The following is a 127,823-nucleotide window of genomic DNA, read 5'->3' on the forward strand; positions in this document are numbered from 1 at the left end:
AAGGACAGCATTGATATTAATACAAAGTCACATAAGTATAAACATTCTCCGTGATTAAATAGTTCTTACCTTATGGATAAAAACAGCTTGAGGGTTGCTACAATACAACATTCAAAACATGAAAACACAACTACACAACACCATTAAAAACCACAAGAAAGCTGGATAAACACATTTAGATTTTTTAGATACTGCACTTTGCTTTTGCATGACCCATACAGCTGTTTATGGTCATACAAAGGCAGAGTGCAGTATCAGCATTTTAGGGGTCATAGGTCAGATCAGTGGTCATAATAAGATGATACATCAGTGCATTTACACTTATCTACCTACGACATATTTGGCTGGACAGCAAAAACAACTTTAAAGCCTTCTTTGTCTTCAGTTGGACTGTTTTCTAGTTGATGCTCTTTGCCTTTGTAGGGCCGTTTATTCAAGCAGTCAACGGACAACAACTCTTAATGCAATCACGGGGAAAACACTTTTGAAAGCAGTTTTGACCTTTGTTAAAAAAAGTGGGGGATCCAAGCTTTCCATTGATAACACATTTATTTCTATACTCCTACAATGCATTGTTTTAAAAATGCAGTTACAACCGGAGTGTCAAGCATGGTTTAGGAACATTTGCAACAGAGCTCTTAAAGGGGCAACGGCATCTTAAAAGGGCAACTTTGTAATAGAAACCCCCCCAACAACAATTCTGAGTGAATAATAATAATAATAATAAATAATATATTATCAGGAAGTTGTGTCCAATGGGGTAAATGCAGATGGACAAACCCCATGCTTCATTTATAGCCACTATGCTGCATCCGTTGGGCTACAGGGGATCATGCTTATTGCTAATAGAACATCTGATAATAGACCATGAATATAGGATATATGGTTCAATATGTTAAAATCATTTACCATCTGATAATAGACCATGCATACAGGATATATGGTTCAATATGTTAAAATCATTTACCATCTGATAATAGACCATGAATACAGGATATATGGTTCAATATTTTAAAATCATTTACCATCTGATAACAGACCATGCATACAGGATATATGGTCCAATATGTTAAAATCATTTAACATCTGATAATAGACCATGCATACAGGATATATGGTTCAATATGTTAAAATCATTTACCATCTGATAATAGACCATGCATATAGGCTATATGGTTCAATATGTTAAAATCATTTACCATCTGATAATAGACCATGCATACAGGCTATATGGTTCAATATGTTAAAATCATTTAACATCTGATAATAGACCATGCATACAGGCTATATGGTTCAATATGTTAAAATCATTTAACATCTGATAATAGACCATGCATACAGGCTATATGGTTCAATAAGTTAAAATCATTTAACATCTGATAATAGACCATGAATACAGGCTATATGGTTCAATATGTTAAAATCATTTAACATCTGATAATAGACCATGAATACAGGCTATATGGTTCAATATGTTAAAATCATTTACCATCTGATATTAGACCATGAATACAGGCTATATGGTTCAATATGTTAAAATCATTTAACATCTGATAATAGACCATACATACAGGCTATATGGTTCAATATGTTAAAATAATTTAACATCATCTTTACCAATATCTTATTGGGCTCATTCATGGAGGTGGAAATGATATTTTAGATGGTGTCAGCATCATTGTATTTTCATTCATTCTGGAGTAGAACGGCCTTTTTCTTGTCACCAGAACTGAGCTTCTTAGAACTGAGCCTCTCAAGAAGTATCCCCAGGAGGACCCTGGGAACCCTGAGCAAGGGGACTGGAATTGGTCAAATTTGCAGTTTTAATACATTTACAAAAAATGATCCTCTTTTCCTAAAAGCATGACGGTCATGACTTGTTTACGTGAAAGGGGAGATTAATTTAGCACAAGACAATCAATCTGAGATTGACGTAAGGCTTATTTTTTTGCTTTAACCCTTGAGATTAAGCTGTTCTACGAGTACGAATGGTCTGAGGCAGGCTTTAGATTACAAGCGTTTTCAAGTGTAACGTTAATAACGATGGTTTTGGGAAACTGCCCAGAGATTTAACAATGCTCCTACAAAGGTTATAATGATGAACTTAGCCTTAAGATGCTTTTGGGAAACCGGATCCTGGATGAGACCATCTGCTAAATGACTAAAATGTCAAATGTAAGGTTTTAAATACAAATATCATATTACTGTATTTTTGGAAAACATTTTTTAAGTATTGATTTCACAAATATTATATTTGTACAGTTCTTTATTAAAAATGTAGTTATTTTTTACATTTGACTGTGTAAAACCTAGCAGTACTACTTATTTCTCTGAGAGTGAGGCAGACATATATTTGATTATTTGTCTCTCTGAAATGAAAGAATCAAATGATAGATTTTAAACAAATACATGTCTGTCATTGAACAAGCCCATACCATGATTAGTTACTGAAAAAACACACCAATCTCTTTCATAATTTCTTTAAACAATAAAGGCTAATTTACCAAAACTTCTGAAAAGTGATATATAGCGTTTTGGAATGAAACTCTTCTCATGTTACCCCATCTGAGCTCAGAGTAGATGAGAGACTGAGGGGCGGTTTCCCAGACAGAATTGAATTGAAGTCAGGACCAGGTAAATTCTACTGAAGTATCTCCACAATATCCCCACACGTCTTATTACCTGTTCCTTCTGTGTCACGTATACTCCCTCTCCGGCGTTCCAGGTCACCAGTCTGCTCATTATTATGCACATCTGTCACCATCGTTACGCCCCCTGCGACCAATCAGACTCACCTGGACTCCATCACCTTCCTGATTACCTCCCCTACATCAGTCACTCCCTTTGGTTCCTTCCCCAGGCGTTATTGATTCTGTTTCAGGGCTTCATGTCTGTACGCTACTCGTGTTTCTTGCAATTTCCAAACGCCTGAACGTACCACGTTCATCTCTACAAACAATAGTACGCAAGTATAAACACCATGGGACCACGCAGCCGTCATACCGCTCAGGAAGGAGACGCGTTCTGTCTCCTAGAGATGAACGTACTTTGGTGCGAGAAGTGCAAATCAATCCCAGAACAACAGCAAAGGACCTTGTGAAGATGCTGGAGTAAACAGGTTCAAAAGTATCTATATCCACAGTAAAACAAGTCCTATATCGACGTAACCTGAAAGGCCGCTCAGCAAGGAGAAGCCACTGCTCCAAAACCTCCATAAAAAAGACAGACTACAGTTTGCAACTGCACATGGGGACAAAGATCGTAATTTTTGGAGAAATGTCCTCTAGTCTGATGAAACAAAATAGAACTGTTTGGCCATAATGACCATCGTTATGTTTGGAGGAAAAAGGGGAACGCTTGCAAGCCGAAGAACACCATCCCAACCGTGAAGAACAGTGGTGGCAGCATCATGCTGTTGGAGTGCTTTGCTGCAGGAGGGACTGGTGCACTTCACAAAATAGATGGCATCAAGAGGAAGGAAAATTATGTGGATATATTGAAGCAACATCTCAAGACATCAGTCAGGAAGTTAAAGCTTGGTCGCAAATGGGTCTTCCAAATGGACAATGACCCCAAGCATACTTCCAAAGTTGTGGCAAAATGGCTTAAGGACAACAAAGTCAAGGTATTGGAGTGGCCATCACAAAGCCCTGACCTCAATCCTATAGAAAATGTGTGGGCAGAACTGAAAAAGCGTGTGCGAGCAAGGAGGCCTACAAACCTGACTCAGTTACACCAGCTCTGTCAGGAGGAATGGGCCAAAATTCACCCAACTTATTGTGGGAAGCTTGTGGAAGGCTACCCGAAACGTTTGACCCAAGTTAAACAATTTAAAGGCAATGCTACCAAATACTAATTGAGTGTATGTAAACGTATGACCCACTGGGAATGTGATGAAAGAAATAAAAGCTGAAATAAATCATTCTCTCTACTATTATTCTGACATTTCACATTCTTAAAATAAAGTGGTGATCCCAACTGACCTAAGAAAGGGAATTTCTACTAGGATAAAATGTCAGGAATTGTGATAAACTGAGTTTAAATGTATTTGGCTAACGTTTATGTAAACTTCCGACTTCAACTGTATCTATAAAAGTGCTGATCCAATGAGGCGTGGTGATTGACAACATATTTTTAGCTGCTGTCAAACCTGACAACATTAAATGTCTTTTCTGTAATGACAGTGGTGAATTATCATTAAGTGATAACAGTTTTGGGGAACAAAGTATGATGATATCCACTACAGCAGATAAGACAGAGGGTATCACTTTCCAAAGCAATGTCCCCTGGTCACTCCCAGTACATATGATTAAAGGAGTCCAAGGCACCTTGATTACATTGATCACACAGAGAGGTTAAGATTTTCATTAAATTATGTTTTCTAGGTGTAAGGTGATTACAATGTATCAGCTGGTGATTAGGATTGTTAGATGAACCCACTAAGTTCCTGATGAACTCAACTGGTGAGCCTCTTTAGCAGCTAGTTCCATGGACACACTGATTTCAATGTCCTTTGCCAAGGTCAGATGACTTTCAGTCAACAGTCTCTTTTTTGTAGCTTCACTCCGTAGCTCACATACTAGTCTGTCTCTAATGATGTCATTTAGAACAGCATTAAACTCAGTGTTCTGGTAGTTTCTTTAATGCAGCAGCAAACATTGTTACTGATTCTCCCTCTACCTGATGTCTCCTGTGGAACCTGAACCTTTCAGCATTAACTAGTGGTTCTGGTGAAAAATGTCCTTTAAGTATCTCCACAATATCCCCATACGTCTTATTACCTGTTCTGACTGGCTGTAGCAGGCTGCCTAGTAAATTAAATGTCTTTGGCCCCATTACACTAAAACATGTAGGCACAATGTTGTCCTCATCCATGTCATTTACAAGAACAAAATATTCAAACCGTTCTGTATATGAGCTCCACTGCTCAATACTTTCATCAAATTGTCCAATGTTTCCAACAATTCCAATCATTTTTCGTTTCTCAATAAGCTCCTGATTGTCACTCACTTCAGTATTGTCCTCAACCACAGCAATATTTTCCTCAGTCACGTGATCTTCATTCACTTCACTCACTGACGTTTCCTCCTAAATTCGCTCATTTAGCAATTTTTTATTCCAAAGTTCATCTTCACAGTTGAATAAATGTACTTTCCTTTAATCACTGTATATTCCTCCATTTTAATCATTTTGTTTTTCCGCTCCGACGTCCGTCTCCAGTCCTTTTCTGCCGTCCATGACGATGTTAACGCTCTTTCTTAGCTAGCTCGACTATGCACGTGCCTCTGCTAGCAATAAACTGTGCTAACATTAGCCTAGACTGTACCACAGAAAATAACAGTTTTAAACAGTTGTAAAAACCCACTTCTTCCAGACAGAATAGTTCCTGTAGATTCAGACTTACTCATCACCAATCCGTTGTTATGTCTGGTGGGTTTCATAACCACGTCTGTACAACAATTCAATAATGATGAGACAGGAGACAGGAATCAGTTCAACCATTTATCTGGAACGTGATCATCTCAACACATACAAACCCCCATGATGCTCTGCAGCACAACCCCAATATACAACAAATACATAAAAAAGTAAATGGACACGAAACAAAACTCATAGAGGAATTTAAATGTTCAGTTGTAGAAAGTAGGGCCATGGGATAGGGTCAGAAAGGTCAGTATGTTTGATAACTGGTTCCAGAGGTGACATAACAAGCATAAGGTCCATTATAACACAGTGAAGTAGAGGTGGGAGCTAAAAGCAGACATGGACAGTGAGACGGTGTGAGGAGGTCAGGGGTGAAACACTAGATCAGGACAGGTAGAAATGGCAGGGCTGGAAATAGACACAGAGACACATTCTGATCATGGCTCAGACCTGACCTGAGACACCCAAACAGAAGATGCCATAGCAAAGTCCTGTCCAGTAGGCTATATGGGATTTCCTTTCATCAAAATCCAACACATGGAAATGTGTCCAGTGTGTCCAGTGTGTGTGTGTGTCCAGTGTGTGTGTGTGTCCAGTGTGTGTGTGTATCCAGTGTGTGTGTGTGTGTGTGTGTGTCCAGTGTGTGTGTGTCCAGTGTGTGTGTGTCTAGTGTGTGTGTGTGTGTGTTTGTGTTCAGTGGGTTTGTGTGTGTGTCCAGTGTGTGTGTTCAGTGTGTGTGTGTGTGTGTGTGTGTGTGTGTGTGTGTGTGTTCAGTGTGTGTGTGTGTGTGTGTCTCGTGTGTGTGTGTGTGTGTGTATATCCAGTGTGTTTGTGTGTGTGTGTGCGTGTGTGTGTGTGTGTGTGTGTGTGTGTGTCCAGTGTGTGTGTGTTCAGTGTGTGTGTGTGTGTTGAGTGTGTGTGTTTGTGTCCAGTGTATGTGTGTGTGTCCAGTGTGTGTGTGTGTGTGTGTGTGTGTGTGTGTGTGTGTTTGTCCTGCTTGTGTCTGTCCAGTGTGTGTGTGTGTGTGTGTGTGTGTGTGTGTGTGTGTGTGTGTGTGTGTGTGTGTGTGTTTGTGTGTGTGTGTGTGTGTATGACCAGTGTGTGTGTCCAGTGTGTGTGTGTGTGTGTGTCCAGTGTGAGTGTGTCCAGTGTGTGTGTGTCCAGTGTGTGTGTTAGTGTGTGTGTTTGTGTGTCCAGTGTGTGTGTGTGTGTGTGTTTGTGTGTGTCCAGTGTGTGTGTCCAGTGTGTGTGTGTGTGTCCAGTGTGTGTGTTCAGTGTGTTTGTGTGTGTGTACAGTGTGTGTGTTTGTGTCTAGTGTGTGTGTGTGTGTTTAGTTTGCGTGTGTGTGTGTGTGTTCCCAGTGTGATTGTGTGTGTGTTATGTTTGACACAGGGACACGGAGGACAAACCAAAAAAGTCATGAACCCTAAACCCTGGATAGAGGGGCTTAGTGAATGTGGAGTGGAATGTGTTCAGGTGGGTCAGTGTGTCAGAGGAGACTCTGTAGAAGGACAGAGTGTCGGCTGGCCAGTCCAGATACACTCCTACTCTGTGGGAGCTGGAGGAGGGGACGTCTATGGTAGTGTGATTATTATTGTGACAGGCAGAGTAACTCTTGTCAGAGCAGAACAGACTCCAGGACTTGTCATTGTATCCAATCCCACAGTCCTTACCCATTCCTCTCCTGCTGATTCCTTTATATGTCACTCCTATACCAGCCCCACTCCCACTCCACTCTACCTCCCAGTAACAGCGCCCAGTCAGACCCTCTCTTCAAAGCACCTGTCCACAGCCCTCAAATCTCTCTGGGTGATCAGGATACGGCTGCTTCTCTCTCCTACATGTCACCTTTCTGTTCTCCTCAGACAGAGAGAGGCGTCTGTTTACTGTGTTTAGGTCCAGTGTGAGATCACAGACATCTGATGGATGAAACCAGACAAAATTTTAGAAATCATCATCATCCTGAACACACACAAACACACACACACACACACACAACGGATACACACTCACACTCACATGCTGTACAAACACACACACACCGGATACACACTCACACTCACATCCTGAACACACACACACACACACAGAACACACACACACACATCCTGAACACACACACACACACATCCTGAACACACACACACACACACACACACACACACACACACACACACACACACACTGAATACACACACACACATTTCTAATATAACAGGAACACGCCACACACACACACACATTGTCAAAGTAACTCTTTGTAAACTTTGGTGTCCCTGATTTGTGCTTCTGTAGAACTACAGCTGATATTTAATATGACCAAGTAAGTAATGATAGAGGTCTTTGACTTTGACTTCACTTGAATTAAGACTTATTCTTAGTCATATTCTTCACAGCAGTCAACACTCACATTTTCTAAGTCCAGGTTTCATTGTATTCTCTCCACCATGTTCCACACTGTAGCGGTAAGCAGAAGAACAGACAGTCATTGAGGGATACACCTGAACTCACACACACACACACACACACACACTGGACACACACACACACACACTCACACACACATTCAGCATATAACTTTGTACAAGCGGTGGTAAGAATGTTTGTCCGTGTGTGTGTCCAGTGTGTGTCCAGTGTGTGTGTGTCCAGTGTGTGTGTGTCCAATGTGTGTGTGTGTGTCCAGTGTGTGTGGGTCGAGTGTGTGTGTGTGTGGGTCCAGTGTGTGTGTGTCCGGTGTGTGTTTTCTTTTTGTGTGTGTGTGTGTCCAGTGAGTGTGTGTGTGTCCAGTGTGTGTGTGTGTGTCCAGTGTGTGTGTGTGTCTACTGTGTGCGTGTGTGTCCAGTGTGTGTGTGTGTGTGTGTTTGTCCAGTGTGTGTGTGTGTGTGTTTGTCCAGTATGTGTACTGTACACACAAACACACACATATTGGACACATACAGACACACACACACTGGACCCCCACACACACTGGACACAAACACACAAACACACACACACACACACACAAACACACACACACACACACACACACACACACACACACACACACACACACACACACACACACACACACACACACACACACACACACACACACACACACACACACACACACACACACAAACCACTGGATCCACAGCAACTCAAAAGCTTTTTCTGGGAGTGTGAGTGAGGAAGGATCTTTGGGTTCTCTGCCTCTCCTAGCAGCCTGTCATTCATCACTCAAGCTGTTTGCTAACTCTGCTTCATGCGTTGCCAAAATAAGTAGCTCTGTTTGTGCTCAGACAATCCTACATTTCACACATACACACACGCACACCATTCACCTGCACTGCACAGGCCCCAGAAGCACTGAGAATACTGGGCCTCAATTGGCTCTCAGTCACTGCAGCAAATAGCTATCGCCATAATGAAAGGTTTTTAATACGAGTAGCTGTTTTCCCCTGATGTGTCTTTGTCAAACTGTGGAAGTTTATTTAGTGGTGAAAGTCATTCTCAATCATTTTAACGTTCAACTGTCTCGGAATATTAGTAGGTTCAATGCAGCGAAGGGGTATTTTGGAATGACACCCTCCATTATATGGTGTGCAAGGACTGAACACTCGTTGGTGCAACACAGAATGTACCGAGATAGAAGGAGAGATTGTGGGTGTCTTTATGCCAACAAAGTGTGATTCCAGAGTTTCTACAGTGTTAAGTAGCCTTAGTTATGTTATTTTAAGGACCTATCTTGTGCCTCCTCGCCACAGCGCTACCGTGTCCTCAAGCAACTCAGCGAGAAGAAGCTGAAGGGTTTTTAAAGTGGACAACTTAAACGAAAACCATTCTCTTTTTTCATGAGTGTTCCAGAAGACAGACCTTCATTGCCAGGACAAATAGTAATGTTGTTTCCAAACCAAACTTCAAGGTCTTTAAGTGAGTGTGTGTGTGTGTGTGTGGGGGGGGGGGGGGGGGGGGGGGGTCGGTCACATATTAACAGAGCTCTCTGCCTAGGCTTCCTCACGGCACCATGACAACCAATACTTACAAAGTAATCCTTATTTTGAATATTTTTGAAATAGACCAAATTTATTTTGGGCTGAGAATATAAGACTTATAACTCTGAGAGAGCATCCAAGGGCTAGAATGATGTATATAGAATGTATGACAAACAATAATTTTTAAATATAATTCTAAAATCTTCAGAATTCTGAGATTTTTGTCCATAATACAGAATTCAAGCCAACATTCCAATCTCATTATGACTCAACAATTAAGCTAGGCTACAACCATAGAATTTGGAATTAGAACTTGGCTACAACAAGTTCCAAACCAAAGAAAACAACCAGCATATCCATTCACCACACCATAACTACTCAAGTGTATATCTTTTTAAATCTTCATAAGTGGACAGACATCGCGGAGGAGAGGTGAGTTAGAACATAATAATGTGTAAAAGTGTTTGACTTCTAAGGAAATCAGTGAAGGTAGGCCTACTTATTACCATTTAATAAATTATACCAGTTAGCCTGAAGGTAACTGAAGTTGGAAAACTGGCATGGCCAGACAGTTTTAAGAAAATGACATGGAAAAGATTCACACAAAATAAAAATAAATAAGGAATACATGTTTCTCCATACATATTGATGCAGAGAGAAGTCATTGAGATGGAGAAAGAGATGACTGAAAGTGAGGAGATGGAGAAAGGCAACAAGATGAGGGGGGAACGAGAGATAGAAAGACAAAGAGAAATGGAGGGGCTGCTGAGAATGAGAAAGGAGATTGAGACTTGTAACAAGGTAGACCACTACCGGTGGAAGCTGCAGAGAGAGGTGTTGGAGGAAGTCAACAAGGTGAGGGTGGAACCAGAGCAAGAAAGAGAAAGGCTAATTGAAGAGTTGCTGAGACAGATAAGGGAGACTGAGGATTCTATTGAGGTAAACTGCTACCAATGGAAGCTGGAGAGAGAGTTGTTTGAGAAACAGAGAGAAAGTGCAGTGTCAGACAGAAAAAATATGGAGCTCAAGATGGCAAAGCTGAAGGTGCAGAACATACTGCACTTGGCCAAGATAGGGAAGTTGACCGTGGAGAACACGAGGCTGTTAGCTGAGAATGAAAGGCAGCGAGAGGTGATGGACAAACAGAGAGAAAGCGCAGCGACCGACAAACAAACAATGGTGGACAAGATATCAAAGGTGAAGATGTCCTTGGCCAAGTTATGGAAGGTGACAGTGGAGAACAAGAAGAGACTGTTAGCTGAGAATGAAAGGGTGGGGAAGGAGAGGGTGAGAGAGAGGAATGGATGGAACCTCATAAGAAATGGTTTGGAGACAGCTTTGGCCAAAGCAGACCAGGAGAGGAATCAGACCCTAGTAGCCTGGAAGGAGGACAGGGGGAGATGGGCCAAGGCCAAGGCTGGCCTACGAAGCCTCTTGGATCAACGGGGGGAAAGATGGATGAAGGAGAAGGAGGAGATTAAGAGGAGGAGCACGCAGGCAGCAGAGGAGTGGATAATTGAGCTGAGAGAGAAGGAGAGAGCGATAGAGGCTCTGGAAAGAGAAAAGATGAGGATTCTGTGCCTGAATGGACAAGAGAAGAAGGGATGGGAGATGGAAAAGAGAGAGATGGAGAAGGAGAACTGGAAGATTACAGAGGAGCGGGAGAGAAAGAGTAGTGAAATTGAGAAAATGCAAAGGGACAAAGAGAGATGGGCAATAGAGAAGAGGGATGTGGTGGAGAGGATGAAGGAGGCGTACATAAAGCTGTACCAGATGCAGACTGTCCTGAGGTTCAGAGAGCAAGAGCAGGCACAGGTACAGTACTCCATTTAACCAGTCACAGTTCAGGGAGGTCATAAGTCACCTCCTAATGGTTATACTATCAGATTCAACAGATTAAGTTGACTGCATGCTAGAGAAGGAGTAATAATCATATTTCAGATCACTGACCAACATGTATGGACTTTCTCTTTCAGATGGAAACTAAACGCGCCCAGAGAGTCAGGGCAAAGCAGGAGAAAAAGGAGAGGAAAGAAAGAGACTTGTTGGAGAAGAACAAAGTAAAAGAACTGCTCAGAGCTAGAAAAGCAGAGAGTAAGGAAGAAGTGAGGAAGAATAAGGAGAGGGTGAAAGCCCACCTGGACGAGGTGGCAAGGAACTATAACGAAAAGAAACAGAGGGAGAAAGAAAGAGGAAAGCTGTTGAAAAAGGCATATGGCAAAGAAAATCACATGGTGTACATCCCAGACCTCATACTGAAGAAGATGTAAGAACACAACGCATATGGAAGAGTAAATATTATCAGCTAGCATTGGTCAAAAGTTCATTTCTATCTTCTTTCATTTAGTGGAATACTTCATCAATAAAATAATATGAGCATTTATTTGTCAGCATTCATTCCCATATGGAAGAAAGAACACACAAAATATGAGAAAAGTATAAGATGTGGATTAAAGGTTGATGTGGTTACTGGATAATGCAATGTGAAGGGCTAGATTCTATCAAATCGGAGGTGGAACTGCGTTAGAGATGGCAAACCCACAAGCAGCCCCTTGCATTAGCTTATCGCGTACACTGCCATTGGATGCAACGAGAGAGAGAGAGAGGCATCAACAGAATACCCTTAGGTGCATGAATGCCTAGTGTGTTTATGTATACGTGTGTGTCAGAGGAGGCTGGTGGGAGGAGGTATAGGAGGACAGGCTCATTGTAATGGCTGGAATGGAATAAATGGAAGAGTTTCCATATGTTTGATGTGTTTGATACCGTTCCATTTATTCCATTCCAGCCATTCCAATATGCCCATCCTCCTATAGCTCCTCCTACCAGCCTCCTCTGGTGTGTGTGTGTATGTGTCAGTGGTACACGCCTCCGATGAGCAACACTGCTCTTACCCCCTCATCCCCCATCAGTGGCTGTCTCCTGCCCCCTCTCCTCCATCCGTCTCTGGCCACCTCTCCTGCTCCCACTCCTCCATCCCTCTCTGGCACACTCTCCTGCCCCCTCTCCTCCATCCCTCTCTGGCCCACTCTCCTGCCCCCTCTCATCCATCCCTCTCTGGACACCTCTCTGGCCACCTCTCCTGCTCCCACTCCTCCATCAATTATTCCACTGAGTCTGGCCTTGACCTGGGCCTCCCGGTACCTCTCTGTCATCTCACCAGTTTGTAGTGGCAAATACAAAAAGTTATTGATGCCACTTACTAGTGACCTGGGGATAATTCCATTGCACACAATCCAATAAAAGAGAGAAATCCAATAATTTTAGTCCATTTATTTTCGTTATTTTCTTAAATCATTGTCACTAACAGAAAGAGTACGATATGAAACGGTTGAAAATTGTCTGTGCTCTCAGGCACACTAGTTCCCACCCACACAATTTTAATGTATTTTTTATTTGACCCTTATTTTACCAGGTAAGTTGACTGAGAACACATTCTAATTTACAGCAACGACTTGGGGAATAGTTACAGGGGAGAGGAGGCGGGATGAATGAGCCAATTGGAAGCAGGGGAAGTGGTCCTCTGTAGCTCAGCTGGTAGAGCACGGCGCTTGTAACGCCAAGGTAGTGGGTTCGATCCCCGGGACCACCCATACACAAAAAAATGTATGCACGCATGACTGTAAGTCGCTTTGGATAAAAGCGTCTGCTAAATGGCATATTATTATTATTAATATTAATTAGGTGTCCATGATTGTATGAGGGTCCAGATTGGGAATTTAGCCAGGACACCGGGGTTAACACCCCTACTCTTACAATAAGTGCCATGGGATCTTTAGTGACCACAGAGAGTCAGGACACCCATTTAACATCCCATCCGAAAGACGCCACCCTACACATGGCAATGTCCCCAATCACTGCCCTGGGGCATTGCGATATTTTATTTTAGACCAGAGGAAAAAATGCCGGCACTTGCAGTCTAGGTAGGGCTTCATGTGCGAGATCTCTAATAGCGTCATTCTAGTGGAATCCAGAAAGAACAAAACCCTGTCCTCAAACATTTACATTTTATGTATTTAGTCTTCATAATCATCGTCCTTCATCAATTGTGTCTTTTTATTTTTATTTTTGCAAATTTAAAAGACCTAGCTAGCTAAAAGACAAAGTCAACCGGTTCCTTTAAAAATTGCAGCTAATTTTCTCATTCACCTGGCAGCCTTTTATATATTCAATGGGGGGGAAATGTAAATCAGCGGGGCAGTCAGGTGCTAAACAGGTAAATATAGGGATTAAATCAATAGAACACAAACATGATGAATAGCTCCTACAACCCCCTATTCTCTATATAATGCACTGGTCAAAAGTAGTTCAATGTGAATAGGGTGCCACGTGCTCCGTCATCTCGCTGAGTCTGGCCTTGGACTCCCGGTACCTCTGTCATCTTACCTGTTTGAAGAAGCCATTCGTAGTAATTACCGTCTGACCATTTTCAACAGTGCAGCTTTGCTAAGGACTGATCTGAAGTCATGGTCCATATGGAAGTAGATTCTCCCAGGGCTTGCCAGGAATTGTGGCCAGGTATTTCCTCACTCCTCGGCACATTGCACCGATTAAAGAAGAAAGTTGTCCACTGAAAATGTATCTTCTAAAACTCGCTTTACGCCACAAGCTTGAGTGATGGGGTTCACTTCCAAAAAGGCATTTCCTATATAGCCATACTATAATTTTATGGCAGACATCAGCGGGCAAACAATTATTTAAGATGAATTCAAATTGAAGGATGATTTAAGCGACGAGGGATAGAAGTTGGAAAACCTCATGATGTCATCACGTCAGACATCACTCTTAAACTTGCTGGAACTGTAATTGAGACTGAGAGTTGAGGTTCAGTTTTATAACTTGTATATAGATAGATAGGATGGAAAACATTATTAACCCCCAAGGACAAATTGATTTAATTTGTTCGAGGGCCAATGTGGGGGTCACAGGTCAGGATCAGACCACCTCCCCTAAAGCATGACACGGGAAAGGTCAGGGGGGCAGATTCCCAGCCAGTAAAACACCCTGAGTGGAAATGTGTGTGTATGTGTCCTCATCTCCTCTACCACTCAGCGGGTTAATGTCTATCCATCCTCCCGCTGGCTGCAGCAACAGGAAGTGAGGTCATGCAGACAGTGTTTTATCAGGCCTTCAGGGAGCCAGTAAATCAGTTCTGTCTGTGTGTGTGCGTGTGTGTGTGCGTGCGTGCATATGTACATGTGCAGTCAGGGTATACGGTGCATGACTCCAAAGGGTAAATCACGCTCTATGTGTGTACTCTCTGTATGAGAGTGTGGGCCTCTCTTAGCAGCAGAGATCTGTCAGTTATGCGGGAGTATGTGGGAGTCCTCTACTGTTCTACAGTGAATTATCTTGGCACCTCAGCAAACTCATCATCGTCTCCCAAAGTACCAGCAGCTTCCCCTTCTCTTTCCTCTCTGTTTGTCTTTCCCTCCGTTGTCTTCTCTCTTCTTTCATTAAGAGCTAAATAAACCAGTGAAGAAGCCTAGCACCACTAGGACTGTGTTCCAGAGCTAGGCATGTCCAGTTGCTCTCTATCCCTCAGTGTTCTGTTGACACATCCTATCATTACTCACTGCTAGTTGTTCAGCAGGATCCATTCTGAGTTTTCAGTCTATGTATAGTCTTCCAGAGGCTAAACATGAACAAATCTGATGTTTTCCACTTAAAGGAAAATATAAAAGCATACTTGGAGGCTGCTCGGAGGCTTTCTTCCCCACCCCAAGGCCGGTATAGCTCTACCAGTGTTGCCAGATTCTATTGCCACTTTATAGCACAATCAGAACCAAAATCCTGCCCAATCCACTAAAAAGTAGCCACATTTTAACAGATTTCTCTGTGAGCTGGGTGGGCGGGATTTGTATGTTTCTTGCATCGCATTTCTTTTAGGTGTGAAACTACCCAATCTGGCAACACTGAGCTCTACCTCCAGGACCACCAGTGGTAATGAGGGGATAGTAGAGAGGGGCCAGGGGAGGAAGCAGAGGGGGTTGTGGTTGTAGTTACTGGTGCTTCTTCATTTTAACAGAGGTGTGGTCTCCTTGATGGCTTTCTCACACTCCTCTCTCTGGACTGTTAAGCACTTTAGGCCCTGATCTCTCCCCCTACCTTCCTTTTCACTCCTCCTCTCAGACCAACAGCCCTCTTCCTCTGTGTTAGTCTTCAGCTGTGACAGACGCACAGAAGGGTGTCTCCCCTCCTCTAAAAGCTCAGACACACCGGTTGGATTGTCAAACGTTTGCCTGCCGACAGTTTTTTATTTCTTTTTATTTCACCTTTATTTAGTACTTAGCACCTCTGAACAGTGTCGGCAGTCAATCTCTTATGTGTTCATTTACTTTTACATTTTAGTCATTTAGCAGACGCTCTTATCCAGAGCGACTTACAGTTAGTGAATATATATTTTATGTATTCACTAATGTATTCACACTGTTTTTGTTCACACAGCAAAGACCTTGGAAGTCGTCAGCCACTCAGCCTTGTTAAAATACTCCAAACCAGAAGGTGGTAGTAGCGTTGTTTGACAATGCATATATGTGCGTATTGCTTATGGTCTAGATTCCAAGTTATCTGCGCTAATATCGTTATTTTGTACAAAGCCCTTGTTGATACTAGCCAGATGGCCACTACTAGATAACTACCTAGCAAGATGATGAAGAGACAATTTAAGGCACTCTCCATAATCCCATATTGCCAGTGCCAGCCCATAAGCCAAATGTTTAGCTAACTAGTTAATGTTAGCATATTCGCTAGCTAGCACAACATAGCTAGCTAGCTAAGGACATTGCACTAACTAGGCAGCTAACACAGGCAGCTGTTTAATGGAAACTATCTAATCCATTGTGATTTAATGATAATGGCAATACTAACTACAGTGGTTAGCTGTCTTGGAGGAAGTATTTAGTGTTGTGTGCATTGCGTCTGTGCACTTATCTAGCTACCATCCCATAGCCTACATTGCATATGAAGTGTGTCTGGCTCATCTGTGGATGTACGCAGAAAATGCCCTCTTTAAAAATAAATAATTGCTGGCTCCCCCACATGGGGTTTCGTGCTCTCTGACTGGCTCAAAGTCAAGTTATTGGCCACTGACAAGCATTGCTATTCTACAAGTAGAATCGGTAGGTTCGTTGCTACTGGGTCGGCACGCAGCAGGTACCATTTTTGTTCTAACAAGAGAAGGAACGGCCTCCCTCTGTCATGGCCCAGTACTAAATGACTTTGTAGGATGGTGTGATGAATCACACTTGGTCCTCAATACCAACAAGATCAAAGAGATGTGCATAGATAGACTTCAGGAAGCGAACAACACCCACCTCTGCAACATCTATCAGAGGTCAGAACATAGAGATTGTAGAGGAATACAAATATCTGACTGTCCACTTAGACAATAAGCTTCAGTAGAGTAAATCTACAGACCTGATTTACAAAAAGAGTCAACAGAGACTGTACTTTCTCAAAAAGCTGGGATCTTTTAATGTTAACTGTACTATACTGACTGTGTTTTACAAATCTTAGTATTTAAACTTTTTGCATTGTTTGTTGGTTTGGCAATGCCACTGTCAGACAGAAAAATATGCTGAGAAGGATTATCACCACAGCAAGCAAGGTGATGAGATCTTTAAGTTCAGAGCCCTCAGCAAGGCTCACAAAAACATTTTAGACCCAAGCCACCCCCGTACCTGAACTTTGAACTACTCCCCTCTGGGTGCAGGTATAGGGCACCCCCCGGCAGGAAAAACAGAACTAGACAAACATTTGTGCCAGGTGTGATATCCCTCCTAAACAGCTTGGGCTATTGTTCCTATCCACCAGTAAGGCCAGCAGGCTAGTCTCTTTCATTGATATATACTGTATGTAACTGTTATGAATTTTGTATTGTCAATTTGTTGTCTACTGTATAAACGCCACTTTAAAAATGTGCATGATAGTGCAACAAAATGTCCCCATGGGGACAATAAAGTCAGTAATGTAAAGTAAGTACTCATCGGCAGTATATCGGCAGTGAGATTCTCAGTGTGTTTCATGCTTAACAGCCCCACCATAGTCACAGTGTCAACACTGCTGTTTGACCACTGTGCTTCATCTCTGTAGAAAACTCATTCAGATGTAGAAAGCTCAGTGATGTGGCAGTAACCGGTAAAGACACATTCCTGTATTTCATTACAAACTGTAGTTTATTGTCCAATTTCAGATGAGTGTTTTCTAGTCTGGCTGGGCTAGAGGCTGGAGCTCTCACCTGTGTCACAGACAGATGTCATGTGTTCATCATACCCCCCTCCCATCCCTCCTCCACACCAACCCCCCCCCCCCCCCCCCCAGTTTATTTAGTGGTGAAAGTCATTCTCAATCATTTTAACGTTCAACTGTCTCGGTAATTAGCAGGTTCAATGCAGCGAAGGGGTATTTTGGAATGACACCCTCCATTATATGGTGTGCAAGGACTGAACACTCATTGGTGCAACACAGAATGTACCGAGATAGAAGGAGAGATTGTGGGTGTCTTTATGCCAACAAAGTGTGATTCCAGAGTTTCTACAGTGTTAAGTAGCCTTAGTTATGTTATTTTAAGGACCTATCTTGTGCCTCCTCGCCACAGCGCTACCGTGTCCTCAAGCAACTCAGTGAGAAGAAGCTGAAGGGTTTTTAAAGTGGACAACTTAAACGAAAACCATTCTCTTTTTTCATGAGTGTTCCAGAAGACAGACCTTCATTGCCAGGACAAATAGTGATGTTGTTTCCAAACCAAACTTCAAGGTCTTTAAGTGAGTGTGTGTGTGTGTGTGTGTGTGTGGGGGGGGGGAGGTCGGTCACATATTAACAGAGCTCTCTGCCTAGGCTTCCTCACGGCATCATGACAACCAATACTTACAAAGTAATCCTTATTTTGAATATTTTTGAAATAGACCAAATTTCTTTTGGGCTGAGAATATAAGACTTATAACTCTGAGAGAGCATCCAAGGGCTAGAATGATGTATATAGAATGTATGACAAACAATAATTTTTAAATATAATTCTAAAATCTTCAGAATTCTGAGATTTTTGTCCATAATACAGAATTCAAGCCAACATTCCAATCTCATTATGACTCAACAATTAAGCTAGGCTACAACCATAGAATTTGGAATTAGAACTTGGCTACAACAAGTTCCAAACCAAAGAAAACAACCAGCATATCCATTCACCACACCATAACTACTCAAGTGTATATCTTTTTAAATCTTCATAAGTGGACAGACATCGCGGAGGAGAGGTGAGTTAGAACATAATAATGTGTAAAAGTGTTTGACTTCTAAGGAAATCAGTGAAGGTAGACCTACTTATTACCATTTAATAAATTATACCAGTTAGCCTGAAGGTAACTGAAGTTGGAAAACTGGCATGGCCAGACAGTTTTAAGAAAATGACATGGAAAAGATTCACACAAAATAAAAAAAATAAGGAATACATGTTTCTCCATACATATTGATGCAGAGAGAAGTCATTGAGATGGAGAAAGAGATGACTGAAAGTGAGGAGATGGAGAAAGGCAACTGTCATGAGCCTCTCACTCCACCGGGTTACCACCTTAATTTTCTTCCACTCTGCTCACCACTCTCTCTACTCAGCCTAACTAGCTCCACCTGTCCCTGCTCTGCTCTGCTCTAATTACTCTGCCAGCTGCGCTGCATTACCCACTACCTCTCCCAGTATTTAAGGCCCTGTCTTTCAGCTCTCCGGTGTCAGATCGTCTGCAAAGCTCACACCCGGAACCTGTTTGCTCGCGCTTCTGGCTCACCCTGGTTTTGTGACCCCGGACCTGCCTGATTTTTGGATACTCTTCTGCCCCAGGAGATCCAGACCTGCTTCTGCCATAACGACTCCTGACTACTCTTCAATCCCGGTAACTCTGACCAGCCTTCTGCCTTGCTACTACGTATTTTGGATTTCCCTTGAACTGTACTGCTGCCTTGTTTCATTCCGCCCTGTTGTGTCTGTGTCTCCCCCCCCCAGGACTTCTGGACCACCCACCACCGGCTTCTTAGGACGCATCGCTGCCACTGGGGGGGGCACAGACCCAGCACATTGGACGGGATCCCTGTTACCCCTGGAGCCTTCATTCACTCCCTACTTCCCTTTTCCCTTAAGTTTTAATAAACTTTCTGGTGTGACGCAATTGTGGTCCTCTGGTCGTCTGTCTGAACCGTGACAGTACGATCTGACCATTATGGACTCAGCGCACACTTTCCCCGACATGGAAACCGATGAGCATGAGCAGCAGTTCCAGCAGCAGCAACAACAACTCGCCATGATCATTCAACTCCTCACCAACCTTACCCCAGCCAGTCTGCCCACCAGCCCTGCCCCCGAGTTACCTGCCCCGGTCATTGCAGCCGCTGCTCCGGAACCCAAGATTGGAAACCCCGAGCGGTTCAACGGCGATTCAACCCAGGTCCGGCCATTCCTGACTAGCTGCCGACTTCAGTTCTCCTTGCAGCCAAGGACCTTCGCCACGGAGGGGGCTAAAGTTGGGTATGCCATCACTCACCTGACGGGCCGAGCTCGACTCTGGGGAACAGCAGAGTTCGAACGTCAAACCCCCGCATGTGCAACCTTCGACCTGTTTGCTGAGGAGATGCTGAAGGTGTTTGACCTGGATTCACCAACCGCAGAGGCGTCTCGTGAACTGTTCAGTATTCGACAAGGCAGACGTACAGTCGCAGACCATTCCATCGACTTCCGAACCCTGGCTAGACGAAGTTCTTGGAACACACCATCGTTGGTGGACGCGTTCTTCCATAGTTTGGCTGACTATATCAAGGACGAGTTGGTCTCCCATGAACTGCCTTCCACTCTTGATGAAGCCATCGCACTGACTGTCAGGATCGACAGAAGGATACAGACCCGTCGTCGTGAGAGGGGGCGCCAAGGTCCACCTACTACCGGCATTCGGAGAGATCCGACTGGGCTCCTGTCATCTACTGCCACTCACCCAGGTCAGCTTGATCAGTCTGAGCCTATGGAGATTGGGCGAGCCTCTCTCACTCCTGCAGAGCGCCAGCGCCGCTTCACCTCAAACCTCTGCCTCTATTGTGGAGGTGATGGACATCGTGTGGTAACCTGCCCTTTAAAGGGCCGAAGCTCACCGGGCATAGGGGGAGTCCGGTTGAGTTCAATGACCATCCAGTCCTCCGACCGCAAACCCCTGCTGCAAGTTCACCTCCGCCTCTCTGACTCAACTCACACCCTGGCTGCTCTGGTGGATTCTGGCGCCGAAGCCAACATAATGGACATCAAGCTGGCACGCCAACTGGGACTGGAGAACCTCCGTTTGACACCTCCTATTCCTGCCCGGGCACTGGACGGACACTTACTCGGATCGGTCACTCATGTCACGGCCCCGGTCTCGATGGGTCTGTCCGGTAACCATCAAGAAACTATCCAGTTTCACCTGCTCCCCTCTCCAGGCCAACCCCTCATCCTGGGTTACCCATGGCTCCGCCGGCACAACCCTCAGCTCGACTGGGTGACCGGGGTGATCAGGGAGTGGGGAGAGGACTGCCACCGAACCTGCCTGCTTGCTGCCGCACTACCCCCTCGGCCAGTACCTACTAACTCCGCTCCTGACCTCTCCAATGTCCCAGAATGCTACCATGGTCTCAGAGAGGTGTTTAACAAAGCAAGAGCCACATCTCTGCCCCCTCACCGACCGTACGACTGTGCCATCGACCTCCTCCCTGGAACAGCCCCTCCAAAGGGTCGTCTTTATTCGTTGTCTGCTCCTGAAAGAAAGTCCATGGAGGACTACATCAATGGCTCTCTGTCCGCAGGATTAATCCGTTCATCTTCATCTCCTGCTGGTGCTGGCTTCTTCTTTGTGGGGAAGAAGGACGGATCTCTTCGCCCCTGCATCGACTACAGGGGACTCAACGACATCACAGTGAAAAACCGTTACCCTCTGCCTCTGCTCACCTCTGCTTTTGAGTTGCTCCAGGGAGCCACTGTTTTTACCAAGTTGGATCTCAGAAACGCTTACCACCTAGTGCGGATCCGGGAGGGAGATGAATGGAAAACCGCATTCAATACACCAACAGGCCACTACGAGTATCTGGTTATGCCTTTTGGCCTCACCAATGCTCCTGCTGTGTTCCAGGCTCTAGTGAATGATGTACTGCGGGACATGTTAAACAAGTTTGTCTTCGTTTACCTGGATGACATCTTAATCTACTCCAGAAACCTGTCTGAACACACCCGCCATGTCCAGCAAGTCCTTCATCGTCTTCTGGAGAATTCCCTCTACGCCAAGGCAGAGAAATGTGAGTTTCACGTCAAGACAGTGGCCTTCCTGGGGTACATAGTGGCAGAGGGAAGTATCCAAATGGATCCTGCCAAAGTATCAGCAGTCACTTCATGGCCAGTTCCGGAGAACAGAAAGAAGCTGCAACAGTTTCTGGGGTTTGCTAACTTCTATAGAAAGTTTATCCGGAACTACAGTACCGTTGCTGCCCCTCTCACTGCTCTAACCAGCACCAAGCAACCCTTCACCTGGACCCCAGCAGCCGACAAAGCCTTCAGTACCCTCAAGGTGAGGTTCACCTCCGCTCCCATCCTCCAGATGCCTGATGTGGACCGGCAATTCATTGTGGAGGTGGACGCCTCGGATGTGGGAGTTGGTGCTGTGATTTCTCAGTGGGCTGCGGAGGATAGGAAGCTCCATCCCTGTGCCTTTTTCTCACGTCGGTTGTCCCCCTCTGAGTGCAATTACGACATAGGGAACCGTGAGCTGCTGGCTGTGAAGCTTGCCTTGGAGGAGTGGCGTCACTGGCTGGAGGGGTCCACCATTCCATTTCTCGTTTGGACCGATCATAAGAACTTGGAGTACATCCGCACGGCCAAACGGTTGAACTCCAGGCAGTCCCGCTGGGCCCTGTTCTTCACCAGGTTTAATTTCACTCTGTCATACCGGCCTGGATCACGCAACACCAAGCCAGACGCCCTCTCCCGTCAATTCCAGAAGGATGACACCCCCTCCAAGGACCCTGTGTCGATTCTGCCAAGTCCCTGCATCGTTGCAGCTCTGACCTGGGCTGTTGAGGAACAGGTGCTGGAGGCTCTCCGTAACCAGCCAGGTCCCAGCACTTGCCCAGCTGACCGCCTTTTTGTCCCCGAAGACCTGAGGTCCCAGGTCGTTCAGTGGGGACATGACTCCCGCCTAGCTTGTCACCCTGGCTCCACCCGCACTTACAACCTGCTCGCCCAGAGGTTCTGGTGGCCCTCTCTGAGAAAGGATGTACGGGAATTCGTCCAAGCCTGCCCCATCTGCAACCAACACAAGTCGTCCTGCCAGCCCCCAGCCGGATTGCTGCAGCCCCTGCCTGTGCCCAGACGTCCCTGGTCTCACATCGCCCTTGACTTTGTCACGGGGCTGCCCCCTTCAAGTGGCATGACCGTCATTCTCACCATAGTTGACCGTTTCAGCAAGATGGCACACTTCATTCCCCTCCCCAAGCTCCCAACCGCCAAGGAGACCGCCCAGGTGGTCCTGGAACACGTCTTCCGGATCCACGGACTGCCAAAGGATGTAGTTTCTGACCGTGGTCCACAATTCTCCTCCGCTTTTTGGAAGGAGTTCTGTCACCTGCTGGGAGCCACAGTCAGTCTGACTTCCGGATTCCATCCCCAATCCAATGGGCAGTCAGAGCGGGCTAATCAGGAGCTCGAGAAGGCACTGCGATGCATGACTTCACGCAACCCCCACTCCTGGTCGCAGCAATTGACATGGGTGGAGTACGCACACAATTCTCTGACCTGCTCTGCCATCGGTATGTCCCCTTTCCAATGTGTTTATGGATACCAGCCTCCTCTATTTGCCAGCCAGGAAGAGGAGGTTACTTGCCCATCTGCACTTGCTTTTGCCCGTCGATGTCGCCGCACCTGGTCACAAGCCCGAGCCACACTCCTCAGATCCGTTGCCAGCTACACTACCGGGGCCAACCGTCGGAGAATTCCTGCTCCCACCTACCATGTTGGTCAAAGGGTGTGGTTGTCATCGAAGAACCTGCCACTCAGGGTGGAGTCGCAGAAGCTGGCACCTCGGTTCATTGGCCCATTCCCTATCATAAGAGTGATTAGCCCAACTGCTGTCCGGCTCCAACTGCCTAATTCCCTGAGGGTGCACCCCACTTTCCATGTGTCTAAGATTAAGCCCATCCATGAGAGTCCGCTGGTCCCTGCTGCGCCTTGTCCTCCTCCTCCACGGCTCGTCGATGGTGGTCTGGTTTACACCGTCCGCCGCCTGCTTCGGTCCAGACGGAGGGGTAGGGGTCTCCAGTACCTCATTGACTGGGAGGGCTATGGACCTGAGGAAAGGACCTGGGTGCCAGCTAGTCGGATTGTGGATAGGACTCTCATCACCGCTTTCCACCAACGGCATCCTGATCAACCTGCAATCCGTAGGGGCCGCCCCAGAGGGGTCCCTAACCGTCCTGCCCGCTCGGCTTCCTGTCCTGTGCCTGATCCTGTCTCGGGACCTGTCCCATCTCCCGACCACGGCCCTCCGGCTTCCTCCGAGGATGAGGACGTTCACTCGGACCGTTCGGAGGAGTTCTAGCCCTCCTCCGGCTCCCCTCCTCCCGCCCGGCGTGGTGTTGCTCTTGGGACTTCTGGGGCCGTCCCTTGGGGGGGGGGTTCTGTCATGAGCCTCTCACTCCACCGGGTTACCACCTTAATTTTCTTCCACTCTGCTCACCACTCTCTCTACTCAGCCTAACTAGCTCCACCTGTCCCTGCTCTGCTCTGCTCTAATTACTCTGCCAGCTGCGCTGCATTACCCACTACCTCTCCCAGTATTTAAGGCCCTGTCTTTCAGCTCTCCGGTGTCAGATCGTCTGCAAAGCTCACACCCGGAACCTGTTTGCTCGCGCTTCTGGCTCACCCTGGTTTTGTGACCCCGGACCTGCCTGATTTTTGGATACTCTTCTGCCCCAGGAGATCCAGACCTGCTTCTGCCATAACGACTCCTGACTACTCTTCAATCCCGGTAACTCTGACCAGCCTTCTGCCTTGCTACTACGTATTTTGGATTTCCCTTGAACTGTACTGCTGCCTTGTTTCATTCCGCCCTGTTGTGTCTGTGTCTCCCCCCCCCCAGGACTTCTGGACCACCCACCACCGGCTTCTTAGGACGCATCGCTGCCACTGGGGGGGGCACAGACCCAGCACATTGGACGGGATCCCTGTTACCCCTGGAGCCTTCATTCACTCCCTACTTCCCTTTTCCCTTAAGTTTTAATAAACTTTCTGGTGTGACGCAATTGTGGTCCTCTGGTCGTCTGTCTGAACCGTGACAGCAACAAGATGAGGGGGGAACGAGAGATAGAAAGACAAAGAGAAATGGAGGGGCTGCTGAGAATGAGAAAGGAGATTGAGACTTGTAACAAGGTAGACCACTACCGGTGGAAGCTGCAGAGAGAGGTGTTGGAGGAAGTCAACAAGGTGAGGGTGGAACCAGAGCAAGAAAGAGAAAGGCTAATTGAAGAGTTGCTGAGACAGATAAGGGAGACTGAGGCTTCTATTGAGGTAAACTGCTACCAATGGAAGCTGGAGAGAGAGTTGTTTGAGAAACAGAGAGAAAGTGCAGTGTCAGACAGAAAAAATATGGCGCTCAAGATGGCAAAGCTGAAGGTGCAGAACATACTGCACTTGGCCAAGATAGGGAAGTTGACCGTGGAGAACACGAGGCTGTCAGCTGAGAATGATAGGCAGCAAGAGGTGATGGACAAACAGAGAGAAAGCGCAGCGACCGACAAACAAACAATGGTGGACAAGATATCAAAGGTGAAGATGTCCTTGGCCAAGTTATGGAAGGTGACAGTGGAGAACAAGAAGAGACTGTTAGCTGAGAATGAAAGGGTGGGGAAGGAGAGGGTGAGAGAGAGGAATGGATGGAACCTCATAAGAAATGGTTTGGAGACAGCTTTGGCCAAAGCAGACCAGGAGAGGAATCAGACCCTAGTAGCCTGGAAGGAGGACAGGGGGAGATGGGCCAAGGCCAAGGCTGGCCTACGAAGCCTCTTGGATCAACGGGGGGAAAGATGGATGAAGGAGAAGGAGGAGATTAAGAGGAGGAGCACGCAGGCAGCAGAGGAGTGGATAATTGAGCTGAGAGAGAAGGAGAGAGCGATAGAGGCTCTGGAAAGAGAAAAGATGAGCATGGGCGGTGTGTTCAATAGGGCGATATGGGCGACGCACTGCCAAACGGGAAAAGGAAGGGATTTTTTTTCTAATCAATTATATCACGGCAACAGTAGTTATCAGTGTTCACGTCTGATCTGCCAGCCACTAAATATCAAATCAGGCTAAAGTCGTGCTTCAAATGGCCCCGCCCGTTTTTGGGGCGATTTCAGTCAAGTTGAAAATCGCCCAGAAGTCTCTCATAGCCTGTCATGTAAAATCTATTTTTTTCAAATTTCAAAGCTTTCAATACATTCTCTATGGGTGTCTGTGGGCATGCACTTACGTGCTTTCGTCATACGTGACGTAACCATGAACGTAACTAAGACAATGGCGGCTAGCAGCGTCTCTGTTGTGACCTGCAGTGTGGCGTTATTTTATGTTTTTAATTTGTAGACTTAGTTTACAAACATTCTGCAAACATTCTGCTTTGAACTGATCTTTCGGTTTTGGACTGATCTTGTTGATCGTGTACATACCCGCTACGAACGGACTAAATAATGAAAACGCTGCAGGCAGCTGTAATCCCAATACAGCTGGGAGACTTGGCTGGATGACAGAGTCCCGGACAGAGAAGTGGAGCCGGCCACCTTCACCCTGGTCAGAGCGGACCGCGATCCTGGTAAGAGAGCGACTCTGTACCCCGACATTGAACTGCTTTCTGTGTCATTGCGACCTTACTATCAATTCAATTCAATTTAAGGGCTTTATTGGCATGGGAAACGTGTGTTAACATTGCCAAAGCAAGGGAAGTAGATAGTAAACAAAAGTGAAATAAACAATAAATATTAACAGTAAACATTACACTCAGAAGTTTCAAAAGAATAAAGACATTTCAAATGTCATATTATGTATATATACAGTGTTGTTACAATGTGCAAATAGTTAAAGTACAAATGGGAAAATAAATAAACATAAATATGGGTTGTATTTACAATGGTGTTTGTTCTTCACTGGTTGCCCTTTTCTTGTGGCAACAGGTCACAAATCTTGCTGCTGTGATGGCACACTGTGGTTTTTCACCCAGTAGATAAGGGAGTTTATCAAAATTGGGTTTGTTTTCGAATTCTTTGTGGATCGCTGTAATCTGAGGGAAATATGTGTCTCTAATATGGTCATACATTTGGCAGGAGGTTAGGAAGTGCAGCTCAGTTTCCACCTCATTTTGTGGGCAGTGTGCACATAGCCTGTCTTCTCTTGAGAGCCATGTCTGCCTACGGCGGCCTTTCTCAATAGCAAGGCTATGGTCACTGAGTCTGTACATAGTCAAAGCTTTCCTTAAGTTTGGGTCAGTCACAGTGGTCAGGTATTCTGCCACTGTGTACTCTCTGTTTAGGGCCAAATAGCATTCTAGTTTGCTCTGTTTTTTTGTTTGTTCTTTCCAATGTGTCAAGTAATTCTCTTTTTGTTTTCTCATGATTTGGTTGGGTCTAATTGTGTTGTTGTTGTTGTTGTTGTTGTTGTTGTCCTGGGGCTGTGTGGAGTCTGTTTGTGTTTGTGAACAGAGGCCCAGGACAAGCTTACTTAGGGGACTCTTCTCCAAGTTCATCTCTCTGTAGGTGATGGCTTTGTTATGGAAGGTTTGGGAATCGCTTCCTTTTAAGTGGTTACTATCTGCCCCGTGAGTTCCCCCAATTGTTTGTTACCGTTGTGTACTGTTGATAATCACAAGTTTACTGGAGAACTGAGACCAAGTAGAGACTTTGGACAGGGTGGATATGGTATAATAAAGGCAGTTTATTCAGAGGTAAAGATATCTGGAATCGCGTGCACGGACTCGTTCGTGCACGCGAGTAAAGTAAAAGTGTCCTGTCTTAGGTCAGCTAGGATCACCACTCCTTGGCCACCTGCTGACAAGGCTGACAAGATAGGACTCTTTTGTCCATTGTTATAGGATAGGAACAGAAACAAACGCCCAACACAAAATGGGTCATGCACAAGATTTTAGTCAGACCAAGCTATAACATTATATATTTACTACGACAGTACATTCAACCAAAAGCTAATATAACAAAGGCATCAGAGATTATTTATAATCTGTCACAGAAACTGGAATCCATCTCCCCAGATCAGTCAATAAATGCTTCTGGTATTGACTTATATGCTGCCCCTGTCTTCATGTTGTTGCTGGACATATCTTTTTTAAAATGTGTGTAGGTCACCTAAATCATCAGAAAAATTGCCCCTCCTGAGAATTTTTTCAGGAGCCGCCACTGAAGATGAGGATTCTGTGCCTGAATGGACAAGAGAAGAAGGGATGGGAGATGGAAAAGAGAGAGATGGAGAAGGAGAACTGGAAGATTACAGAGGAGCGGGAGAGAAAGAGTAGTGAAATTGAGAAAATGCAAAGGGACAAAGAGAGATGGGCAATAGAGAAGAGGGATGTGGTGGAGAGGATGAAGGAGGCGTACATAAAGCTGTACCAGATGCAGACTGTCCTGAGGTTCAGAGAGCAAGAGCAGGCACAGGTACAGTACTCCATTTAACCAGTCACAGTTCAGGGAGGTCATAAGTCACCTCCTAATGGTTATACTATCAGATTCAACAGATTAAGTTGACTGCATGCTAGAGAAGGAGTAATAATCATATTTCAGATCACTGACCAACATGTATGGACTTTCTCTTTCAGATGGAAACTAAACGCGCCCAGAGAGTCAGGGCAAAGCAGGAGAAAAAGGAGAGGAAAGAAAGAGACTTGTTGGAGAAGAACAAAGTAAAAGAACTGCTCAGAGCTAGAAAAGCAGAGAGTAAGGAAGAAGTGAGGAAGAATAAGGAGAGGGTGAAAGCCCACCTGGACGAGGTGGCAAGGAACTATAACGAAAAGAAACAGAGGGAGAAAGAAAGAGAAAAGCTGTTGAAAAAGGCATATGGCAAAGAAAATCACATGGTGTACATCCCAGACCTCATACTGAAGAAGATGTAAGAACACAACGCATATGGAAGAGTAAATATTATCAGCTAGCATTGGTCAAAAGTTCATTTCTATCTTCTTTCATTTAGTGGAATACTTCATCAATAAAATAATATGAGCATTTATTTGTCAGCATTCATTCCCATATGGAAGAAAGAACACACAAAATATGAGAAAAGTATAAGATGTGGAGAGGGCACGACAAAGCCTATTTGAGAGCATCCTGACTGAGATGAGAAATTCAATTAAATAATAGAATTATGAAATTGTTGTGTTGAATCAATGAATCAATGAATCAAATTGTGTTTACATATGTTTAAGACTCACACTTACCTCAGCCTGTTTCTTCCACTTCATGATCTTGGTATCATTGCCGACCCTCAACCTGTTAACATGTCCTCTAGTGGCATCAGAACATAGGCAGGTGGCCATGGAGTTCAGAGTGAAGAATATCTTCTCACAGTATCCTCCCCTCCACAGCTCCATCTCCAGGCATGTTGGTACAAACTTCATTTTATTTAGCCTGCTGGTGAACAAGGCCATTGACAGCACCATCCATGTCCCTCTGTCAAGGAGGTCCTGCTTCTTACGTTGAAAGTCGTCTCTGAAAAGAGGAGACATTAGAAGGTTTCTTCTCTTAGTTTTGTCTTTTGTCTCGGACAAGGCTTACATGTCAGAGTTGTACTTACTTTACTAATTGACTTGTAGAAACGGTACAACTATATACAACATGTCAATTGTGAAATGATTGATATTGGACATCTAGTGTGAACATGATATTGGGTTAATCCTCACATTGTGGTGATTTCTCTACCTTTGATGACGTCTACTTTGAGGTTTCTGGCCTGGGGAAGGGTTGCCCTCTAACAGGTGGTCATCAAAGGTGCCTTCTCCTCTGCCCCACGCCAGAGTCTCACTCCAGGAAAAGGTCTGAAAGACCTCTGTCTCCACCGGTTGGGACAAGGGACCATCTTTTTCCTGCACTAACTCCATTCTCTGAAAGTACATAGAAATCACACAAACCTATGATCCTACATTGTAGATATATGGTATGGCATATCAACTGAATTATAATCTCAAGTCTAAAAAACAATCACTCTTATCACATACTTCTACTACCTTACCTCTTGATGATGTCCTCTTTGTACTTCTTCACGTGTGACCTCATAAACAAAGCATGGAGGTATTGATGGCAATCCAGGTAATATCTGGCCCTGGCAAGGGGACCAGACCCATAGACTGGAGGTGTCCTCTTCACCTCGGGGACAGGGGACTTTGTTGGTCTTCCAGACAATCTCACCTTCTTCACCTTAGCTGGTGTAACAGACAATCTCACCTTCTTCACCTTAGCTGGTGTAACAGCCAATCTCACCTTCTTCACCTTAGCTGGTGTAACAGACAATGTCCTCTTCTTACCCTTCTTCTGGGTCTTGGTTCTTAGTGTGGCCACGCATGGCCGGCACAGAAATCACGTTTTAGATGGAGACACAGGATCCAGTGGTCTGGCAGTAGGAGGACTGGTCAGGGACAAAACACTTGTCCTATTGAACCCTCCTCTGCCTTTAACTCATTCTAAACTACCACCTACATATTTATTCTCAGACATATTGTCCTCACAACTGTCTGTCTCTCCCTATCTCTCAATACTCTATGTATGTGTGTGTGTGTGTGTGTGTGTGTATAGTAAATGCTATATATCTATTATATGGTTATATATTGATAATTATATATTATATTTATATAAATGACGGTAGTGTGTATATATATATAAATATAATGTGTAAAACTAGCAGTGTGAATGTTAAAACAATAAATGTTATAGAATAAGAGTTTACTGAAAATAATAAGTAATTTAGTGAATAATGGAACAAATGTAGTGAATATGTCTGTTTGTAAATGAAACCTAGGCTATACAATTATTGTAATATGTAAAATAAACATATCTTTCTATGATTTATCTTTCCTGGTTGTTATTTCTCAGTGTCTCTGGACAGAAAATGTGCCAAGTCAATAAAGTTATGCGCCCAATTTTGTGTTTACTGACACCTGTAATGATCTGCAAAATGTTGATTGGTTGACAGCCCATCTGTAGATTGTGTGATTTGATTGGACAACGAGTATTTGGAGCCCTTGGTCTAAGTCATTGGATATTCAAATAACAGAGTTGCAAAAAAAAGGAGCAAAAAGTCGGTGGTTGAATTTCATTAACGTTTAATGAAAAAGTATGGATTTCAGCAAAAAAAGAAAGACACGCAACTACAGAGGACAAATATTTTACGATTCATTATTTTTTGAAGTATTGACCTTGGGGGAATACATAGCCTTTTTAGTGTTTTTCAAAATTGTTATTACATGACAAGTACAAGCCAATTTTATCTGCATTTTCAAATGATATATACTTATGTCTTATGCCTTAACTGTAGTAGCGTAACTATGTTGTGAGATCTTAACTAGAACAATAAGAAACTATTACTGGATATAGTCAATGGGATAGTTGTTGTCATGGTAGACTTTTAAAACTAATTATGTGGCTGGCCACCCCTTTACAACTCGGAAGGCATGGTTTTGCAGATAAATGAGTAAACGTGAACTACACTCTTAAAAGAAAAGCTTCCTGTAGGATCCTTTAGGATAATATAAGGTAAAAAAATATACCTTAAGATGATTTTCCAAGCCTATACTCTGCCATCAGCTCGTTGTTGAACCGTTGTAGACTTCAGGGGTTCTTTGAAGAAGCCTTTTCCAAAGAGGGGTTCGGTTTGGAACCAGCAGCGCCCTCGTGAGTAAAGGGCGCTCCAGCGCAGAATTCAAATTGGGACCGTTGGTCAAAAGACAACTGGAAGCGGGAAGCGCGCGGATGGTTGGAGAGACGCGACCAATAAGAGATGACTTGCAACGGATTGACGTGAAAGGTGAGTGAACCTTAGCTATTCGCTAGCTAAGATAATAATTCATCAAACTACTATCAAATTACTAAAAAACAATACATGATGTAATGTACTCTTGGTTTTTCATTAGCTAGCCAAGCTACATAGCCTGTAATGTTAGCTGGTAATTGTTGTATAAATGTTGGTACATTTTAGCTAACGTTAGCTACAGTAGCTAGCTAGTTAAAGTTACTGTAACGTTAGCTAACTTTAGCTAGCTAGACTCAATATTGAGGAATTGTAGTCATGTAAACCCATGATATACTTTCTCACCATCTCCTTCCATCCTCCTCCCTTTAGTACCTGGCTTATCCTGCCCCTGTCCAGTTAAGTGGTGGAGAGTTTGGGAGCTGTGAGCTCTGATAGAGAAATGTATCAACCACCACGAACAGGTAAAACAGACACACACACACGCACACACAGATGACCCAATGTAGATTATGTTCGACTTGACAAAAAGAAGAATACATAAAGCAGATCAGATTAGTTAGATGCATTTGATATTGAATACTCATGTTGTTTATGTTGTGTTTGTGTCTAATTGATGTCTTTCAGGTTGGTGTATTGGGGCGGATTGTTCTGTCCTCTGTATTTCAGACCAAAGCAAGACAATGTTTAAAGCTCACTATGGATCTACTAACAGGTTAGCCTCTATAAAGTATTTGGATGTATTTGAAGTGTGATTATAGTGTGTTCTGTGTTACTCCTTTGTCTATCCAATACTAACTGAATGGTGAATGAATGTATTTACAGTGAATCAATCAATCAATACAGTGTGATTATTGTGTGTTTTATGTCATTCCTTCATCTTTTCCAACACTAACTGAATGGTGAATGAATGTATTTGCAGTCATCAATCAATCAATCAATACAGTGTTTGAACAAAATTCAACTCCAGTTGAAGAACTGGGACAAGCTATAAATCTCATTGTGGGGTAGGCCACATGTTATAAAGATGGTTAAAGCTCCTAAACTGAATTACATCATCAGCATGTTTCCACTGTCCATACCTGCCTACACCTTTAACACCATAGACAAAATGATTCATTTGGACTATTAAAAGGGCGAGGATGAACCAAGCTAGATTACAGGTAAAGACTTAGAAGGGAGGATTAAAGCTCCCTAACATGTAATTATAGCAAGAAGCCTTTATAACTGCCCAGATAGGCTCTTTATTGAGAACTCTAATAGGCCAATTTGGGTTGACATGGAAGAAGAACTTAATGCCCCATTTGGACCATCATATTATCTGAGTCAACACTTAAATGTGGGACTGCAGAATCCCATAATGTCCCATACTAAGAAATATGGCGTCAGATAAATAAGAGACAGACATCTTCACCTTTCCTGACAAGCTCTGCTTCTTTATGGAACAACCATAAATACAAATTAGCAGGAAAGTTGGTTGTCTGGAAAGACAAAAAAAAATTCTCACTTTTGCTTCATGTGTCAACTTTAATTTGAGTGTGGCTGTGGAAGACTGGTCCCTTGATGATGTCTGCAAGTGGCTGAGTACCAATGATCTCCATGATTCCATCCCATCATTCCAAGGTTCACAATCTTTCTGAAGAATGCCAACTCTCTTCAATTGTCCACTTTGCAACGAGCATACTGTCTTTGTGTCCAGACGACTCACACATATTGGCCTCTATCACCAGCATGAACCACATTTTCTAATTACCTGTGGAATTAATGGGTGTGGGAAAACAAATAGATGTTTTAGCGCCTGTCGGTCACACATTTACCAAAATCACAGAGCTTTTAAGCCCCAATCTCAGGGACTTGCTTAACTACTCTGCAGTATTTGAGGAATGCATTAGATGCATAAGCTCTGAGTGGATGCTGGAGCATTACTGTGTGAAAGAATTGGGCATGGTCCGGCCAATTGAAGTACCACTGAGCAACAAAGAAGGTTATAAAACAAGGTGATTTCAATACAGCTACATGGTCCCCAGGCTATATTAATATAAAGAGACATGAGACAAAACAATCATAATGAATCAGATTACATGGACAGGGGGACCTGATCCTAGGTCAGCACTCCTCCTCTGAGACACTTCCCAGGAGTCACCAGGACCAAGAAACATAACACTTACTATTGTAAAGTCTAGTTACAGCAGGTGTTTACTGCCATCTAGTGGAAGATACCAATAAAACACTTTATTATCAGGGTGTGGAGACTGCTGAGTGAAACAGAAAGTAAATGTGTTCTTTTGTACAGGATCCATTTTGAGACGACAGAGCAGAAAACACTATATGGAGAGAACAAAAAAATAAAGTGAGTATTTCTAAGTATTTCTGAACAATAATCTGTTTTAAAGGACAGAGTATGTGAGTGAATACCTGGAATGCGATATTACTAGTTAGTAGAACTGCCACTTGAGCTGAGTTGCTGACAGACAGCAGTTTTCAAAGTGGAAACTAATCAGTAGGCCTACATGTTATTTAGATTGTCATTAAGGAGACACCTATTTTACAACCCTTTTTCCATAAAACATATTAACGCTGTAGAACTGATGCGCATCAAGAAATAAGGTGACAAATCACAGGAAAACTACTTTAGGCGCTCTAGAGCACGTTAGATACATTCTGTCGGAGGTGGTTTAAACTGCATTCTAATGTCGACTTTGCTTATGGAAAACCATATCATGCGAAGGTTTTTACACATGCTCAGTTCTTGGGTCTCGAGTGGAAATTTTGAAAATGGAAGTTATGGAACTCCATCATGTGCTTCTGTTATGAGAAAAACTCCACAATGAAACAGACATTAAATGTGGAGAATGATAGATCTGTTGACCATCAAGTAGCCTATTCATTGTTATGCCTGTCTAGGCAACTGTAGCCTGCCATTTTATACTATAAATATGTTGAAATGACTGGAGTCGTTGCAAATCATTTTGTGCCACTTGTGTAGCCAACCTGGAGCTGGCAAACAGATGTAATAAATAGCCTTTAACTTCAGTTTATTGTTGTTGTAGCCTTGTGTTATTATGTAATTATTAATGGCCGTGTTTAGTTAATTCAATTGGAAGTTAAAGTGTCACCATGGTCACAGTTCTATTGCAATTGCTGATCAGATGTTAGAATGCATTAGATTGAAGGTAACAGTCAGCCAGATTAGGCTACAGGTATAATAATAACCTGGCTGTTGTTGACAAGCATGGACCTATTCAGTTCATATCCATATTATTAATATTTGATTCATTGATTGAAATTACGACCCCATCCTCAGTAGCCTATTCCAGCAGGCTACTGGGCAACAGAAGCACTTCCTACCTCAACATCGTCTTGCTATTCATGTTAAATAAATGAATCTGTCAATTTGAACTAAGCAAGCTGCTAAATCATTCAGCTTACATCTTGCCTACATCTTGCCCAGGCTACTGGAGGCTGTCTGAAATAAGATGTAGGCCTATCAGGGGCTATGTTTTGGCCTAGTTTTCAGGCCTGATGGAGTAGTCATTGGGCTAGAAAAAGTAATTGCTTTAAATCACCTGACTGTTTGGATGTGTCTGTTAGTAAACTGTTTTATTTCTAAGAGATCATGAGTAAAAGAGAATAATGTACATTCAATAATTAGTTGTCACTGTGTTCACCACAACCAACATGCTGGATCTCTGTTTAGGGGTCAGTGGTCTAAAATGAGTCTCTCTGGGGAGAGAGAGGAGGGGGGCCCTGCCTCTAAAATGAGTCTCTCTGGGGAACATGACACCAAAGCTATGAGGTGAGCTGACAATATTGTTTAAGAATTTATATTACAAAATGCTATATAGGAGAAAAGAAAATCACATTTGTGATTTTTCATCAGAAATGATTACTAATGGGTACCTTCAATATAACTATTGTAGATTTGAGATGTGATTTAAAACCATTGTTTAGCTGGAATGTAATGTTCGTATCCTGTATATTTGACTGTGATACGTGGTTGTCTCACCTAGCTACCTTAAGATGAATGCATTTACAGATGCCATATCTTAATTTGACCCTGTTTCTCACAGCTGGAACATAATCCTGCAGCAATAGCAAATGTGTATTTTTCGGTGGATTATAATTAAGGGATATTTTGAGGGGTTCATACATTTTTCCTCAGGGAAAATCAAGTCTGACATTTTAAAGTGGAAATTACCCACTTTAGACTCCTTTATAAAGCCTTGTAGTGGTTTAATCATTTCTTTAAACAATAAAAGCTAATTTACCAACATTTCTGAAAATGGATATATAGCGTTTTGGAATGAAACTCTTGTTTCCCCATCTGAGCTCAGAGTAGATGAGAGACGTAATATTTGTCTCTGTTGTGTTGAAGCCCAATCAAGCAGGAGAGACCAGCCTCCCCTGTACCCAGCTGTGTGTCCATGAAGAGTGACTGGTCTATGAGTCAACCTCTAAACTTTAGAGAGGGAGACTTTTCTACTGAACAAAGGTAAGAAGAACTCATGGGTCATGGTCAGTGAGTTAAACAACATTGTCTCTAGTCATTTCTCCTCTCCCATTTTCCCATTTCTTTTTGTTGTTTTCATAATCCATAGGCTAAACCTTTTTTCCATTTTCATAGTCCTGAAACAATATTAAACAAACACAATATTCCCTCCCTGTGTGTGTGTGTGTGTGTGTGTGTGTGTACCTCCCTGGATGAGGAGATGTAATCTCTATCCTGATTGCCTAGTCACTTTTAACCCTACCTACATGTACATATTACCTCAACTACCTGGTACCCTGTACATTGACTCAGTACTGGTACTCCTTGTATATAGTCTAGTTATTACCTCAACTACCTGGTACCCCTGCACATTGACTCAGTACTGGTACTCCTTGTATATAGTCTAGTTATTACCTCAACTACCTGGTACCCCTGCAAATTGACTCAGTACTGGTACTCCTTATATATAGTCTAGTTATTACCTCAACTACCTGGTACCCCTGCACGTTGACTCAGTACTGGTACTCCTTGTATATAGTCTAGTTATTACCTCAACTACCTGTTACCCTGGACATTGACTCAGTACTGGTACTCCTTGTATATAGTCTAGTTATTACCTCAACTACCTGGTACCCTGCACATTGACTCAGTACTGGTACTCCTTGTATATAGTCTAGTTATTACCTCAACTACCTGGTACCCCTGCACATTGACTCAGTACTGGTACTCCTTGTATATAGTCTAGTTATTACCTCAACTACCTGGTACCCCTGCACATTGACTCAGTACTGGTACTCCTTGTATATAGTCTAGTTATTACCTCAACTACCTGATACCCCTGCACATTGACTCAGTACTGGTACTCCTTGTATATAGTCTAGTTATTACCTCAACTACCTGGTACCCCTGCACATTGACTCAGTACTGGTACTCCTTGTATATAGTCTAGTTATTACCTCAACTACCTGGTACCCCTGCACATTGACTCAGTACTGGTACTCCTTGTATATGTCTAGTTATTACCTCAACTACCTGGTACCCCTGCACATTGACTCAGTACTGGTACTCCTTGTATATAGTCTAGTTGCAAATCATTGTGTGCCACTTGTGTAGACAACCTGGAGCTGGCAAACAGATTTAATAAATGTTGTTGTAGCCTCGTGTTATTATGCAACTATAAATGGCAGTGTTTAGTTAATTCAATTGGAAGTTATCAAGTGTCACCATGGTCACGGTTCTATCTCAATTGCTGATCAGATGTTAGAATGCATTAGATTGAAGGTAACAGTCAGCCTGATTAGGCTACAGGTAAAGAAATAACCTGGCTGTTGTTGACAAGCATGGACCTATTCAGTTCATATCCATATTATTAATATTTCATTCATTGATTGAAATTACGACCCCATCCTCAGTAGCCTATTCCAGCAGGCTACTGGGCAACAGAAGCACTTCCTACCTCAACATCGTCTTGCTATTCATGTTAAATAAATTAATCTGTCAATTTGAACTAAGCAAGCTGCTAAATCATTCAGCTTACATCTTGCCTACATCTTGCCCAGGCTACTGGAGGCTGTCTGAAATAAGATGTAGGCCTATCAGGGAAAAATATTTTGGGCTAGTTTTCAGGCCTTGTTGGCGGGTTTTGAGGAATCAATGGCCTCGAAAAAGTAATTGCATTAAATAACCTCACTGTTTGGATATGTCTGTTAGTAAATGTTTTATTTCTAAGAGATCATGAGTAAAAGAGAACAATGGACATTCTAGAATGAGTTGTCACTGTGTTCACCACAACCAACATGCTGCATCTCTGTTTAGGGGTCAGTGGTCTAAAATGAGTCTCTCTGGGGAGAGAGAGGAGGGAGGCCCTGCCTCTAAAATGAGTCTCTCTGGGGAGAGAGAGGAGGGGGGCCCTGCCTCTAAAATGAGTCTCTCTGGGGAGAGAGAGGAGGGGGGCCCTGCCTCTAAAATGAGTCTCTCTGGGGAGAGAGAGGAGGGAGGCCTTGCCTCTAAAATGAGTCTCTCTGGGGAACATGACACCAAAACTAAGAGGTGAGCTGAAAATATTGTTCAAGAATTTATATTACAAAATGCTATATAGGAGAAAAGAAAATCACATTTGTGATTTTTCATCAGAAATGATTACTAATGGGTACCTTCAATATAACTATTGTAGATTTTAGATGTGATTTAAAACCATTGTTTAGCTGGAATGGAATGTTCGTATCCTGTATATTTGACTGTGATACGTGGTTCTCTCACCTAGCTACCTTAAGATGAATGCATTTACAGATGCCATATCTTAATTTGACCCAGTTTCTCACAGCAGGAACATAATCCTGCAGCAATAGCAAATGTGCATTTTTATGTGGATTATAATTAAGCGATGTGTTCTGTAGGGGTTCATACATTTTTCATCAGGGAAAATAAAGTCTGACATTTGTAAGTGGAAATTACACATTTTAGACGCCTTTATAAAGCCTTGTAGTGGTTTAATAATTTCTTTAAACAATAAAAGCTAATTGACCAACATTTCTGAAAATGGATATATAGCGTTTTGGAATGAAACTCTTGTTTCCCCATCTGAGCTCAGAGTAGATGAGAGATGTAATGTTTGTCTCTGTTGTGTTGAAGTCCAATCAAGCAGGAGAGACCAGCCTCCCCTGTACCCAGCTGTGTGTCCATGAAGAGTGACTGGTCTATGGATTGTTCTATAGTGTTTAGAGAGGGAGACTTTTCTACTGAACAAAGGTAAGAAGAACTCATGGGTCATGGTCAGTGAGTTAAACAACACTGTCTCTAGTCATTTCTCCTCTCCCATTTTCCCATTTCTTTTTGTTGTTTTCATAATCCATAGGCTAAACCTTTTTTTCCATTTTCATAGTCCTGAAACAATATTAAACAAACACAACATTCCCTCCCTGTGTGTGTGTGTGTGTGTGTGTGTGTGTGTGTGTGTGTGTGTGTGTGTGTGTGTGTGTGTGTCTGTCAGTGAGTGTGTGTGCCTGGATGAGGAGATGTAATCTCTATCCTGATTGCCTAGTCACTTTTATCCCTACCTACATGTACATATTACCTCAACTACCTGGTACCCCTGCACATTGACTCAGTACTGGTACTCCTTGTATATAGTCTAGTTATTACCTCAACTACCTGGTACCCTGCACATTGACTCAGTACTGGTACTCCTTGTATATAGTCTAGTTATTACCTCAACTACCTGGTACCCCTGCAAATTGACTCAGTACTGGTACTCCTTGTATATAGTCTAGTTATTACCTCAACTACCTGGTACCCCTGCACATTGACTCAGTACTGGTACTCCTTGTATATAGTCTAGTTATTACCTCAACTACCTGGTACCCCTGCACATTGACTCAGTACTGGTACTCCTGGTATATAGTCTCTTTTTAACTGCATGGTTGGGAAAGGGCTCGTAAGTAAGCGTTTCATGGTAAAGTGAACAGTCATTGGGTCTAACGGTCGTCTGGTTCCGAACAGCGCATGTTCGGATGTTGAAGCACGGTGGCTAGGAAAAACTCCCTAGAAAGGCAGGAACCTAGGAAGAAACCTAGAGAGGAATACAAAATACATCTGGTTTCAGATCTAGAAGATTCTCCTCTTCAATAGTAATATCATCAATTCTGACCAGTAACTTACCTGGGGTCAAAGGTCCCTGATTTATCACTAAAATGGAAAGGATGATCCATAGAGATGTCACTCTTCATGGACAGATGACTGGGTACTGGAGAGACTGATCTCCGAATTTGGTTGGAGATTCTTGAAAACATAATAAATCACCATGAAACAACATTTTTAAATATATCACAATTATATTTCAATAGATAAAATACATTACATAAAGCATTAAAATATATGCCATTACATAAAGCAACAAAAATACACTGAGTGTACAAAACATTAAGAACACCCTCCTAATATTGAGTTGCCCCCCTCCACCCCCTTTTGACCTCAGAACAGCATCAACTCGTCAAGGCATTGACTCTTCAAGGTGTCGAAAGCATTCCACAGGGATTCTGGCCCAGGTTGACTCCTATGATTCCCACAGTTGTGTCACGCTGGCTGGATGTCCTTTGGGTGGTGGACCATTCTTGACTCCAACACGTCTCTTCCCCTGCATCTACACTGACTGAAGTGGATTTAACAAGTGTAACTTGTAACATCATCACATTGTAACATCGTCACATTGGCCTACTGATTCACTTCCTCATCTCAGTTCCACTTTAATCCTTAAGACTCTATTCATACACATACTTTATAATATGTCCATATATAGTTATATTCTGTTCTAGGAACATCTACCCAAAATATTACACCTTCTTTATTACTTCACCAAACATACACTACATGATCAAAAGTATGTGGACACCTGCTGGTCCAACATCTCATTACACCTGCTGGTCCAACATCTCATTACACCTGCTGGTCCAACATCTCATTACACCTACTGGTCCAAAATCTCATTACACCTGCTGGTGCAACATCTCATTACACCTACTGGTCCAAAATATCATTACACCTGCATGTGCAACATCTCATTACACCTTCTAGTCGAATATCTCATTCCAAAATCATGGGCATTAATATGGAGTTGGTCACCCCTTTGCTGCTATAACAGCCTCCGCTCCTCTGGGAAGGCTTTCCAGTAGATGTTGGAACATTGCTGCGGGGACTTGCTTCCATTCAGCCACAAGAGCATTAGTGAGGTCGGGCACTGGCTCGCAGTCGGCGTTCCAATTCATCCCAAAGGTGTTCGATGGGGTTGAGGTAAGGGCTCTTTGCAGGCCAGTCAAGTTCTTCCACACCGATCTCGACAAACCATTTCTGTATGGACCTCGCTTTGTTCACGGGGACATTGTCATGCTGAAACAGGAAAGGGCCTTCCCCAAACTGTTGCCACAAAGTCGAAAGCACAGAATTATGCTGTAGCGTTAATATTTCCCTTCACTGGAACTATGGGGCCTAGCCCGAACCATGAAAAACAGCCCCAGACCATTATTCCTCCTCCACCAAACTTTACAGTTGGCACTATGCATTCGGGCAGGTAGTGTTTTCCTGGCATCCTCCAAACCCAGATTCGTCCGTCGGACTGCCAGATGATGAAGCGTGATTCAGAACTCCAAAGAACCCATTTCCACTGCTCCAGAGTCCAATGGCGGCGAGCTTTACACCACTCCAGCCGATGCTTGGCATTGCGCATGGTGATCTTGTGTGCGGCTGCTCGGCCATGGAAACCCATTTCATGTAGCTCCTGACGAACAGTTATTTTGCTGACGTTGTTTGGAACTCGGTAGTGAGTGTTGCAACCAAGGACAGACGATTTTTATGTGCTTCTGCACTTGGCGGGCCCGTTCTGTGAGCTTGTGTGGCCTACCACTTCACGGTTGAGCCGTTATTGCTCCTAGATGTTTCCACTTCACAATAACAGCACTTAGAGTTTGCCCGGGGCAGCTCTAGCAGGGCAGAAATTTGACGAACTGACTTGTTGGAAAGGTGGCATCCTATGACGGTGCCACGTTGAAAGTCACTGAGCTCTTCAGTACGGTGTCATTCTACTGCCAATGTTTGTCTATGGAGATTGCATGGCTGTGTGCTCGATTTTATATACCTGTCAGCAACGGGTGTGGCTGAAATAGCCGAATCCACTCATTTGAAGGGGTGTCCACATACTGGTTTAGGCTGGTCATCTAGGATATGTAGGCTATAGCTGAGGTATAGACCTCCATCTGCATATCACTAACAAACCTCTGTTATATATTATAACCTAGCCTACTTTACATAATATAAATCTCCTACTTGTTGCAAAAATACTTTCTGAATGTATCAATGATTTCCCCTCAGATCAATCATGCCCGTTTTAGCCCTTCTGTCTACATTCTCAGATTGAAAGACGGAAAGACAAAGAAACAACAAATGGCCGACTTTTAATGAATACAAATACATGTGAGACATGGCCTTGTGTTGCTGCACTGTCTATAACTACCTTAACAAACAGTGACTTATTATTATTATTGACAGTTAACATGGAGAAGAGATGTCACAACCAGATGTTCATGTGATTGCATTAAATAGCCTGACTGTTTCGATATGTCTGTTGGTAAAATTTTTATTTCTAAGAGATCATGAGTAAAAGAGAACAATGGACATTCTAGAATGAGTTGTCACTGTGTTCACCACAACCAACATGCTGCATCTCTGTTTAGGGGTCAGTGGTCTAAAATGAGTCTCTCTGGGGAGAGAGAGGAGGGGGGCCCTGCCTCTAAAATGAGTCTCTCTGGGGAAAGAGAGGAGTGGGTCCCTGCCTCTAAAATGAGTCTCTCTGGGGGACATGACACCAAAGCTAAGAGGTGAGATGACTATTTTGTTTAAGAATTCGTACGTTTATTTCCAAAACGCTATATCCACAATTTTTTTCAGCAGAAATGATTGCCTTGGGTACCTTCAATATTACTGGGTACCTTCAATATTACTGTTCTCAGATTTCTTATTAATGGATTTGAGATGTATATAAAAATATATGTTTTTTTGGCTAAATGCTATATATCCATTGTTTAGCTGGAATGGAATGTTCGTATCCTGTATGTTTGACTGTGATATGTGGTTGTCTCACCTAGATATCTTAAGATGAATGCAATTACAGATGCCATATCTTAATTTGACCCAGTTTCTCACAGCAGGAAAATAATCCTGCAGCAATAGGAAATGTAAATTATTATGTGCATTATAATTCATGAACATTTTTTGTAGTGGTCGGTAAATTTTTCATTAGAGCAAATCAAGTTAGACATTTTTTAAGTGGAAATTACAAACTCTAGAAGCCTTTTTAAAGCTTGAATACACTACAATATGGCAACTGTATTGTAAGTCACTCTGGGCCCGGTTTCCCGAAAGCGATGGAATTTAGGCTTACCAGTGTTTTAAGATGCATCTTTCCTACAACGGCTGAAGATGTAACATGTATTTCCCACGCACCACGCAGAGAGAACGGCTGAAGATGTAACATGTATTTCCCACGCACCACGCAGAGAGAACGGCTGAAGATGTAACATGTATTTCCCACGCACCACGCAGAGAGAACGGCTGAAGATGTAACATGTATTTACCACGCACCACGCAGAGAGAACGGCTGAAGATGTAACATGTATTTCCCACGCACCACGCAGAGAGAACGGCTGAAGATGTAACATGTATTTCCCACGCACCACGCAGAGAGAACGGTCGCCAAGTGCGTTGTTGGAGCATGTCGTTATTTAGAGGATCGAAAGAAAGGGAGCGCTGCTCTTGGATCAGTTTTCTCCATTCAAATCTTTCCTTAACATTATAATTATTTCCCAATACTGATGACAGATCAGCTCCTAGAGATATATTACCACCTACAGCTGCAAATATTGAGGCGGCTTATTCTAAATCACAGATTTGGCACATCATTGGGCACATGTTAGGCTACACATCATGAAATATATTGAGACAAATTACAGACCGTAGTCTACAAGTAGCAAAATAAAACTCAATTGATTGAACATTAAATGTATTTCAATATGATTGAAATAGGACTATAGCCTACTGTTTATATTTTAAAGCAGTTATCTCGGTTTTCATTTGAAGCATCATTTTATACGTCGCTTGTTTGCATCAATTGCAAAGACATTTGCAACTTTGTATTTGTAGTCAACTTTGTTCTGAATTTATCTGCGGTCACAGAGAGACGGATAAACCATGTGATTCTATGTTTAGCGGAGATCTTCTGTGTATAAAGTGATGCGGGAGGGCAAAAAAGCATCTAACGACGCACTTGGCTGTTCTACAAGTGGTCTGAGGCAGGTGTTAGAATATGAGTGTTTTGAAGTGCAACGTTAATAACGATGGTTTTGGGAAACAGCTCAGAGATTTAACAATGCTCCTACGAAGATTCTAACAATTAACTTAGCCTTAAGATGATTTTTGGGATACCAGGCCCTGGACAAAAACATCTGCTAAATGTTTTACATACAGATCTCATATTACTGGATTTATTTTTTTAAACAATTTTTAATATTGATGTTACAAATGTATCATGTCTACAGTTCTTTATAAAAAATGTTGTTATTTGTTACATTTGACTGTGTAAAACCTAGCAGTACTACTTATTTCTCTGAGAGTGAGGCAGATGTACATTCAATAATTAGTTGTCACTGTGTTAACCACAACCAACATGCTGTATCTCTGTTTAGGGGTTAGTGGTCTAAAATGAGTCTGTCTGGGGAGAGAGAGGACCAATTTTCTTTGTGGATATGGGCCCAGATCTCAAAATATTGTTTTGAAAAACGATTAATTTTTGTTTTACATAATAAAAAATGAATATTACTAATGTACCCGACTGTAAAGACTTGGTTTAGTTTATTGTGTTGCTCTGCTCATGTCCGCGTTCTGGAACTGCCCGCATCTCCGTACGGTTTGGCGTAATTTTTTATTTTTTGCGTAATCGTCAGTGACAGTATGAGTGTAGCCAGATCCTTTTCACTCGCTATTCTTGTTTAATTGTGTGGTTCACCGGATTCGTCATCATCCTCGAGGGACAGACGAATGACCTGCTAGCTAGCCAAGCTAGTCGGTATAGCTAGCTAAGCTAGCTACTCTACCAGCAGCATCCTAGTTATCCTAGCTACCACTACATCATCACCGGCTGCCTGCATTTCTTGTGGACCGATGGAGCTCCCGGGTTGTTTCTTCCACCTGTTAAATAACGTGGAGGGCTTCTCCCTCTCTCGTTGACGGATGCTGGCTACCTAACATCCCTCTGTCCGGTTCTCCTCTTCACTAGATGGACGGTAACTTTAGTGTTTAACCCCTCTGTGTCCAAGGACTGAACTTTTTGAATATTATTTTCGGGGCGCCTCAAGTTACATTTTTTCAACGTTTATTTCTGATAAAATTAGTTCATTGCATCCGCCATGGAGCCCAGTTTCATAATATTACCTTCTGTCCCTGGTTATGAAGTAATCGCGAAAAAACAGGCCTCATGTTTGGGCGTTTTTCACCCTGCTAGCTCCTATTAGTTCTACTGTAGGTTTACCTCAGGTAACTTATTATTTACAAGGTTATGGATACTTGGTGAGCGTTAACCCTGTAGGTTTACCTCAGGTAACTTATTATTAACAAGGTTACGGTTACTTGGTGAGCGCGCTCAATGTTAACCTGAGTACATGTTGTGGTGAGCCACAGTCTAAGAGGTGTTGTCTGGCGCAAAGCCATCAAACGTTAAACATTTTCTGGTCATGGTTAAACATATTTGTTTTAAGAAAAAAGTGTAGAATCTAAACAAAACGCATGTCCCTGTCCTCTTTTTCAAGATGTGGCAGATTTAAACAGCCAGAATACATTTTTTTTATGAAGAAATAAAAACAATTCTGATGACTTGTTGTTTCTAAATGGCTGCTGGGTAATTTGATATGCATCGAAATCTTCGTTCATAGGCATCAAATTGAGCGAATGCTGTGAAGGTTCACTGAGTTGCAAACCAAATGGGTATAATGGGGTGATTGTTGTCTTATCGGGTGGTCTAGCTAATGGATTTGTAGATCTGACGCAGTTGCTACCTCAGATTATGAGCCTAGCAAGTGTCATATAGCTCAGTTGGTACAGCATGGCGCTTGCAACGCCAGGGTTGTGGGTTCGTTTCCCACGGGGGGCCAGTATGAAAATGTATGCACTCACTAACTGTAAGTCGCTCTGGATAAGAGCGTCTGCTAAATATGTAAAATGTAAATGTAAAAAATGTAATGAATGAGTTATGTAGTACCAACAGATGGCCAAAGGGAGGCGCAAGAGTGCTATAAACCCATACTGTTTTTTGCCATAAAAACACTAAACCTAACAATCAATCAAATGTATTTATAAAGCCCTTTTTACACCAGCAGATGTCACAAAGTGCTATACAGAAACTCTTACCCTACTTATAACCTATTTTAGCCGTAACCCCTAATTCTAGGGTAGGGTAGCCTAGAACACTTTTAGAAACTATTTTAGTAATAATATTATCTTAGTAAATACAATTATAGTATTAAGTAGCGTTTTGATTATTTTGTTGTTATTTTATTATATATATAATTGCAAGACAGAACACTTGATAAATAAGACACATTTGTTTTATTTTTCAAATGTGGTTTGAATTGGTTGACCTAGTAACCTCTGTGTGAAAGTCCAGCAATTGGCGTGGGGCAGGTTTGAGACTGATCTAATACACTTTATTTCTTAGCTGCCTCACCAACGTCTGTACGTGAATTAATAACTTTTAATAGCTAAATATTTCCAATAGATGGCAGCATAAGACCACGAAACATCAGTTATAGGCTACAAGCAGCAATATGATTGACATAAAATAGCATGCAACCAAATTCTAAATGTCCCATGATTTTCTAAAATGGTCACTCATTACTTTAGCTAGCTATATATCTCGTATTAGGCCTGTGATGCTTTTGGAAGAGCAATTAAATAGTGACTATAGCAGGTGTTGAACCCCTGGTAAATAATCACTAGTCAGATGCTCCAACCTCAACTCTAATATACATGCATTTTTAAATATCTAATATTGCGATTAAACAACCTCGGAATAGAAAAGACAAGAGTGCGTCTTCCAGCCCACCAATAAATTACATCATGCAACCCTCGCGGTTAGCAAATGTACCTCAACATGCCCCTCGCTTGTGCTAGAAGGCAGAGTGCTCGCTGCTGGTTGATGAATCTGACAATGAATGTACTAGGAAAATATGTTTTTCTCGACCAGAGGTGACTAAATTAATGTTCAGGCTTATTGATAATCATTATAGTAATGAAGTATGGTCATAATAAACATGAATCATCATTATATTATTTCACAGTAATCTGTTAAATGCTTTTTCAGTCGTTCCTCTTGCGTTAGCAGTGTGGAAAGGGACAGTAAAAAGCGTGTGCAGGAGTTTTCCTGTGAGGGGGAGTGGTGGTGTATCCAGGGAGAAAACTAAACTAACCTTCTGAAATGTCATTCGTGGTCTTATGCTGCCATCTATTGGAATTATTTAGTAACTGCAGTAGTACTGAATAACGTGTATATCCTTACTAAAGTAGTAATTACTCAGAATTGCAAAATATGACATTTTCTAGTTCATTTTACCACTTACAACAAAAAAATAACAATTTATAGCATAGCACAATGAAACTGACATAAACCAAAAACAACATACATTTTGTTAATTATAAAAAATAAATAAAAACGATGTATTTAGATGGGTGACATTATCTACCAAAGTAACACCTCAATCGAGCGTTCTTTTTAATTATTATTACTGTGTAAAACCTAGCAGTACTACTTATTTCTCTGAGAGTGAGGCAGATATATATATTATTACTGTGTAAAACCTATTAGTAGTACTTATTTCTCTGAGAGTGAGGCAGATATATTATTACTGTGTAAAACCTAGCAGTACTACTCATTTCTCTGAGAGTGAGGCAGATATATTATTACCGTGTAAAACCTAGCAGTACTACTTATGTCTCTGAGAGTGAGGCAGATATATTATTACTGTGTAAAACCTAGCAGTACTACTTATTTCTCTGAGAGTGAGGTAGATATATATTATTACTGTGTAAAACCTAGCAGTACTACTTATTTCTCTGAGAGTGAGGCAGATATTATTACTGTGTAAAACCTAGCAGTACTACTTATTTCTCTGAGAGTGAGGCAGATATATAGCATTATGCAAAAAAAAAAAACATGATTATTTGTCTCTCTGAAATGAAACCATCAAGTGATAGATTTTAAACAAATACATGTCTGTCATTGAACAACCCCATACCATGATTAGCTAGTGAAAAAACACACCAATCTCTTTCATAACTTCTTTAAACAATAAAAGCTAATTTACCAACATTTCTGAAAATGGATATATAGAGTTTTGGAATAAAACTCTTCTTATGTTTCCCCATCTGAGCTCAGAGTAGATGAGAGACGTAATGTTTGTCTCTGTTGTGTTGAAGCCCAATCAAGCAGGAGAGACCAGCCTCCCCTGTACCCAGCTGTGTGTCCATGAAGAGTGACTGGTCTATGGGTTGTTTTATAGAGTTCAGAGAGGGAGACTTTTCTACTGAACAAAGGTAAGAAGAACTCATGGGTCATGGTCTGTGAGTTAAACAACACTGTCTCTAGTCATTTCTCCTCTCCCATTTTCCCATTTATTTTGGTTGTTTTCATAATCCATAGGCTAATCCTTTTTTCCATTTTCATAGTCCTAAAACTGTGTGTGTGTGTGTGTGTGTGTGTGTGTGTGTGTGTGTGTGTGTGTGCACACTCCCTGGATGAGGAGATGTAATCTGATGTTTTGTCCACAGAAACCAACAGGAGAGATCAGAGTCAGAGATTCTCAGTGGTCAGTCTTCCCAGAGTCATCAAACAGACCTGGCCTCCATATTCAGTGTATGTGGTCCTGTTATGTACATTTGTTTTTGTTTACCTCAAGTAAAGTTGATCTGTCAATCATTCATTCATGTGTTAATGAGAAAGCGTTTAGTCTCTTGCTTAACTTATTTACTTGATTTATTTCAGTTGCTTGAAGAGAATATTATGACATTTGTGAAGAACGAGCTGAAGAGGTTCAAGAGGATTCTTAGTCCAGAACTCCCAGAAGGCTTTGAGAGTCAGAAGCAGGATAAGGAAGTGGTGGATGCTGAAGATGAGAAGCAGGAGAGCAGTGCCAGAGAGGGGGCTCTGAAGATCACACTGCACGTCCTGAGGAAAATGAACCAGAAGGAGCTTGCTGACACACTGGAGAAAAGTAAGAGCTGTCTGCCTGATGTTGAATGCTGTTTTATAACAAACATTTAAAAGCTGTAGCTAAAGTACAGCTAAAGTAGCTGTGTAACTAAATGATATTGTAGCAGCCTTAACACAACACCTAGTGACCTCATCAAGTAGCAGCAGGGATGTGTTGTGTAGAGAGAGAGAGAGAGAGAGAGAGAGAGAGAGAGAGAGAGAGAGAGAGAGAGAGAGAGAGAGAGAGAGAGAGAGAGAGAGAGAGAATACCAATAATAATATAATCAGTCACACCAGTCTGTACTGCATTATGAAAACATTTACACATTTATACAGTCAGTTAAGCGAATAAATAATTATAATTTAAAATTGTATAATAGTCCCACAATACTGTAGGCATTAAAACAGACGTAATATTCATATCCTCTGTGTTATTTCTTCATTCAGATGAGCTTGCTGTGATTTGCCAACGTGAACTCAAATCTAATCTAAAGAAGAAGTTTCAATGTGTATTTGAGGGGATCGCTAAACAAGGAAACCCAACACTTCTCAATAAGATCTACACAGAGCTCTACATCACAGAGGGTGGAACAGGAGAGGTCAATAATGAACATGAGCTGAGACAGATTGAGACAACAACCAGGAAACAAGCAAGACCAGAGACTGCAGTCAAATGTAACGACATCTTCAAACCCTTAACTGGACAAGACAAACTTATCAGAACTGTGCTGACAAAGGGAGTCGCTGGCATTGGAAAAACAGTCTCTGTGCAGAAGTTCATTCTGGACTGGGCTGAAGGAAAAGCAAATCAGGATGTCCAATTTGTATTTTCATTCCCTTTCCGGGAGCTGAATTTGATGAACAGGGAAAAACACACTTTCATTGAACTTCTCAATCACTTCTCAATGGAAACCAAAGAATCAAGAATCTCCAACTACGACAAGTACAAGGTTCTGTTCATCTTTGATGGTCTGGATGAGTGCCGACTGCCCTTAGACTTCCAGAAGAACAAGATTTGTTTTGACGTCACAGAGTCAACCTCAGTGGATGTTCTGCTGACAAATCTCATCAATGGAAATCTGCTTCCCTCTGCTCTCCTCTGGATAACTACCCGACCTGCAGCAGCCAATAAGATCCCTTCAGTGTGTGTTGACCAGGTGGCAGAGGTACGAGGGTTCAATGACCCACAGAAGGAGGAGTACTTCAGGAAGAGATTCAGTGATTCAGAGGACCTGGCCAGCAGAATCATCTCACACATAAAAACATCAAGGAGCCTCCACATCATGTGCCACATTCCAGTCTTCTGTTGGATTTCTGCAATAGTCCTTGAACACATGTTGAAACACAAGACAGAAGAGATGCCCAAGACTCTTACTGAGATGTACACACACCTTGTGGAGTTTCATACCAAACAGAAGAATGAAAAGTATCTTGGGAAAGAAGAGACAGGTCCACACTGGAATAAAGAGAGCATTCTGTCACTGGGAAAACTGGCTTTTCAACAGCTTGTGAATGGCAATCTGATTTTCTATGAAGAAGACCTGAAAGAGGCTGGCATTGATGTCAATGAAGCCTCAGTGTACTCAGGATTGTGCACGCAGATCTTTAAAGAGGAATGTGTGCTGTACCAGGACAAAGTATACTGCTTCGTGCATCTGAGCATTCAGGAGTTTCTGGCTGCTGTATATGTGTTCCTCTCATTCATCAACAACAATGAGAATCTAATGGCCGAACCGCAAGTTACTGAAGTTACCGTCTACAAGAGTGCTGTGGATAAAGCCTTACGAAGTGAGACAGGAAACCTGGACCTTTTCCTCCGCTTCCTTCTGGGCCTCTCACTGGAGTCCAATCAGAAGCACTTACGAGGTCTACTGACAAAGACAAGAAGCAGCTCACAGAGCCATGAAGAAACAGTCAAGTACATCAAGGAGAAGATCAGGGAGAATCCCTCTCCAGAGAGGTGCATCAATCTGTTCCACTGTCTGAATGAACTGAATGACCATTCTCTAGTGGAGGAGATCCAAAGCTTCCTTAGATCAGGAAGTCTCTCAGAAGCCAAACTGTCACCTGCACAGTGGTCAGCTCTGGTCTTTGTGTTGCTGACTTCAGAAAAGGAGCTGGATGTGTTTGACCTGAAGAAATACTCCAGATCAGAGGAAGGTCTTCTGAGGCTGCTGCCAGTGGTCAAAGCCTCCAGAGCTGCTCTGTGAGTACATAAAATGACATTTAAGTACTAATCATCGGGAAGAAATATTCAGTTTAGAGAAAAATATGTATTATTGAATAACATATTGAATCAATGCATTGATGTTCACATTAGTATAACAATATGACCATACAATTCTAGGAGACAGAATATTAATATATATGTTGTTTAAGAGAATATACCAAATGCATCTGCCATTGTCCTTCTACACTACTGGTGTTAAATTAACAGTGTGTTTGTGAAATCATGATGATCTCTCTGTCAGGTTGTCAGGCTGTGGAGTCACAGAGGAAGGCTGTGATTCTCTGGTCTCAGCTCTGAAGTCAAACCCCTCACACCTGAGAGAGCTGGATCTGAGTAACAATGACCTGAAGGATTCAGGAGTGAAGCTGCTCTCTGCTGGACTGGAGAATCCCCACTGTAAACTGGAGACTCTGAGGTCAGTATTCCTGTAGTTGGTCAACAAGTGATAACTGTTCACCAGATCCACATGTGTTTACCAGGCACACATAGTCCACACCATATGTGTTTGGACAGTGAAGCTTACAGTTTTACATTTGGTGCTATGCTCCATCATTTTGGATTTCAGATAGAATGTTTCATATTAGGCAACAGTACAGAATGTCACCTTTTATTTAAAGGTATTCATAAATATATATTTTTTACCGTTTAGAAATGAAAGCACTTTACGTATCTAGTTCTCCCATTTTAAGTCGTAATTATTTGGACAAATGAAATTAGTCAAAATTTTAGTGGGCTACCGAGTGGCGCAGCGGTCTAAGGCTCTGCATCTCAGTACTTGAGGTGTCACTACAAACCTCCTGGTTCGATTCCAGGCTGTATCACAACCGGCTGTGATTGGGAGTCCCATAGGGCGGCGCACAATTGGCCCAGTGTCATCCGGGTTTGGCCGGTGTAGGCCGTCACTGTAAATAAGAATTTGTTTTAACTGACTTGCCTAGTTAAATAAAATAAAAATACATTAAAAAGTGTTTGGTCCAATATTCCATACCTGCAGTGATTACATCAAGCTTGTGATTCTACAAACTTGTTGAATGCATTTGCAGTTTGTCTTGGTTGTGTTTTGGATGATGTTTTTCCCAGTAGAAACTGAATGGTGAATAATGTCCTGTCATTTTGGAGTCACTTCACTTGTATTGTCAGTAAGAATAGAAGATGTTTCTGAACACTTCTACATTCATGTGGATGCTACCATGATTATGAATAATCATAAATGAATCGTGAATGATGATGAATGAGAGAGTTACAGAGGAACAAGGATCATACCCCCTCTGTTATTGGTAATGGTGAGAGGTTAGCATGTTTTGTTGTAGCCTCTGTAACTTTCTCACTCATTATAATTCATGATTCATTCATGATTTTTCTTAATCATGGCATCATCAGGATTAATTTAGTAGTGTTTAGAAACATGTTATTTACTCACTTAGACAGAAAATTACTCCAGTCATCATCCACCATTCAGTTACTGTTGGGCAAAACATAACCCAAAACACAACCAAAACAAACTGCAAATGCAACCAACCAGTTTACAACCAAATACTCAACTTTTGACTACTTTAATACACTATAAGTGAATTGGTCAGAATACTTATGTTTTCTTCAAATAGGGGGACTAGATACATAAAGTGCTTTCATTTCTAAATGTTGAAAGAGATATGTATTAAAATACCCTCAAATAAAAGGTGACATTATATACTGTCACCTCATATGAAACATTTGATCTCAAATCCAAAATGCTGGAGTATAGAGCCACATTTAAAATGTTAGCTTCACTGTCAAAATAGATATGGTGTGGACTGTATACTCAATACAATCTAAATCTGATACCTCACTGTCTGTCTTTTGACTGATACTGCTTTTTAAACTGCTCTGGTCAGTCTACTCAAATATTTGTACTATACATGTTTCTATCTACAAGCAATACTTTGATAATTTGTTATTTCTAATAATGATACATTCATTTATGAATAGATATGGCAGGTTTCAGGACACTGATGTATCTGAACATTTTGAAAAAATATACTGCCACTATTTTGACCACCAAAGAATAGCAGTGTGGTTTTAATATGATTTGACTCTTTACAGGCTGTCAGGCTGTCTAGTCACAGAGGAAGGCTGTGCTTCTCTGGTCTCAGCTCTGAAGTCAAACCCCTCACACCTGAGAGAGCTGGACCTGAGCTACAATCACCCAGGAGACTCAGGAGTCAGACTGCTCTCTGCTGGACTGGAGGATCCACACTGCAGACTGGAGAAACTCAAGTATGTAGAGGGTTTATGTCAATGTTCATATCAGACATGTTGGAGTTATCAGGCTAGTTAAGACAAACATTCTGACCACCACTTGGACTAAGTTATATAAAGACTGTGTGTGTGTGTGTGTGTGTGTGTGTGTGTGTGTGTGTGTGTGTGTGTGTGTGTGTGTGTGTGTGTGTGTGCGTGCGTGTGTGTGTGTGTGTGTGTGTGTGTGTGTGTGTGTGTGTGTGTGTGTGTGTGTGTGTGTGTGTGTGTGTGTGTGTGTGTGTGTGTGTGTGTGTGTGTGTGTGTGTGTGTGTGTGTGTGAGTTCAGGTGTATCCCTCAATGACTGTCTGTTCTTCTGCTTACCGCTACAGTGTGGAACATGGTGGAGAGAACACAATGAAACCTGGACTTAGAAAATGTGAGTGATGACTGCTGGGAAGAATATGACTAAGAATAAGTCTTAATTCAAGTGAAGTCAAAGTCAAAGACCACCATCATTACTTACTTGGTCATATTAAATATCAGCTGTAGTTCTACAGAAGCACAAATCAGGGACACCAAAGTTTACAAAGAGTTGCTTTGACAATGTGTGTGTCTGGGTGTGTGTGTGACGTGTTTGTGTTACTTTAGAAATGTGTGTGTGTGTTCATGCATGCATACAGGTGTGTGTTTCTGTGTGTGTGTGTGTGTGTGTGTGTAATGAATGGGAATAAGTATGTTTTATATTACCATACAGTATAACATATGATCATTGAACAAATCTCAAGTTACCTTAACTTCTCCTTTTGATCCCTAGAAACATCTACATTAAATGAATTAGTGAAAAGTGAGTTAACATTCTAATGTGAATGATGCTGATTTCTAATATTGTGTCTGGTTTCATCCATCAGATGTCTGTGATCTCACACTGGACCTAAACACAGTAAACAGATAACTCTCTCTGTCTGAGGAGAACAGAAAGGTGACATATAGGAGTGAGAAGCAGCCGTATCCTGATCACCCAGAGAGATTTGAGGGCTGGGAACAGGTGCTGTGTAGAGAGGGTCTGACTGGGCGCTGTTACTGGGAGGTAGAGTGGAGTGGGAGAGGGGCTGGTATAGGAGTGACATATAAAGGAATCAGCAGGAGAGGAGGGGTTAATGGTAAGGACTGTGGGATTGGATACAATGACAAGTCCTGGAGTCTGTTCTGCTCTGACAACAGTTACTCTGCCTGTCACAATAATATGTCCACTACCATAGACGTCCCCTCCTCCAGCTCCCACAGAGTAGGAGTGTATCTGGACTGGCCAGCCGGCACTCTGTCCTTCTACAGAGTCTCCTCTGACACACTGACCCACCTGAACACATTCCACTCCACATTCACTGAGCCCCTCTATCCAGGGTTTAGGATTTATCATGTTGACTCCTCAGTGTCCCTGTAAATAATAACCATGGTAACACTGACACACACACACACACTGGACACACACACACACACACACTCACACTGGACACACTGGACATACACACACACACACACACACACACTAGACACACACACACACACACACAAACTGGACACACACACACACACTGACACACTGGACACACACAAACACTGGACACACACACACACACACTGGACACACACACACACATACTGACACACACTGGACACACAAACACACTTGATACACACACACTGAACACACACACACCGGACAAACACACACTGGACACACACACACACACACACACACACACACACACACAGGACAAACATACATTGATCACACAAACTGGACAAACACACACACACACACAGAGGACACACACACACACTGGACACACACACTGGACACACACACACACACACTGGACAAACACACACACAAACACACACAGGACACACACATACACTGGACACACACACACAGACTGGACACACACACTCACACACACTGGACACACACAGGAAACACACACACACACACCTGACACACACACACACACAGGACACACACACACACTGGACACACACACACACACACTCACACACACTGGACACACACACACACAGGACACACACACACTGGACACACACACACACACACACACACACACACTGGACACACACACACACACACTGGACACACACACACACACACACACACTGGACACACACAAACACACACACACACTGGACACACACACTCACACTGGACCCACACACATACACAATGGACACACACACAGTGGAGACACACAAACACACACACATACACTGGACACACACACTGGACACACACACATACGCTGGACACACACACACACACACACACACACACTGGACCCACACACACACACACTGTACACACACACACCGGACAAACACACACAGGACACACATACACACACACACACACACACACTGAACAAACACACTGAACACACACACACCGGACAAACACACACTGGACACACACACACACACACACACACACACAGGACAAACATACATTGATCACACAAACTGGACAAACAAACATTGATCACACACACTAGACACACACACACGCTGGACACACACACACACACACTGACACACACACACACTGAACAGACACACACCGGACAAACAAACACACACACACAGGACTCACATACATTGATCACACACACACTGGACACACACACAAACACTGAACACACACACACAGAGGACACACACACACTGGACACACACACTGGACACACACACACACACACAGTGGACAAACACACACACAAACACACACAGGACACACACATACACTGGACACACACACACAGACTGGACACACACACTCACACACACTGGACACACACACACAGGAAACACACACACACACACACCTGACACACACACACACACAGGACACACACACACACTGGACACACACACACACACACACTCACACACACTGGACACACACACACACAGGACAGACACACACTGGACACACACACACACACGCACACACACACAAACACACTGGACACACACACACACACACACACACTGGACACACACACACACACACACACACACACACACTGGACACACACAAACACACACACACACTGGACACACACACATACGCTGGACACACACACACTCACACTGGACCCACACACATACACAATGGACACACACACACTGGGGACACACAAACACACACACACACTGGACACACACACTGGACACACACACATACGCTGGACACACACACACACACACTCACACTGGACCCACACACATACACACTGGACACACACACACTGGACACACACACACCTGACACACACACACACAGGACACACACACACACACACACACACACTGGACACACACACTGGACACACACACACACACTGGACACACACACTCACACACACTGGACACACACACAGACACTGAACACACACACATACACACTTTCACACACACACAGACACTGGACACACACACAGACACTGGACACACACACATACACACTTACACACACACTCACACACACTGGACACACACACACACACACACACACTGGACACACACAAACACACACACACACTGGACACACACACACAGGACACACACACTGGACACACACGCACACACTGGACACACACACACACACTGGACACACACACACACACTGGACACACACACACACTGGACACACACACACACACACACACACACACACACACACTGAACACACACTCACACACTCACACACACACACACACACTGGACACACACACTGGATACACAAACACAATGGACTCACACACACTGATCACACACACACTGGACACTGGACACACACACTGGACACTGGACACACACACACTGAACACACACACACACACACACACACACACACACACACACACACTGGACACACACACACACACACACTGAACACACACACACACACACTCACACACTGGACACACACAAACACTGGACACACACACACTGGACACACACACACACACACTGGACACACACTGGACACACACACACATACACACACTGGATTCACACACACACACACACTGGACACACACATACATACACATTGGACACACACACACACTGGACACACACACACACTGGACACACACACACAGGACTCTCACACACACACACATACACAAATACACACACACACACTGGACAGACACACACTGGACACACACACACACACACACACTGGAAACACACACACTTACTTACTTACTTAATTACTTACTTTATTGTCCCCATGGGGAAATTTTGTTGCAGTGTCATGTACACATTTAAAGTGCCGTTAAATACAAAACAAGATTGACAATACAACTTTCAATAACAGTCACGCACCAATAAAAATAAGAAATAAGAAATAAAACATTTAAAACATTTAAAACAAAGACTAGCCTGCTGGCCTTACCGGGTCAATGGGAACATTTGCCCGAGCTATTTAAGAGGGATATCACACCTGGCACAAATGATTGTCTCGTTCTATTTTTCCTACTGAGGGGTGCCCTATACCTACGCCCAGAGGGGTGTAATTCAAAGTCCAGGTACAGGGGGTGACTTGGGTCTAAAATGATTTTGTGAGCCTTACGGAGGGCCCTGACCTTAAAGATCTCATCCAGGCCTGTCTGTTTGACTCCAAGTACCTTACTTGCTGTGGTAATAATCCTTCTCAGCATGTTTCTCTGACTGACAGTGGCATTGCCAAACCAACAAACAATACAAAAAGTTAAAATACTCTCAATAAAGGATTTGTAAAACAGAGTCAATATAGTACAGTCTATATTAAAAGAACCCAACTTTTTTAGAAAATACAGTCTCTGTTGGCTCTGTTGACACTGACACTGAACACACACACATACTGGACACACACACATTGAACACACACACACACACACACTGGACAAACACACACTGGACACACACACAGTGGACACACATACATACACTGGACACACACACACACACTGGACACACACACTGAACACAACCATCCCTGCAATTTCTACCTGTCCTGATCTAGTGTTTCACCCCTGACCTCCTCACACCGTCTCACTGTCCATGTCTGCTTTTAGCTCCCACCTCTACTTCACTGGGTTATAATGGACCTTATGCTTGTTATGTCACCTCTGGAACCAGTTATCAAACATACTGACCTTTCTGACCCTATCCCATGGCCCTACTTTCTACAACTGAACATTTAAATTCCTCTATGAGTTTTGTTTAGTGTCCATTTACTTATCTATGTATTTGTTGTATATTGGGGTTGTGCCGCAGAGCATCATGGGGGTTTGTATGTATTGAGATGATCACGTTCCAGATAAATGGTTGAACTGATTCCTGTCTCCCGTCTCATCATTATTGAATTGTTATACAGACGTGGTTATGAAACCCACGAGACATAACAACAGATTGGCGATGAGTAAGTCTGAATCTACAGGAACTATTCTGTCTGGAAGAAGTGGGTTTTTACAACTGTTTAAAACTGTTATTTTCTGTGGTACAGAATAGGCTAATGTTAGCACAGTGTATTGATAGCAGAGGCAAGTACATAGTCTAGCTAGCTAAGAAAGAGCATTAACCAGTGGTGTAAAGTACTTAAGTAAAAATACTTTATAGTACTACTTAAGTAGTTTTTTTGGGGTGTCTGTACTTGACTTTACTATTCATATTTTTGACTACTTTTACTTTCACTTCACTACATTCCTAAAGAAAATTATGTACTTTTTACTCCATACATTTTCCCTGACACCCAAAAGTAATCATTACATTTTGAATGCTTAGCAGGACAGGAAATGGTCCAATTCACACACTTATCAAGAGAACCTCCCTACTGCCTCTGATCTGGCAGACTCACTAAACACAAATGCTTTGTTTGTAAATTGTCTGAGTTTTGGAGTTTGCCTCTGGCTGAATGTAAATTTAAAAAACAAGAAAATCGTCTGGTTTGCTTTATGTAAGGAATTTGAAATGATTTATACTTGTGCTTTTACTTTTGATACTTTAGTATATTTTAGAAATTACATTTACTTTTGATACTTAAGTATATTTAAAACCAAATACTTTTAGACTTTTACTCAAGTAGTATTTTACTGGGTGACTTTCACTTTTAGTTGAGTCATTTTCTATTAAGGGATCTTTACTTTTACTCAAGTATGACAATTGGGTACTTTTTCCACCACTGGAGTTAATATCGTCAACTGTGAAGACAAACCTTTTAATTAAAACTGCTAAATGAGCGAACTTAGGAGGAAACGTCAGTGAGTGAAGTGAATGAAGATCACATGACTGAGGAAAATATTGCTTTGGTTGAGGACAATATTGAAGTGAGTGACAATCAGGAGCTTATTGAGAAATGAACAATTATTGGAATTGTTGGAAACATTGGACAGTTTGATAAAAGTATTGAGCAGTGGAGCTCATATACAGAACAGTTTGAATATTTTGTTCTTGTAAATGACATGGATGAGGACAACATTGTGCCTCCATGTTTTAGTGTAATGGGGCCAAAGACATTTAATTTACTAGGCAGCCTGCTACAGCCAGACAGAACAGGTAATAAGACGTATGGGGATATTGTGGAGATACTTAAAGGACATGTTTCACCAGAACCACTAATTAATGCTGAAAGGTTCAGGTTCCACAGGAGACATCAGGAAGAGGGAGAATCAGTAACAATGTTTGCTGCTGCATTAAAGAAACTACCAGAACACTGAGTTTAATGTTGTTCTAAATGACATCATTAGAGACAGACTAGTATGTGGGCTACGGAGTGAAGCTACACAAAAGAGACTGTTGACTGAAAGTCATCTGACCTTGGCAAAGGACATTGAAATCAGTGTGTCCATGGAACTAGCTGCTAAAGAGGCTCACCAGTTGAGTTCATCAGGAACTTAGTGGGTTCATCTAACAATCCTAATCACCAGCTAATACATTTTAATCTCATACACAGGGTAAACCTTCCACCTAGAAAACATAATTTAATAGAAATCACAACCACTCCTCTGTGTGATCTATGTAATCAAGGTGCCTTGGACTCCTTTAATTATATGTACTGGGAGTGACCAGGGGACATGTTTTGGAAAGAGGTATCCTCATACCTTGTTCCCCCAAACTGTTATTACTGAATGATAATTCACCACTGTCATTACAGCAAAGACGTATAATGTTGTCAGGTTGGACAGCAGCTAAAAAGATGTTGGAATTAAGATGGCAACCACCACACCTCATTGGATCAGCACTTTTATAGATATCATTTATTTAGAACTATCCACTGCTAGGATCCATGGGGCTAGCCAAACAACAATTGCAGCTGAAACCATAAAATAACTATTTTAGTGGATTTTACCCAACAGATTGACTGTTAATTATATTATTTGTGCAAATGTGTGGTCCCAGGAGGGGTTGGAGTGTGGGTTGGGGTGGTCCCAGGAGGGGTTGGAGGGTGTGTTGGGGTGGTCCCAGGAAGGGTAGGAGGGTGGGTTGGGGTGGTCCCAGGAGGGGTTGGAGGGTGGGTTGGGGTGGTCCCAGGAGGGGTTGGAGGGTGGGTTGGGGTGGTCCCAGGAGAGGTTGGAGGGTGGGTTGGGGTGGTCCCAGGAGGGGTTGGAGGGTGGGTTGGGGTGGTCCCAGGAGGGGTTGGAGGGTGGGTTGGGGTGGTCCCAGGAGGGGTTGGAGGGTGGGTTGGGGTGGTCCCAGGAGGGGTTGGAGGGTGGGTTGGGGTGGTCCCAGGAGGGGTTGGAAGGTGGGTTGGGGTGGTCCCAGGAGGGGTTGGAGGGTGGGTTGGGGTGGTCCCAGGAGGGGTTGGAGGGTGGGTTGGGGTGGTCCCAGGAGGGGTTGGAGGGTGGGTTGGGGTGGTCCCAGGAGGGGTTGGAGGGTGTGTTGGGGTGGTCCCAGGAGGGGTTGGAGGGTGGGTTGGGGTGGTCCCAGGAGAGGTTGGAGGGTGGGTTGGGGTGGTCCCAGGAGGGGTTGGAGGGTGGGTTGGGGTGGTCCCAGGAGGGGTTGGAGGGTGGGTTGGGGTGGTCCCAGGAGGGGTTGGAGGGTGGGTTGCGGTGGCCCAGTAGGGGTTGGAAGGTGGGTTGGGGTGGTCCCAGGAGGGGTTGGAGGGTGGGTTGGGGTGGTCCCAGGAGGGGTTTGAGGGTGGGTTGGGGTGGTCCCAGGAGGGGTTGGAGGGTGGGTTGGGGTGGTCCCAGGAGGGGTTGGAGGGTGGGTTGGGGTGGTCCCAGGAGGGGTTGGAGGGTGGGTTGGGGTGGTCCCAGGAGGGGTTGGAGGGTGGGTTGGGGTGGTCCCAGGAGAGGTTGGAGGGTGGGATGGGGTGGTCCCAGGAGGGGTTGGAGAGTGGGTTAGGGTGGTCCCAGGAGTGGTTGGAGGATGGGTTGGGGTGGTCCCAGGAGGGGTTGGAGGGTGGGTTGGGGTGGTCCCAGGAGGGGTTGGAGGGGGGTTGGGGTGGTCCCAGGAAGGGTTGGAGGGTGGGTTGGGGTGGTCCCAGGAGGGGTTGGAGGGTGGGTTGGGGTGGTCCCAGGAGGGGTTGGAGGGTGGGTTGGGGTGGTCCCAGGAGGGGTTGGAGGGTGGGTTGATGCAGCTGAGGTGGGTGGGTTGGGGTGGTATATTAATAACTAGTTTCCATAATATTCTGATATATAATTTAACAGTATTGTGTCTCTAGCTGTATAACCATTCCTGCTGCTATTTGTTCTGATATATATTTTAACAGTATTGTGTCTCTAGCTGTATAACCATTCCTGCTGCTATTTGTTCTGATATATATTTTAACAGTATTGTGTCTCTAGCTGTATAACCATTCCTGCTGCTATTTGTTCTGATATATATTTTAACAGTATTGTGTCTCCAGCTGTATAACCATTCCTGCTGCTATGTGTTCTGATATATATTTTAACAGTATTGTGTCTCTAGCTGTATAACCATTCCTGCTGCTATTTGTTATTGTCTGTGTTCCTTTGAAAATAATATAAAAAGTTTATCATAAAAAAAGGAAAAGTGCACAGAGTTTCAACTGAAAATCAGAGACCAGGAAATCAAGTCACATGCCTCACAGGTCTTCAACTGGCAGCTTCATTAAATAGCACCCGCAAAACACTAGTCTCAATGTCAACATTGAAGAGGCGACTCCGGGATGCTGACCTTCTAGGCAGAGTTGCAAAGAAAAAGCCATATCTCAGACTGGCCAATAAAAAGAAAAGATGGGCAAAATAACACAGACACTGGACTTTTTCTTTGCAACTCTGCCTAGAAGGTCAGCATCCCGGAGTCGCCTCTTCACTGTTGACGTTGAGACTGGTGTTTTGCGGGTACTATTTAATAAAAGCTGCCATTTGAGGACCTGTGAGGCGTCTGTTTCTCAAACTACACACTAATGTATTTGTCCTCTTGCTCAGTTGTGCACCGGGGCCTCCCACTCCTCTTTCTATTCTGGTTAGAGCCAGTTTGTGCTGTTATGTGAAGGGAGTAGTACACAGCGTTGTACGAGATCGTAAGTTTCTTGGCAATTTCTCACATGTAATAGCCTTCATAACCCAGAACAAGAATAGACTGAAGAGTTTCAGAAGAAAGTTATTTGTTTCTGGCCATTTTGAGGATGTAATCGAACCCACAATTGCTGATGCTCCAGATACTCAACTAGTCTCAAGAAGGCCAGTTTAATTGGTTCTTCAATCAGCACAACAGTTTTCAGCTGTGCTAACATAATTGCAAAAGGGTTTTCTAATGATCAACTAGCCTTTTAAAATGATAAACTTGGATTAGCAAACACAACGTGCCATTGGAACACAGGACTGATGGTTGCTGATAATGGGCCTCTGTACGCCTATGTAGATATTCCATAAAAAATCAGCCGTTTCCAGCTACAATAGCCATTTACAACATTAACGATGTTTATACTGTATTTCGGATCAATTTGATGTTATTTTAATGGACCAAAAATTTGTTTTTCTTTCGAAAACAAGGACATTTCTAAGTGACCCCAAACTTTTGAACGGTAGTGTACATATAATGATAATACTAATAGTAATAATATGAATGTAATATAATAAAAGGGGATCCTATTTGGTGTTTGGCAGATGGGAAGGCTATCTGTATATGGTAGAGATACTGTATATACCTTTGTGTGATTGTAGTCTGTCACTGTCTCCGGTTTCTTCCTCTGGTCACTGCCGGTGGCAACAGTGGGGTGCATGGTGCTGAGGAAGCTAACACGTATTTATTTTACATCTGTACACCGTGAGTGTTGCTTTACCACTCTCCATCACACTGTGAGTGTTGCTTTACCACTCTCCATCACACTGTGAGTGTCGCTTTACCACTCTCCATCACACCGTGAGTGTTGCTTTACCACTCTCCATCACACCGTGAGTGTTGCTTTACCACTCTCCATCACACCGTGAGTGTTGCTTTACCACTCTCCATCACACCGTGAGTGTTGCTTTACCACTCTCCATCACACCGTGAGTGTTGCTTTACCACTCTCCATCACACCGTGAGTGTTGCTTTACCACTCTCCATCACACCGTGAGTGTTGCTTTACCACTCTCCATCACACCGTGAGTGTTGCTTTACCACCCTCCATCACACCGTGAGTGTTGCTTTACCACTCTCCATCACACTGTGAGTGTTGCTTTACCACTCTCCATCACACCGTGAGTGTTGCTTTACCAGCAGCTTCTGCCTTTGTTTGTTCACTGTTCCGAGCAGCTAGTCTTCTTTACGTTCTGTTTCAGCTCAGCCGTCTCCCCACCCTGACAATCAAGTGTTTTATTGGTATCTTCCACTAGATGGCAGTAAACACCTGCTGTAACTAGACTACGACTATGTGTTCGGTTTCATACATGCAGTTTCCCAGAGGAGGAGTGCTGATCTAGGATCAGGTCCCCCCTGTCCATTTAATCTGTTTCATTATGATCTAAAAGGAAAAACTGATCCCAGATCAGTACTCCTACTCTTTATGAATACTGTCACAGGTGACTCCTCAAGATGAGGCTCATGATTTATAAGTTATATTCTTTAAGAATCAATTAATATCATTAATTGAACTGCTTTGCCATGAATAGATCTGTGATGTCTTAACTTAAAGGTACTATATAGACTTCATGGTTATTTTAATGGGGTTGAACATTCATCCCATCAGATTGTATAAAGGATTTTATGAGTTCAGAAAAATACTGACTGACCTCACCCTCTCTGACCTCACCCTGCTGAAACACACCCAAGTAAAGATCACATAGCTACAGTTATACGCTTGTCAGGTTTTACCCACTTTTACAGCCAATGTATGGACTGGTATCCATATGAATCAGTGGAATATACTGACTAGTTAACCACCTCCCAATAAGGGTTCAGCAAATCTATTTTATTGGTCACATTCACATATTTAGCAGATGCTATGGAGGGTGTAGTAAAATGCTTGTGTTCCTAGCTCAGTGCAGTAATATCTAACAATACACAACAATACACACAGATCTAAAAAGGAAAACAATGGAATTAAGAAATATAGAAATATTAGGAGGACATCAAGCATACAGCACTAAACAGACAGACATCTCAGGACATCAACAACTCCTGGGGGCCATATCAACATTCTACATGGACTTCCTCTCCTTGTCTCCTCTCCTTGTCTCCTCTCCTTCATCTCAACTACATGAGAGAACTGGACAGGTGAAAGCAATGTTTCCACACCTAGTACTATCTTAAGGGGCAAAGACAAATGCGCTGTAAGACGTTGGTACCCAGGTGATAATGTGTCTCTCTCCTCACTGGTTGAATGATGCCAATGGATGAACGGGCGATGGAAACGGATAATTGTGCACGTTACTTTACAATTACATTTGAATGAACTGAACGATGAGGAGGGTGAAGAGGGTGATTTTAATTTAGAACAATGGTGTAATGATGATGAAGAATTGTGGGTGTTGTGGGTGGTCCCTCTTTTTTCACGATTTTCAAGCGAAGGTCTTTTAAGGTCTTTTTAAGGGAGTATACTAGAACACTCGTTGGGTTTGGCTAGCCGAGTTCAGCGCCAGCCGAACTGAAGCATTATTCATGAGATTGATTCATGAGTTAAAACACGGGTAAGGCCACAATACAGGGTCCCATACAATCAATAAATGACTCTTGTTTTCATATCTTTTCATGGATATCTTTTCACCGATATTTATTTATGTAATTCATCCTTTACAATTGTTTACGCACTATTTATCAAGCTTTGGCACTCATGTTTATGGCAAATAATATGACCGTGAGCCTTGCAGGTTGATATAATTCTCTTTTATGTTTTACTTTGTAAAAAGAAGCTGTTACTGGACTGTATTACTTACTATAACTCTATTACTAATCAAATATATAAATACTATTTATCAAATGTATTACATTGTCATGTTTTTATTGTATGGGAAACGAAAATATGCTACATGTTTCAGTAGGCCTTTGTAGAATATTATACAACGTCTAATCCTGAAAGCTGATTGGTTATAATATAAAACATATCCTTACATTCATTTTATGTACTTCTAAATATACAACTATTCAAAATAAGTAACAAAATATTCTTAAGACATGACTGCATTCAATCAAGAAATATTTTATTTTAGATGGTATTTATTTAGATTGATAACAACGCAGTAGATGAATCTGATGCGTATGCTAAAGGAGATGCCCAACAACGTCCCCTACTTAAGTCTGAACGGTCTATAATGCAGTGCCTTCAGAAAGTATTCACACCCCTTGAATTGTTCCACATGTTGTTGTTCCACAGCCTGAATTAAAAATGGATTAAATTGAGATTTTGTGTCACTGGCCTACACACAATACTCCATAATGTCAAAGTGGAATAATGTTTTTAGAAATTAATAAAAAATGAAAAGCTGAAATGTCTTGAGTCAACAAGTATTCAACCCCTTTGTTATGGCAAGTAAGTTCAGGAGTAAAAATGTGCTTAACAAGACACATAATAAGTTCCATGGACTCACCTGTGTGCAATAATAGTGTTTAACAGGATTTCTGAATGACAACCTCATCTCTGTTGTCACACCCTGGCTCTGGGACTCTATATGTTGAGCCAGGGTGTGTTCATTCTATGTGTTTATTTCTATGTTGGTAATTCTGTTGTGGTTATTTCTATGTTGGCCAGAGTGACTCCCAATCAGAGGCAACGAGTGTCAGCTGTCGTTGGTTGTCTCTGATTGGGAGCCATATTTATACTGTCTATTTTCCCTTTGTGTTTGTGGGTTCTTGTTCCGTGTTCGGTCATTGATACCGTGGACTTCACGAGTCGTTTCTTGTTTTGTATTGTGTTTACACTTTAACTAATTAAAGTATGTTCGTTCATCACACTGCGCCTTGGTCTGTTCCCTATGACGATCGTGACAGAAGAACCCACCATGCAACGACCAAGCAGCGTGTCCAGGGGCAGCTCTTGGGCTGGACATGGGAGGAAGCGCCGGGAGAAGAGACGGTGGAGGCGCGCCGTAGAGAGGAGCAGCGGCGCCAAACGGGTCAACGTCGGACAGGCGAGAGGCAACCCCAGAACATTTTTAAGGGGGAGCACACGGCATGGACGACGGGGCTGACGGAGGCAAAAGAGGGGCGGATTCAGAAGGCCACCAGGTTACGGATACACCGCCCTGTACGTCCTGTGCGGATGCCTCACACAGAGTGGGTGAGGGTAGGCATTCAGCCAGGACGGGTTGTGGCCGCTCTTCACTCCAGGTCTCCTATCCGTCTCCACAGCCCGGTTCGGCCTGTCCCTGCTCCACGCACCAAGCCTGCGGTGTGCGTCGCCAGCCCAGTCCGGCCAGTCCCTGCTCCACGCACCAAGCCTACGGTGTGCGTCGCCAGCCCAGTCCGGCCTGTCCCTGCTCCACGCACCAAGCCTACGGTGTGCGTCGCCACCCCAGTCCGGCCTGTCCCTGCTCCACGCACCAAGCCTATGGTGTGCGTTGCCAGCCCAGTCCGGCCTGTCCCTGCTCCACGCACCAAGTCTACGGTGCACGTCGCCAGCCCGGCCCGGCCTGTTCCTGCCACTCGCACCAAGTCTACGGTGCGCGTCGCCAGCCCGGCCCGGCCTGTTCCTGCCACTCGCACCAAGTATACGGTGCGCGTCGCCAGCCCGGCCCGGCCTGTTCATGCCACTCGCACTAAGCCAGGGGTGCGAGACGTCAGCCTGGTAAGGCCCGTTCCTCCTCCACGCACCAAGCCAGGGGTGCGAGTCGTCAGCCTGGTAAGGCCCGTCCCTCCTCCACGCACCAAGCCAGGGGTGCGAGTCGTCAGCCTGGTAAGGCCCGTTCCTCCTCCATGCACTAAGCCAGGGGTGCGAGTCGTCAGCCTGGTAAGGTCCGTTCCTCCTCCACGCACCAAGCCAGGGGTGCGCGTCGTCAGTCCAGCACAACCCGTGCCTGGGTCACCGGTGCCTGGTAAGGTACCGGTCAACTGCTCCACTATGGAGCTGAAGCTAACCGCTCCAGCTAAGTCCAGTTCAGCTCCAGCCGGCGGGGCCAGACTGGACCAGGGGCGCTATGGGGGGTGTATTGGAGGGTGGTGGTCAAGGCCGGAGCCAGAACCGCCGCCGAGGAGGTATGCCCGCCCAGCCCTCCCCTGTTTTGTTCAGGTTGAGGCGCGGTCGCAGTCCGCGCCTTTAGGGGGGGGTACTGTCACACCCTGGCTCTGGGACTCTATATGTTGAGCCAGGGTGTGTTCATTCTATGTGTTTATTTCTATGTTGGTAATTCTGTTGTGGTTATTTCTATGTTGGCTAGTGTGACTCCCAATCAGAGGCAACGAGTGTCAGCTGTCGTTGGTTGTCTCTGATTGGGAGCCATATTTATACTGTCTATTTTCCCTTTGTGTTTGTGGGTTCTTGTTCCGTGTTCGGTCATTGATACCGTGGACTTCACGAGTCGTTTCTTGTTTTGTATTGTGTTTACACTTTAACTAATTAAAGTATGTTCGTTCATCACACTGCGCCTTGGTCTGTTCCCTATGACGATCGTGACATCTGTATACCACATATAAAATTATCTGTAAGGTCCCTCAGTCGAGCAGTGAATTTCAAACACAAATTCAACCACAAAGACCAGGGAGGTTTTCCAATGCCTCGCAAAGAAGGGCACCTATTGGTAGACGGGTAAAAATAAAATAAAAAGCAGAATATTTATTTGAGCATGGTGAAGTTTTTAATTACACTTTGGATGGTGTGTCACTACGAAGATATGAAGGGCCAGTATGAAAATGTATGCACTCACTAACTGGCATAGGCTATTGATGGATTCAAGTTAATTTTCATTGATCTCAGATTCTCCGTTGTTCTGTGTCAAAATAGCCTGTCATTTCGATCATTTGTGCGGTATTGCGCTTTCAAGACAAATGGGAACTCGGGAAAAAATGAGGTAGAATCATGACATCAGTGGTCTTCAAATCAGGAAAGTCGGAGCTCTAGAAAGAGGCCAGAATTCCCAGTAGGATGACCGTTTAAAACAAATGTTTCCAGTCGGAGCTCTAGAAAGAGGCCAGAATTCCCAGTAGGATGACCGTTTAAAACAAATGTTTCCAGTCGGAGCTCTAGAAAGAGGACAGAATTCCCAGTTGGATGACCGTTTAAAACAAATGTTTCCAGTCGGAGCTCGTTTTTTCCCCATTTCCCAGTTGTCTTGAACTAATTAAAGTCGGAAGTCTGAGATTTCCCAGCTCAGAGTTTCCAGTTGTTTTGAACATGGCATTAATAAAGATTATGCCAGAGTCTGCAGTCAAGTAAAATGACGTGGAATTGCATGAAATGCGTTTATAAAAGGCCAAATTGCTAAAACACTAAAACCCATTGGCTGAACAAAGTTCTCAGTTGCCTGGACTCATTTAGCTAATTATGCAGTCTGTTGTCAATACCTTAAACCATTTCACATGGTAAAACACAATATGCAGATCTCACTTAGACTTTTCAGCAAAACTCTAAACACGTTCTCATTCTCAAAACACATTCTGCGCTCTAATGCACATGTCATCCATACTGGTAAACACAAGAGGCAACAATCAAATACAAATAGAGAACACATGTCATTGATTGAACACAACCACTCAAAATTGATTTAACCTGTTTCAAATGATGCGACACAACCAATATAAGGCAGTTCAGAGAGCAAACAGGTTGTTGAAGGTGGGAAGGAGAAAGTCTGAGAATAGATAGAAGAAACAATGTGAGAGGACGAGGACGAGTGCGTATGCCAGGTGGGCGACGAGGAGGAAGAGGAGGAGGAGGAGGGCAAGAAAGAGGAAGAGGAGGACGAAGAGGAAGAGGAAGACAAAGAGTGGAAATATCTGATGAAATTCTAGCTACAGTCATAGACCATGTTCTTGTCGATGGACTGATAATGAGGGAAGCAGGACTTAGAGTGCAACCCAATTTGAGCCGATGTTCTGTGTCCACCATAGTAAGGACATTCAGAGAAGAGAACAGGTAGAGTGTTCTACTGTATTTTTGTAATTGCAAATTTACTGTACTACACTATATGCAGCTGTTTCAATAGACATTTGTAAAGTGAATCACTGTATGTATTGTACTGCATGAACATGTTTTGTAACTGCACAACTACTTTTTGTAGAATTGCAAGGCTGCCACATGCAGGTGGAAGGACAGCTCGGGAGCAAGAGGCCGTTATAGTTGGCATGGTCCTTCAAGATAATGCAATACGACTCAGAGAAATCCAGGAACGAGTGATACAAGACAACACACACTTCCAGGGAATCGAACAGTGTGAGCATTTCCACAATTGACCGTGTCCTCCGTCGTAACAGGATGCGAATGAAACAAGTACACAGAGTACCTTTTGAGCGCAACTCACCAAGGGTGAAAGAACTGCGAGCTCAGTATGTGCAAGTAAGTGTACATTCAGAAACATTTACTGTAATCCAGATTGTCTACAGTACTAACACATACTATGTGAATGACATTACTCTTCAGTACATCCAATGTATGTGAATCAGAAGTGCATACAGTAGGCCTAATTGTACTCTACAGTATAGCACTGTCTCTGGACCACTTACAAAATCCTACATTCAGTATATTGTATTTCTACACAGACAATATTTGACTTGGAATCCTTGGACAGACCCCATGAGTTCATCTTTGTCGATGAATCAAGGCTTCAATCTAACAAAGAGGAGAAGGAGAGGCCCGAAACATGATTGGACAGCGGGCCGTTGTTGAAGTCCCTGGTCAACGAGGCGGCGATGTCACAATCTGTGTTGCTATCGGCAACCATGGCGTTCTACATCACCATGTTACACTCGGGCCATATAACACCCAGCACCTTCTAAGATCTATTGCCAATCTAAGAGATATTTTATTTGAGCAGCAGGTTCAAGAGCAGCAGGGTCAAGAGCTAAATGAGAATCCCATTCCCACCTATGTGATAGTGTGGGACAATGTCAGTTTCCACCGAGCTGCTCAGGTAAGGGAATGGTTTAACATGAATGGGCAGTTTATGAACTTGTACCTCCCTCCATACTCGCCTTTCCTGAATCCGATTGAGGAGTTTTCCTCCACTTGGAGATGGAAAGTGTATGATAGACAACCCTACACCAGAGTAAATCTGCTGCAAGCCATGGATTTAGCCTGTGGTGATATAGGTGAGGAATCATGTCAGGGCTGGATACGGCACACAAGAGGCTTCTTGTCCCGTTGCCTCAGGAGGGACAATATTGCTTGTGATGTGGACGAAGTGCTCTGGCCTGACCCAGCCCAAAGACAAGAAGAAGAACATTGATCACATGTTTACTCCTTTGATTTTTGTCCCTTTTAGTATTGTATACTGTAGTACAGTGCATTGTAGGCTGTATACTGGACAATGGACAAATTGTATGGCCCTGAACATTGGGCTTTCCATTTGTTAACAGTACTGACTGCTCAATAGATTTGGACTGGTTGCAGGTTCATATCAACACAGAACAAGAATTACAGTATCACAGAGACAAAGGACAAGTTTGTGAGATGCAGGGTACAGTACTGTAAAAATAGGGGTACAAGGAGGAGGAAGAACAAAAAACTAAATTGCAAAGAGCAAAGCAGAGTAGTAATTTCTGATCCATTTTGAGCTACTATGATAGAACATGTTTTCGTTCATCAAAAGACAATGACGGAAAAATATGAAATTAGTTTTGAGATTTAAAATGTACTTCTCCCTGAGAACTGTATGTTTTGAACAATGTGTTTTCTATTTTTCGGTGTATTGTTTACTGACTGCTTGAGAGTGTTTATCATTTTGATCACTTTGTTTATGATTTGAGAGCAGTGTTTGATTTTGAACACAGGTAAAAACTGTTTTAAGGGCGAATGTTTCATTTTGCGAGAGGAGTCAGAGGTTTTGTAAATAGTGCTTGAAGATTAGGTTTTGTGTTTAATGTTTTCAGGAAATGGAGCAAGGTTTCAGAAATTGTGTTTTAGCAATTGAGAACAACTGTAATGCCAAACACCACAGACTACAATTAAAATGTACTTTCCATAAATATGACCATTTACGTCACATTAAATTAATCTATTTTTCATATATCACTTCTAAACTGACAAATAAACATCAAATATACCTTTTACAAATACATCAGCACGTTCAATACATTTGTTTCAAGCAATAGAGCATATGCTTTGAATACTGGTCTGTAGGGCAAATATGCAGTTTTGGGCAAATTCTCATATCACTTTGCTCAATGTGTCACATCCAAGGCTTTTGTATGGCTGTTGAAATGTGCAGAACAGTAATCAGCTATGCCTGCCCCATATGTACGGCCCTCTTTGAGTTGTTGCTGGTGCTGCTTTACTTTCTTGACTGTGTCATGTGACCTGCGCCTCCCCTTGTCACACTCCATTGAAGCAGCATCAGCTGTCACGACTCCTTTCTGATTGCTTCCAGTGTCACCAAAGTGCTGTCAAAACACAATTAGTCCATCCCATCTGATATAGCAGTGGCTCCCTCATTGAACGTGGCTACTGCCATACTGGCAATGAGGCTTTTGCCCAAGAAGACAGTTTTGGGGCGTCGCGACCATATTAGAGTTCAGACATTCATTTGCATTCTGGGTTCCTCCGTGCTACATTCTTTTGAGGATGTTATCATTTGACATCCTGTGATATACAGGTACCATTTTCTGTGCATCCTCTCAATTAAAGAATGTATGGCCTCCATGTTTTTTGCGACTGGGTGGATCTTAACCATTTTCTAGGGCTCGCTGGTACCAGCACCAATGTACACACCTATCCCGTAGTTGGAAGTGAATCCTCTCTTGTGCCAAGAGCCATCAAAGGATCCATGAATGTCTATGATGGCATCCTCATCCTCCTTCAGCAACTCTGCTATGTCTGGGTCTATATCTGCGTATTCTAATTAGCTTTGCAGCACTCCCCATTGGCTGTTGCCCTCTCTGAATCTCTGCTACTAAAGTGGGGGAAAAGAGTACTTGTTATGATGTCTGTCGACATTACAGTCATAACTGCAGGACTAAATATCAGCATGTTACCCTATGTACATATTAGCATATCAGCATGTTACCCTATGTACATATTAACATATCAGCATGTTACCCTATGTACATATTAGCATATCAGCATGTTACCCTATGTACATATTAGCATATCAGCATGTTACCCTATGTACATATTAGCATATCAGCATGTTACCCTATGTACATATTAGCATATCAGCATGTTACCCTATGTACATATTAGCATATCAGCATGTTACCCTATGTACATATTAGCATATCAGCATGTTACACTATGTACATATTAGCATATCAGCATGCATTTACTTTATGTAAAGCTAATTTCTCAGTAATCACAGTTGGCTACTAAATAATATTTATACACAGCAAGTCACCTGACAATAATGGGCTACTCTCCCTTTTTATTGACCTGTCACTCTCCTGTCATGTCTCTGATATGAGCTGAGACTCAGGGAAGGAATCCCGAGGACTTTGTTTATTTTCTTTAGAGCTGCATAACCAAGTCCAAGTTCGTGTGCTAGAAGAACCATCCTCATATTTATATAAAATGCCACATCTCCCCTGGAGCACTCCTGCAGGAAGTGTAAACAATCCTCCTAAATGCATCACGATCACCTCATCAGAGTAGAGAGTGTTCCAGAGTAGAGAGTGTTCCAGAGTAGAGAGTGTTCCAGAGTAGAGAGTGTTCCAGAGTAGAGAGTGTTCCAGAGTAGAGAATGTTCCAGAGTAGAGAGTGTTCCAGAGTAGAGAGTGTTCCAGAGTAGACAGTGTTCCAGAGTAGAGAGTGTTCCAGAGTAGAGAGTGTTCCAGAGTAGAGAGTGTTCCAGAGTAGAGAATGTTCCAGAGTAGAGAGTGTTCCAGAGTAGAGAGTGTTCCATAGTGAGAGAGTGTTCCAGAGTAGAGAATGTTCCAGAGTAGAGAGTGTTCCAGAGTAGAGAGTGTTCCAGAGTAGACAGTGTTCCAGAGTAGAGAGTGTTCCAGGGTAGAGAGTGTTCCAGAGTAGAGAGTGTTCCAGAGTAGAGAGTATTCCATAGTGAGAGAGTGTTCCAGAGTAGAGAATGTTCCAGAGTAGAGAGTGTTCCAGAGTAGAGAGTGTTCTAGAGTAGAGAGTGTTCCAGAGTGAGAGAGTGTTCCAGACTAGAGAGTGTTCCAGAGTAGAGAGTGTTCCTGAGTAGAGAGTGTTCCAGAGTAGAGAGTGTTCCAGAGTAGAGAGTGTTCCATGGTAGAGAGTGTTCCAGAGTAGAGAGTGTTCCAGAGTGAGAGAGTGTTCCAGAGTAGACAGTGTTCCAGAGTAGACAGTGTTCCAGAGTGAGAGAGTGTTCCAGAGTAGACAGTGTTCCAGAGTAGAGAGTGTTCCAGAATAGACAGTGTTCCAGAGTGAGAGAGTGTTCCAGAGTAGAGAGTGTTCAATGGTAGAGAGTGTTCCAGAGTAGAGTGTGTTCCAGAGTAGACAGTGTTCCCGAGTAGAGAGTGTTCCAGAGTAGAGAGTGTTCCAGAGTAGAGAATGTTCCAGAGTAGAGAGTGTTCCAGAGTAGAGAGTGTTCCATGGTAGAGAGTGTTCCAGAGTAGAGAGTGTTCCAGAGTAGAGAGTGTTCCAGAGTAGAGAATGTTCCAGAGTAGAGAGTGTTCCAGAGTAGAGAGTGTTTCACAATATGCCATGGCCGTCTCAGTAACCAGGTCTCAACCCAATTTAACACTTATGGGAGATTCTGGAGAGTTGTAGAATGTATGCCAAGGCACATTTGTATTAATATAGTTGATGATATTGTTATGTGTATTAATATAGTTTATATAGTTGATGATATTGTTATGTATATTAATATAGTTGTCACGGATTCTGCCGAGGCTGCTCCTCCTCCTTGCTCGGCCAGGCTTCGGCGTTCGCCGTCCCCGGAGTACTAGCTGCCACCGTTAGATGTTTCAGGGTTTGATTGCTTTTGTCTGTCTATTGCACCTGTGTCCGTTTGTGTCTGATTATGTGTCCTATAAGTTGCCTGTTTTGTGTTGGTTAGTTTGTGTGTTGTTATTCGCCTGTCCGTTACTGCTGCGTGTTTTCTCTGTTTGTTGTTTTTGTAGTTTATGCACACTATGCGTAATCGCTCGCCTCTGTTTGATGTTGAGGCCGTTGATTTGTATTGTGCCTTGTGTTGCACTAGTAAACTTTGTTGGACTAAGCTTCGGTGTCCTGCACCTGACTCCCACTCCACATTTACCTCAACCATTGACAGAACAACACACCATATGGAGTCAGCAGGAGTAGCGGCGGCACCCAAGTCGCTGGAGGATCGGATCAGCGACCAAGACACCATGATCCGGCAACTTGGGGCCGCCATGAACGAGGTGTCCAACACTCTGCGCCGTTTGGTTACGGGAGAGGTGCCCACGCCTTCGCACACCTTACCATCACCATCGGCCAGTCCTCCTCTCCCAGCACCGGAACCCAGTGGCATTCGGCTCTCGCTCCCGAGGGCATATGATGGTTCTGCAGCCGGGTGTCAGGGGTTCCTCCTGCAGGTGGAACTCTACATGGCCACCATACACCCGGCGCCCTCGGGATACGAGAGCGTCTCCGCCCTCGTCTCCTGTCTATCCGGCAAGGCGTTGGAGTGGGCCAACGCCGAATGGAGGGGAATAGACGCCGCCACCAACACCTTCGCGGAGTTCTCCCGCCGCTTCAGGGCTGTGTTCGATCATCCACCTGAGGGGAAGGCGGCGGGGGAGCGTCTGTTCCACCTCCGACAGGGGAAGAGGAGTGCATTGGAGTTCGCCCTGGAGTTCCGGACTCTAGCGGCGGATGCTGGGTGGAATGAGAGGGCCCTCATCGACTTGTATGTCAAGGCAGAGAAATGCTTGTTCTTCCAGGAGTCCGTCTCCTTTTTGGGTTATCGGTTGTACGCGTCTGGTGTGAAGATAGAGGTTGACCGTGTGTCGGCCGTGCGTAATTGGCAAACTCCAACCACTGTAAAAGAGGTGCAGCAGTTTTTGGGTTTGGCTAATTACTACCGGAGGTTTATCCGGGGCTTTGGACAGGTGGCAGCTCCCATTACGTCCCTGCTAAAGGGGGGTCCGGTGCGTTTGCAGTGGTCAGCTGAGGCGAACAGGGCATTTTGTAAACTTAAGAACCTGTTCACTTCAGCTCCGGTGCTGGCGCATCCTGACCCCGCTTTACCATTCCAAGTTGAGGTAGACGCGTCCGAGGCCGGTATTGGAGCAGTCCTGTCGCAACTGTCTGGCACGCCACCTAAACTCCGCCCCTGTGCGTTCTATTCTAAGAAGCTCAGCCCGGCGGAGCGCAATTATTACGTAGGGGACAGGGAGCTGTTAGCTGTAGTCCAGGCCCTAAAGGTGTGGAGGCATTGGCTTGAGGGGGCTCAACACCCTTTCCTCATTCTGACTGACCACCGTAACCTGGAGTACATCTGGGCAGCTAGGAGATTGAACCCTCGTCAGGCTAGGTGGAACATGTTCCTGACCCGGTTTGTTTTTAAGATCACATACATCCCAGGGTCCCAGAACAGTAAGGCAGACGCCCTGTCCCGGCGGTATGACACAGAGGAGAGGTCCATTGAGCCTACTCCCATACTGCCGGAGTCTTGTCTGGTGGCTCCGGTGGTGTGGGAGGTCGATGCGGAGATCGAGCGGGCACTGCGTACCGACCCTACTCCCCCAGAGTGTCCGGTGGGGCGGACGTACGTTCCGCTCGAGGTTCGTGACCGCCTTATTTATTGGGCTCATACATCACCCTCCTCTAGACATCCAGGTATTGGCCGGACAGTGCACTGCCTTAGCGTGAAATAGTGGTGGCCAACGTTAGCTAGGGATGTGAGGGTTTATGTCTCCTCCTGCTCGGTGTGCGCCCAGTGTAAGGCGCCTAGACATCTGCCCAGGGGAAAGTTAGATCCCCTGCCCGTTCCACAACGACCATGGTCCCACCTCTCGGTGGATTTTGTGACAGACCTTCCCCCCTCCCAGAGGAATACCACTATTTTGGTCGTTGTGGATCGGTTTTCTAAGGCCTGTCGTCTCCTCCCAATGCCGGGTCTCCCTACTGCCCTACAGACCGCTGAGGCCCTATTTACCCACGTTTTCCGGCACTATGGGGTGGCCGAGGATATAGTGTCTGACCGAGGTCCCCAGTTCACCTCCAGAGTCTGGGGGGCGTTCATGGAACGCTTGGGGGTCTCGGTGAGCCTTACCTCGGGTTACCACCCAGAGAGCAATGGGCAGGTAGAACGAGTCAACCAGGATGTGGGTAGGTTTCTGAGGTCCTATTGCCAGGGTCGGCCGGAGGAGTGGTCAAGGTATATCCCATGGGCAGAGATGGCACAGAACTCTCTCCGCCACTCCTCCACTAATCTAACCCCTTTCCAGTGTGTGTTGGGGTATCAGCCGGTTCTGGCACCATGGCACGAGAGCCAGATCGAGGCCCCTGCGGTGGACGAATGGATTCGGCGCTCGGAGGAGACGTGGAACGCTGCTCATGTCCATCTGCAGCGGGCCATCCGTCGACAGAAGGCGAGCGCCGATCGCCACCGCAGTGAGGGTCCGGTGTACGCACCGGGAGATCGAGTCTGGCTCTCGACTCGAAACCTGCCCCTCCGCCTGCCCTGCCGGAAGCTGGGTCGGCGGTTTGTGGGGCCCTTTAAATTCCTGAGGAGATTGAATGAGGTGTGTTACAGGTTACAACTGCCTATTGATTATAAGAATATTAACCCCACGTTCCATGTGTCTCTTCTCAGGCCGGTGGTAGCTGGTCCACTCCAGGAAGGTGAGATAGGAGAGACCCCTCTGCCCCCTCTGGACATCGAGGAAGCTCCGGCGTACACGGTCAGGACCATCTTGGACTCGAGACGTCGGATGGGGGGTCTCCAGTATCTCGTGGAGTGGGAGGGGTACGGTCCAGAGGAACGGTGCTGGGTGCCTAGGAGGGATATTCTAGATCCATCTCTCCTGACTGAGTTCCACCGTGGTCATCCCACGCGCCCGGCTCCGCGTCCTCCTGGTCGTCCCCGAGGCCGGGGTAGGTGCACGGCTGGAGCCGTGCGTCAAGGGGGGGGTACTGTCACGGATTCTGCCGTGGCTGCTCCTCCTCCTTGCTCGGGCAGGCTTCGGCGTTCGCCGTCCCCGGAGTACTAGCTGCCACCATTAGATGTTTCAGGGTTTGATTGCTTTTGTCTGTCTATTGCACTTGTGTCCATTTGTGTCTGATTATGTGTCCTATAAGTTGCCTGTTTTGTGTTGGTTAGTTTGTGTGTTGTTATTCGCCTGTCCGTTACTGCTGCGTGTTTTCTCTGTTTGTTGTTTTTGTAGTTTACGCACAGTTTGCGTAATCGCTCGCCTCTGTTTGATGTTGAGGCCGTTGATTTGTATTGTGCCTTGTGTTGCACTAGTAAACTTTGTTGGACTAAGCTTCGGTGTCCTGCGCCTGACTCCCACACCACATTTACCTCAGCCATTGACAATAGTTGATGATATTGTTATGTGTATTTATATAGTTGATGATATTGTTATGTGTATTCATATAGTTGATGATATTGTTATGTGTATTAATGCAGTTGATGATATTGTTATGTGAATTAATGTAGTTGATGATATTGTTATGTGTATTAATATAGTTGATGATATTGTTATGTGTATCAATATAGTTGATGATATTGTTATGTGTATTCATATAGTTGATGATATTGTTATGTGTATTAATATAGTTGATGATATGTTTTGTGGACAGTGTTATAATAGGCCTACACTGCTTAAAATGTTTTCGATATAAATTAGATGCGTGGGGTGAATTCGTTCTGTTTCCATCTGTGTGCCCCAGGGTGATCGCTCCTACACTATCTAGAATCTAAAAGGGTTCTTTGGCTGTCCCCATAGGAGAACCCTTAGTAGAACCCTTTTTGGTACTAGGTAGAACCCTTTTTTGTTCTATGAAGAATCCTTTCCACAGAGGGTTCTACATGGAAGCCAGAAGGGTTTTACCTGGAACCCAAAAGCGTTCTCCTGTGGGGACAGCCAGAGGACCCTTTTGGAACTCTTTTTTCTAAGAGTGTACTGTATCATAGGTCTATAGACTTGTCTTCTCAAAACAGGCTTAAAACACAACAAGCAACTAACATTTTATCTTTCTAATCTACTGTTAGCTCTTTTCACTCAGGAAGGCATGTTGTGTGAAAGAGAGACAAATAAATATTGTGGAAAGGCTGTGTGTTCATTAGTGCCCACCGTAGCAAAACGTTTGGCAACAGAAACCGTTTAGGTCACGTTGTACAGCGTTTGGAGTAAACTGTTTATGCAACATTTTAAAACTGTTGGCTGCGGTGTAAACTAATGAATATGACCCAGGTTGTAGCCTACAACTCGGCTGTTGATGTCTGCCTCATGCTGTAACCTGAACTTAGCCTGAGGGGTGGACTATGATGCCAGCTAGATATACTGTTTTTTCAAAGCTTATCTAGATTTCAGTTAGCTTCACATTCCAGATCAGACTTCACCCATAAGAATACACAGAGTGCTAGTCATCAGGAAGGTGCTCTTTCAGCAGAACTGAAAATATCTCAATGACTTGACATGTTCTGTTTGTGAATTCAGGCTACAAGGTAAGAATCTTTCCAGGGATTATTATAAAGTGTGTAGAGAAATTAAATGTATGGTGTAATTTTAGTACAGTGAATGGAAGTAAAACACTCAGACCTAACAGTCGACTTCTACTGACACAGTTACGTGTCAGTTTAATCATACAAAATGGCGCTAACTGAACATGGGCAAGTCAAATTCAATATGTGTATATATTATAGTTCTACATTTAACATTTGATATGATAAATGTAATTTTATCATAATTCTACTATATTGTAGTGATCCTCGCTAAATGAGCCACGTCACAATTCCAACCAAGTAACCCAATTGGCACCAATGGCGCAATGCGTAGGATGTTTGCCTTTTACACATGCAACCTGGGTTCGCTTCCCTGCCCCGCTGTTTGCTACATTGGTGTCAGAAGTAGTATGGTGTCTGTGAGGCCGTCAGAATTTATGGCCCGGACATGTGAGGGGTCTGAGTACTCGAAGCACAGGACTTTTGTAGGGGACAGCGTGAGTCAGGTTACAATTCCCATTTCTGCGATGCGTAGGGTGTTTGCCTTTTTTCGCCAGTGACCTGGGTTTACCGCCCTGCCCGCTGTTTCTACACTATTGATATCATAATCTTCCCGACATCGTTTGGACACACCTACTCATTCAAGGGTTTTTCTTTATTTTTACTAATTTTTACGTTGTAGAATATTAGTGAAGACATTAAAACTATAAAATAACACATATGGAATCATGTAGTAACCAAAAAAGTGTTAAACAAATCAAAATCTATTTTATATTTGAGATTCTTCAAATAGCCACCCTTTGCCTTGATGACAGCTTTGCACACTCTTGGCATTCTCTCAACCAGCTTCATGAGGTAGTCACCTGGATTGCATTTCAATTAACAGGTGTGCCTTCTTAAAAGTTAATTTGTGGAATTTCTTTCCTTCTTAATGCGTTTGAGCCAATCAGTTGTGTTGTGACAAGGTAGGGGGGTATACAGAAGATAGCCCTATTTGGTAAAAGACCAAGTCCATATTACAGCAAGAACAGCTCAAACAAGCAAAAAGAAATGACAGTCCATCATTATTTTAAGTCATAAAGGTCAGTCAATATGGAACATTTCAAGAACTTTGAGAGTTTCTTCAAGTGCAGTCGCAAAAACCATCAAGCGCTATGATGAAACTGGCTCTCATTAGGACCACAACAGGAATGGAAGACTCAGAGTTACCTCTGCTGCAGAGGATACGTTCATTAGAGTTACCAGCCTCAGAAATTGCAGCCCAAATAAATGCTTCACAGAGTTCAAGTAACAGACACATCTCAACATCAACTGTTCAGAGGAGACTGTGCGAATCAGGCCTTCATGGTCGAATTGCTGCAAAGAAACCACCACTAAAGGACACCAATAATAAGAAGAGACTTGCTTGGGCCAAGAAACGCGAGCAATGGACTTTAGAACGGTGCAAATTTGTCCTTTGGTCTGGAGTCCAAATTTGAGATTTATGGTTCCAACCGCTGTGTCTTTGTGAGACGCGGTGTGGGTCTCTGCATGTGTATTTCCCACCGTAAAGCATGGAGGAGGAGGTGTTATGGTGTGGTGGTGCTTTGCTGGTGATACTGTCTGATTTATTTAGAATTCAAGGCACACTTAATCAGCATGGCTACCACTGCATTCTGCAGCGATACGCCATCCCATCTGGTTTGGGCTTAGTGGGACTATCATTGGTTTTTCAGCAGGACAATTACCCAACACACCTCCAGGCTGTGTAAGGGCTATTTTACCAAGAAGGAGAGTGATGGAGTGCTGCATCAGATGACCTGGCCTCAACAATTCCCTGACCTCAACCGAATTGAGAAGGTTTGGGATGAGTCGGACCGCAGAGTGAAGGCAAAGCAGCCAACAAGTGCTCAGCATATGTGGGAACTCCTTCAAGACTGTTGGAAAAGCATTCCAGGTGAAGCTGGTTGAGAGAATGCCAATAGTGTGCAAAGCTGTCATCAAGGCAAAGTGTGGCTATTTAAAGAAACTCAAATATAACATATATTTTGATTTGTTTAACACTTTTTTGGTTACTACATGATTCCATATGTGTTATTTCATAGTTTTGATGTCTTCACTATTATTCTACAATGTAGAAAATAGTAAAAAATAAAGAAACAATGGTTTTGGGAAACAGCTTGGAGATTTAACAATACTCCTACAAAGGTTCTACCGATTAACTTAGCCTTCAGGTGCTTTTGGGAAACCGGGCCCAGGTGGTCTCTTTAGGAAATGTTGTGAAAATATTTGGCCTAGGCTACATGCCCTGTTATTTGGACTTAAAACCGATTTGTAGGTGATCAATCCTGCTACTGATAGCCTATGTGAACTGATATGAACAGGTTTAGGCTGGTCATCTAGGATATGTAGGCTATAGCTGAGGTATAGACCTCCATCTGTATCAGGACTAGGCTCCTGCTACTGTTACTGTTATAACGTTATGGGAACTGATCTGAACAGGTTTAGGCTGGTCATCTAGACAAACCTGATGGTCTCCGTTTGAAATGGTGTGTAAAATACCATGCCTAGGCTACAAGCTCTGTCCTGCTACTGTTAGGTCTATAACGTTATGGGAACTGATCTAAACAGGTTTAGGCTGGTCATCTAGGATATGTAGGCTATAGCTGAGGTATAGACCTCCATCTGCATATCACTATCAAACCTCTGTTATATATTATAACCTAGCCTACTTTACATAATATAAATCTCCTACTTGTTGCAAAAATACTTTCTGAATGTATCAATGATTTCCCCTCAGATCAATCATGCCTGTTTTAGCCCTTCTCTCTACATTCTCAGATACGTTTAGAAAAGAACAGATTGAAAGAAATAGTCTACTTTTAATGAATACACATTAGCGTGAGAGAGTGGAAGGGCTGAGAGGAATGTGGCCTTGTGTTGCTGCACTGTTTATAACTACCTAAACAAACAGGGAGATGAGGTGAAAAATATCAGTCACGACTACATGTTGTTACAGGCTTTGGTATTTCCATTTATATTTTGAGGTTGGACGTTAGCATGTTGGCCGCACCTCTTGGCGCCACCTCAATAGACAGTAAGCTTATGCCTGTGCTGGCTTGTCATCTCTTTAGTCAGAAGGGTTCCATCTGTTATGTGATATTGAAGAGCAGCTGGCCCAGTGTTCTGCTTGTCATCTCTTTAGTCAGAAGGGTTCCATCTGTTATGTGATATTGAAGAGCAGCTGGCCCAGTGTTCTGCTTGTCATCTCTTTAGTCAGAAGGGTTCCATCTGTTATGTGATATTGAAGAGCAGCTGGCCCAGTGTTCTGCTTGTCATCTCTTTAGTCAGAAGGGTTCCATCTGTTATGTGATATTGAAGAGCAGCTGGCCCAGTGTTCTGCTTGTCATCTCTTTAGTCAGAAGGGTTCCATCTGTTATGTGATATTGAAGAGCAGCTGGCCCAGTGTTCTGCTTGTCATCTCTTTAGTCAGAAGGGTTCCATCTGTTATGTGATATTGAAGAGCAGCTGGCCCAGTGTTCTGGCTTGTCATCTCTTTAGTCAGAAGGGTTCCATCTGTTATGTGATATTGAAGAGCAGCTGGCCCAGTGTTCTGCTTGTCATCTCTTTAGTCAGAAGGGTTCCATCTGTTATGTGATATTGAAGAGCAGCTGGCCCAGTGTTCTGCTTGTCATCTCTTTAGTCAGAAGGGTTCCATCTGTTATGTGATATTGAAGAGCAGCTGGCCCAGTGTTCTGCTTGTCATCTCTTTAGTCAGAAGGGTTCCATCTGTTATGTGATATTGAAGAGCAGTTGGCCCAGTGTTCTGCTTGTCATCTCTTTAGTCAGAAGGGTTCCATCTGTTATGTGATATTGAAGAGCAGCTGGTCCAGTGTTCTGCTTGTCATCTCTTTAGTCAGAAGGGTTCCATCTGTTATGTGATATTGAAGAGCAGCTGGCCCAGTGTTCTGGTTGGCCTTAGAGATGTTAGAAGACTGGCACCTCTTTGTAGCTCTGCTTCTTTAAGTTGATGAACAAAGTCTTTCTGTCTTGTATCTCCCAGGGTTTGGTTTGGTCTGGTTTGGTTTGTTCTGGTTTGGTCTGGTTTGGTTTGGTTTGGTTTGGTCTGGTTTAGTCTGGTTTGGTCTGGTTTGGTCTGGTTTGGTCTGGTTTGGTCTGGTCTGGTTTGGTTGGTTTGGTTTGGTCTGGTTTGGTTTGTTTTGTTCTGGTTTGGTTTGGTTTGGTCTGGTTTGGTCTGGTTTGGTCTGGTTTGGTCTGGTTTGTTCTGGTTTGGTCTGGTCTGGTTTGGTTGGTTTGGTTTGGTCTGGTTTGGTCTGGTTTGGTGTGGTCTGGTTTGGTCTGGTTTGGTCTGGTTTGGTTTGGTTTGGTTTGGTTTGGTCTGGTTTGGTCTGGTTTGGTCTGGTATGTTGTTGTCTGGTTAGGCCTGGTTTGGTCTGGTTTGGTCTGGTTTGGTTTGGTTTGGTTTGGTTTGGTTTGGTTTGGTCTGGTTTGGTCTGGTATGGTTTGGTCTGGTTTGGTCTGGTTTGGTCTGGTTTGGTGTGGTTTGGTTTGGTCTGGTTTGGTCTGGTGTGGTTTGGTTTGGTCTGGTTTGGTGTGGTCTGGTGTGGTCTGGTTTGGTTTGGTCTGGTTTGGTCTGGTTTGGTCTGGTTTGGTCTGGTTTGGTTTGGTCTGGTTTGGTCTGGTTTGGTCTGGTTTGGTTTGGTTTGCTCCACTTGTTTTTTTACTCCATATTGTAAGTAGGAGGGTTTTTATTTCAGATGTCCTCGTCTGGAGCCACTTCAATGGGCACTCATGGTGGGAGTCTTTTAGGTACCACTTTCTTGTTGCTAGTCAACATTCAGTGGACACTAGGGATTGGACGATTAAAACCGGAGGTCTGATGCGCCGTTGCAGTTTTCAAAGCACTACTGATTGGACACAACGTATCAATGCTTGTATCAAAGTAACAATACTACGTGATGATGACGGTCGAAGCTTCGGACATCACACTACCATCTGACAGCTGTCAGAAGAGCACTGACCTCTGCTGGAAGCTTTGTGTTTTTATCTATACTGAACAAAAATATAAACGCAACATGTAAAGTGTTGGTCTCATGTTTCATGAGCTGAAATAAAAGATCCCAGAAATGTTCCATTCGCACAAAAAGCTTATTTCTCTCCAATTTTGTGAACAAATTTGTTAACATCCCTGTTAGTGAGCATTTATCAGTTGCCAAGATTACCCATCCACCAGACAGGGGTGGAATATCAAGAAGCTGATTAAACAGCATGATCATTACACAGGTACACCTTGTGCTGGGGACAATAAAAGGCCACTCGAAAATGTGCAGTTTTCTCACACAACACAATGCCACAGATGTCTTAGGTTTTGAGGGAGCGTGCCATTGGCATCCTGACAGCAGGAATGTCCACCAGAGCTGTTGCCAGATAATTGAATGTTAATTTCTCTACCATAAGCTGCCTCCAATGTCGTTTTAGAGAATTTGGCAATACGTCCAACCGGCCTCACAAAATGCGAGAGATCTCACTGATTTCTCCCTGGTGCCAGTGCTTTTTTTTTTAGATGTAAAGTCTCTTTCAAACACTGACCTCTACTGGACACCTTATTTATACATTTAGTTTGATGTCTTCCAGTTTGTAGCCCCTGAATGGGAGCTCAGCAGGTAGGGACGGGAATTGGGATTTCCCATTGTTGTTTAAATAATGTGTTTTATTTAGTGTAACCTATGATAATCTTCTGTATTTAGTATCCTAAATAATACCACAGATGCATCGTTTTTGAAAACATAACTAACTAAATGTTGTTTATTAGTCCTCAAATCTATCCATTGCGTTTTCTTCAAAATTTGTTGAAAGCCCCAAAGCGTTCAGAAAGCCTCTGATTCCCATCACTATTTGACACCCCCATGAGTGTCTTTCAGAACCCCTCCTAAAACCACCTGTTTCGTTTTGGTTGTTGTTAGTGACTCTTTGTTAGTTCCTTCTTCTGTTTGAGAGACAATGTTTTCTTTCTTGTTGAGGAACGTAACAATGTTCATGTGAACAGCTAATCATGGCTACCCGGAGTATTTGCACTGCCCCCCCACCCCATCCTTTTTGCGCTGCTGCTACTCTGTTAAGTATTTATGCATAGTCACTTTAACTCTACCCACATGTACATATTACCTCAGCTACCTCAACTAGCCGGTGCCCCCGCACATTGACTCTGCAACGGTACCCCCCTGTATATATAGCCTCCCTACTGTCACTTTATTTTACTGTATATATAGCCTCCCTACTGTCACTTTATTTTACTTCTGCTCTTTTTTTCTCAACACTTTTTTTGTTGTTGTTTTTATTCTTACTTTTTTTGTTTAAAATAAATGCACTGTTGGTTAAGGGCTGTAAGTAAGCATTTCACTGTAATGTCTGCACCTGTTGTATTCGGCGCATGTGACCAATAAAATTTGATTTGATTTGATTTGATTTGATTAAATTAAATCACCCGACTGTTTGGATGTGTCTGTTAGTAAATGTTTTATTTCTAAGAGATCATGAGTAAAAGAGAACAATGGACATTCTAGAATTAGTTGTCACTGTGTTCACCACAACCAACATGCTGCATCTCTGTTTAGGGGTCAGTGGTCTAAAATGAGTCTCTCTGGGGAGAGAGAGGAGGGGGGCCCTGCCTCTAAAATGAGTCTCTCTGGGGAGAGAGAGGAGGGGGGCCCTGCCTCTAAAATGAGTCTCTCTGGGGAACATGACACCAAAGCTAAGAGGTGAGATGACAATTTATGAAGAATTTATCATGTTTATTTCCAAAATGCTATTTCCCCAAAAAAATCACATTTGTGTTTTTTTAAAATATAATTTATTACTAATATTACTTTTCTCAGATTTTTAATTCATAGATTTTAAATGTGTATGCATTTTTTTGTTGTTGTTTTCAAAACACTACATTTCCATTGTTTAGCTAGAATAAAATGTTTATATCCTGTATATATGACTGTGATATGTGGTTGTCTCACCTAGCTATCGTAAGATGAATGCACTTACAGATGCCATATCTTAATTTGACCCAGTTTCTCTCAGCAGGAAAATAATCCTGCAGCAACAGGAAATGTGAATTATTATGTGGATTATAATTAATGGACATTTTTTGTAGGGGTTGATTCATTTTTCATTATAGCAAAATAAGTCTGACATTTTGAAGTGGAAATTATAAACTTTAGAAGCCTTTTTAAACATTGAATACATTTCCAGCTGTGTGGGAAAATTCATTTTCAAATTTCAAATGTAAAAAAGAGAAAAGTAAAAAGAAAGTAAAGTAAAAGAGAACAATGGACATTCTAGAATGAGTTGTTACTGTGGTAACCACAACCAACATGCTGCATCTCTGTTTAGTTACTGTGGTAACCACAACCAACATGCTGCATCTCTGTTTAGTTACTTTGGTAACCACAACCAACATGCTGCATCTCTGTTTAGGGGTCAGTGGTCTAAAATGAGTCTCTCTGGGGAGAGAGAGGAGGGGGGCCCTGTCTCTAAAATGAGTCTCTCTGGGGAGAGAGAGGAGGGGGGCCCTGCCTCTAAAATGAGTCTCTCTGGGGAGAGAGAGGAGGGGGGCCCTGCCTCTAAAATGAGTCTTTCTGGGGAGAGAGAGGAGTGGGGCCCTGCCTCTAAAATGAGTCTCTCTGGGGAACATGACACCAAAGCTAAGAGGTGAGATGACAATTTTATGAAGAATGTATTCATTTTATTTACAAAATAAATAGCTATCTTAAGATGAATGCACTTACTGTAAATCACTCTGGATTAGAGTATCTGCTAAATCAGGAGTTCTCAATCCGGGGTCAGCGGAGGTACTGCAGGGGTTCTGCAGCACCCTGACTGGACTCGTTGCAATGGAAGACATTTGATAGAATTTTCACAACACGACCACTTTGCCTACTCTTCATTATTGACTAATATAATGGAATGCATATTTCTTTAACCAATTCTGATGGTTGTTAGAAGCGGAATTTTGACAATATTACCATTATACCAACATACTCTTCACACCCGTTTAACAACTCTAAATAGCTTTGGCATCGTAGGCATCAATTCCCTTGCCAATAATGATGCCTACAACGTTGCATACAATGTTCACTTTCATCTAACACATATTTCGCCCTAGATGCCTTCAATTGCCCAATTTATTGCTAAATGGCATATTATTATTATTATTATTTATAGCCATGCCCAACTGACTTGCTGCATTATTCTATAGTATTATAAAGACACCTGCTGGTACCTCTTAACTGGTTAGGACAGCTCATGAGGTGTTCTAAATATCTGCCGACTAGGTGGGACTAGAGGCTTCATGCATAGCTTTAATTTATACCCATAAGTGTAAAATGTCTTTATTCTCAGCACTTATACGACCAATTTTCTACTCTGAGACACTTTGTGGATATGGGCCCAAATCTCAAAATATTGTTATAAAAAAACATAGAATATTTGTTATACATATAAAAATAAATAAATGAATATTACTAATGTAAGCCAGTGTAAAGACTTGGTTTAGTTTATTGTGTTGCTCTGCTCGTGTCCGCGTTCTGGAACTGTCCGCGTCCCCGTACAGAACTGTCCGCGTCCACGTACGGTTTGGCGCCAAGCATATTGTCCAGTTACGCGCTGAGTGGGCTGAGGTGATGTTGGGGAACAACGACGGAGTTCGTTACAGTGTTGAGACGCCGAAGTTTATTGTTCAATGAGCTTTTTTGCATAATGGTCAGTGACAGTATGAGTGTAGCCAGATCCTTTTCACTCGCTATTCTTGTTTAATTGTGTGGTTCACCGGATTCGTCATCATCCTCGAGACGAGGGACAGGCGAACGACCTGCTAGCTAGCCAAGCTAGTCGGTACAGCTAGCTAAGCTAGCTACTCTACCAGCAGCATCCTAGTTATCCTAGCTACCACTACATCATCACCGGCTGCCTGCATTTCTTGTGAACCGATGGAGCTCCCTGGTTGTTTCTTCCACCTGTTAAATACCGTGGAGGGCTTCTCCCTCTCTCGTTGACGGATGCTGGGTACCTACGCTCCCTCTGTCCGGTTCTCCTCTCTTCACTAGATGGACGGTAACTTTCGTGTTTAACCCCTCTGTGTCCAAGGACCAAAGTTTTGAATATTATTTTCGTTGCGCATCAAGCGAAATTTTTTACAACGTTTTTTTCTGATAAAGTTGTTAATTGCATCCGCCATGGAGCCCAGTTTCATAATATTACCTTCTGTCCCTGGTTATGAAGTAATCTCGAAACAGCAGGCCTTATGTTAGGTCATTTTTCACCCTACCAGCTCCTATTAGTTCTATTGAGCTCCGTGACACCGACTCGCCTTAAGAACGTTCTATTCCCAGCCCATTGTTCTGCGTCACAATGCCAGCTTCACTATTGTTATCAATGAGACCTGCCTGCGTTAACCCTGTAGGTTTACCTCAGGTAACTGATATTAACAAGGTTACGGCTACTTGGTGAGCGTTAACCCTGTAGGTTTACCTCAGGTAACTTATTATTAACAAGGTTACGGCTACTTGGTGTGCTCGCGCATACCTGAGTACACGTTGTGAGGCGATGGCTGGCGCATTGCCATCAAACATTAAACATTTTCTGGTTATAGTTAACCATATTTGTTTTAAGAAAAAAGTGTACAATCTAAATAAAACGCATGTCCCTGTCCTATTTTTCAAGATGTGGCCAATTAGAACAGCCAGAAGACCATTTTTTTGATGACTTGTTGTATCTATATGGCTGCTGGGTAATTTGATATGCATCGAAATCTTCGTTTGTAGGCATCGAATTGAGCGAATGGTGCGCAGGTTCACTGAGTTGCAAACCAAATGGGTATAACGGGGTGATTGTTGTCTAATCGGGTGGTCTAGCGCACTGATTTGTAGATCTGAAGCAGTTGCTACCTCAGATTATGAGCCTAGCAGATGTCGTGAATTAGTTATGTAGTACCCACAGACGGCCACAGGGTGGAGCAAGAGAGCTATAAACCCATACTGTTTTTTGCCTCATAAACCCTAACAATCAATCAAATGTATTTATAAAGCCCTTTTTACACCAGCAGATGTCACAAAGTGCTATACAGAAACTCTTACCGTACTTATAACCTATTTTAGCCTTAACCCTAACCCCTAATCATAATTCTAGGGTAGGGTAAGGTAGAACATTTTTAGAAACTATTTTAGTAATAATATTATGTTAGTAAATACAATTATAGCACTAAATAGCATTTGTATTATTTTGTTAATCAAAACCTGTCTACGCATTTTGCTTTTTATTGTTATTTTATTATATGTATAATTGCAAGACAGAACACTTGATAAACAAGAAACATTAGATTTATTTTTCAAATGTGGTTTGAACTGGGTCCCTAGTAACCTCTATGTGAAAGTCTAGCAATTGGCGTGGGATAGGTGGGGCAGGTTTGAGACTGATCTAAGGAATTAACTAGAAAAATTCACTTTATTTCTCAGCTGCCTCACCAATGTCTGTACGTGAATTAATAACTTTTAATTGCTAAATTTTTCCAATAGAAAGCAGCATAAGACCACGAAGCATCAGTTATAGGCTACAAGGAGCAATTTGATTGACATAAAATAGCATCTTTCAAAGCAGAATTACTTTCCCATTGTTCCTCAACTGTAGTGTATGATATACCTTTTTCTAGCTGAGTCTCTACTTTTATCCAATGTAAAAAAACACAATTTCAAATGTTGCTACATAAGATTGAATCGAGCCGGTCGGCCACATTTGACTGTGTAAAACCTAGCAGTACTACTTATTTCTCTGAGAGTGAGGCAGATATATATATTATTACTGTGTAAAACCTAGTAGTACTAATTATTTCTCTGAGAGTGAGGCAGATATATATTATTACTTTGTAAAATCTATTAGTACTTCATATTTCTCTGAGAGTGAGGCAGATATATAACATTTTGCACAAAACATGATTATTTGTCTCTCTGAAATGAAACCATCAAGTGATAGATTTTAAACAAATACATGTCTGTCATTGAACAATCGCATGCCATGATTGGAAAGTGAAAAAACACCTATCTCTTTCATTTATTAATTTTTATTTAACCTTTATTTAACTAGGCAAGTCAGTTAAGAACAAATTCTTATTTACAATGACGGCCTACACCGGCCAATCCCGGACGACACTGGGCCAATTGTGCCCGCCACTCGGGAACCCATCATTTCATAATTTCTTTAAACAATAAAATCTACATTACGAACATTTCTGAAAATGGATATATAGCGTTTTGGAATGAAACTATTGTTTCCCCATCTGATCTCAGAGTAGATGAGAGACGTAATGTTTGTCTCTGTTGTGTTGAAGTCCAATCAAGCAGGAGAGACCAGCCTCCCCTGTACCCAGCTGTGTGTCAATGAAGAGTGACAAGTCTATGGAACCTCCTATATACTTCAGAGAGGGAAACTTTTCTACTGAACAAAGGTAAGAAGAACTCATGGGTCATGGTCAGTGAGTTAAACAACAATGTCTCTAGTCATTTCTCCTCTCCCATCATTTTCCCATTTATTTTTGTTGTTTTCATAATCCATAGGCTAATACTTTTTTTCCATTTTCATAGTCCTGAAACAATTTTAAACAAACACAACATTCCCTCCCTGTGTGTGTGTGTGTGTGTGTGTGTGTGTGTGTGTGTGTGTGTGTGTGTGTGTGTGTGTGTGTGTGTGTGTGTGTGTGTGTGTGTGTGTGTGTGCACTCCCTGGATAAGGAAATGTAATCTCATGTTTTGTCCACAGAAACCAACAGGAGAGATCAGAGTCAGAGATTCTCAGTGGTCAGTCTTCCCAGAGTCATCAAACAGACCTGGCCTCCATATTCAGTGTATGTGGTCCTGTTATGTACATTGTTTTTGTTTACCTCAAGTAAAGTTGATCCGTCAATCATTCATTAATGTGTTAATGAGAAATCATTTCTTCTCTTGCTTAACTTATTTACTTTATTTATTTCAGTTGCTTGAAGAGAATATTATAACATTTGTGAAGAAGGAGCTGAAGATGTTCAAGAGGATTCTTATTCCAGAACTCCCAGAAGGCTTTGAGAGTCAGAAGCAGGATAAGGAAGTGGTGGATGCTGAAGATGAGAAGCAGGAGAGCAGTGCCAGAGAGGGGGCTCTGAAGATCACACTGCACGTCCTGAGGAAAATGAACCAGAAGGAGCTTGCTGACACACTGGAGAAAAGTAAGAGCTGTCTGCCTCATGTTGAATGCTGTTTTAGAACAAACATTTAAAAGCTGTAGCTAAAGTACAGCTAAAGTAGCTGTGTAATTCAATGATATTGTAGCAGCCTTAACACAACACCTAGTGACCTCATCAAGTAGCAGCAGGTGTCACACCCTGGCTCTGGGACTCATTATGTTGAGCCAGGGTGTGTTCATTTCTATGTGTGTATTTCTATGTTGGTGTTCATTCTAGTTTGTTGTATTCTATGTTTGCCTGAGTGACTCCCAATCATAGGCAACGAGTGTCAGCTGTTGGCTGGATGTCTCTGATTGGGAGCCATATTTAAAACGGTATGTTTTCCCTTTGTGGTTGTGGGTTTTTGTTCCGTGTTCGGTCATTGATACCGTGGACGTCACAAGTCGTGTTTTGTTTTGTTTCGTGCTTTAACTAATTAAAGTCATGTTTGTTCATCACGCTGCGCCTTGGTCTACTCCTTACCTCGACCTTGACAGCAGCAAATTAATCACCTCGACCTTGTGGTGATTAATTTAGAGATAGAGAGAGAGAACCAATAATCCTATAATCAGTCACACCAGTCTGTAATGCATTATGAAATCATTTATACAGTCAGTTAAGAGAATAAAGTATTATAATTTAAAATGTTTTAACAGTCCTAGAATACTGTAGGCATTAAAACATACGTAATACTAATATCCTCTGTGTTATTTCTAGATTCAGATGAGCTTGCTGTGATTTGCCAACGTGAACTCAAATCTAATCTAAAGAAGAAGTTTCAATGTGTATTTGAGGGGATCGCTAAACAAGGAAACCCAACACTTCTCAATAACATCTACACAGAGCTCTACATCACAGAGGGTGGAACAGGAGAGGTCAATAATGAACATGAGCTGAGACAGATTGAGACAACAACCAGGAAACAAGCAAGACCAGAGACTGCAGTCAAATGTAACGACATCTTCAGACCCTTAACTGGACAAGACAAACTTATCAGAACTGTGCTGACAAAGGGAGTCGCTGGCATTGGAAAAACAGTCTCTGTGCAGAAGTTCATTCTGGACTGGGCTGAAGGAAAAGCAAATAAGGATGTCCAATTTGTATTTTCATTCCCTTTTCGGGAGCTGAATTTGATGAAAAAGGAAAAACACACTTTCATTGAACTTCTCAATCACTTCTCAAAGGAAACCAAAGAATCAAGAATCTCCAACTATGACAAGTACAATGTTCTGTTCATCTTTGATGGTCTGGATGAGTGCCGACTGCCCTTAGACTTCCAGAAGAACAAGATCTGTTGTGACATCACAGAGTCAACCTCAGTGGATGTTCTGCTGACAAATCTCATCAAAGGAAATCTGCTTCCCTCTGCTCTCCTCTGGATAACTACCCGACCTGCAGCAGCGAATAAGATCCCTTCAGTGTGTGTTGACCAGGTGACAGAGGTACGAGGGTTCAATGACCCACAGAAGGAGGAGTACTTCAGGAAGAGATTCAGTGATGAGGACCTGGCCAGCAGAATCATCTCACACATAAAGACATCAAGGAGCCTCCACATCATGTGCCATATTCCAGTCTTCTGTTGGATTTCTGCAATAGTCCTTGAACACATGTTGAGTACAGACCAGAGAGAAGAGATGCCCAAGACTCTGACTGAGATGTACACACACCTTGTGGAGTTTCATACCAAACAGAAGAATGAAAAGTATCTTGGGAAAGAAGAGACAGGTCCACACTGGAATAAAGAGATCATTCTGTCACTGGGAAAATTGGCTTTTCAACAGCTTGTGAATGGCAATCTGATTTTCGATGAAGAAGACCTGAAAGAGGCTGGCATTGATGTCAATGAAGCCTCAGTGTACTCAGGATTGTGCACACAGATCTTTAAAGAGGAATGTGGGCTGTACCAGGACAAGATGTACTGCTTCGTGCATCTGAGCATTCAGGAGTTTCTGGCTGCTGTATTTGTGTTCCTCTCATTCTTCAACAACAATGAGAATCTAATGGCCGAACCGCAAGTTACTGAAGTTACTGTCTACAAGAGTGCTGTGGATAAAGCCTTACAAAGTGAGACAGGAAACCTGGACCTGTTCCTCCGCTTCCTTCTGGGCCTCTCACTGGAGTCCAATCAGAAGCACTTACGAGGTCTACTGACAAAGACAAGAAGCAGCTCACAGAGCCATGAAGAAACAGTCAAGTACATCAAGGAGAAGATCAGGGAGAATCCCTCTCCAGAGAGGTGCATCAATCTGTTCCACTGTCTGAATGAACTGAATGACCATTCTCTAGTGGAGGAGATCCAAAGATACCTGAGATCAGGAAGTCTCTCAGAAGAAGAACTGTCACCTGCACAGTGGTCAGCTCTGGTCTTTGTGTTGCTGACTTCAGAAAAGGAGCTGGATGTGTTTGACCTGAAGAAATACTCCAGATCAGAGGCAGGTCTTCTGAGGCTGCTGCCAGTGGTCAAAGCCTCCAGAGCTGCTCTGTGAGTACATAAAATGACATTTAAGTACTAATTATCAGGAAGAAATATTCAGTTTAGTGAAAAATATATATTATAATATGTATATAATATATTATATTATATTGAAAAACTTACTGAATCAATGCATTGATGTTCACATTAGTATAACAATATGACCATACAATTCTAGGAGACGGAAGATTAATCTATATGTTGTTTAAGAGAATAAACCAAATGCATCTGCCATTGTCCTTCTACACTACTGGTGTTAAATTAACAGTGTGTTTGTGAAATCATGATGATCTCTTTGCAGGCTGTCATTCTGTGGACTCACAGAGAAAGGCTGTGCTTCTCTGGTCTCAGCTCTGAAGTCAAACCCCTCACACCTGAGAGAGCTGGATCTGAGTAACAATGTCATGAAGGATACAGGAGTGAAGCTGCTCTCTGCTGTCCTTGGGAATCCCCACTGTAAACTGGAGACTCTGAGGTCAGTATTCCTGTAGTTGGTCAACAAGTGATAACTGTTCACCAGATCCACATGTGTTTACCAGACACACATAGTCCACACCATATGTGTTTGGACAGTGAAGCTTACAGTTTTAAATTTGGTGCTATGCTCCAGCATTTTGGATTTCAGATTGAATGTTTCATTATAGAATGTCACCTTTTATTTGATGTTAATGGTGAGAGGTTAGCATGTTTTGTTGTAGCCTCTGTAACTTTCTCACTCATTATTATTCATGATTCATTCATGATCTTTCTCAATCGTGGCATCATTAGGATTCATTCAGTAGTGTTTAGAAACATGTTATCTACTCACAGAAAGAAAATGACTCAACACCAAAGAATAGCAGTGTGGTTTTAATATGATTTGACTCTTTACAGGCTGTCAGGCTGCCTATTCACAGAGGAAGGATGTGCTTCTCTGGTCTCAGCTCTGGAGTCAAACCCCTCACACCTGAGAGAGCTGGATCTGAGTAACAATGACCTGAAGGATTCGGGAGTGAAGCTGCTCTCTGCTGGACTGGGGAATCCCCACTGTAAACTGGAGACTCTGAGGTCAGTATTCCTGTATCACTCAATGAACACACACTCTTCACACACACAAGGATTAATTTAGTAGTGTTTAGAAACATGTTATCTACTGTTAATAATGATACATTAATTCATGTACATACAGTACCAGTCAAAAGTTTGGACACACCTACTCATTCAAGCGTTTGTCTTTATTTTTTCCATTGTAGAATAACAGTGAAGACATCAAAACTATGGAATAACAAATATGGAATAATGTAGTATCCAAAAAAGCGTTAAACAAATGAAAATATATTTTATATTTGAAATTCTTCAAATAGCCACCCTTTGTCTTGATGACAGCTTTGCACACTCTTGGCATTCTCTCAACCAGCTTCACCTGGAATGCAGTTCCCACATATGCTGAGCACTTGTTGGTTGCTTTTCCTTCACTCTGCCGTCCGACTCATCCCAAACCATCTCAATTGGGTTGAGGTCGGGTGATTATGGAGGCCAGGTCATCTGATGCAGCACTCAATCCCTCTCCTTACACAGTCTGGAAGTGTGTTGGGTCATTGTCCTGTTGAAAAACAAATGATAGTCCCACTAAGCCCAAATTAGATGGGATGGCTTATCGCTGCAGAATGCTGTGGTAGCCATGCTGGTTAAGTGTGCCTTGAATTCTAAATAAATCACAGACAGTGTCACTAGCAAAGCACCCCCACACCATAACACCTCCTCCTCCATGCTTTACGGTGGGAACTACACATGCCGAGATCATCCGTTCACCCACACTGCTTCTCACAAAGACACGGAATCTCAAATTTGGACTCCAGGCCAAAGGACAAATGTCCACCTGTGTAATGTCCATTGCTCGTGATTCTTGGCCCAAGCAGGTCTCTTCTTCTTATTGGTGTCCTTTAGTAGTGGTTTCTTTGCAGCAATTCAACCATGAAAGCCTGATTCACACAGTCACCTCTGAACAGTTGATGTTGAGCTGTGACTTGAACTCTGTGAAGAATTTATTTGGGCTGCAATTTCTGAGGCTGGTAACTCTGATGAACGTATCCTCTGCAGCAGAGGTAACTTTGGGTCTTCCATTCCTGTGGCGGTCCTCATGAGAGCCAGTTTCATCATAGCGCTTGATGTTTTTTGCGACTGCACTTGAAGAAACTTTCAAAGTTGTTGAAATGTTCCGTATTGACTGGCCGTCATGTCTTAAAGTAATGATGGACTGTCATTTCTCTTTGCTTATTTGAGCTGTTCTTGCCATAATATGGACTTGGTCTTTTACCAAATAGGGCTATCTTCTGTATACCCCCCTACCTTATCACAGCTCAAACACATTAAGAAGGAAATAAATTCAACAAATTAACTTTTAAGAAGGCACACCTGTTAATTGAAATGCATTCCAGGTGACTACCTCATGAAGCTGGTTGAGAGAATGCCAAGAGTGTGCAATGCTGTCATCAAGGCAAAGGGTGGCTGTTTGAAGAATCTCAAATATAAAATATATTTGGATTAATTTAACACTTTTTTGGTTACTACATGATTCCATATGTGTTATTTCATAGTTTTGATGTCTTCACTATTATTCTACAATGTAAAAAATAGTAAAAATAAAGAAAAACCCTTGAATGTGTAGGTGTGTTCAAACTTTTGACTGGTAGTGTATATATACATTATATACATATATGAATAGATATGGCAGGTTTCAGGACTCTGATGTATCTGAAATTTTTGAAAGAATATATTTTCAAACCAAAGAATAGCAGTGTGATTTTAATATGATTGTACTTTTGCAGGCTGTCACGCTGTCTAGTCACAGAGGAAGGATGTGCTTCTCTGGTCTCAGCTCTGAAGTCAAACCCCTCACACCTGAGAGAGCTGGATCTGAGTAACAACGACCTGAAGGATTCAGGAGTGAAGCTGCACTCTGCTGGACTGGGGAATCCCCACTGTAAACTGGAGACTCTGAGGTCAGTATTCCTGTAGTTGGTCAACAAGTGATAACTGTTCACCAGATCCACATGTGTTTACCAGGCACACATAGTCCACACCATATGTGTTTAGACAGTGAAGCTTACAGTTTTACATTTGGTGCTATGCTCCAGCAATTTGGATTTGAGATAGAATGTTTCATATTAGGTGACAATACAGAATGTCACCTTTTCTTTGAGAGTATTTTCATACATATCTGTGTTACTGTTTAAAAATGAAATGAAGCAGTTTACGTAACTAGTTCTCCCATTTGAAAAAGTCTTAATAATTTGGACATATTCACTTATATTGTATTAAAGTAGTCATAAGTTTAGTATTTGGTCCCATATTCCTTACCTGCAGTGATTACATCAAGCTCGTGATTCTACAAACTTGTTGAATACATTTGCAGTTTGTCTTGGTTTTGTTATAGATTATGTTTTTCCCAATAGAAACTGAATGGTGAATAATGTCCTGTCATTTTTTGAGTCACTTCACTTGTATTGTCAGTAAGAATAGAATATGTTTCTGAACACTTCTACATTCATGTGGATGCTACCGTGATTATGAATAATCATGAATGAATCATGAATGATGATTAATGAGAAAGTTACAGAGGCACAAGGATAATACCCCCTCTGTTATTGGTAATGGTGAGAGGTTAGCATGTTTTGTTGTAGCCTCTGTAACTTTCTCATTCATTATTATTCATGATTCAGTCATTATTTTTCTTAATCATGTCATCATCAGGATTGATTTAGTAGTGTTTAGAAACCTGTTATTGATATACTGATACTGCTTTTTAAACTGGTCTGGTCAGTACTCAAATATTTGTAATATGCATTTTTTTTTATCTACAAGCAATACTTTGATAATTAGTCATTTCTAATAATGATACATTCATTAATGAATAGATATGGCAGGTTTCAGGACACTGATATATCTGAACATTTTAATTATACTGCCACTATTTTCACCACCAAAGAATAGCAGTGGTTAGCAGGAGGAACTTCTGGATGCAATTAAAGACTTTATGTCCGGGAAAACCTTTTTTGATATACTAAGAGGACCGTTATTAGCATGTTTTAACCACTCCTATGTAAATGGTAGATTATCTGAAACTCAAGAAGAAGGTCTGATCACATTATTACTGAAACAGGATACAAGTGGAAAATATAAAGATCCAGTCCATTTACAAAATTGGAGTCCCCTTACACTTCAGTGTTGTGATGCAAAAATCCTACCAAAATGTATAGCGCATAGAATTAAAAAGGTATTGTCGGATATTATTCATTCTAATCAGACAGGCTTTTTACATGGAAGATACATTGGAGATAATATAAGGCAAGTATTGGAAACAATAGAATACTATGGAAAATATGGGAAACCAGGCCTGCTATTCATAGCAGACTTCGAAAAGGCATTTGATAAAGTTCGACTGGGGTTTATATATAAATGCCTGGAGCATTTCAATTTTGGAGAATCTCTTATAAAATGGGTCAAAATCACGTATAGTAACCCTAGGTGTAAAATAGTAAATAATGGCTATTTCTCAGAAAGTTTTAAACTGTCAAGAGGAGTGAAACAAGGTTGTCCACTATCGGCATATCTATTTATTGTGGCCATCGAGATGTTAGCTATTAAAATCAGATCCAATAATAATATCAGAGGATTAGAAATACAGGGCTTAAAAACAAAGGTGTCATTGTACGCTGATGATTCATGTTTTCTTTTAAATCCACAACTAGAATCCCTCCACAGCCTCATAGAGGATTTAGATACATTTTCTAACCTCTCTGGATTACAACCAAATTATGACAAATGTACTATATTACGTATTGGATCACTAAAAAATAAAAATTTTACATTACCATGTAGTTTACCAATAAAATGGTCTGATGTTGATGTGGATATACTCGGAATTCATATCCCAAAGGAAATAAATGATCTCACTTCAATACATTTTAATAGAAAGTTAGCAAAAATAGATAAGATCTTACTACCATGGAAAGGAAAATACCTGTCAATTTGTGGAAAAATCACCCTGATTAACTCTTTAGTATTATCCCAGTTTACCTATTTGCTTATGGTCTTGCCTACGCCTAGCGAACAGTTTTTTAAATTATATGAGAAAAAAATATTCAATTTTATTTGGAACGGCAAGCCAGACAAAATTAAAAGGGCATATTTATATAATGAAAATGAATTCGGAGGACAGAAATTATTAAATATTAAAGCATTAGACCTATCACTAAAAACTTCAGTCATACAAAAGTTATACTTAAATCCGAACTGGTTCTCAAGCAAATTAGTAAGATTGTCTCACCCAATGTTCAAGAAAGGCCTTTTTCCCTTTATTCAGATTACAACCTCTCACTTTCAGTTATTTGAAAAGGAAATAATCTCCCAAATATTGTCAACTCTCCAGACTCTGGAGGTAAATTGGGGACCTCGATCAGACACAATATCCTCGGGTACCCCGTAGTGCCGGAACACATGGGTGAATAGTGCTTCGGCGGTTTGCAGGGCAGTAGGAAGGCCCGGCATAGGGAGCAAACGACAGGCCTTAGAAAACCGGTCCACAACGACCAGTATAGTGGTATTCCCCTGTGAAGGAGGAAGGTCAGTGAGGAAATCCACCGAGAGGTGAGACCAAGGTCGTTGTGGAACGGGCAGGGGTAGTAACTTACCCCTAGGCAGATGTCTAGGCGCCTTACACTGGGCGCACACCGAGCAGGAGGAAACATAAACCCTCACATCCCTCGCCAACGTGGGCCACCAGTACTTGGCACTAAGACAGTGCACTGTCCGGCCGATACCAGGGTGTCCAGAGGAGGGTGACGTGTGAGCCCAATAGATCAATCGATCCCGAACCTCGAGCGGAACGTACTTCCGACCCTCCGGGCATTGAGGTGGACTAGGGTCGGTGCGTAACGCCCGCTCGAGTTCAGCATCGACCTCCCACACTACCGGTGCCACCAGACACGACTCCGGCAGTATGAGAGTGGGCTCCACGGACCTCTCCTCCGTGTCATACCGCCGAGACAGCGCGTCTGCCTTACCGTTCTGTGACCCAGGGATGTACGTTATCTTAAACGTGAACCGGGTCAAAAACATATTCCACCTCGCCTGGCGAGGGTTCAGCCTCCTCGCTGCCCGGATGTACTCCAAGTTACGGTGGTCCGTCAAAATGAGGAAAGGGTGTTGAGCCCCCTCAAGCCAGTGCCTCCACACCTTTAGGGCCTGTACCACGGCTAACAGCTCCCTGTCCCCCACGTCATAGTTTCGCTCCGCCGGACTGAGCTTCTTGGAATAAAAAGCACAGGGGCGGAGTTTAGGTGGCGCCCCGGACCGTTGCGATAGCACGGCTCCTATACCGGCCTCTCACACGTCCACCTCTACCTGAAATGGCAAAGAGGGATCCGGATGCGCCAGCACCGGAGCCGAGGTAAACAGGTCCTTCAGCCTCCCAAACGCCCTGTCCGCCTCGGCTGACCACTGCAGACGCACCGGACCTCCCTTCAAAATAGACGTTATGGGAGCTGCCACCTGTCCAAAACCCCGGATAAACCTCCGGTAATAATTCGCAAACCCCAAAAACTGCTGCACCTCCTTCACAGTGGTTGGCGTTTGCCAATTACGCACGGCTGACACCCGGTCTACCTCCATCTTCACCCCTGACGCAGACAACTGATAACCCAAAAAGGAGACCGACTCCTGGAAGAACAGACACTTCTCTGCCTTGACATACAGGTCGTGCTCCAACAGTCTCCGCAACACTCGGCGCACCAGGGCCACATGCTCGACTCGGGTAGGCGAGTACACGAGAATGTCATCGATGTACACGACCACCCCCTGCCCCTGCATGTCCCTGAAGATCTCATCCACGAATGATTGGAAAACTGAAGGAGTGTTCATCAACCCGTATGGCATGACAAGATACTCGTAATGGCCCGAGGTGGTACTAAAGGCTGTCTTCCATTCATCGCCCCCCCTAATGCGCACCAAGTTGTACGCGCTCCTGAGATCTAATTTAGTGAAGAAACGCGCCCCGTGCAGTGACTCCGTCATGGTCGCAATCAGCGGGAGTGGATAACTGTACTTCACCGTAATCTGATTGAGACCACGGTAATCAATGCACGGGCGTAATCCTCCATCCCTTTTCTTCACAAAAAAGAAACTCGAGGACGCAGGGGAAGTGGAGGGCCGTATGTATCCTTGTCTCAGAGATTCGTCTATGTACGTCTCCATAGCTCTCTTCTCCTCCTGAGACAGAGGATACACATGGCTCCGTGGGAGCGCAGCTCCTGCCTGGAGGTCTATCGCACAATCTCCCTGCCTATGGGGAGGCAACTCCATCAGAGCCCTCTCCTGCCACGAAATAGATGGGTTATGGGTACTCAACCAGGGCATGCCCAGCACCACCGGATACGCAGGCGAGTCGATCAGAAATAGCTGGATCATCTCCTGATGACCCCCCTGCGCACACATCCTAAGTGGCGCAGTGACCTCCCTGATCAAGCCCGCACCCAACGGACGGCTATCTAGGGCATGAACGGGGAAGGGAACGTCAACAGGAAGAAAGGGAATCCCTAAGGCTAAACAAAACTTCTTATCAACAAAATTCCCAGCCGCGCCTGAATCTACCAGCGCCTTATGCTGGGAATGAGGTGCTACCTGTGGAAAACGCACAGGTATACAGAAATGTGCAACAGAGAGCTCTGGGTGAGTGGGGCGCCTACTCCCCTAGGAGGCCATCCCCAGCATCTAGCCGCGGTGTGTCCTCCCCGACCACAGTTGGTGCAGGAGATGGACCCCCTCGTAAGCCGACCCCTCCTCTCTCTAGCGCCAGCGCCCCCGAGCTCCATGGGGCACGGCTCGGAGGCGCTGGAGGGTGAAATGGACGGACCCCCCTCGGAACGTCCGCGGGTAGCTAGCAGGGTATCCAGCCTGATGGACATGTCAACCAACTGGTCGAACGAGAGGCTGGTGTCCCTACAGGCCAGCTCCCGACGGACGTCCTCGCGTAGACTACAGCGGTAGTGATCGATGAGCGCCCGCTCATTCCACCCTGCATCAGCCGCTAGCGTACGGAACTCCAAGGCGAACTCCTGGGCACTCCTCTTCCCCTGCCGCAGGCAGACCAGACGTTCCCCCGCCGCTTTCCCCTCCGGGGGATGGTCAAACACCGCCCTGAAGCGGCGGGAGATCTCGTCGTAGGTGATGGTGTTAGCGTCGATTCTCCTCCACTCTGCGTTGGCCCATTCCAACGCCTTCCCGGAAAGGCAGGAGATCAGGGCGGACACGCTCTCGTGTCCCGAGGGCGCCGGGTGCACGGTGGCCAGGTAAAGCTCCACCTGGAGAAGGAAGCCCTGACACCCGGCCGCGGTCCCATCGTAGGCCCTCGGAAGCGAGAGTCGAACTCCTCTTGGTTCCGGAGCGGGAATGGGCTGGCCTGCCGATGGTGCGGGCAGGGAAGATGGCGGTGGAGGAGTCCCTTGGGTCTCCCAGCCTCGGATGGTGGTGATCACCTCCTGCAGTGCGGACCCCATCCGCAGGATCTGGTCATTTTGTTCGCGGACCCTGTCCTCCAACGTCGCCTGTGCTGCTGCGGCTCCTGCTGACTCCATTGAGTATGGTGTGTGATTCTGTCAAGGGTTCTGATGCGAATGTGGTGTGGAATCAAGTGCAGGACACAGGAGCTCAGTCAAACTTGACTTTACTTGAAAGGCACAAAATAAACGGGTCAAACAAACCCGGAGGCGAACAACACTCAACAGTGCGTAAAATACAAAAACCGACTACGCACGAACAAAAGTGCGACGGTAAATACTAGCGTCTGTCCAAACAACAGTAGAACACCAACTGACAGGAAAAACAATCACACACAAACACTAGACAAACACAACGAGAACTTATAGGACACTAATTCCACTAAATGATAACAGGTGTTACAACAATCAGACAAAAGCAAACGAACATAGAAACATGCAACGGTGGCAGCTAGTATTCCGGAGACGACGAACGCCGAAGCCTGCCCGAGCAAGGAAGAGAGGCAGCCTCGGCCGAAACCGTGACAAATATCACTATTTCTAAAACAAGCCATAGAAAGTTGGTTGCAATTTCAATTTAATCCTCCAGAAAAGACAGAACAAATAATGCAACAAATATTGTGGTTAAATTCAAATATACTAATTGACAAAAAAACTTTATTTTTTGACAGAATGTTTAAAAAAGGTATAATCTTTGTAAATGATATCATCGGTAGGACTGGTGGAGTTATGTCGCACATGCAGCTAACAAAAACGTATGGAAATGTCTGCTCTACCCAAAATTACAAACAAATAATTGCAGCCTTACCGCAAAAATGGAAGAGGAATGTGGAAGGGGGAGAGAGTAAGGAACTGGTATGTGATCAAATACTTATGTCATGCAATAAAATGCAAATTAATTACTGAAAAATCATACAATGTGATTTTCTGGATTTTTGTTTTAGATTCCGTCTCTCACAGTTGAAGTGTACCTATGATAAAACTTACAGACCTCTACATGCTTTGTAGGTAGGAAAACCTGCAAAATCGGCAGTGTATCAAATACTTGTTCTCCCCACTGTATATATATATATAATAGAATTATTGTAAAAGTAACTCTGTCCATAAGGTGTAGATAGTAAGTATAGACCGGAAGTAGAGGCCTGGGCATTGTTGTTCACTAATTTACCCCAAGTGGGGAAAGGATGGCGGGGTTGAAAAGTAATAAAGGGGAGTATATATATAAAAAACATGGGGGATTGGAAGTGATGCAGACAATTACATTGATAGAAGATACAATCTATCTGCAATATTAAGCTGATCCATTCCAACCCCCCCCCCCAAATTGTATATATATATATATATATTTGCAGTGTGATTTTAATATGATTTGACTCTTTGCAGGCTGTCAGGCTGTCTAGTCACAGAGGAAGGCTGTGCTTCTCTGGTCTCAGCTCTGAAGTCAAACCCCTCACACCTGAGAGAGCTGGACCTGAGCTACAATCACCCAGGAGACTCAGGAGTCAGACTGCTCTCTGCTGGACTGGAGGATCCACACTGCAGACTGGAGAAACTCAAGTATGTAGAGGGTTTATGTCAATGATCATATCAGACATGTTGGAGTTATCAGGCTAGTTAAGACAAACATTCTGACCACCACTTGGACTAAGTTATATAAAGACTGAGTGTGTGTGTGTGTGTGTGTGTGTGTGTGTGTGTGTGTGTGTGTGTGTGTGTGTGTGTGTGTGTGTGTGTGTGTGTGTGTGTGTGTGTGTGTGTGTACACACACAGACTGGAGATACACACACACTGGACAAACACACACTGGACACATACACAAAAAGGACACAGACACACACACACTGGTCTCTCACACACACACACACACAGAAAGGAAACACATACACACTCACATTGACACACACACACACACACACACACACACTGGACACACACACACACACATACACACACATACACCCACACACACACACACACACACACACACTGGTCACACACACACACACACACTGGACACACACACTGGACACAAACTGGACACACACACACTGGACACATACAAACAAAGGACACAAACACACACACACTGGACACACACACACACATTCACACTGGACACACACACACACACACACACACACACACACACACACACACACACACACACACACACACCGGAAACACAAACACACTGGACACACACACACACTTACACTGGACACACACACACACACTCAAACTGGACACAAACACACAATGGACACACACACACACACACACACACTGGACACACACACACACACACACTCACTCACACTGGAAAACTGGGGAAAAAAACACACTGGACACACACACACGCACACACATCCTTGACACACACACACACTGGACACACACACACACACACACACACTGAAAACACACACACTGGAAACACACACTCTGGACAAAATCACACACACACACACTGGATCACACACACACACACTCACACTGGAGACACACACACACACTGGACACACACACACACACACACACACACACACACACACACACACACACTGGACACACACACACACACACTGGACACACACACTCACAAATGGACACACACACACACTGGACACACACATACTCACACAAACTGAACCAACACACACTAACACAGTGGATCCACCCACACACACACTCACTCATTCACACTGGACACACACAAAATTGGGAGAAAAAAAAACACACTGGACACACACACACACACACACACACATTGGATAAAACACACTAGACACACACACACACGCTGGACCCACACACACTGGACACACACACACACACACATATCACTGGACACACACACACATACTGGACACACACACACACACACTCACACTGGAGACACACAAACACACTCACACTGGACACACACACACACATACTGGAAACAAACACACACTGGACACACACACTGGGCACACACACACACACACACACTGGACACACACACTGAACACACACACTGGACACAAACTGGACACACACACACTGGACACATACAAACAAAGGACACACACACACACACACACACTGGACAAACACACACACACACACTCACACTGGACACACACACACACACACTCAAACTGGTCACACACACACACACACACAATGGACACACACACACACTGGACACACACACTGGACACACACACACACACACACACATCCTTGACACACACTGGACACACACACACTGGACACACACACACACACACACACTCACAAATGGACACACACATACTCACACAAACTGAACCAACACACACTAACACACTGGATCCACCCAAACACTCACTCATTCACACTGGACACACACAAAATTGGGGAAAAAAACACACTGGACACACACACACACACACACACACACATTGGATAAAACACACTACACACACACACACACACACACGCTGGACCCACACACACACACTGGACACACACACACACACAAACACTGGACACACACACACACACTGGACACACACACACACACTCACACTGGAAACACACAAACACACTCACACTGGACACACTGAACACACACACTGGACACAAACTGGACACACACACACTGGACACATACAAACAAAGGACACAGACACACACACACTGGACACATACACACACACACACACACACACACATTCACACTGGACACACACACACACACACACACACTTGACAAACACACACACACTCACACTCACACTGGACACACACACACACACTCAAACTGGACACACACACACACAATGGACACACACACACACACACTGGACACACACACACACACACACACACACACACACACACACACACACATCCTTGACACACACTGGACACACACACACTCACACTGGAGACACACAAACATACTGGACACACACACACACACACAAACATACTGGACACACACACATACACACACACACTGGACACACACAAACACAGTCACACACACTCACCCACCCACACACACACAAACTGGAAAAAATCACACTAGACACACACACACACGCTGGACCCACACATACGCACACATACACAAACAAACAAACACACTGGACAAACACACACACACAGACACAGACTGGACACACACACACACAAAAAGGAAACACACACACTCACACAGGACACACACACACACACACACACACACACACACACACACACACACACACACACACACACACACACACACACTGGATCCATACATACACACACTAGACACACATACACACACAAACAAACACATTGGACAAACACACACACACTGGACACACACAGACGCAGACTGGAAACACACACACACAAAAAGGAAACAAACACACTCACACAGGACACACACACACACACACACACACTGGATCCATACATACACACACTAGACACACACACATACTGGACAAACACACACACGCTGGACACACACACACACACACACACACACACACACACACACACACACACACACACACACACACACACACACACACACACATACACTGGACACACACACACACACACACATATACACACACACTGGACACACACACACACACACACTGGACATAAACACACACACACTGGACACACACACACATACACTGGACACACACACATTGGACACACGCACACACACACTGGACACATACACACACTGGACACACACACACACTGGCCCCACACACACACTCACACTGTACACACACACACACTGGACAAATACACACACAAAAAGGACACATACACAAAAAGGACACACACAGGACACAAACACTGGACACACACACACACACACACACACACACACTTGGACAAAGTTATATGCTGACTGTGTGTGTGTGTGTGTGTGAGTGTGTGTGTGTGTGTGTGTGTGTGTGTGTGTGTGTGTGTGTGTGTGTGTGTGTGTGTGTGTGTGTGTGTGTGTGTGTGTGTGTGTGTGTGTGTGTGTGTGTGTGTGTGTGTGTGTGTGTGTGTGTGTGTGTGAGTTCAGGTGTATCCCTCAATGACTGTCTGTTCTTCTGCTTACCGCTACAGTGTGGAACATGGTGGAGAGTACACAATGAAACCTGGACTTAGAAAATGTGAGTGTTCACTGCTGTGAAGAATATGACTAAGAATAAGTCTTAATTCAAGTGAAGTCAAAGTCAAAGACCACCATCATTACTTACTTGGTCATATTAAATATCAGCTGTAGTTCTACAGAAGCAGAAATCAGGGACACCAAAGTTTACAAAGAGTTGCTTTGACAATGTGTGTGTGTGTGTGACGTGTTTGTGTTACTTTAGAAATGTGTGTGTGTGTTAAGGGTTTGTGCGTGTGTGTGTGTTCAGGATGTGTGTGTGTGTGTGTGTGTGTTTGTGTGTGTGTGTGTGTGTGTGTGTTCAGTTTGTGTGTTTGTGTGTGTGTGTTCAGTGTGTATGTGTGTGTGTGTGTGTAATTAACAGGAATAAGAGTGTTTTATATTACCATACAGTATAACATATGATCATTCAACAAGTCTCAACCTTAACTTCTCCTTTTGATACCTAGAAACATCTACATTAAATGAATTAGTGAAAAGTGAGTTAACATTCTAATGTGAATGATGATGATTTCTAATATTGTGTCTGGTTTCATCCATCAGATGTCTGTGATCTCACACTGGACCTAAACACAGTAAACAGACTCCTCTCTCTGTCGGAGGATAACAGAAAGGTGACATGTAGGAGAGAGAAGCAGCCGTATCCTGATCACCCAGAGAGATTTGAGCACTGGGAACAGGTGCTGTGTAGAGAGGGTCTGACTGGGCGCTGTTACTGGGAGGTAGAGTGGAGTGGTAGAAGGGCTGATATAGGAGTGGCATATAAAGGAATCAGTAGGAGAGGATGGGGTAATGACTGTGGGATTGGATGGAATGACAAGTCCTGGAGTCTGATCTGCTCTGACAACGGTTACTCTGCCTGTCACAATAATAAGTCCACTACCATAGACGTCCCCTCCTCCAGATCCCACAGAGTAGGAGTGTATCTGGACTGGCCAGCCGGCACTCTGTCCTTCTACAGAGTCTCCTCTGACACACTGACCCACCTGAACACATTCCAATCCACATTCACTGAGTCCCTCTATCCAGGGTTTTGGGTTCATGATGTTGACTCCTCAGTGTCCCTGTAAATAATAACCATGGTAACACTGACACACACACACTAAACACACACACACACACACACACACTGTACACACACAGTGGACACACACAAACACACATACACACACACTGGACACAAACAAACACACACACACACACACACACACACACTGGACACACACACACACTGGACACACACACACACTGGACACACACACACACACACACACTGGACACACACACACACACACACCAGACACACACACACACACACACACAAACATATACACACACTAGACACACACACACACACACACACACACACACACACACACACACACTGAACACACACACTGGACACACACACACTGTACACACAAACACACACTGAACACACACACACACTGGACACACACACACACTGGACACACACACACACTGGACACACACACACACTGGACACACAAACACACACACACACACACACACACACACACACTGGACAAACACACACACACACACACACACACTGGACACACACACACTGGACACACTCACACTGGACACACACACACACACTGGACACACACACACACACACACACCAGACACACACACACACCACATACACTGGACACACACACACACAAACACATACACACACTAGACACACACACACACACACACACACACACACACTGAACACACACACTGGACACACACACACACTGGACACACACACACACACTGGACACACACAAACACACACCCACACACACACACACACACTGGACAAACACACACACTGGACACACTCACACTGGACATACACACACACACACACTGGACACACACACACTGTACACACACACACACACTGAACACACACACTGGACACACACACACACTGGACACACACACACACTGTACAAATACACACACACACACACACTGGACACACACACACTGGACACACACACACACACCGGACACACACACACACATACACTGGACACATACACACACACTAGACACACACACACACTGGACAAACACACACACTGGACACACTCACACTGGACATACACACACACACACTGGACACACTCACACTGTACACACACACACACTGGACACACACACATTGGACACACACACTGGACACACACACACTGGACACACACACACACACGGGACACACTCACACACTGGACACACACACACACTGGACAAACACACACACACACCCACACTGGACAAACACACACACTGGACACACACACACTGGACACACTCACACACTCCAGACACACACACACACACACACACACATACACTGGACACACACACACACACAAACACACACACACACACACACACACACACTGGACAAACACACACACTGGACACACACACTGGACACACACTCACACTGGACACACACACTGGACACACACACACACTGGACACATACACTGGACACACACACACACACTGGACACACACACAGACTGGACACAAACACACACACACACACCGGACACACACACACACTAGACACACACACACACACACACACACACACTGAACACACACACACACACTGAACACACACACACACACACACACACTGAACACACACACTGGACACACACACACACTGGACACACACAAACACACACACACACACACACACTGGACACACACAAACACACACACACACACACACACACACACACACACACTGGACAAACACACACACTGGACACACACACTGAACACACACTCACACTGGACACACACACTGGACACACACACACACTGGACACATACACTGGACACACACACACACTGGACACACACACACACACTGGACACAAACACACACACACACACACACACACACACACACCGGACACACACACACACTAGACACACACACACACACACACACACACACTGAACACACACACTGGACACACACACACATGACACACACAAACAAACACACACACACACACACTGGACACACACAAACACACACACACACACACACACACACACACACACACACACACACACACTGGACACATTTCCATGTGTTGGATTTTGATGAAAGGAAATCCCATATAGCCTACTGGACAGGACTTTGCTATGGCATCTTCTGTTTGGGTGTCTCAGGTCAGGTCTGAGCCATGATCAGAATGTGTCTCTGTGTCTATTTCCAGCCCTGCCATTTCTACCTGTCCTGATCTAGTGTTTCTCCCCTGACCTCCTCACACCGTCTCACTGTCCATGTCTGCTTTTAGCTCCCACCTCTACTTCACTGTGTTATAATGGACCTTATGCTTGTTATGTCACCTCTGGAACCAGTTATCAAACATACTGACCTTTCTGACCATATCCCATGGCCCTATTTTCTACAACTGAACATTTAAATTCCTCTATGAGTTTTGTTTCGTGTCCATTTACTTATGTATGTATTTGTTGTATATTGGGGTTGTGCTGCAGAGCATCATGGGGGTTTGTATGTGTTGAGATGATCACGTTCCAGATAAATGATTGAACTGATTCCTGTCTCCTGTCTCATCATTATTGAATTGTTATACAGACGTGGTTATGAAACCCACGAGACATAACAAAAGATTGGCGATGAGTAAGTCTGAATCTACAGGAACTATTCTGTCTGGAAGAAGTGGGTTTTTACAACTGTTTAAAACTGTTATTTTCTGTGGTCCAGTCTAGGCTAATGTTAGCACAGTGTATTGATAGCAGAGGCAAGTGCATAGTCTAGCTAGCTAAGAAAGAGAGTTAACCAGTGGTGTAAAGTACTTAGGTAAAAATACTTTAAAGTACTACTTAAGTAGTTTTTTGGGGGTATCTGTACATGACTTTACTATTCATATTTTTGACTACTTTTACTTTCACTTCACTACATTGCTGAAGAAAATAATGTACTTTTTACTCCATACACTTTCCCTGACACCCAAAAGTACTCGTTACATTTTGAATGCTTAGCAGGACAGGAAATGGTCCAATTCACGCACTTATCAAGAGAACATCCCTACTGCCTCTGATCTGGGGGACTCAGTAAACACAAATGCTTTGTTTGTAAATTGTCTGAGTGTTGGAGTTTGCCTCTGGCTCAACGTACATTTTAAAAACAAGAACATTGTCTGGTTTGCTTTATGTAAGGAATTTGAAATGATTTTTACTTGTACTTTTACTTTTGATACTTAAGTATATTTTAGCAATTACATTTACTTTTGATACTTAAGTATATTTAAAACCAAATACTTTTAGACTTTTACTCAAGTAGTATTTTACTGGGTGACTTTCACTTTTAGTTGAGTCATTTTCTATTAAGGGATCTTTACTTTTACTCAAGTATGACAATTGGGTACTTTTTCCACCACTGGAGTTAACATCGTCATGGACGGCAGAAAAGGACTCGAGACGGACATCGGAGTGGGAAAACAACATGATTAAAGGAAAGGACATTTATTCAACTGTGAAGACAAACCTTTTATTTAAAACTGCTAAATTAGCGAACTTAGGAGGAAACGTCAGTGAGTGAAGTGAATGAAGATCACGTGACTGAGGAAAATATTGCTTTGGTTGAGGACAATATTGAAGTGAGTGACAATCAGGAGCTTATTGAGAAACAAAAAATTATTGGAATTGTTGGAAACATTGGACAGTTTGATGAAAGTATTGAGCAGTGGAGCTTATATACAGAACGGTTTTGTCACGCCCTGGCTCTGGGGACTCTTTATGTTGAGCCAGGGTGTTAGTTTCTATGTTTAGTTTTCTATGTTTCTATTCTAGATCGTGTTTTCTATTTTTGGCCGGTTGGTTCCCAATCAGAGGCAGCTGTAGCTCGTTGTCTCTGATTGGGAACCATACTTAGGCAGCCTGTTTGGCACGGTTATTGGTGGGATCTTGTTCCGTGTAGGTTTGTGTTTGTTAACCGAGGACTTCACGTTTCATTTTGTTGTGTTGTAGTAAGTACTCATTAAAAGTATGTACGCATATCACGCTGCGCCTTGGTCCACTAATTACGACGATCGTGACAGAAGATCCCACCAAAGCAGGACCAAGCAGCGTTTCCAGGAGCAAACGCCGGAGGTAACATTGGTAGATGTCCTCCTTGGTTGGGGGAGGATAACGGAGGAGGAGGCCATCCGTTACCGGAGGGCGATGAAGGGGGAGACCCAGGCAGGAGAGGAGAAGCGGCGCCAACCGGGCAGTCGTCGGACAGGCGAGAGGCAACCCCAATAATTTTTTTTGGGGGGGGCACACGGCATGGACGACGGGGCTGCTGGAGGCAGCTACAGGGCGAGATTGTGGACTAGGAGAGAAGTGGAGAAGTGGCACCACCACGTTACGGTCAGGAGGGAAGGAGAGTGTAGAGGCACGGCGAGAGGTACTGGGGTGTGTTACCAGTCCGGTCCGGCCCGTTCCTGATCCCAGCACAAGGCCAGTGGTGTGTGTTCCCAGTACGGTCCAGCCTGTTCCTGTCCCTCGCACCAAGCCTGTGGTGCGCGTCGCCAGCCCGGCCCGGCCTGTTCCTGCCCCTCGCACCAAGCCTGTGGTGCGCGTCGCCAGCCCGGCCTGTTCCTGCCCCTCGCACCAAGCCTGGGGTGCGCGTCGCCAGCCCGGCCCGGCCTGTTCCTGCCCCTCGCACCAAGCCTGGGGTGCGCGTCGCCTGCCCGGCCCGGCCCGGCCTGTTCCTTACACTCGCACCAAGCCTGTGGTCAGGAGGGAAGGAGAGTGTAGAGGCACGGCGAGAGGTACTGGGGTGTGTTACCAGTCCGGTCCGGCCCGTTCCTGATCCCAGCACAAGGCCAGTGGTGTGTGTTCCCAGTACGGTCCAGCCTGTTCCTGTCCCTCGCACCAAGCCTGGGGTGCGCGTCGCCTGCCCGGCCCGGTCCGGCCTGTTCCTGCTCCCCGCACCAAGCATGTGGTGCGCGTCGCCAGCCCGGTCCGGTCTGTTCCTGCTCCCCGCACCAAGCATGTGGTGCGCGTCATCAGCCCGGTCCGGCCCGTTCCAGCTCCCCGCATCAAGCCTGTGGTGCGCGTCGTCAGCCCGGTCCGGCCCGTTCCTGCTCCCTGCACCAAGCCAGTGGTGCGCGTCGTCAGCCCGGTCCGGCCCATTCCTGCTCCCCGCACCAAGCCAGTGGTGCGTGTCGTCAGTCCGGCACAGCCCGTGCCTGTTTCACCGGTGCCTGGTCAGGTACCGGTCAGCTACTCCACACCGGAGCCTAAGCAATCCGCTCCACCGATGTCCAGTCCAGCTCCAGCCAGCGGGACCAGACCAGGGGCGCTACGGGGGGGTAGTTAGAGAGTGGTGGTCACGCCCGGAGCCGGATCCGCCTCCGAGGCGGAATGCCCACCCGGCCCCTCCCCTGTTGGGTTTAGTTGGCGCGGTCACAGTCCGCGCCTTTGGGGGGGGGGTACTGTCACGCCCTGGCTCTGGGGACTCTTTATGTTGAGCCAGGGTGTTTAGTTTCTATGTTTAGTTTTCTATGTTTCTATTCTAGATCGTGTTTTCTATGTTGGCCGGTTGGTTCCCAATCAGAGGCAGCTGTAGCTCATTGTCTCTGATTGGGAACCATACTTAGGCAGCCTGTTTGGCACAGTTATTGGTGGGATCTTGTTCCGTGTAGGTTTGTGTTTGTTAACCGAGGACTTCACGTTTCGTTTTGTTGTGTTGTAGTAAGTACTCATTAAAAGTATGTACGCATATCACGCTGCGCCTTGGTCCACTTATTACGACGATCGTGACAGGTTTGAATAGTTTGTTCTTGTAAATGACATGGATGAGGACAACATTGTGCCTACATGTTTTAGTGTAATGGGGCCAAAGACATTTAATTTACTAGGCAGCCTGCTACAGCCAGACAGAACAGGTAATAAGACGTATGGGGATATTGTGGAGATACTTAAAGGACATATTTCACCAGAACCACTAGTTAATGCTGAAAGGTTCAGGTTCCACAGGAGACATCAGGAAGAGGGAGAATCAGTAACAATGTTTGCTGCTGCATTAAAGAAACTACCAGAACACTGAGTTTAATGATGTTGTAAATGACAACATTAGAGACAGACTAGTATGTGGGCTACGGAGTGAAGCTACACAAAAGAGACTGTTGACTGAAAGTCATCTGACCTTGGCAAAGGACATTGGAATCAGTGTGTCCATGGAACTAGCTGCTAAAGAGGCTCACCAGTTGAGTTCATCAGGAACTTAGTGGGTTCATCTAACAATCCTAATCACCAGCTGATACATTGTAATCACCTTACACCTAGAAAATATAATTTTATGAAAATCTTAACCTCTCTGTGTGATCTATGTAATCAAGGTGCCTTGGACTCCTTTAATCATATGTACTGGGAGTGACCAGGGGACATTGTTTGGGAAAGTGATACCCTCTGTCTTATCTGCTGTAGTGGATATCATCATACTTTGTTCCCCAAAACTGTTATCACTTAATGATAATTCACCACTATCATTACAGAAAATATGTTTAATGTTGTCAGGTTTGACAGCAGCTAAAAATATGTTGTCAACCACCACGCCTCATTGGATCAGCACTTTTATAGATACAGTTGAAGTCGGAAGTTTACATACACCTTAGCCAACTACATTTAAACTCAGTTTATCACAATTCCTGACATTTAATCCTAGTATAAATTCCCTGTCTTAGGTCAGTTAGGATCACCACTTTATTTTAAGAATGTGAAATGTCAGAATAATAGTAGAGAGAATGATTTATTTCAGCTTTTATTTCTTTCATCACATTCCCAGTGGGTCAGAAGTTTACATACACTCAATTAGTATTTGGTAGCATTGCCTTTAAATTGTTTAACTTGGGTCAAACGTTTCGGGTAGCCTTCCACAAGCTTCCCACAATAAGTTGGGTGAATTTTGGCCCATTCCTCCTGACAGAGCTGGTGTAACTGAGTCAGGTTTGTAGGCCTCCATGCTCGCACACGCTTTTTCAGTTCTGCCCACACATTTTCTATAGGATTGAGGTCAGGGCTTTGTGATGGCCACTCCAATACCTTGACTTTGTTGTCCTTAAGCCATTTTGCCACAACTTTGGAAGTATGCTTGGGGTCATTGTCCATTTGGAAGACCCATTTGCGACCAAGCTTTAACTTCCTGACTGATGTCTTGAGATGTTGCTTCAATATATCCACATCATGTTCCTTCCTCATGATGCCATCTATATTGTGAAGTGCACCAGTCCCTCCTGCAGCAAAGCACCCCCACAGCATGATGCTGCCACCCCTGTTCTTCACGGTTGGGATGGTGTTCTTCGGCTTGCAAGCGTTCCCCTTTTTCCTCCAAACATAACAATGGTCATTATGGCCAAACAGTTCTATTTTGTTGCATCAGACTAGAGGACATTTCTCCAAAAAGTACGATATTTGTTCCCATGTGCAGTTGCAAACCGTAGTCTGGCTTTTTTATGTAGGTTTGGAGCAGTGGCTTCTCCTTGCTGAGCGGCCTTTCAGGTTATGTTGATTTAGGACTCGTTTTACTGTGGATATAGATATTTTTGTACCTGTTTACTCCAGCATCTTCACAAGGTCCTTTGCTGTTGTTCTGGGATTGATTTGCACTTTTCGCACCAAAGTACATTCATCTCTAGGAGACAGAACGCGTCTCCTTCCTGAGCGGTATGACGGCTCCGTGGTCCCATGGTGTTTATACTTGCGCACTATTGTTTGTACAGATGAACGTGGTACCTTCAGGCATTTGGAAATTGCTCCCAAGGATGAACCAGACTTGTGGAGGTCTACAATTATTTTTCTGAGGACTTGGCTGATTTCTTTTGATTTCCCCATGATGTCAAGCAAAGAGGCACAGAGTTTGAAGGTAGGCCTTGAAATACATCCACAGGGACACCTCCAATTGACTCAAATTATGTCAATTAGCCTATCAGAAGCTTCTAAAGCCATGACATAATTTTCTGGAATTTTCCAAGCTGTTGAAAGGCACAGTCAACTTAGTGTATGTAAACTTCTGACCCACTGGAATTGTGATGCAGTGAATTATAAGTGAAATAATCTGTCTGTAAACAATGACTTGTGTCATAAACAAAGTATATGTCCTAACCGACTTGCCAAAACTATAGTTCATTAACAAGAAATGTGTGGAGTGGTTTAAAAATGAGTTTAAATGACTCCAACTTAAGTGTATATAAACTTCTGACTTCAACGGTAGATATAGATGTATATATATACCATCACCCAGCAGGGTTAGGGTTAGGACAACTGTCTATAATATAGATATAGATGCATATATATACCATCACCCAGCAGGGTTAGGGTTAGGACAACTGTCTATAATATAGATATAGATGTATATATATATATATATATATATATACAGTGGGGAGAACAAGTATTTGATACACTGCCAATTTTGCAGGTTTTCCTAATACAAAGAATGTAGAGGTCTGTAATTTTTATCATAGGTACACTTCAACTGTGAGGGATGGAATCTAAAACAAAAATCCAGAAAATCACATTGTATGATTTTTAAGTAATTAATTTGCATTTTATTGCATGACATACGTATTTGATCACCTACCAACCAGTAAGAATTCCGGCTCTCACAGACATGTTAGTTTTTCTTTAAGAAGCCATCCTGTTCTCCACTCATTACCTGTATTAACTGCACCTGTTTGAACTCGTTACCTGTATAAAAGACACCTGTCCACATACTCAATCAAACAGACTCCAACCTCTCCACAATGGCCAAGACCAGAGAGCTGTGTAAGGACATCAGGGATAAAATTATAGACCTGCACAAGGCTGGGATGGGCTACAGGACAATAGGCAAGCAGCTTAGTGAGAAGGCAACAACTGTTGGCGCAATTATTAGAAAATGGAAGAAGTTCAAGATGACGGTCAATCACCTTCGGTCTGGGGCTCCATGCAAGATCTCACCTCATGGGGCATCAATGATCATGAGGAAGGTGAGGGATCAGCCCTGAACTACATGGCAGGACCTGGTCAATGACCTGAAGAGAGCTGGGACCACAGTCTCAAAGAAAACCATTAGTAACACACTACGCCGTCATGGATTACAATCCTGCAGCGCACGCAAGGTCCCCCTGATCAAGCCAGCGCATGTCCAGGCCCATCTGAAGTTTGGCAATGACCATCTGGATCATCCAGAGGAGGAATGGGAGAAGGTCATGTGGTCTGATGAGACAAAAATAGAGCTTTTAGGTCTAAACTCCACTCGCCGTGTTTGGAGGAAGAAGAAGGATGAGTACAACCCCAAGAACACCATCCCAACTGTGAAGCATGGAGGTGGAAACATTATTCTTTGGGGATACTTTTCTGCAAAGGGGACAGGACGACTGCACCGTATTGAGGGGAGGATGGATGGGGCCATGTATCGCGAGATCTTGGCCAACAACCTCCTTCCCTCAGTAAGAGCATTGAAGATGCGTCGTGGCTGGGTCTTCCAGCATGACAACGACCCGAAACACACAGCCAGGGCAACTAAGGAGTGGCTCTGTAAGAAGCATCTCAAGGTCCTGGAGTGGCCTAGCCAGTCTCCAGACCTGAACCCAATAGAAACTCTTTGGAGGGAGCTGAAAGTCCGTATTGCCCAGCAACAGCCCCGAAACCTGAAGAATCTGGAGAAGGTCTGTATGGAGGAGTGGGCCAAAATCCCTGCTGCAGTGTGTGCAAACCTGATCAAGACCTACAGGAAACGTATGATATCTGTAATTGCAAACAAAGGTTTCTGTACCAAATATTAAGTTCTGCCTTTCTGATGTATCAAATACTTATGTCATGCAATAAAATGCCAATTAATTACTTAAAAATCATACAATGTGATTTTCTGGATTTTTGTTTTAGATTCCGTCTCTCACATTTGAAGTGTATCTATGATAAAAATTACAGACCTCTACATGCTTTGGAAGTAGGAAAACCTGCAAAATCGGCAGTGTATCAAATACTTGTTCTCCCCACTGTATATATATATATATATATATATATATATATATATATAAACCATCACCCAACAGGGTTAGGGTTAGGACAACTGTCTATAATATAGACCCCTATCTGTTAATGTGCATGAACACAAACACACATTTCTAAAGTAACACGAATGCGCCACACACACACACACACACACACACAAAATTGTCAAAGCAACTCTTTCTGAACTTTGGTGTCCCTGATTTCTGCTTCTGTAGAACCAGCTGATATTTAATATGACCAAGTAAGTAATGATGGTGGTCTTTGACATTTTCTCAGTCCAGGTTTCATTGCGTTCTCTCCACCATGTTCCACACTGTAGCGGTAAGCAGAAGAACAGACAGTCATTGAGGGATACACCTTAACTCACACACACACACACACACACACACACACACACACACACACACACACACACACACACACACACACACACACACACACACACACACACACACACACACACACACACACACACACACACACACACACACACGGTCAGCATATAACTTTGTCCAAGTGGTGGTAAGAATGTTTGTCTTAACTAGCCTGATAACTCCAACATGTCTGATATGAACATTGACATAAACCCTCTATATACTTGAGTTTCTCCAGTCTGCAGTGTGGATCCTCCAGTCCAGCAGAGAGCAGAGAGACTCCTGAGTCTCCTGGGTGATTGTAGCTCAGGTTCAGCTCTCTCAGGTGTGAGGGGTTTGACTTCAGAGCTGAGACCAGAGAAGCACAGCCTTCCTCTGTGACTAGACAGCCTGACAGCCTGCAAAGAGTCAAATCATATTAAAACCACACTGCTATTCTTTGGTGGTGAAAATAGAGTGATATAGAGTATCATTGTCCTGAAATCTGTTGGGGGGAGGGGGGGCCCTGACCTCAATGATCTTTGTGCCTCTGAAAATATCTCATACATCATTATTTACGATTCATTCATGATTATTAAAATCATGGTAGCAACTAACAGAAAATGCATTCAACAAGTTTGTAGTCACAAGCTTGATGTAATCACTGCTATTCTTTGGTGGTGAAAATATTGGCAGTATAATTTCAACATTTTCAGTTAAATCAGTGTCCTGAAACCTGCCCTATCTATTCATAAATGGATGTTTCATTATTAGAAATGACAAATTATCAAAGTATTGCTTGTAGTGACAAAAATCTATAGTAGACAGAAAAGACCAGTTTAAAATGCAGTATCAGTCAAAAGACAGACAGTGAGGTATCAGATTTAGTTTGTATTGAGTCCACATCATATCTACAGTGCATTCAAAAAGTATTCAGACCCCTTGACTTTTTCCACATTTTGTTATGTTACAGCCTTATTCTAAAATAGATTAAATTAGTTATTTTTCCTCATCAATTTACACACAATACCCCATAATGACAAAGTGAAAACAGGTTTTTAGACATGTTTGCAAATATATAGAAATACCTTTACAGAAGTATTCAGAACCTTTGCTTTGAGATTCGAAATTGAGCTCATGTGCATCCTGTTTCCGTTGATCATCCCTGAGATGTTTCTACAACTTGATTGGAGTCCACCTGTGGTAAATTCAATTGATTGGACATGATTTGGAATGGCACACACCTGTCTATATAAGGTCCCACAGTTGACAGTGCATGTCAGAGCAAAAACCAAGCCATGAGGTCGAAGGAATTGTCCGTAGAGCTCCGAGACAGGATTGTGTCGAGGCACAGATCTGGGGAAGGGTACCAAAAAATGTCTGCAGCATTGAAGGTCCCCAAGAACACAGTGGCCTCCATCATTCTTAAATGGAAGAAGTTTGGAACCACCAAGATTCTTCCTAGAGCTGGCCGCCCAGCCAAACTGAGCAATCGGGGGAGAAGGACCTTGGTCAGGGAGGTGACCAAGAACCTGATGGTCACTCTGACAGAGCTACAGAGTTCCTCTGTGGAGATGGGAGAACCTTCCAGAAAGACATCTCTGCAGCACTCCACCAATCAGGCCTTTATGGTAGAGTGGCCAGACGGAAGCCATTCCTCAGTAAAAGGCACATGACAGCCCGCTTGGAGTTTGCCAAAAGGCACCTAAAGGACTCTCAGACAATGAGAAACAAGATTCTCTGGTCTGATGAAACCAAGATTGAACTATTTGGCTTGAATGCCAAGCGTCACGTCTGGAGGAAACCTGGCACCATCACTACGGTGAAGCATGGTGGTGGCAGCATCATGCTGTGGGGATGTTTTTCAGCAGCAGGGACTGGGAGACTAGTCAGGATCAAGGGAACGATGAACGGAGCAAAGTATAGAGAGATCCATGATGAAAACCTGCTCCAGAGCGCTCAGGACCTCAGACTGGGGTGAAGGTTCACCTTCCAACAGGATAACGACCCTAAGCACACAGCAAAGACAACACAGGAGTGTCTTCAGGACAAGTCTCTGAATGTCCTTGAGTGGCCCAGCCAGAGTCCGGACTTGAACCCGATGGAGCATCTCTGGAGAGACCTGAAAATAGCTGTGCAGCGACGGTCCTAATCCAACCTGACAGAGCTTGAGAGGATCTGCAGAGAAGATCATGGAGCCTCTCCAGCAGTATGTTCTGGTTGTGGATGGGGCCTTGGTACCTGTCCTGTGGAGATGGCCTCAGTGTTGAGAGGATGATCCACTGTAAAAGATCACGCAACACTGGAGCAACAGCCGCTGTAAGACTGGAAGGTCTTATTGAGGCACCACAGGAATTCCACAAAGAGATTCTACTCCTCCAGGTGATTACATAGAAATTCAACAATGTACATTTGTTAATGACCAAAAGGTATTGAAACAAGTATTCACACCCACTCATACGTTATGACGTAGGAAACTATGAATATAAGGAAATTATATTGACTCTGCCAATCTGTGCAGAATAAACGACAATTGGAGCCTTGTATCTAAATAATCCATCCAAATTGACATTGTTCTGTGTGAAACCTCAAATGTATTATTAACAGACATCCTTAAGGACATAATGGATTGTCTCTTTTCAGGCCACAGTGAAGCCTCAAGAAGGACACTGACTCAGATGAAGGCAGCCTTCTCCCACAAAGCAGTGAAAAAATTAGTCCAGGACAATGTCCAGCATGTGTGAGACATGGTGCAGGTGTGGAGATTCATCCATTTGACACATTACTTCATTTTAAATACTGGATTTACACATCCTGTAGTTACACATCCTGTAGTAACGCATCCTGTTGCTACACATCCTGTAGTTATACATCCTGTAGTTACACGTCCTGTAGTTACACGTCCTGTAGTTACACGTCTTGTAGTTACACGTCTTGTAGTTACACATCCTGTAGTTACACATCCTGTAGTTACACATCCTGTAGTTACACATCCTGTAGTTACACATCCTGTAGTTACATCCTGTAGTTACACGTCCTGTAGCTACACATCCTGTAGTTACACATCCTGTAGTTACACATCCAAGATATGGAAAACACTACTTGGAGATATGTGATCATTGATTGTTTCATGTTTCTGCTTCATATAGTTGGCAGCAGGTGCTTATGTCACCCTTCTGGACACCAAAATCTGTGGAACTTAGAATGTGGACCAAGTACCTGCTGACCTCCCACAATGCATCAAGACCAAATGTAGTGGCTGGAGTGTGAGGTGGTTGATTTCTGTTGGATGTCTCCCAAACAGGAGCAGATCAACCTTGCTGCATCCACTGCTGCTGGGGCGTGTCAAGAAAGAAGGGTCTTTCCTCTACTGTACTGGTAACACAGGTATTCATACTACTGTCTATCCAAGAAGAAGAGTCTTTCCTCTACTGTACTGGTAACAAAGCAGCGGAGGCTGGTGACTTGAAAAATCAAGGAGGATGGGAGACCCACGGTATAGGCGCGAAACGCACGGAGATGTCAAAGTGTGTTTCAAAAATCGTCAAAGAGTAATTATTTTAACCTAAAGCATTTAATAAAGACATTTATAGTACAATATTATGGGGAATGGGAATGAGAGGGCTGCTTCCACAGTGCTGGGAAGGGATCACAGCAGTGATTGGATGAGAGGGATACTTCCACAGTGTTGGGAAGGGATCACAGCAGTGATTGGATGAGGGGGATACTTCCACAGTGTTGGGAAGGGATCACAGCAGTGATTGGATGAGAGGGCTGCTTCCACAGTGTTGGGAAGGGATCACAGCAGTGATTGGATGAGAGGGCTGCTTCCACAGTGCTGGGAAGGGATCACAGCAGTGATTGAATGAGAGGGATACTTCCACAGTGTTGGGAAGGGATCACAGCAGTGATTGGATGAGAGGGCTACTTCCACAGTGTTGGGAAGGGATCACAGCAGTGATTGAATGAGGGTATGAGGCATGTGTTGAGGTGTTCAGAGGCTTGACTTCAGTGCAGGACAGGAAGTGACTGGGAAGACAAAAAACAACAACACAACACACTACACAGTTAGACCAAAGAGCTGAGAAGGAGATAGTCCAAGCAAGGAGTAAAATCATTGATGTATAATAATGTCATTGTGTTTGTGTATGTGATTGACTCTACATACAGTAACGAGAGAAAATTGATAGGGGTACTCACAGTGCTTGGAGAGGAAACATTTCAATGTGCCAGTGGATGAGCGGGCACATGAGACGTGGCTTCAGTTCATGTCAGGACAGAGTTGACAATGGTAGTAGAGTGGAGTGGTCATCACCTCTTAACCAGGGAACAGGAGGGGACTTGGCTGGAAAAACACATAGCAGATACATTCCATTACAGCTGCGCACTTATAGGTTTGAACAACAAGTTTCTCCGTGAAGTTAAACACAGAGTTCGCATCTCGCCCACTTGACACATCAAAGTAGCCCAAGAAACATTCCTGAATAACGCCCTGATCATCCACATACCTGATGATAACTGACAACTGCACCAGACTGGTGGCACCATAGGTCCCAGAGTAGGGGGGCAATTTACCTCCTGGGGCCCAGAGTACCAGACTGGTGGCACCATAGGTCCCAGAGTAGGGGGGCCATTTACCTCCTGGGGCCCAGAGTACCAGACTGGTGACACCATAGGTCCCAGAGTAGGGGGGCCATTTACCTCCTGGGGCCCAGAGTACCAGACTGGTGGCACCATAGGTCCCAGAGTAGGGGGGCCATTTACCTCCTGGGGCCCAGAGTACCAGACTGGTGGCACCATAGGTCCCAGAGTAGGGGGCCATTTACCTCCTGGGGCCCAGAGTACCAGACTGGTGGCACCATAGGTCCCAGAGTAGGGGGGCCATTTACCTCCTGGGGCCCAGAGTACCAGACTGGTGGCACCATAGGTCCCAGAGTAGGGGGGCCATTTACCTCCTGGGGCCCAGAGTACCAGACTGGTGGCACCATAGGTCCCAGAGTAGGGGGGCCATTTACCTCCTGGGGCCCAGAGTACCAGACTGGTGGCACCATAGGTCCCAGAGTAGGGGGGCCATTTACCTCCTGGGGCCCAGAGTACCAGACTGGTGGCACCATAGGTCCCAGAGTAGGGGGGCAATTTACCTCCTGGGGCCCAGAGTACCAGACTGGTGGCACCATAGGTCCCAGAGTAGGGGGGCCATTTACCTCCTGGGGCCCAGAGTACCAGACTGGTGGCACCATAGGTCCCAGAGTAGGGGGGCCATTTACCTCCTGGGGCCCAGAGTACCAGACTGGTGGCACCATAGGTCCCAGAGTAGGGGGGCCATTTACCTCCTGGGGCCCAGAGTACCAGACTGGTGGCGCCATAGGTCCCAGAGTAGGGGGGCCATTTACCTCCTGGGGCCCAGAGTACCAGACTGGTGGCACCATAGGTCCCAGAGTAGGGGGGCCATTTACCTCCTGGGGCCCAGAGTACCAGACTGGTGGCACCATAGGTCCCAGAGTAGGGGGGCCATTTACCTCCTGGGGCCCAGAGTACCAGACTGGTGGCACCATAGGTCCCAGAGTAGGGGGGCCATTTACCTCCTGGGGCCCAGAGTACCAGACTGGTGGCACCATAGGTCCCAGAGTAGGGGGGCCATTTACCTCCTGGGGCCCAGAGTACCAGACTGGTGGCACCATAGGTCCCAGAGTAGGGGGGCCATTTACCTCCTGGGGCCCAGAGTACCAGACTGGTGGCACCATAGGTCCCAGAGTAGGGGGGCCATTTACCTCCTGGGGCCCAGAGTACCAGACTGGTGACACCATAGGTCCCAGAGTAGGGGGGCCATTTACCTCCTGGGGCCCAGAGTACCAGACTGGTGGCACCATAGGTCCCAGAGTAGGGGGGCCATTTACCTCCTGGGGCCCAGAGTACCAGACTGGTGGCACCATAGGTCCCAGAGTAGGGGGCCATTTACCTCCTGGGGCCCAGAGTACCAGACTGGTGGCACCATAGGTCCCAGAGTAGGGGGGCCATTTACCTCCTGGGGCCCAGAGTACCAGACTGGTGGCACCATAGGTCCCAGAGTAGGGGGGCCATTTACCTCCTGGGGCCCAGAGTACCAGACTGGTGGCACCATAGGTCCCAGAGTAGGGGGGCCATTTACCTCCTGGGGCCCAGAGTACCAGACTGGTGGCACCATAGGTCCCAGAGTAGGGGGGCCATTTACCTCCTGGGGCCCAGAGTACCAGACTGGTGGCACCATAGGTCCCAGAGTAGGGGGGCCATTTACCTCCTGGGGCCCAGAGTACCAGACTGGTGGCACCATAGGTCCCAGAGTAGGGGGGCCATTTACCTCCTGGGGCCCAGAGTACCAGACTGGTGGCACCATAGGTCCCAGAGTAGGGGGGCCATTTACCTCCTGGGGCCCAGAGTACCAGACTGGTGGCACCATAGGTCCCAGAGTAGGGGGGCCATTTACCTCCTGGGGCCCAGAGTACCAGACTGGTGGCACCATAGGTCCCAGAGTAGGGGGGCCATTTACCTCCTGGGGCCCAGAGTACCAGACTGGTGGCACCATAGGTCCCAGAGTAGGGGGGCCATTTACCTCCTGGGGCCCAGAGTACCAGACTGGTGGCACCATAGGTCCCAGAGTAGGGGGGCCATTTACCTCCTGGGGCCCAGAGTACCAGACTGGTGGCACCATAGGTCCCAGAGTAGGGGGGCCATTTACCTCCTGGGGCCCAGAGTACCAGACTGGTGGCACCATAGGTCCCAGAGTAGGGGGGCCATTTACCTCCTGGGGCCCAGAGTACCAGACTGGTGGCACCATAGGTCCCAGAGTAGGGGGGCCATTTACCTCCTGGGGCCCAGAGTACCAGACTGGTGGCACCATAGGTCCCAGAGTAGGGGGGCCATTTACCTCCTGGGGCCCAGAGTACCAGACTGGTGGCACCATAGGTCCCAGAGTAGGGGGGCCATTTACCTCCTGGGGCCCAGAGTACCAGACTGGTGGCACCATAGGTCCCAGAGTAGGGGGGCCATTTACCTCCTGGGGCCCAGAGTACCAGACTGGTGGCACCATAGGTCCCAGAGTAGGGGGCAATTTACCTCCTGGGGCCCAGAGTACCAGACTGGTGGCACCATAGGTCCCAGAGTAGGGGGGCAATTTACCTCCTGGGGCGCAGAGTACCAGACTGGTGGCACCATAGGTCCCAGAGTAGGGGGGCCATTTTACCTCCTGGGGCCCAGAGTTTTTCCTTATCTGTTAACCTAACCAGTAAAACTCTGGACCCTATGTAAAAAATGTAATGTAAAAAAATTAAGAAAAACCCTGGAATGAGTAGGTGTGTCCAAACTTTTGACTGGTACTGTACTTCAGATATGGCCTACATATCCTAGATGACCAGCCTAAACCGGTTCAGATCAGTTCACATTGGCTATCAGTAGCAGGACTGATCACCTACAAATCGGTGTTGAGTCTAAATAACAGGGCATGTAGCCTAAGCCCAATATTTTCACAACATTTCCTACGGAGACCAACTGGGCCCGATTTCCCAAAAAGCATCTTAAGGCTAAGTTTATCAGTAGAACCTTTGTAGGAGCATTGTTAAATCTCCGAGCTGTTTCCCCAAAAACCATCGTTACTAAAGTTCAAGTGCACTTGAAAACGCTCATTATTTACCGACTGCCTCAGACCACTCGTAGAACAGCCAAGTGCGTCGTTAGATGCGTTGTTTCACTACTGCGTCTCTTCATGCACAGAAGACCTCCACTAAACATAAAATCAACATGTTTTATCCGTCTCTCTGTGACCGCCGATAACTTCACAACGAAGTTGGACTACAAATACAACGTTGCCAATGTCTTTGCAATTGTTACAAACAAGCGAAGGATAAAAAAGACGCTTGAAATGAAAAGCGAGTTGACTGCATTAAAAGATAAATGGCCTATTTGGAGCGGGCATGTCGGGGGGAGAGCACCGACAGCAGCAGCAGCACTTTCAGAGCAACGCTCTCAAACAGCGCGTCCTAATCCAGTGAAGGGGACACGCTACTTGATGACGGATCAATATGAGGAGACAGAACTGCTGCTGCCGGTGTGATGAGACAACTCTATCCGGTGGAATACGACGATACGAGGACTTCTTTCAGAGAGCGCTCCGTCAACCAGGCCCCAGTGGGCAGAGCTAGGCATGTTGGACTGGGACACGTTTTAATACCATAAAAAGCCTCTCATTTTACAGTGGGTCCGCCATGTTCTGTGTAGTCTAGTTACGCTAATATATTTGCAGTTAATTTCCTTTTAGACTTAATCTGTGAAATATGTTTGAGTAGTAAACAGAGAAACAACAAGGAGTCCCAGACAGTTCACAATAGAACATACCAGAGGAGGGCATCGGTTACTAGGCTACCTACATTATTGGGATCATCTGGGCTCGTTGCCAAAACAGACCATAAAAGGCCTTTACACGCGAAGGTCCGCGGTGGGTCTGTGTTAACTAGCTGATTATATTGGAGACAGGTTTATAGCAGTGAATGGCATCTATTCATTTACTCTTATAGTATTTCTATGTAGAAGCAATATCAGCCAGGGAAACTAATTGGACTCACTTTATGATAGAACATTCAGACTTTTCTGCCGGACTGTGGCGTTATTTACCTGAATTGTTAGGATTTCCTGGTTGATCACAACAAAACTACCTAATTCGTTCAAATAGAGATAGAATTAAATGGTGTTTTCTTTGAAAAGATGGGCTTGGCCAGAATAGAACATTCAGTTTTCTGCCTGAGTGT

General features: G+C 44.1%; 3 protein-coding genes and 2 long non-coding RNA genes across 5 annotated transcripts; 4 read left to right on the plus strand and 1 right to left on the minus strand.

Moving 5' to 3' along the window:
• Positions 1 to 7,208: 7,208 nt before the first annotated feature.
• On the minus strand, positions 7,209 to 119,341 carry LOC311114899. Its single transcript, XR_014611171.1, has 3 exons — positions 119,292 to 119,341; positions 7,835 to 7,881; positions 7,209 to 7,343 (listed from the first exon to the last, which is right to left on the minus strand). It is a non-coding gene; the product is annotated as an uncharacterized lncRNA (long non-coding RNA).
• LOC311114897 lies at positions 37,667 to 44,238 on the plus strand. The gene is made up of 4 exons (XR_014611170.1): positions 37,667 to 37,918; positions 38,501 to 38,617; positions 42,091 to 42,234; positions 42,867 to 44,238. It is a non-coding gene; the product is annotated as an uncharacterized lncRNA (long non-coding RNA).
• LOC311114895 (NLR family CARD domain-containing protein 3-like) lies at positions 47,128 to 60,528 on the plus strand (the record flags this gene model as incomplete). The annotated part of the gene is made up of 5 exons (XM_084190118.1): positions 47,128 to 47,149; positions 49,098 to 50,856; positions 51,122 to 51,295; positions 52,963 to 53,080; positions 60,517 to 60,528. The coding sequence occupies 5 exons, from the start codon at positions 47,128 to 47,130 to the stop codon at positions 60,526 to 60,528; spliced, it is 2,085 nt and encodes a 694-aa protein (XP_084046244.1).
• LOC311114898 (NLR family CARD domain-containing protein 3-like) lies at positions 85,810 to 94,444 on the plus strand (the record flags this gene model as incomplete). The annotated part of the gene is made up of 7 exons (XM_084190120.1): positions 85,810 to 86,000; positions 86,710 to 86,943; positions 90,614 to 90,730; positions 91,042 to 91,126; positions 91,255 to 91,483; positions 92,198 to 93,962; positions 94,255 to 94,444. Exons 1-7 carry the CDS (start codon positions 85,873 to 85,875, stop codon positions 94,442 to 94,444), a joined length of 2,748 nt encoding a protein of 915 aa, XP_084046246.1. The 5' UTR covers positions 85,810 to 85,872.
• Positions 107,513 to 109,279, plus strand: LOC311114896 (stonustoxin subunit beta-like). The gene is made up of 2 exons (XM_084190119.1): positions 107,513 to 107,631; positions 108,174 to 109,279. Exons 1-2 carry the CDS (start codon positions 107,553 to 107,555, stop codon positions 108,698 to 108,700), a joined length of 606 nt encoding a protein of 201 aa, XP_084046245.1. The 5' UTR covers positions 107,513 to 107,552; the 3' UTR covers positions 108,701 to 109,279.
• Positions 119,342 to 127,823: the final 8,482 nt, after the last annotated feature.

The sequence above is a fragment of the Coregonus lavaretus genome, assembly GCF_964263955.1.
Source record: "Coregonus lavaretus genome assembly, contig: HAP1_SCAFFOLD_1381, whole genome shotgun sequence".
In the NCBI taxonomy this organism is placed as follows: Eukaryota; Metazoa; Chordata; class Actinopteri; order Salmoniformes; family Salmonidae; genus Coregonus; species Coregonus lavaretus.

Excerpts from the sequence above, each read along its gene's own strand:
- LOC311114896 (XM_084190119.1), top strand. The coding sequence starts at position 107,553 with ATGACTGTCTGTTCTTCTGCTTACCGCTACAGTGTGGAACATGGTGGA. Across the intron at positions 107,632-108,173 it reads GAAACCTGGACTTAGAAAAT|ATGTCTGTGATCTCACACTG; the intron begins GTGAGTGTTCAC and ends TTCATCCATCAG.